The 144179-nt window shown below is 34.9% G+C and overlaps 8 protein-coding genes across 10 annotated transcripts; all 8 read left to right on the top strand.

Moving 5' to 3' along the window:
* Positions 1–7132: 7132 nt before the first annotated feature.
* Positions 7133–8856, top strand: LOC131077737 (nod factor hydrolase protein 1). Its single transcript, XM_058015287.2, has 2 exons — positions 7133–8423; positions 8510–8856. The coding sequence occupies exons 1-2, from the start codon at positions 7310–7312 to the stop codon at positions 8530–8532; spliced, it is 1137 nt and encodes a 378-aa protein (XP_057871270.2). The 5' UTR covers positions 7133–7309; the 3' UTR covers positions 8533–8856.
* Positions 8857–43775: 34919 nt separating this feature from the next.
* LOC131077745 (class V chitinase CHIT5b-like) lies at positions 43776–45194 on the top strand. The gene is made up of 2 exons (XM_059214079.1): positions 43776–44965; positions 45050–45194. Exons 1-2 carry the CDS (start codon positions 43849–43851, stop codon positions 45070–45072), a joined length of 1140 nt encoding a protein of 379 aa, XP_059070062.1. The 5' UTR covers positions 43776–43848; the 3' UTR covers positions 45073–45194.
* Positions 45195–48840: 3646 nt separating this feature from the next.
* On the top strand, positions 48841–50070 carry LOC131077744 (nod factor hydrolase protein 1-like). Its single transcript, XM_059214621.1, has 2 exons — positions 48841–49954; positions 50042–50070. The coding sequence occupies exons 1-2, from the start codon at positions 48841–48843 to the stop codon at positions 50068–50070; spliced, it is 1143 nt and encodes a 380-aa protein (XP_059070604.1).
* An 8867-nt stretch (positions 50071–58937) lies between these two features.
* On the top strand, positions 58938–139543 carry LOC131077735 (nod factor hydrolase protein 1). 2 transcript variants are annotated; one of them, XR_009113641.2, is made up of 3 exons: positions 58938–60156; positions 60246–60465; positions 139334–139543. XR_009113641.2 is itself a non-coding variant. In XM_058015285.2 (2 exons), exons 1-2 carry the CDS (start codon positions 59046–59048, stop codon positions 60266–60268), a joined length of 1134 nt encoding a protein of 377 aa, XP_057871268.2. In that variant the 5' UTR covers positions 58938–59045; the 3' UTR covers positions 60269–60632. The 2 variants fall into 2 exon arrangements, 1 of the variants encoding a protein (XP_057871268.2); XM_058015285.2 differs by lacking the exon at positions 139334–139543 and having other exon boundaries at positions 60246–60632.
* On the top strand, positions 78380–80134 carry LOC131077733 (nod factor hydrolase protein 1). The gene is made up of 2 exons (XM_058015282.2): positions 78380–79701; positions 79788–80134. Exons 1-2 carry the CDS (start codon positions 78588–78590, stop codon positions 79808–79810), a joined length of 1137 nt encoding a protein of 378 aa, XP_057871265.2. The 5' UTR covers positions 78380–78587; the 3' UTR covers positions 79811–80134.
* Positions 111197–112580, top strand: LOC131077736 (class V chitinase CHIT5b-like). Its single transcript, XM_058015286.2, has 2 exons — positions 111197–112343; positions 112428–112580. The coding sequence occupies exon 1, from the start codon at positions 111227–111229 to the stop codon at positions 112052–112054; it is 828 nt and encodes a 275-aa protein (XP_057871269.2). The 5' UTR covers positions 111197–111226; the 3' UTR covers positions 112055–112343; positions 112428–112580.
* LOC131077743 (nod factor hydrolase protein 1-like) lies at positions 116121–117872 on the top strand. Its single transcript, XM_058015294.1, has 3 exons — positions 116121–117234; positions 117319–117337; positions 117431–117872. Exons 1-3 carry the CDS (start codon positions 116121–116123, stop codon positions 117870–117872), a joined length of 1575 nt encoding a protein of 524 aa, XP_057871277.1.
* LOC131077734 (nod factor hydrolase protein 1) lies at positions 137737–139543 on the top strand. Of its 2 annotated transcripts, XM_058015284.2 has the most exons (3): positions 137737–137977; positions 138011–139025; positions 139114–139543. In XM_058015284.2, the coding sequence occupies exons 1-3, from the start codon at positions 137912–137914 to the stop codon at positions 139134–139136; spliced, it is 1104 nt and encodes a 367-aa protein (XP_057871267.1). In that variant the 5' UTR covers positions 137737–137911; the 3' UTR covers positions 139137–139543. The 2 variants fall into 2 exon arrangements, with proteins under 2 accessions (XP_057871267.1, XP_057871266.1); XM_058015283.2 differs by having other exon boundaries at positions 137739–139025.
* Positions 139544–144179: the final 4636 nt, after the last annotated feature.

Here is a 144179-nt window from a genome sequence, read left to right as displayed (position 1 = left end):
TTATAAGAGTGAATCACAACTCTAATCTAATTATAAATACTCCTAAATGACAATGAAATAATGCTAAATCAATCAAATATACAAATAAAATCTAATTAAACTCCCTCAACTGATGTAACAAGGCTTCCCTTGCTCTTCTCCAAATTGTGTATGTAGGCGGCTCTCAGGTGTTGCACTGGGATTTCCTGCATGAGATAGACAATTGTTTTGAAGATTATAATTCTGTGATTCTAGATTGAAATTGGGAAATAGGCCTTGCTTTTATAGATTTTCAAGTGAGATGGGGGGAGAAATTGAACTGAAGTGATGATTGATAGTTCAACTGATTTTGATTGATTAGTTAAGTGAGTTGATTGATCTGTTAACATGATAGATTGATTTGTTAACTCATTTGATTGATCAGTGGACTGAATAGATTAGGGAGATGACTGAATTGATTAGCCAGTTGACTAGATTGATTGAGGAGAAGACTGAATTGATTGAGGAGAAGATTGAATTGATTGATTAGTCATAAAAGGTGATTTGGAGTGAAAAGGGGAGATTGAAGAGTTAACTGAATTAACTGATTAGTTAACTGATTTGATGAATTAGTTATGATTTTCGACATGTGCTGCAGGAGATTGAATTCAAATTCATTGTCATTTTGATTTGAATTTGAATTTTGATTTTCGAATGCTGAAATGTACGTGAGATTTACTAAAATTCATTGAAATTCAGATTTGGGGAAATGTGAATTTGGGAGAAATGAAATTAGACAGAATTAGTTGAAATTCGAATTTAGGGATTTGGAGGAATGAATGAATGAATGAATTAATCTAACTGAAATTTTTTAATCATTAGAAATAGGATTAATTAAATAATAAAGATTATTTAATTAAGGGAATTGATCGTAACTAATTAAATAATTAATATTTGAGAAGGGGGTTAATGATGAATTAATTAATAGATATAAATTGAATAATTAATAAGATTGAAATTGACAATTAAATTAGTTTAGAAGAACAAATTAGCTTAATTAAATAATTAAAAAATTATTTAACTAATAAGATGATAAATTAGCAATTGATTAATGAGACATTTTGAGGTGTCTACAATTAGGATCCTCATTCCAATTTAATAAATAGTCATTTTCCTCTTGATCATCAAATTCTTTATGAAATAAACAACCACCTTGAACCTAGGAGTCTTTGTAGGACAAGTAGACATCTTGGTTGCTAACCTGCTAGACCTTTGCATTACCTTCTCTTTAAGAGGTTTTCTACAACAATCTTACAATCTATAGAACCAACAACGAGGACCTTATATATTTCTTGGTGTTAACAGGAAAGGACTTATATTTAATGTTTTTAATTTTTGTCTTGGACACCAACAATACTCGAGCTATCATCAATGGTTTAAGAGGATATATTTGAAAGAGAATCAATAACCAAAAACTAGGGAAACTAAGGGACATCATGATCAACCATAACTTTATTGGGCCAAAATTAACATTTAATATAAGGTCAACAATATCAATCACCACTTTACTAAGAACATCCTTAGGGTCAACATTACCGATTGCCACTTAAACCAATATATTATCAAATGTCAATTTATGTGGTAAGGAAGTGGAAAATCTTGACAAATTTTCCCTTGCCTGTAACAGGAAGGGGATCATGAACATCACTAGAGTTCCCATCTTTAGATTTTATTAGGATAGGGTATCATGTGGATTAGGCTTTAAAACGGGATGGATTATAAAGGTTTTTAAGGATACATAGCGAGGTGGAATTTTTAAATTTTAAAAATTATACCATAGTGTAGAGGCATCATAGCTAAGTTGTCCATTAAGAAATCCTTAATGATCTTCCTACTATCTTTTCTTGCTTAGTGATCTTCCTACTATTAATATTTAGCCCATTAGAAACTACGACAATATCCTCTAAAAGCTAACATCCCTATTGTAAATTTTATATCTCTCTAAGAAGAAACAAATTATTTTGAAAGAACAATGTCAAAACAATCTAGGGGCTCAAAATAATAATTAATGCTACCCTCCTTAAAGATGTGCCATAGTATAGAATGGAATTGCTTATCACCACAAAACACATGTTATTCTACTTATCATTTTATTAATTAATGTAAGTGAAACTTTAATTCATAAATTAATTTATGACATACCATGTAGTTAAACATCTATTTAAATTCTAATCAAACAAAAAGTTACCTTAGTAATTTATTTTCATGGTAAATAATTATAATTAAATAGTCATATACTACTTTTGAATAATTATATAAAAATAAATAAATAAAAGAATTTTATTTTGAGAAAGTAAATTCTAATAGGGTAATTTTTGAAATTATCTACACTAGTACGATTATCAAATTTGAAAGTTAAATTAAATTAGTTTTAAATTAGTAAAAAATATCATGTATAATATATAAATAATTAAATTGAAATATATAAATATTAAAGTAATATTAATTTGCAATAAATAAATAAATAACCTACAAATTTAGTCGTTAGAATATATTTTATCATGATTCAAGGTCATGGGTATGTGCACAAATATGTGAAAAAAAAATGCAAGCACATTATAATGTACTTGTAATGATTATAAAATGAGAAAAGCACGAGAAAGATCCTACAAGAAATCACTAAATATAGATCAATCACAAAATCTCCAATCATAAGAACAATGAAGGAAGCAAATCAAATTCAACAATAAATAACGAATTGAACATAACTCAATGCAAACCCAATGTTGAACTTGATGCAAGTGCCTCCATTGCTCTTCTCCTTCTTGTTACTTGTGTGGGATGACCCTTAGATTCGTAGAACAATACCTATAGTATGATAGGACAACAATTTAAAGATCGTGATTTTTGATAATTGAGAATGAGGTTTGACTGATAGATTTCAAAGATTCAAACTGACGATCAAGATTGAGAATTGAACATAAAGATCAATGGTGGAGGATTGTTGAGACAAGTTAGTTAAGAGATGATCACTCATGTAATTGGATTTGATTAGCAAGTTAACTCATTTGACTGACTTACTTAGTGGATAGATGAGTTAGTTAGAAAAAGTGATTTCAATAAAGGTGGATTGACTGACTAGTTAGAAAAAGTGATTGATGAGTGACTAGTGGAACTGACATGTGTTATAGGACATTGAATGAAATTATCATTTCATTTAATTTGGAGGGAATTTAATTTTCAAAATTAAAATTTGACATGTGAGAGAAATAAAATAAATTAAGCAATTTATTTCATGACAAGGACATAATTAGTTAATTAAATAGTTTGGAATAATTATTTAATTATGGGAAGATAATAGAAATTGATTTTACTAAACAATAAAGATTATTTAATTAAAGCATGTGTAAAAGGGATTAATTAAATAATAAAATTATTTAATTATGAAGTTGGAGGGAAATTTAAAATTTGAATTTGAAGTGGTTAAATTAGGAGAACAAAGTTAAATTAATTAATTAATTAAAATTATTTAATTAATAAGAATGAATAATTAGTAAAATTAGCATTTGTAGGCGTGGGACAATTTTAGGCATCTATATAGTACTTTTTCTATATGAGCATGTTATGGCAAACTCATATATTTTAGAAAGGCACCATATTGGCGAATCCGATTAGAAAGGCAAATTTTTATAGGGAAAGACTCTATTGGTCGAACAATTATGGCAAAGGATCATAGGCATTATTTAAGAGACTATTCATGCTAAATGTAAAATGTTTATTCCTTTGTAGATTGGTGAAGTTGAGATGATGTAGTGGTTGGGCCTTTGTGGAAATGATGAGCAACCTTCCTCTTCTAGGGGGTGTCATCACCCCCCAAGGAAAACTCAGAGAATGGGTAGGTGGACTTTTCCCCCAATTGGTGTCCTCAAATTAATATTGATGGTTCTTCAATGGGTAATCTAGGTCATGTGGGGATTGGAGGAGTTGGGAGAGATAGATTCAATGGTGTTGAGTTCTTCTTCTCCAGTTATAAAATCCATTAGATTAACAATCTAATGAAAGCCTTTGGTATCCTTATCGCTTTGGAAAAGGGATGTGGTCTTGGTTGGTTCAAGGTTGTTTGTGAGTTATATTCTCAAATTCTTATTAATATATTGAATAGATAAACTTTCAAAGGTGTGAATTGGTAGCTAGCCCCAATGGGGCAATAGATTCTTCATTTGAGTAGTTTTTTAGATTTTATTTACTTTCTTCGTGTATCCTGAGGGAGTGGAACAAGGTGGTTGATTGCCAAGCTAAGTGTGCTTTAGAGCATAAGGGAAATTAGTATGTGGAAGATTGGAACAAATATTTTAATTTTCTCCCAAAGTCTTTAGAAGTTGCATCTTAATAAAGAGCCTGGCTAATTAGTTGCTTTGTGTAGGTTGTGTGTGGGTTGGGCTCTCCTTATTACTAGAGATGGTTGGTTCTTAGTTCATTGAATTCTTTGGCTTCTTGGTGTTGATAGCTTTTGATCCATGTTTTCTATGTGAGTGTTGGTCCCTACAATGCACTCTTGGTTTTTTGTATGGACTTCTTTGCTGGATTCTTGATTATTAAATTATTTTTTTACAATTCATTAAAAAGCCATAAATATATATTTAATTTTATATAATATAACATTAATTAGATACCAATACATAAATTTATATATGATTAATTTCATATATTATAAATATTTTTATTATAAAATATTTACTATCATATTATAATTACAAGTTATTAAATATTGATTAAAACTTATATTAAGTATTTATTTAAATTATAAATTATTTATAATAATTTATTTTTCTTAAATGTAGTATCTACCAATGCTACTAACATATATATCTTTAATAAAAATATGAAGTACGTGGAGAGATATCATCATCGAGATATTATTTAATTAAGCACGAATAAAATAGTAAAAAAATTAAATAGACTTCTTGATAATGCTATCTCTTAATTATTTTATATATATTTATATTAAATATATAATTATTGAGTCATTCATCTTGAAAAGTAGCTCACTTCGTCTCATCCATGAAATACCTAATAGGTATCACTGAAATTTTAAAAAAGAAAAATATAATTATTGAGTCATTCATCTTGAAAAGCAGCTCACTTCGTCTCATCCATGAAATGCCTAATATGTATCACTAAAATTTTACAAAGGAACTTGAGTCTAATAACCATCTTCCTTTCCTTGACATTTTGATCATCATAAAATCTGATGGCTCTTTAGGTTGATGTGTGTACCACTGTACCGCAAAGCTACACACACTGACCTCTACCTCCATGCCTCTTCTCATCACAACCCTTGTCAAAAAGTGGGGGTCCTCAAAACCTTGTCAACTCGGGCCTATCATATCTGTGATGAGAAACCCACCTTTGTAAAATCTTTAGAATGAATGGGTACTCAAGTAAGCAAATCTCTAGGGCTTTCAGAAAGCCAGGTCTAGGTTCTTCTCCTACCCTAAACCCATGCCCTCTGACCCTTTGAGTGGATTCTTGCCCTATATCAAAGGCCTTTCCCATAAAATCAACAAGATCCTTATTAAGAAAGCTCTTCGTTGTGCTTTTAAGCCCCTTGCTACGTTAAGGAGTTATCTTCTCTCTTTCAAAGACCCCAAAGATATCCTCCTTTACTTGAGTGTCTATAAGATTGTTTGCTCTTGTGGTATGCCTTATATAGGTGAAACCGATCGCTCCTTGAACATTCGGATCAAAGAGCATTGTGCAGACATTAGACACGACCGAGTTTCCAAATTTGCGCTAGCTAAGCATTCCACTTTGTCCAAGCACCATATCTGTTTAGCAAGTGTTCAAATCTTATCCAAGGAAGAGGACTTTTTCAAGAGGAAACTTAAAAAAGCTATTGCCATTAGTAATCATCCCTCGAACCTTAACCGTGATGAAGGGTGGAGTCTTAGTCAAGCCTGGTAGCCTCTGTTATCCAACCTTAGACATTGCCATTCCCTTCTTGACCATCCTCCCTTGTGATTCTTGTGCTTGTCTACTTTCCTTTCCTTATTCTCTTTCCTCCCTCCTTCCTTTGTGGTTGTCCCCTCTTTTTCTAGGTTTGGTCAACCCATTTTGGTCCCCCCAGTTTTGTGTCTTGTTTCCTTGAGAGTGCCTTTCTATGTGTCCCCGATCTTCTCCCTTGGGGCTTCTTTGTTTGCTTTATAGTGTTTTAACTTTGTTGCTTTTTGGTTTTCTCTCATTTCCTTTTTTCATTTTATTTAATTTAGTTTGTTTCCTTTTTGGAAACTATTTTTTCATTTTTAGCCTTTATCTTCCCTTTTTATCAATTCATTTAGCGTCCTTGTATTTATTTATGTTCTTTGTTATTTGAATCTCTTTTTATTATGTTTACTCCTTTCTTCTTTTTGTTTGTTTGTTTTGTTCATCTCTCTATTTTTCCTCCGTTTCTTTTATTTGCTTTTTCTCTTTTTGTTTTTATTTATTATTTCTCTTTTGTCTTATTATATTATTTTATTATTTTATTTATTTCTTATTTCCATTTTTCTTCATTTACTTATGACCTCTTTTGTGCTTTTATCTTCTTATCATTTATTTGTTTTCATTTTAGACTAGTTTTTATTTCTTATTTTTCTCCTATGCCTTTTTCTTTTTGCATTCTTTTTGTATTGTCCCCCCTTCTTGGTCCATGTGCCACCTTCTCTCTCCCTCCGCTCTTTCTTTTTATTTGGGGTTCTAGTCCACAACTCTTCAATTTTTGAGTTCCTCAGCTCTCTTACATCCTGATGATGGATCATGAAATGTGATTCAAAACGTTGATGAAAAACTGTCCTACAATCTAATCCAGAAATCTTGCAACAAATCAATTATAGACTGTGGAAATCTGATATCATTAGAAGAAAAATAAAATTGAAAAATAAAACTATTTGAAAGCTTCACCGACCCAAACAATAAGAGGAACGTTTCAATACGCTGACCGTTTACTTTCAACTGATTGGAAGCTTCAAAAACGAGTATTTGGTAGGCAATTTAAAATCAGGTAAGAGCATCTGACTCACTCGTACAAGTCATGGTCAGACATGGAACGCACTATACTCGCGCATAGATATCATCTCTATGGCGGACCAAATCTTATCACGGATTTCCATTTTTATTGTGCAAGTGGAAGCGTGCAGACGGAGTTTCAGCAGACCAACCGCATTTCTGCAATGTTGTTGAGGGCGGCGCAGCGCGTAAAGACAACCCACCATTTCTGGGTTGACTTAGCACTTCGGAAGCAAAGTAAAATTATATAAGCCGTGCATATCTTATCGTAGCATTCATCCCCAGCAATTTGTTTTCCAACTCCATAATGAAGAACTCGCAATACATTATACGAATTGTATTTCTGTTAGTATGTTTACTCTTCTGTTCGGCAGAGGCAGCAGGTTGTGCTTCATCAAATGTTAAGGCTGCGTATTGGCCATCTTACACCGCCTCATTCATGCCGCCCGCCTCCATCAACTCAGCCGTCTACTCTCACATCTTCTACGCCTTTGCAACTATGAATGACCAAACATTCCAGGTTGAGGATCAGAAAATGATGGCCCAATTCACCGCAACAGTGCAGCGGAAAAACCCGTGCGTAAAGACTCTCATCTCCGTCGGAGGCGGGGGTTCCAACTCCACTGCCTTTGCTCTCATGGCAACCAATCCCATCCGCCGTGCAGTCTTCATAAAATCAGCCATCGCCCTCGCCAGACGCCACAACTTCCACGGCCTCGACCTCGATTGGGAATATCCCACCAACACTACGGAAATGGAGAATTTGGGCAAATTGTTCTCCGAGTGGAGACACGCCATAAATTTGGAGAGCAGATCGTCTGGTCGGCCTCCGCTTCTCCTGACCGCAGCCGTGTATTTTGCGCAGAGATTCTTCTTGTGGGGTGAGCTAAGAAGCTACCCGACGGCCTCCATTGCCAAAAACCTCGACTGGGTAAATGTGATGGCCTTTGATTATCACGGCTCATGGGACACTTCCGCGACCGGAGCACACGCGGCTCTTTATGATAGCAGCTCTAACGTTTCGACCAGCTATGGGATTTCAACTTGGGTCGACTCCGGATTGCCGCCGCGTAAAGTTGTGATGGGGATGCCGCTCTACGGGCGTTCGTGGGTGCTCAAGTCGCAAAACCAGACGGGCATAGGAGCTCCTGCAGTGGCGGCTGGTCCCAAGCAAAATCTCAGCGCCGAAACCGGTGTTATGTTCTTCTCAGAGGTACGAGACTTCATACGGGAGAAGCATGCGACCGAGGTGTACGATCCTGAAAGCGTCTCAGCTTACTGCTATGCGGGAGACTTATGGGTTGGTTATGATAACCAGGACTCCGTGGCTGCTAAGGTTAAGTTTGCTAAGCAAAAGGGGCTGTCGGGATACTTCTTCTGGGCTATTAGCCAGGATAGTAATTGGATGTTGTCCACCACAGGTTAGTTCGATCTTTCCCTTTGTTCTGTTTCCCTCTCAATGCGTTTATTATAACTTTTAGATACTGATGGATTTTGGTGGGTGCAGCGTCTCTGTCGTGGAACAAATGAGATCTTGATTTGCGAGCGGTGTGGGTGGGGACCGAAGAATGACAAACAAAGCGATCGTCATTCTGATTCATTTTATGTAATTTTCTTTGTTTACGAATAAAATGTTACAGAACATAAAAGCCTGATTTGTACCCATGAGATTGGGGTACAGTATTTCCTCGTTTTTTTCATTTGAAAAAATCCAAAGAATTCACCGCTTGTTAAGTCAGGGCTTTGGCTTTTCTCTTAGCTTCAAATGAGAAAACCAGCAACTAATTTCTTCCTTAATAAGGAAAGGAAAGCTAAATGTATGAATGGAAGAAATAAAGAAGATGACTTCGTATATTTTCTGGCTGGCAACTTGCTGCATTTTCAGTTCATTTTCCAGTTGTTTCTTTTAAAAAATGGAATAGGGAAGTACCGTTTTTAACCAGCACAGAGTTATATGTTCCGGTTCCCGTGGCTTTTGGGACCAGAAAGGAGTGCTATAAAATATCAAACTGTCCTTACGTACAAACTGACCATATCTATTTACTCCGTCCAATAAATATACGGTCCACCATGACAGACAGGCCCGATAGTTAAAGTAGTATATTTAACCGAACACGTTAACTGATCATGACCGCACTCCACCATTTCTCCCAAATATCACCAACAATGTGTTAATTAGTGTGAGAGTGAGTGGCTGAGCATGGTTAATAATTGTGATAGGGAGAGAGAGTCTCTCTCTTAATTTTGCATTTCTTGAAATCTTACATGGAAATTTCAAAAATTTCAAAAATTTCAAATCACTGTCAATTTTTTACAATAGTCTATTTGATAAGTCCCTTCTTTATAACTAAGGTTTCAGGCTACATGAGCATGCTTTTTGTCAAGGTGTCCAAAACAACCCAAAATAAAATGAGACCAATACTAGTGCAAAAGTGAGATTGACACTTGTGTGTTGATGTGGCATCACACGAGTCATTGTTTTTTAGTGCTTAGGAATACATTTCATTCAATTATGGGTTGTCATCATCACAATAACAATTTTAAAGTCACAACTATTGGTGCAATGTTGTAAAAAATATTAAGCATTAAATCAACAAGTATGGGCATTAAATCAACAAATGCTATCACAACCATTGGAATGTGATCAACTATTGGGTAATTTCCCTTAATATTTTGTTGATTTAATGTATAATAATTTTAATAATATAACATTAATAGTTGTGACTTTAAAGTTATTAATGTTTATTATTATTACGTCGAGAAGTGTTCCTATACAGCTGCAACACATCCGTGTAAACAAAAATGAAATGATTAGCATTCCTATAGTAAAAAAACTACTTGGCATTCATAGCATTCAAAGAGATTGAGGGTTGCACAACTATTACATTTTAATAGTTGTTGTCTCATGTCAGTGACCTAAAATATAATGACAAAAAGTGGAGTCACACGATTTCTTTAAAAGAACAGTGGATTTAAGCATTTCTCATTTGAATAGAACAATGGAGGAGATCAACACATTGGAGAAGAATTCTAACAACCCCTACAAAATACATAAAATAATGTTCACAAAAACTGCAAGGTTCACCAGACTTCTTCTTCATCTTTGAGAAAGACTCACAAGACTTAGAAGAATCAGTAGGTGGTGGAGTGGATTTGGACTTTTGGTCTGATTGCTGAGGGGGCTTGGAGGGACTCTCACTGCTCGAAGAAGAATGTGTCTTAGGCTTCAGCTTCTTCTTCTGTTTGCCCTTAGAGGGCTAAGCAACCAAGGCTTGGGAGGAGGAGCCTGAAAGCGAAAATCACCAAGTCAACAAAGCTTGCTCTCATGTCAACCACTCACAAAAGACCTCAAAAGAGGGAAAAGTCAAGGTTGTACCTAAAGCATCCATGGAGGCATAAAATGTAGAAGTGAAGACTAGAAAAGGTCCTTGAAGCTTAGCCAAGATAAAGTAGACACACTCTTTGTCGAATTTCTCCTTACCACAACCTTTCAACAAAGATTTGAGAGATTTGTTCACTTCTCTAAACATACCTCAATAGTGGGAAATGAATTAGGAAAGGCACCAATGTGGTCAACTCTATCTCTAGTTGCATTGCCTGCAACTCATTAGCTTTCCAAAAAAGGTCCTTGAACTTAGTCCACATGGCTCACGAAGTAGTGCACGACTCAAAGTGAAATAGGAAATTGTTAGAAACATGTATGGCAATCAATCCTATAGCCTCATCCATCTTGTTTCTGTGTTGAAATTCCTCAAACAAACGATCCAAGGTGGGTTGGGTCTCATCCAAAGTAGACCCAAAACCCCTGGACATAAGTAATTTAGTCATCTGATCCTTCTAGGTGTGATATTTATGGGATGTGAGATGAACAACAAATTCCACCATAGGGCTGAGGTGCGAAGAGGATCTAAAAATGATAAATTAACACCCCCACAACAAGAAAACACAAACTCTAGTGCAACTAGAAAAAAGATAAAGCCTTAAAACAAGAAATCACGTCTTCTAAAAATATTGAGAACCTGAGAAAAATCTAAAAAAGATACCTACAAATCTGAATAGATGACTATGAGAGATTTATGATGATGTATGAAATTCAAAAAACAAAGCTTGTTTGCCCAAGTTATGGCCCTAAAAGCACGAAAACAAGTATGAATTTGGAGGCCTGTAGCACACTTAGAGAAAAATCTAACAAAACTACCACCAACTTCAGATTGGCATCGAAATCAACTTTTTGATGATATATGGTTTGTCCGATTTTGACTTTGTATGCAAAAGTTATGTCCTAAAAATTACACCTATATCGATTAGGGTTTGAAAGGCAAAATTGGGTCAAAGTTTGACCAAATGATGATAGCAATGTTGACTAATCGAGTTGCTAATGTGGTGTTGTCCTGATGATGTGGTGTACCTTGCTAATGTGGCAGAATATTCCCATGGAGATGCTTTGGTCATAGAGAATATTCCATTTGTTTTTTAATTTAAAAAAAGTGCATGAAAAATAAATTTGGAATTATGTTCCTATGGAATATTCACACGCATGCACATGGAAGGCGACTATTGATGTCATGTTGTACCAACATTGACTGCACTTGGTCTGCACTTGATTAAAGACTGGTACACATGTACCAAAAGTCCCTTTTGATCTTTTTTTTTAAGTTTTCAAAAAACTATTTTATTAAAAAAACTCCTTTAGAAAAAAATACACCCCCTTTGTTAATTTAATGAAAAAAAATTAAAACAAGGTACAAATTGATTTTTTTAAACCTATGTAGAGATTTTTTGATGCAGTGCTAATATAGGCGATGATATGGTGGTACATTGTATGAGATTGTACATGCATAGAAAAACGTGTGTTTAAAAAAATCACCAAATTTTTTGTCGATCTTCTATTTTGATGAATTGATGGGCAATTTAAGATTCTTAGACCTCTTGAGCAGAATGGTGACCTCTGTTTTGCTCCAAATTGCCTATATTTTTTAGCTACCGCCATATTTTTCTTTGATTTTTGTGGCCTCAGCCAATTTGACCCAAAATTTCAACTTCTTGGATTTTGACAAAATGTCAGTTGATCTTTAGGGTTTTTCGACACTACAGATGTTATGACAATCTTCGTTTGACCCATGTGCACAAAAAATTACCCTAGGTTGGATCCCTCAAGCATGTGGATAAGAACTTGATAGATCTGAAGTTCTAATACTATGTTGAATTTTGAAACATAGGCACTTGCAAGTTTAAATGACAAACAAGAACACCTTTCACAAACGAGAGTTGCACAAATGAATGTTATAATACTCAAAAGCAAATAATACAGAATGAATTACAATTGTACAGTGAGGTGCTTATAAAGAAAGCACATAGCTTTAAATTTAGGAGAACTAAAGTGCAAGCATGAGGAGCTAAATAAAGCTCAACTCTAGCTAAACTAGATGCACAAAAGCTAAACTATGTGCACAACTAAAATAAGAACTCCTAAGTGAACTTAAGGCAAAAAAGCATAACTAGTTGTAAAGAAGTAAGTAATAGCTAAATATGATCTAATAACTTCAACCATTTCAATAGTCATAAAGTAGGTCTAATAAAGGGGTTTGACTTAGGAGAAAATGGGCCTTGTAATTCGACAATATCTACTAACCTAACAATGTTTAATAATTATCACAGAGCAAGAGAATTAATGAATTAAAAAGAAGAAGCATGAATTATTCCAAATGATATTTTCAATTACACTAATGGCCCTAAGATGCAAAATAGACCAACTAGAGAGCTGACTAATTATTCTAGTTTTGAATTCAAATATATATTTGTTATATTCTTTTTTAATCCCAACATTAATAAAAATATAGTGTGACAAGAAAATAATTCATTCACATTAATCTTAAAATTAAATAGCTTAATCATCTTCACATTTATTTTCCCAATATAACATTTGATTATTCTAGTTTACCTTACTATCTATTTATTAAATTAATTTATTAAATCTATATATACCTATGTGCTTACATTTACTTAATCATCCCATAAATTAAACTTTGAGAAATATATATTTTCTGTCAAATGTATAGTTTCTTTCATGTTATAGTTTCACCTACTGAACTCATGTATCTACAGTCATTTTCAGTTGTAGCTATTATACTTTTATTAACTATGATCATGTTTCTATTGTTGCGGTTTTATCTATCGATGTTTCTCCATAATATGTAAAATCATTTTCTCCCAATAAAAAAAAATATTTCCTTTAAATAAATATAAATGAAATGGGTTACAACTATTATATAAAGCTATCTTTCAAACATGAATTATGATGAAGGCTTTCCTTATGTGAACAATCCGACTAACTTTCCAAATCAACAACTTATCTTATCCTAGAAAGGTGCAAGAGGATGAAAGTGATCCGGATCATTGGTTTTTTCATTAATATTTTTCATAGAATAAGGGTATGTGCAGGATCATGGTGTGCCAAAACAGACCCTTAAGTGGCAATGAAATTTCAGAAAATCGGAGTTATGCAACTTGATATGAAAATTTGAATAAATTGTGAACATTATTTTTAAAATATGTAAGAAGAGAATCTATAGAAAATTAAATTTAGTTTCTAAGCTAATAGTTGTTTTTTGAAAAAAAAAATCCTATTTGATGAAAATTTCAAATTTCAATGCAGTGGTACTAAAATTTCAGGAAATGATAAGAAGTAGATGCATGTATGATCACCTTAATCACAATCAAATCATAATATTTTTTTATAATGTTTATAATATATGTATTAGACTCATGTTTGGATGTGACAAATATTTTTTTATAGAGTAAATAATTATTTATGAATTTTTTACTACAACTTTTCAGAAATTCAGAAACTCCTACGTCTGACCACCTTAACTTGGTCAAAACCTTATGAATTTTTTAAAATTTTTTTTTCCCTATAGTAGACGAAGCATAGGATGTGATGCATGTTTCAGATTCAAAAAATGTTAAACCGTTTGAAAGTTATGAGTGTTTTTCAATTAGTCTATCAATTAGGACTATTGTTAGAATTCAATTAGAAACTAAATAATAATTATTTATTAAAGTCGAAATAAGACAAACCTTATATTGTTGGAAAGCTAAGAACGTCCTTAAAAAACCCTTTTTGTTTTATCAATTTTGGCTACCAAAAAAGTTGTCAACCACCAATGTAAAGTCTGGAAAATCAAGGAATACTGAAAAACACGGTTTTTCAGTTGACTTTCCAGGCTTGTCACTTCCAAGAAAAATCCCAAAGCATTCCCGAGCCAAATTTTCAAATTTGAAATTTGTACAACAAAAATCGAATATCCGGTACAATCGGATATCCGGTACAATTGGATATTCGATTTTAATAAGTAAATTCACTAACTAAATTTGCACATAATTAATCACTAACTAAATTTGCACATAATTAATCTATTGTTTATTAATATATAATATTCTAATATATTAATTTATAAATAAATTAGTATATGATATTAGGGAGAGGGAGAGGAGAGAGAGAGAGAGAGAGAGAGAGAGAGAGAGAGAGAGAGAGAGAGAGAGAGAGAGAGAGAGAGAGAGAGAGAGAGAGAGAGAGAGAGAGAGAGAGAGAGAGAGAGAGAGAGAGAGAGAGAGAGAGAGAGAGAGGGATGGGGAGGGTGAAGGGAGAGAGATATGGTGAGAGGGAAGGGAGAGAGAGATAGAGATATTAGGGGAGAGGGAGACATATATTATGGGTCCTATGGTGTCCTAAGGGGTCATATTGTATCCTGCGACCCCTTAGGACACCTTATAACCCCTTAAGACACCAAATTATGTCGTTATGGATCATATTATATTCTAAGGGGTCATATTGTGTCACATATTACCCATTACGACACAATATGACCCTTTACGACTCTATACAGTGTTGTTATGGGTCATATGAACCCTTATGACACCATATGGTGTCGTTAGGGGTCATATGGTGTCCTAAGGGGTCATGGGACACCATATGACCCCTAAGGACAACATACGACCCCTTAGAGAACCATATTAGGTTGTTATGGATCCTATGGTGTCTTAAGAGGTCATATTGTGTCCTATGACCCTTAGGACACCATATGACCCCTTAAGACACCAAATTGTGTCGTTATGGGTCATATTGTGTCCTAAGGGATCATGGGACACCATATGACCCCTAAGGACAACATACGATCCCTTATGACACCATATTGGGTTGTTATGAGTCATATGGTGTTCTAAGGGGTCATATTGTGTCCTACGACCCCTTAGGACACCATATGACCCCTTAAGACACCGAATTGTGTCATTATGGGTTAGATTGTGTCTTAAGAGGTCATTGGACATCATATGACCCCCAAGGACAACATACGACCCCTTACGATACCATATTGGGTCGTTATGGGTCCTATGGTATCCTAAAGGGTCATATTGTGTCCTATGACCCTTTAGGACACCATATGACCCCTTAAGACACCAAATTATGTCATTATAGGTCATATTGTGTCCTAAGGGGTTATATTGTGTCCTCAGGGGTCATGGGACACCATATGACCCCTAAGGACAACATACAACCCCTTATGACACCATATTGGGTCGTTATGAGTCATATGGTGTCCATAGGGGTCATATTGTGTCCTACGACCCCTTAGGACACCATATGACCCCTTAAGATACCAAATTGTGTCATTATGGGTCATATTGTGTCCTAAGGGGTCATGCGACACCATATGACCCCTAAGGATAACATACGACCCCTTATGACACCATATTGGGTCATTATGAGTCATATGGTGTCCATAGGGGTCATATTGTGTCCTACGACCCCTTAGGACACCATATGACCCCTTAAGACACCAAATTGTGTTGTTATGGGTCATATTGTGTCCTAAGGGGTCATGGGACACTATATGACCCCTAAGGACAATATACGACCCCTTATGACACCATATTGGGTTGTTATGAGTCATATGGTGTCCTAAGGGGTCATATTGTGTCCTACGACCCCTTAGGACACCATATGACCCCTTATGACACCAAATTATGTCATTATGGGTCATATTGTGTCCTAAGGGGTCATGGAACACCATATGACCCCTAAGGACAACATATGACCCCTTACGACACCATATTGGGTCATTATGGGTCCTATGGTGTCCTAAGGGGTCATATTGTGCCCTACAAGCCCTTAGAACACCATATGACCCCTTAAGACACCCAATTCTATCATTATGCATCATATTATGTCCTAAGGGGTCATATTGTATCCTAAGGGGTCATATTGTGTCCTAAGAGATCATGGGAAACCATATGACCCCTGAGGAAAACATACGACCCCTTATGACACCATATTGGGTCATTATGACTCATATGGTGTCCACAGGGGTCATATTGTATCCTATGACCCTTTAGGACACCATAGGACCCCTAAGGACAACATACGACCCCTTATGATACCATATTGGGTCATTATGAGTCATATAGTGTCCATAGGGGTCATATTGTGTCCTACGACCCCTTAGGACACCATATGAACCCTTAAGGCACAATATTGGATTGTTATGGGTCCTATGGTATCCTAAGGGGTCATATTGTGTCCTATGACCCCTTAGGACACCATATGACCCCTTAAGACACCAAATTGTGTCGTTATGGGTCATTTGGTGTCCTAAGGGGTCATGGGACACCATATGACCCCTAAGGACAACATATGACCCCTTATGACATGATATTGGGTCGTTATGAGTCATATGGTGTCCATAGGGGTCCTACTGTGTCCTACGACCCCTTAGGACACCATATGACCCCTAAGACACTAAATTATGTTGTTATGGGTGATATGGTGTCCTAAGGGGTCATGGGACACCATATGAACCCTAAGGACAACATACGACCCCTTTTGCCACCATATTGGATCGTTATGAGTCATATGGTGTCCATAGGGGTCATATTGTGTCCTACGACCCCTTAAGACACCATATTGTGTTGTTATGGGTCCTATGGTGTCTTAAGGGGTCATATTGTGTCCTACGACCCCTTAGGACACCATATGACCTCTTAAGACACCAAATTGTGTTGTTATGGGTCATATGGTGTCCTAAGAGGTCATGGGGCACCATATGACCCCTAAGGACAACATACGACCCCTTATGACACCATATTGGATCGTTATGAGTCGTATGGTGTCCATAGGGGTCATATTATGTCCTATGACCCCTTGGGACACCATATGACCCCTTAAGACAACAAATAGTGTCGTTATCGGTCATATTATGTCCTAAGGGGTCATATTGTTAAAAAATACTAAGAGGGGGGGTGAATTAGTATACCCAAAAACTTTACCAAACACTTAAGAAAATTTACTGCAGATCGATATAGCCTTTTAAACAGTAAACTGGTTAATACACAAAAAAGACAAATAGCAAATAAAGCATTCACCCACAATAACACAATCACCATAACACAAGATATTTTGACATGGTAACCCAAATGGGAAAAACCAGAGTGAGTAAAACTCACAAGTCTACTATCTGCAGAATAGCAACCAGACCAGTTAAGGTCAGACTAGTTAAGGCCTTACAATGTTCTTCACTAGAATAGATCTTGTTAGGTCTCTGTTAGGAGATAAGTCCTGTTAAAGATTACCCTATTAAAGGATTTCAGATCCACAACTGTGAACCACCTTGTTAGAGAATTTTGAACAGGCTTAACTTAGCCTACCCGGTTAAGGGTTTTAGACTTGTTGAAGAGATTAGTAATCAACAAGTAAATGATCTAGAAAGTAGCACAAAATTCTTAGTTAGATCCTTGATAGCTCTCTGTTAATGCATTACAACATTACTTTAGTCTTCTATCCTTCACACGCTCAATCTCCATTGCAAGATACCTTCTTGCAAAAACCTAATCTTCTTACGCAACCCTTCTACACACACATAAAACCCTAGACATGATGTCCTCATATAGGAATCTGATTTCATGTCGGTCCAATGAGATTAGACTATAATTTCCTAAGTACAGTGCATCTAGACACAATTTGTAACATGACACCGAATCACCACGTCAATGTCGGTGGATGATAACTCATCACACTTTACAAGTTTTTCGGTTAACAAAACACAGTATACTGATTACCGGTTTACAAACAAAGACTGGTAAACTAGAACATAGTGTTTCAATCTTAAAAATATTGGCTGTCACTTGGGGTCCTCGTACTGCTTTGATCGGTAAGCTCCTTCTGTAAACACCGATAGTCTTCAACAAACAAAGACTATGCATACAATGACATACAATACCGGTTTGAACAATACATCACATAGTATCAGTTGATAATAACTCATATAACAAATAAGTGTGTGCCCATCAATGACAATCACAACTAAACATCGTCAAAATGCCAACAATCTCCCCCTTTGGCATTGATGGCAACACTTAGGAAAATTTGACATCTAAGTACTTGCAATACAAAAAAAATGATGCCATAATCAAATTACTCCCCCTAAGCATATACACTACTCCCTTTTCCAAAATTAAAAGCATGAACTACTTCCATACCACTCCCCATAAAATTTTCAATTCAATATCACTCCCCCTTTGCCAACAATGACAAAGTAATGCAAACATGCCAAAATCATATTGCATAACATGAAAACAGAGTATATGTTTATGACAATAATGAGTAAAACTTTTCAAAAACTAATTTAAAGTTCTTCAGAAATTCCTTCATGTCTGTAGACCACGTATCTAGGAGTGAGGCAACAATTTCACTTTGAGTCTTCATCTAGAATGCTAATTCATCCATGGCATCAATAGTGCTCAATTCCTGAGTGACAATGATGGCGTCCATGTTCATAAAGCACTTCTGAAGAATTTGCAACTTAGGTAACAAAAGCAAATGAAGTTTCTGCAGATCTTGAGACCGCTTGCAGATCTCTGAATCAATCCTGTCAATCTGTTGCCGGTGAGTTTGTACAGTTTGCCCATACACTGTGAAGGAATCAAATGACACTTTGAAGTTGTCTATATACTGCTTTAACTCCAATTGGAGTTGACCCTTCTTCTTTAGAGCATCATCACAGAATAGATCGGGCTGATAGATTTTGCTCAAAAGTTTTTGTCCTTCAACCATTGCCAGATTGATATCATCTCTCTGATGGATCAGGTTGGCTTTGTCTTCATTAAATTTCTTCACCAATGCATATTTTAGTGCCTTTGCATGCTTTTTCTCTACAGTAGCCTGGGCAACATCTTCCAATGATTGCACTTGATCACCCAAAACTATGCATAAAAGTTTCAACTGGGCCAATGAGGAGTCGGTACCAAAAAGATCAGTATTGGGGACTAAGGTTGAAAGAGTGTCAACAACAAGTTGATTAACATCTTTTTCTTTCTTCCTTCTTAGTTACTCCAATCTTTCTTGAGCAAGTTGAATACTTCTCAGGAGCTCATTTTCATCTACCAATTTGGTGAGACATGCAAGAGTTAATTCACTGTGACCGGTGGAATCAACCTGTGTGGCTTGAACTTGATCTCCAGTTGCCTTGGGAGTCTGTCCACCTTCCTTTTCTTTGATCTCCTCTTGTCTCTTCTTCTCCTTCTCTTCTTTCTCCTTAGCCTCCTTGTTGGCCTTCTCCTTTTCCTCTTTCTCCTTCTCCAGTTTCTCTTTTTCCGCTTTCTCTTTCTCCGCTTTCTCTTTCTCTGCTTTCTCTTTTTCCACTTTCTCTTTGTCCACTTTATCTTTTTCTGCTTTCTCCTTTTCCACTTTCTCTTTCTCCACTTTTTCTTTCTCCACTTTCTCCTTTTCAGCTATCTCCTTATCGACTTTCTCCTTATCTGCGTTCTCCTTCTCAGCTACCTCCGGTTTATTACCTTCAACATCTAATGCATCCACATCAATAGGGTCATTTTGCTCAACTATTCTTTCTCCCTTATCATTGAAGGTTTCATCCAGTTTGGATTTTGATAGGTCAAGATCTTGCTCAGCCTGTCTATTTGCTTCAGATACCTTTTGCATCTTGACAACTGCTTTAGCCTGTAGATGAGTGTCTTTTTCTACTTTAGAGATTTTACCTCCAAGTAACTGAAGTCTTCTCTTTCTCATGAAAAAGATGCCTTTGTACCGATCAAGAAGCTCAAATAATTCAGAATTGGAAGCATCTAGAAAATATTGAGCAAAATTTTGCTCCCTAATTGTTTTCTCCTTTTCAATGACAATGCGCCATTTATTATCCAAAGAATTATACAAAGAGTTAGAAATAATAGGTTTGTTATCAATCAGAGACTGATCATTATCACATAAATACTTGATAATTTCTTGCTCTACCTCTTTCTTTTCAATATCGCTCAGATCATCAAAACAATCTTTTAGATCATCAAGAATTTTCCTCCTAATATTTTTCATTATCATTTGATAATGTGTCATAGGCTTGTAAGAAACAACGTGTATATTTACTGGTGCAGAAGTTGCAGGTACATTACTGGTTGGCTTGGTCTTTTTACTCGATTGCCTCACCTTATTTATTTCATCTTTCGATTCAGTGTCTACTAAATCCTGTGCTTCGTTCTTGGTTTTCCTCTTCCTCTCAAATACCTTTGGTGGAATAGCCTCCGATTTCTTCTTGTCTAGTGACCTCTTGGTCACTTTTGGACTAGCAACAGATGTAATTGGTGCTGATGCCAATGGCACAACTTTCCTCTTCTTCTGCTTCAGTACTTTAGTAGGATTCACCCTCTCAGAGTAGGTACCGGTCCTCTTCTTCTTTGGATCAAGCAGTGAAGCAAGTAGGGTGGAGAAATACCTAGTGAGTATATCGTTCACCACTTCACAGCCCATAGGCTCAACTTCATCTTCTCTAGGGTCAACCGCTTCCATTATGCAATGATCCACGTTGATCGTGAAACAAATATCATCTTCATACTTCTTTACCAAGTCACCTGATATTCTTGTTCTCTGGTTCATCTTCAATCTAAACTCATCAAAATACTTGTTTAGAATCTCCGGATAAGTAGATCCTACTGCTTGCAGAATCTCCTTGATTTGTCTGGTAACTAGTAGGTCACTTGACCATTAAACATCACCAACTCTCAGAAAATACCCTTGAAAGTAGAAAAATGACCCGACAAGTAGTTGATCGAATTTAAACCTTAGTGTCTTGTCCTCTTTAATGGATTTCAAATTCTCCATGAGTTGTTTTTGCATGCAGGTACACAAGTTGTACTCTGCATCTTCCTTAATCATTCGATAAGTGACATTCACCGCAGCTGTAGGAATAGAGTTCATTTCGCTAACATAGAATACTCTATACCAGATCACCATGCATGCATACTTCACCAAGTCACCTCTTATGGTGTTGACAGTCATTGCCCTCTTATCGCTCATAGAACCGATGAGCTCTGTTACTTTGACTTTTGTGATCTTATGAAGAATGGAGACTTCTCCAATATTGCAGAAATCGGTCATGACATGGATTGCCTCTGGTATGATATCATGGGTTTGCTCAAGATACATCTTGTCACCATGAACCCTACTAAGAATAATTCTTATATGATCTTCTATGAATTCCTCGAGAAAATATACTGCATTGTGGAATTTCTTCTTCTCGATCATGCTGTATCCTGGTTTAATCTTGTTATCTTTTCCGCAGAACAAACTCAACTGAGAGTGAATCACTAGAGACCCTAGGTCTTCCAATTTGCAATCAATGTAACCAGAAACATCCCCTTCAACAATGACTCCGACGAGAATTTGAGATAGGGCATTGTATTTCACCTTCTTCCTAAGAGATTCAGATGACTCCTCAGGTGCGAAAGAACTAGAAGAGACTTTGGATGTAGAAGTCATGTCTAAATAATTTTGAATGATAAGAGTGATTCGACCAAAAATACTTTTTCACTCCGAACTAGGGTTCGGCGATGTCGAGCACAACACACTTCTCCAAGAGCTTGCTTTACCACTCTAACCTCCACTCTGGGTAACTTGAAATAACTACTGAATCTTGCACAAGATTTCTTTTTGGATTTCTTCGAATGCAAGATTAATTGCTTTTGTTGCTCTTCTCAAGTTAGAAAAATGCTTCTTCGAAAATAGGTAAGTAAAAAAGACTACAATAATCGCCTTTATACATGCTCCTACCTACCATAATAAATGCATCACGTTAGGGTACAAACCCTGATTTTACCTTTTACCACTTTATTTCTTCTATCGATCAATAGGTAACCAATACTCATAAAAGCACATTACCGATATACTCTGGGGGTTCAAAACATTGTTACCGATATGTTCCCCTTAAGATTTTTGAAGATCAATTTGCCGATTCAAGGGTCTCCACATTGGGTGCGAAAACTGGTACATCTTGTGGTTTCTCTTCAGATTTCTTTTTCCAAATTTTATCCATATCGACCTGAATGGTTTCAATATCGACCTTTCCTTTACCTTTTGGGTCGACCGGTTTGTCTTCTGATGGATTTTGTCTCAGTCTGCATGCTCTGGCAAGATGTCCCAGTTTGTTACAATGATAGCATACAATACCAAGTGCTCTTCATGGTTTGGTGTTCACCTTTCCATTCTTTCTCCTACATGTTGCAACAGTTTGACCACTACCACAACAAATCACATAGGTTGTTCTCCAACCGTTTGTCGCTCCATAACCATTTAACCTGTGGTCATAGGTTCTATACCAGTTTGGGTTCCAGTTCATAAGAGGTTCTTGGACAACTCCTTTTGATCTCGGTGCATAACCTCCAGAGTTGTTCATAACCGATCTGCGCTCAAAGGATCTATGCCCAAACTTGTTGCATGCATAACAATGAGCATTAAATCTACCAGTTCTAGCCTTATGGTCATACACATTGTTTTGCATGTAAGGGAAATTATTATAAGTCTCACTCCTACATACATTGGCAGTATGTCCTTCCTTATGATAGTTAAAGCATACAGGTTTTAACTTTGGCTTACTTTTTCTTTTGCTTTTTTTCTCAGGTACCGGTTGCTCTTTTGGTGCATCAATATTGGTTCCAGAGGATTCACCTTCCTCACACGTAGAGAAACCAAGTCCAGTGGTATCCTTTGATGGCTTCATCGATTCCAGCTTTTGGTCCAACTTTGCAACACTCCAGTTGAACTTTGCAAGTATCTCCTTCGTCTCAGCAAGTTCTTTGGAAAGAGATTCATTGGTCTTCATTAGGATTTCATTCCGAGAAATGGCTGCATTTAGTTCTGCTTGCATTTCTTCTTTCTCTTCCTTACCATCTTGCAGATAAGCGGCAATGGTACCAATTTCTTGTTTCAACTTAAATATCTCATGCTCCTTTTCCTTCATTAGATCCTCAGCTTTTCTTCATTTTCCCAGTTCCTTACTCATCCTAATGGCCAGTCCTTCCAGCTCCCTCCTCAGGTTAGTTTTGGACTCATTCAGTTTCTCCACTTCTTCGACTAGGACATCCATGTCTGCTTCATCACAAGAGTTGTTTTAAGTAATCTCTAGCATTTGTTCAACAAGTTCTCTTCTTTTGGATAAAGAGACTTAATACTTGACCTTAAGTTCATCATAGGCTTTCTCAGATTCAGCCAGATGGTGAGTGAGTTCCCTCATGCCGTATTCCCCCATATCTCCTTTCAAGTGGTTAGACTTAAAGAAAGGTTGGCTCTGATACCAATTGATGAATACTAAGAGGGGGGGGGGGTGAATTAGTATACCCAAAAACTTTACCAAACACTTAAGCAAATTTACTATAGACCAGTATAGCCTTTTAAACAGTAAATCAGTTAATACACAGAAAAGCCAAATAACAAATAAAGCATTCACCCAAAATAACACAATCACCATAACACAAGATATTTTGATGTGGAAATCCAAATGGGAAAAACCACGGCGAGTAAAACTCACAAGTCTACTATCCGTAGAATAGCAACCAAAATAGTTAAGGTTAGACCGGTTAAGGCCTTACAATGTTCTTCACCAGAATAGATCCTGTTAGGAATCCACTACATCTTTACAAGTGTTTTTTAGCTTTCCATTGCATCTTTATTTCTTTTTTGGCTTTTTCCTTTTCAGCCTACATCGGGCATTTATTGGTAATATGTCTAGCTTTTTTACAATGGAAACACACAAAAGGAACACTCTTATATTCGAGCTGTTGGATCCATTTCCCAAGCCTAGAGTTAATCTCGATAGAGAGAGGCATATCCGTTCCTTGTGAGAAACCCACACAGATACTTGCAAAGGCGAGTCTTCTTCTAGCTACAGTTGTTGGATCAATGGATAGGCGCTCACCAAAGGAGCTGGCCAAACCATTAAAGACATCAACCCAAAATTCCAGAAGAAGACTCGGGAGTCTTACCCAAATAGGGGCCTGAGCAAAGAAGGGAGCATTAAGATCCAACAATGGCGACCACTTCTGAAGCACCAAAGCAGCTTTCCCAATCACCCAAGGACCACCACAAAGAATCTTAGTCATATCTTCCTCACAAGAAAAGTTGAAGGAACGAGCCCCTTTTGACATAGCAGTAATTTCAAACTGTCCCTTAAGAACCCACTTTTTTCTAGCATACTCTCTAACAACATCAATATTAGGTCTAGAACCCAGGAATTTACTGACTAGAGTCAGGGCCATCAAAGCGATATTGTGATCAATCATAGGATCCATGACTTCTATTGCAAATCTCCCTTTCTCAGGGTAAGAAATATTATGTTCCCTAGGGAGAGAAGATTTCCCTCATGGTTTAACGCCAAACAAAGAGGACCAAGGGCGAGATGTGTCCACCCGATTGGGTCCTTGTCTTGAGATTTCTCCAGCATGTGTCATTCCCCCTCCACCCGGATCCAAGGGTTTGTCACCCCCTTGTGGGTCCCCGATGACTGGGTCCTTGCCATCCACCTGAGGATCTGCAGCCTCAGGAGCATCTCGTGATCCATCCTTACCGCTAGCGTCCTGGATTGTAGGGCCTGCACAGGGTTTCCCGCCAAGAACAAAATTCAAAATTCCTCTTTGCATGTTGTTCTAGAGATTTTCTAGTTTAGGATCTGTATGTGTACTTATTGTTAGCATAAGTGAATATGTTTTATTAGAAGTTTTTTTCCTATGTTAATTTGTTAAGATAATAATTTTTATTATTAAATAATTTTTTTTTAAAAGTTATAAAAAATGGTAGTATATTATAATTAATAATAATTAAATATGAAAATCATATACTATTATTTAAAAAAAAAAGGATAGTATATATTTTAATTATTAAAAAAATGATCCTCAAGATTAGTTTTTTAAGTCTTTTTTGTCATTGAAATTTAGCATAACACTTCATGTATATATTAAGTGTGGATTATCAATCATACAAGAGACTATAAATTCATGTTTCATGTAAATTATTGTCTGTCATTTTTTTTAAGCTTTACATGGCTTTTGTACTTCAATCAATACTTTATCTTCAATTGTTTCGTCTGTGTATCAAATGTTTTTAATTGATGTACAATGTCTACCATATCCATCAGTAAACATGCATATCTTATTTATGTTACAAATTGATTATTTAAGTTGTGATCCTATAAATGGTTAACATGCAAATTAAGGGGAAATGGACACTCTTGATTCTTACTCTGGATGTGTCAATCCATTGGATTCTTCAAAGATTATCTTTTAAACATTATAATAAAATGTTTAATAATTTTAAATATATATTTAAATATAATAGAATTATATAATATGTAAATTATTAATATTATTTACACTCTATCTAATATTATATAATATTTTATACATTATATATCAATATTATTTTATAGTTATACAAACAATATTTTATATTATCTAAATTTTATTTAATATTACATAATAAAAATAATTTTATTTAATAATATTTGATAATAAAAATAATATTTATTTTAGTTAATAATTTAATTTGTGAATAATCTATAGATATAATAGAACAAATAGATAAAATTAAATTTGATACAGTTGTTGGATAAAAAATCAAAGCTAATTTTAATTTATTTTAGAATGTAATTATCAACACATAAAAGTTATTAAGAGGGTATGAACCTTTGTTTGGGCCTTAAGACAACTCGACCTCGTAATGTATCACTATTCAAGAACATAGAATCAAAATAATATCTTTAGAGTCATAAGGTTGTATGTGAAACTAAAGAAAAACAAGTGCAAGTATATGGAACATATTGGTGAAGTGTAATTTAAGATTTACAAAGGTAAGAAACAAGTCTAAATGAGACATGTGAGAAAGAAGATAAAATAGATCAAATGTACAGCAAATTCAAACCAACAAATATTTATAACTTCATACATATTTAATAAAAAATGACGTCCTATGCAATTTCCAAGTACCTTCCTCCCTTCACACTCTTTCTTCTACAAAATCCAACTCACCAATTAGTATAATTATGGATGATATGTCAAATATTGTAATTGCAATTTTTTTAATGTTTTTATCCCTTATATGCCTTTTATCTTGACAAGTATAAGGGGGTAAGGGCACTAAAGCCTAGTGCATATGTCACCAAACAAACAAAATAAAGGTATACAGGTTGATTATAAATAATTCAATCATCTATCAAGACAAATACCATTGGTCCAAAGTTTTATCAATGTTATAGCGACAATACTAGGTGTCAACCTATGTTCTATCTCCATCTTCCATCTTCCACTCTCTGTATCTGCTTAAATATTTCTCTCTATCACTCTATCTCACCATCTATATATCTCTTTATCTTTCCCTCACTATCTCCCTATCATTGTCTATATTCATCTCTCCTTCTACCTCTCTCTATCTATTTTTATCCCTTTTCCTCTCTTCCCCTCTATCTCTAGACATGTATTCCTCTCCCTATCCATCCATCTCTCTCCCTCCCTCTCTCAATCTTCCCCTTCCTAGACATCTATATATATATATTGCTTTTCTTCTCTATCATTATCTCTCCATATTTTTTTCTTCCATCTCTTCTTGTATCTCTATCTCTATCTCTCCATATTTTTTTCTTCCATCTCTTCTTGTATCTCTATCTCATTTTATCTTTATTTCTCTCTACCTCTATATTCCTCCATCTCTCTATATGTCGCTTCTTCTCTATCTTTATCTTTTTATCATTCTGTCTCTTTCTTCTTATTACAAACCTGACATGAGATTGTTAATAAATGAAATGTTGTTTCACTCATTTAGATCCTTGTAAATAGATATATAATTAATTTAAAGCTATCAGTTCTCCTTGATCCACTTATTGAAAAAATAGACCATAAGAGCCTCTTCAACATACCCACAGTCAAATCCTCATCGAATTGTGGAATCTTTATTATTAAAAGGTTTCATTCTCCTTAAAACGAGGATACTTTAATATTATAGATACCACTTCAGATTTTTCTTTATAACTTTAGCGCCGTAGCGTTTATCACAATAAATTCATAAGTTTTGCGCTTGACGTTTTTCGCGAGAAAATTATAAGTTTTGCGCTTGACATTTGTTCGCTGTGGTTTATATTTTTGATGTCTCTTCCGCTTGTCACAATGTGCCGACACCTACTTCTCTCTCTGCTTCGCCTCTTTGTTTTTTCCTGATTTGAACCTAACTCTGAGTTTATAACCTGAATAATGCAACTTCGAATCTTGCTCCGCCCTCTACCACTGTTCGAATGTTACACGTAAAATAAAAAGAGATCTCAAAATCAGACCAATAATTTCTTGAAAAGATTTGAATAATAAAATAGAATTAAATAAAATTGAAACTCTTTCAGTTCTTCACGGGCACAAATAATATGGCGGCTGTTTACTTTCAAGTCATTGGAAGCTTCAGAAACGACTATCTCCATAGTAGGTAACAATTTTTTTATCTTGCTGTACCAGTCAATGTCAGACATAGATAGATAACGCACCATATCTTCTAGATATAACAAATAACGTGGACCAAATCAAATCATGTAATTCACTTTGTTATTGCATGCAGTGAGTTGTATTCGGTAGTCCAATCAAATCTGTGCAATTTTGTTGAGGGCGGCGCAGCACGATCCAACAGAGAATCCACAATTACTGGTTTGAATTCGAAGTTGGTAGCAAAGTAAATTATGGAAGCCGTGTATTTCTTATCGTAACATTCATCACCGGCAAATTTGTTTTCCAAGATCTCGCAATACATGTTTACTGTTGTGTTGGGCAGAGGCACAAGGAGATTGTGTTTCATCAAATGTATTAGCCTCATTCATGGTCTCTTTTGTGGAACAATTTGAGATCTTGATTTGCCATCGGTGGGTGGGGAGATGGTTATTTATCTTATGATTTTTCTACCATAATTGTATGTTTACAATATTTTTTATATTTAATTCTTCCTTTGTATATTTGTATTTCATTAATCAAGATGAGGACATTAATTAGCCCATCTTACACATTCAAGATCCTAATAACCTTGTTCTCAAGTTAATCATTTACACTCACTAATTTATATTTAAGGATATTTAAAACTAACCCAATTTTTAATATAACTAAATATTAATATCACACTAAAGTACAATCTATACATAACTTCAAATAAATTAAAGATAAAATATAAGAAAACTAAATAATATTGAATATTTATACCTAAATAATTTGGGAAACAAGTTAAATTTGAGGATCCAAGCCTCCACAATCAATTTCCTATAGTGAGTGACCTTTATCCTTTCCAAAAATGTGTGCCTCTAAAGGTTTAAACAAATCTATTATTAAAAAAAAAATACAAAATTGTAACCTACAATTTGTATGTTAATAGTAATGGAAATCCATTAGTCTACTTGCACAACATATCGTTTGATATTTTTAATTTCAAAACTCTTTCTCATGTATCCATGTTTCGATAGAATTTAACTATCAATCATTATGTTTGAGAATTCCAAAACCAATATATTTTTTTGTACATTCTAATTGCAGTATCTTCTCCATTGATGCTACGTAGTTTCCACACATCATTTTTTAGATCTCACATCTAAATATTGTCTTAGGGTTTTTACACTTCATCTAGATTTATCCAAAACCCTAATTAAGTTTCTAGCTAGTAAACACAAGGCCCTTTATGAAACAACAAGGGAGGCATGCTATTACCCAAGAGGTAAACTCTTGTGCAACATGGGTAAATGGTTAAGGGACAACCATCATGGCTAAGGGGTGTGGGTTTGTAAGAGGCATTAAATGCCTTTTGAAGACTTTGGAGGCTAACTTGTCCAAAGAGGAAAACCACTAGTGGTTAATGTAAGATCCTTACATGTTTGGAAGACTCAACAAGTTAACTTGTTGAAACAGATAAAGTCTTAAATGCATTTTGAAGATTCTCTTCCAAATTTGGAGAAGTGACTCCCCCAAATTTAGGGAAAGGACATGATTAGGAGATTATACATGATTAGGATGGGATTAGGAGGTTTCTAGAAGAAATTAGGATGCAAGTGGGAGATGTAGGATTTTGCAAGTGGGTGAGGGGAAATAGGTATTTTAGCAAATTAAAATGATTTAATTTAGCCAAAAGGGATGCAACTTGCATTTGTATGATTTTGCAAGTGGGGGAACTATTCTCAAATAAATAATGATTTATTTATTTGCAAAGGAGATTTTCAATTAAATGTGAATTTAATCAAAAGGGGAAAAAGGGATTTTAATCAAATAAATAAGATTTATTCAATCAAATGGCTAAGTGTACTTAATCAAACCTTAGGAAGGAGATTTAATCAAATCTTTAATTTGATTAAAAGGTAAATTAGAAGAATAGGAAAATTAATTAAATCTTAATTTAATTAATTGGAAGAATTAGGGATAATTAAATGAACAAAATTTACTTAATTCATTGTGCAACTTTTAGGTGTCTACAATAAAAATACAAGTTTTATGACCACTTGTCAAATCTAAAACTAGAATAAGTGATAGAATAAATGTCTAATTTGGTAGTGATATTGATATCAAATGAGGTTTTCCACTCTCCTCAACTTTGTTTATACTATACAATGATAATTGAAAGAAGTGGATACATAAAGTTAGTGTAATAAATTCATCTTACTAGATATCTAATAAAATTATTCTTATATGTAGATAGTCTCAACCTAATTACAAAATAAACTCATAGTTTGAGAGACAACTTGAGAGCTCTACATTTTTCTTGTCAGGAGGATATAAGAGAACACTATGAAAAATAAGGTCATAATCTATTCAGTATGGAGAAAAAAGAAACAAATTAAATTTCTTTTCAAAGACATGTCATTGGAAATAGTGGAAGAATTCAAGGACCCGGGGCTTGATTTTCTAGACAAGCTCAACTGGGAAACATGTAGAGAAGTAGGAATTCAAGGGGTGTGGCATTATATTCACCATAAAATATATGCAGGAATGAATAATTATGGGACTAGAAAACCAAGATAAATATATTTGGTTTCCTTATCACTCTAATGATCCTTTATAGGTGTGAAATTTAGGGTAATAACATGTTAGACAAAAAATAGAGAGAAGTGGAAAGAATTTAGAAATAGTTGATCATAATTAGCCTCAAAACTAAAATTTCAATTTCCTATGAGATTCTATTAGTTGAAACAAATACTTTCTCTTTAAAATAATTGACAATGGCTTGGTTTTTAAGGTATCTAAATAAGGATCAATATAGAGAACCACTGCTAGCTTAGCCTAGTTATTGAGAAAGAGTTCAACAAAAGAAATAACACATCTAGGAAACATAATGACAAGTTGATGAATTAATTTGTAAAGTGGAAAATTTGAGCTTTAGTGAATTCACCACGTGGAAGGGAGAAATCACTAAGTCAATTTTTTCTTGGAGGACTTTACATTCAAAAGAGGGAATGAATCCACTAGATCCAATCCTAAATGAGATAAGGACTGAATGCTAAGTAGATTGATTGTGTTTGGAATGTGTTAGACCCTCTATTGTAAGTTGAATAAGTAAGATGCTGAAATTAAAGACAAAATAAGCGAAAATAGTGAGCTACAGATTCAAGATTTCGTCATGCACCTAGATCTAAGAAGTATGAGATGATTCAGAGTTGCTCTGCAAAGTCTACCAAAAGTAGAAGAGATCATGTGTTTGGCCCAGGACGCCCACCCTCTTGGTCCTCCAAACTTTCTACACATCGAAAAGGATTTTTCTGTCTCTATAAATGAATCTCAATTCTAGAGGTACAATTGTGCACATGTTTCTTGCACATATAAAGAAAATGAAATGTGTTAGGAATAGGGGTTTGTCTAAGTCAAACCCTGGTTTGGAATTAACCTTGAATGAAATACTTCAAATGCTTGAAATAAATGATGGAAAGGTATACCTTCAGATTTGCAATAGATGATAATGATGCTTTGCTTCTTGAATGAATCACATATGTCACATAAAATGGAATGAACATGACAAAACCCTAACACACACACATGCTTGCAAATTAATGATGTAATGTTTCTCCAATGAATAGATGAAGAGTATGCAGCTTTGAAGAATGCTTGAATGCTTGATGTAGTCTCCTTGCCTTCTCCACCTTGTTATGTTCTTTCACCTTATGCATGTATATCCAAATGAGAGGGGGAAACCTCCTTATATACTTTCCTGTCGTCAATTGTATTAATTTTTTGACATAGGTCGACATGGGAAATTGTTTTCCTGCTCAAATTTGGGATAGGGCCTAGGGGCCAAAATAGGCCCCAATTAGGGAGGACTAGGGCGTGGAGCCCTGGTCCTACCCCAATTTGGGCCAGGAACAAGGGTGTATGCAAGGTGCAAAGTGGAAAAATGAAGCTTGGTAGCATGGGGAAGGCATAAATAGGTTTCGATCAAGCATGGGGATGAGACCGCTAAGGTGAGAGCCCCAAATGCGGTCAAAATTGCAAGGGGTGCAATTTTAGGATGCTACAAAATGATATATCACTTTTGAGTAATATCTTAATACTAACAAGGAAATAAAAATTATGTCAATTTTTTTTAGGATTATCACAAGGATGAAAAAATTAGTTGGAAGCAAGCTTACTATATTAAATAATTTAACTATACATGGGACCATGATGAACAAACTTACAAAAGAGAAAATATTGAGTGGAAAGAAAAAAAAATGATACTCTAGTTAAGGAATGAGGTCTATATCATCTTAAGCATTAAACTAATATATGGTTGATGCTTAAGGAGTGGGAATCGAGAACATGTCTATTTTGCAACAAGGGTGTGGTAGAGACAAAATTACACTGCAACATGGAGTTTTTGGTCTACAATGACATTGATACCAACTTTGAAGACATCACAAGAGTGGAAAATCTAAATAAATTATTTGAGGCAAGGTTGGAAAAAGTTTCAAACTTTTTGAGATCAATTGTAAAAGATATGACATTAAGTAGAGTTTACAAATGTATGGGTAGTCCCACAATATTGTGTCCTACTCCCAAGACATCCTATTTTTTCTTGAAATCACATGTTTTAAAAAGTATAATAATTTAAGCCTTGAGAGATTCCATTTAAATAATTTTAATTAAAGAGGGCTAGATCAAACACCCTTCAATAGAAATCCTCTAGTCTTAAATCATATCTAAAATGGAATCTCCTTTGCACCTATCCAATTGCTAACAAAATCCACTTATTCTTTAGGGGGATCAAATTAACATTTAGAAGTTATGTTTGCAGCCCTTATTATAAAATTTCCAAAAAATATAATTTTGAATATATTTGATTTGATTATTATTTTTTGTTTTTGTTTATTATGAATGTAGTTTTTTCTTCATTATGGATCTGGAGTAGTCTTTGTAAATCTAGAATACTTCCTCATAGCAAACTCAAGAGATGCCACCTACTTCTATCAAATCTAAAGCATCTAAGAAAAATTCATTAACTCCCCTTAGGAAGCTTATCTTGAGAGAGTCATCTGTTAACTAATTATTTTAGATTTCTATTTGGTAGAACAAAAACATCTCCACATAATCCTCTCAGGGTTCATCTTCCCTCTGGCTCATCCTAAGGATATCATCTTTTTTCATATCTCCCCATCTATAGTAGTCTTCGTATTTCTTGCGGAACATCTCCTTGATTGTAGCCCAATTACCTACTACATCTCTCCCTAATGAACCATCTTAAGGCAAAACCCTTAAAAATTGCAAGAAACAGTTTTAATCTATGGGCATTTGTAGTATAAGCATAGCCTTTGGAGATATTATTAAACTCAAAAATACATGTTTTTTTTGTCATGAGCCCATGAAAATTAGGAAGGGCTAAAGGTGATATGTAATTGAGTGTGCAATATTCCTATATTGTTTCATAATGAGAAAATGCAATGTAGCTATCTTGTTATCTTAGTTCTTACCCCTTGCATACCACATGGTAGATTAAGGTTTAGTGGATGATGAACAAATAAATAAAGAATTTAGATTGGGAAGTAGTTGATATTTGCAGAAAATGATAGGTATGGTGAATTTATACCACAATGGCTAGATTGATCTCTTTGTTCATATTTCTAGGAAGGAACCTTCCAAATTGATCCCTTCTCCTGTGCATGTAATAAATATAGTTGACTATATCACTTGTTTACAATGTTAGTGTAATAGTGTACATTTTAAATTACGGTTTCAACAAATAAAACCGCTAACTAACCATATTAACCATGCATTGAAAGAAGGGAGTAAATCCAATAGATCTAGTCATAATTTGATTAGAAAACAAGTTGAGAATACTTATTAGATTTACCAATTTTGTGGGGTGTGAGCCTCCTTCTTTCTTAGTTGAATTTGGAATGTAATTGTGTAATTAGAATAAAATGATAAATAAGTGAGGTAATTTGACAAAAGCAACAAATTTCTCACAGTGCCACCAACTGAGATCTAGGCAAAATAAGATGTTTAGAACATGTTCTCAGATGTTCAACTTGATTTTTCGGCACTAGGTAATCCTTAAACCTTGGCACCCTAAGGAGATCATTCATAAGTGAATGATGAGGATTTCCTAAACCTTCTGTACTAGCTTGTGAAGGAGGGTTTATAGGGGCTTTAAAATTCCTTGTTTATTTTGAGATTATATTATAACCACTCCTATAAGAACTTTTTAATTGTGAAGAAGGACCATTTTCATGAATATCTTTAAATTTTGTAATGTAATGACACGTGGATTGATCAAACGGATAATTAGATGAAGAAGGAATATCCTTTTTAGGTAATTTCTCCTTTCTATCATCATTATTCACATCCACTTTGATAGGTTGGGAAGGAAGGTCCTTATCATCTAAGGCTTCATCTTTGCTTAATTTTATATGAGGAGATAGGTCATGAATAAAATGCATAACATCATCTTCCCTACAAATTTTTTGATGACTAAGATAAGCTCTAGGAGAATAAGGAGGATCTAAAGGGATTTCAATAAACTAACATTTTGATCTTGCCCCCTTTGCACTATCTGAGTATGCCTATGTGAGGAGGATGGTGTTATGTTTCTCTTCAATGCTTGCTCTCCATTGGAGAGATCATTAATCTAGGAGTATTGACTCTTTCCTCATTCACATTAGATACCCTAGGAAAGGTACAAGTTTTAACGTTGTTAATGTCACCTCTAGGATTATCATTGTCTACAAAAGCCTTTATATGATCTACACATGTAATGCATGTTCTCAAAAATGTCATCATAAAACAACATAACATGGATAAAAGATTTGAGATATTTAATGCATGCTCTTAAAAAAGTCATCATAAAATAACATATAACATGGATAAAAGCTTTGAGATATGATTTGCAATTAGGAAATGCTTTTTAATCCCTAAAAATCCAATATGAAAGAGTACTATGAATGAAAAGAAGCAATGTATTTAAATGAAAGAAGCCATTATCCAACACATGATTGTGATAAATGTAACTGAAAAGCAATGTAATCATATGTGAAATAGCAAACAAATAAGATTTAGTCAATTCTATTAAGATTGCCTAAAATCATATTTAAAAATATAAAAAATTATGCAATCCACAAGCCAAAATTAGCAAAATAAATTAGACGTTTTATGAAATTAACCACTAAATTTTTTTTTTTTATGATCTTTGAGTGCAAAATTTATTTTTCAAATGGCTAAAAAATCATATCCGAGACCACAAAATAGAAAAAGGCATGCAAGGAGGTGAGTTCACCAAAATGTAATGGTGTAAATTTGGAATTAGGGTTTTAACAAATAAAACCACTAACTAACCAAATTAACACTACATTGAAAGAAGAGGATAAATCCAATAGATCTAACCACAACTTGATTAGAAAAGGGACTAAGAATACTGATTAGATTTACCAATTTTGTGGGGTGTGAGTCTCCTTCTTTCTTAGTTTAATTTGGAATGTCATTAAGAAATTAGGTTAAAATGACGGATAAGTGAGGTAATTTGACAAAAACAATAAGCTACAGATGTCCCACAAAGCCACCAACTGAGATTTGGGCAAAATAAGATTTTTAGAACATGATCTTAGAAGTTTAGCTTGATTTTTTAGGACCACATAGCACAAATTTGCCTTGGTCCTCCAAATTTTTTGTTGTTGAAAGCTAAACTTGTTCATCACTATTGACACTATCATATTTCCCAAGTACAACTTTTGCACCTATTCCTGCACATAGAAAGAAAGGGAAATATGTTGTGGATGGGGGTTTGCCTAAGTCAAATCTCAAATTTGAAATTAACCATGAATAAAATAATACAAATATCGAAATAAATATTAAGGAAATATATCTCAGATCTGTAATTGTTGTTATTGATGTATCACTGTTTGAATGTAATGGGGTGACAAACACATGGAGATGAAAAACCCTAATCACACACACATGCTTGGATGAAGATTGATGTAACTTTTCTCCACAATGCTTGAATGATGAATATGCAACCTTGAATCTCTAAAGATTATTGATGATGAATCCTTCACAGAGGCATGAATACTTTAGGTAGCTTACGGATCTCAAAATGAATTGATAGGATGTCTTTATATAGGGTTCCTTAGGTAAATTACTGATTAGGCCGACCTCTAATGGTCATGTGTAGCCCTAGGAATAAAATGCTATCGAGGAGATATAACACCTATCCCATTTTAAATTGGGGCCCATTTGAGAGAGACCAAGGCATTTTGGGGTGCCTTGGTCCAAACTAGGGCATCCCATGCCTTGGTCCTTCTACAAACAAGACCAAAATAAATAGCCAAGGTGGAGGATATTCCATGGTAGGACCCACCAAAGGGTTTTCATGACATCAAAGTTGGAGAATAGAGTCAAATCAGACCTAGAGAGGAGATGAGGATATGACATGCTAAAATGGGAGTATTAACAAGAGGTGTAAATTAGATCAGTTATAATTTATGATGCTATAATTAGTAAAATACAAATTGGTGTTTGATTAATTTCTAATGATCCTTAGAACTAAAAACAAAGATTTATATTCCCGGGAAGGCATAAAATACTACTAAATGACACATATAATCTCATATTTTTCCACCATCCTTGGCAATGGCACCAAAACTAATTTAGACCAACTGGGTCAACTTTGCAACTCATAGATGAAATCATCCTACATTGAGAAATATTTAATGGGTATAGAGTGCATTAATTTATTAATCCAAGTTCATATTTACTTGAGATGGGTATGCCCTGTACGTGCACTATTAGGTGTCTAAGTTGTTGGAATCTAGGAATCAATTAACTTGTAGCTTACCTAAAGGAAAATAAAGTTCAACTAAAATATAAATTACATTTATAGACAAGAGATTGATTATAGTAACAATTAACTAACGAAGAAAATAAAAGATAAATAAATATATATTACATTTGTTCCCATGCGATAATCTAACTTACTACTCTAATAATTAAGCATTATGAAACTATGAAACAAAATATCAAACCGAATCATAAAACATACTCATTAAACTAACTCTTAAAGTAAATTACAAAAATACTAGTTGACCTATAAAGCAACACTTTACCTCAACTGGGCCTTGATTTAGGTTGGTGCACTTGTAAACTAGTTGTAGAATGAAGTTGCTACAATCTAAAACTTCTCATATATTCATTTATTTGAATGAAATTGATTATCTACAAAAAATCATGTATTGTTGTAAACAAAAAGCTTGAACAAAAAGTTAACAACCTATGGTTTTTCTTCTACAATATATTTATAGACTAACTTAATCTGATTAGCTATTCCTAGGATGCCACTCATTCCTAGTATGTAGGAAGAGAGCTATTGAATCTAGGAAATCATAAAAGAATATATATGGTCCTCATGAAAAGATCCAACCAACCATAACACAAGACTTAAATATCCACAATGCAAATGCAATAAAAACTTAGTAACAATGGTTATAATGAAGGTATACCATGCACTAAAGAATTATGCTATAGATAGGAGTCTTCATGGTGTCATTTGAATAGAGAAATCGTCACTTGAACATACACTTTGCACTTTGTTTCCTATGGTTGTAGGAATTGTCCTTGTCCATGCAATCAAATGACTATAGGAGATCCATAAGGAGTTTCATCTATTTTTTCACAATGCCATATTAGTACACAGAAACACTCTTCATAATGTTAACCACACAATTCCAACACATTTTCACATATAACTATGCATATGTATATTATCTATCATTTATAAGTAAACACACTTCACTACATATAAAATAGTCTTATCAGTTGGAAAGTATCATGGATTTAGATTAAAAGTATATAGTAACTAGAGTATAAAAGCCTATTAGGCCAAATGAAAAAGTCACTAAAATGGAGTCATCATATCCTGATTTGAGGTATGGTTAACATGGATGAATTGTAATTTGTTGGTTCAAGAAGTATTCAAACTGGTATCAATAAGGAAACTACTCATATCCTTTGTTATCATTTGAATTTGATTCTTATGTTCATATAAATATTGGTGCACGTTTTAGTGATGGTTGATATGGTTCACCTTAGCATCTTCCTTCTTCTTCCATAGATGGCATGTTGGAGGATATGATGATTTTTTGGTTGATTGTGGTTATCATGGTTTCTTTTATAGGTATCTTGTTGAAGCATGAGAGTATAGTGACTATTCATATGGTGCATAATTAGCTAAGAAATATTTTTCCCTTGTTTTTGATTTCTATCGGTGTATTTAAAATGTCAAGTGGGAGATTGTTAGGATTAAGGTGGCATCTATCTTGTAATCCTATGACATTGTTCTAAAATCGTCAAAAAGTGTCGTAAGACGCTTAAGATATATTGAAAATAATATTTTATAATATTCATTCTCATTATTGTTTCTAATAAATTCACAAGGGGTGATGGGTACCATTGTCAGTAGTAAAGGTGGGTTGCGGATATTATTATTTAATATTGTTTTACCCACACGTGAATGCCAATAAAGGTATAATTAATGACATGTGTAGTGGACATATAAGTGATCCTTGGGCTTCTCCAAGTGGGTAGTTGGAAGAGGCAACAAGTGTCTCTTGGCATTTTGTCATTTATTATATTTAATGTAATGTTTATTTTCCATGTTTTGGCACCCAAGTTGGAGGGAAATTTTGGAGCCAAAATTAATGTCCTTTTGCATTTCATGGAGGCAATCCAAGCAGTGAGGATGTTTGTAATTAATATTCCTCTTTGAATGCCTTGTTTGGCATTTTAGAGATCTTGTTTGTCTATATAAACAACCTTGGATGTAAAAATTAAGGAGGAACAGTTCAATGTAAAGTTTCTCTCTAGGAATAAGGATGGGTGGAGGAATAAAGATGTTTTACATAGGTATGTAGGTGCTCCCATGTTGGAGGAAAAGAGGAGAATGGATGTGTGTGACATATTGTAATCTTGTTTCATTGATAATGCATACTTGGTCTGTCTTCTTGGTGGAGTTTTTTTCTTGCAAGAGTTTCTCTATGTAAATCATATGTTATATGATGCTCTTATGTTTCTAATTTGTGCCTCTTTTCTACTATCTTATTGTGATGGTATGATTTGTATTTTATTAAGATAAACGGGTTTTACAAGGACCTGAAACCCAAAGTTGGAGAGAGATACAAAAAATTAAACAGTCGCTAACCAGTCCAAAAACAACGACAAAATAGCTATGAAAACAAGGGCCACACCCACATAGCAAAAACACAAAAACCACTAATAAAAAAAACTAAAAACCACTAAACGAGAGATTGCATCAACTCCAAATTATTTTGGATCATACTCTTGTTGATTTCCTTGAGCTCTTCCATGATGAACCTGGATGTACTCTTCTCTTGTTTCTTACTCCTTGTCCTCATATAGGGGCCAGTAGTGACTTGTGATCCTATACCTTGCAAGTTTGGCTCCTGGATTTTCTTCTTTTGTTTGGTGTTCGAGGGTGGGATACTGGTGATGGGTGAGGCTCTTTGGTCTGCAATCATCACATTGACCTTTTTAAGACTCTCAACATTGCTATTCATGGCTTCCCTGCTAATATCAACCAGATTCCTCAGGTTACCCTCAATCTCTTCCAAGATTATTTCCAACTGACCAATCCTTGATTCATGATCCATTTTCATGATCTTAACATCTTCTGTAAGTTTATATGTCATTCATATAAGCTTGTCAATTTTTCTCGGCATGGGCGTCTTAGTAAAAGTGTCAGTGATGCCCTTAATTCCTTCCTTTAGAATGTTGATCTCCTTGCTAACCCAAAGAAAGCAATTTTCATGGCTTTTAATAGAATTTTTAAGGAGAATATCAAAATCAGAGTTTTTTTTAGTATCCCCATATTCCCCTTGTTCAACATTAATGGGGATGTCAAGATTTATTTCCTCCTCCTTTCCCTTGGCTTCCCCTATTTTTCCTAATTTAGACATTTTCGTATTTGGTGGTCCAGAACCCTGTAGATTGGGGTTGGGGATTTTATACTTACTGGTAGCCCATTTGGGGTGTTTGTTTCTTTTGCTGCTGTGAGTGTCAAGTGTAATATTTTGTGGGGGACCCTCCTCTTGAGAGGGATAGTAGTCTTGATCTTTCCACACATTGAGGTCCCGCCAGTCCATAGCCATACCAAAACCCTCTTCCTCCATCTTCATGTCAGACATAATTTGTACATCAGAGTTGGTCGAAGAAATGGGGGTTTTGACAATCAGGGAGGGTTTAACCCCATGATCTTTGGCATATTCAATAATGAGCATGATTAACCCCTCATGCAAGACAGGGTTGTCACTATTTTTGGCGTGATTCTCTAGGCTATGTTCAAGAGATGATAACAAGTAGAAAGACAAAGTAATTCATTTGTTATGCCTAAAATGATTCAATATCATAAAATGGTAAGAGAGGATATTGTCATATCAGCCGTCAAGTGTAATGTACCTCATAATCACTTCATCCACATCCACCCAAATTGATTGCAGGTCCTTCCTATTATAACCGTTGTCAACCATCTTTCACACCATGTCTCTCTCACTTTGTTTATCAAAGAAGACCGTGATAGCTTCTTTCACTGCGCTCCTCTCTCTATAAAACTTCTTGCCATCCATTTGCATGTTGATTATCTCCACAATGAAGGCTTCATCGATTATAAACTCTACTCCAAAAGCCGTGAGGATACCTTTCTTCCAACCATTCACAAAATCCTCTATCATTTTTGGGTCATTTCCATGAAGCCTCTTGAGATACAACACAAGGCCCCCATCAGTAATCTCCGTTCACAACTCCCTGTTCTTTTCCCATTTGTCATTGGAAGTAGGCTCCATTCAATTTTTATCACCTCCCATAAGTAGTCTACCTCTATAAAATTGGGTGTAAGTACCAAACCCAAACCAGGCGATGAAAAACTAGAGACAAAAGAAAGCTCTAGAAACCTTGGTTTTGAAATTTGATCCCACGGAAGATCATTACTCATTTGGCAATTTGTCATCATTATTGTGAATTGAATGGCCCATACAGTTGGCGTCCTTTCTTGTCATTTCACACAATTATATCGAGAAAATTTCCCTTCCTGTCTACCACTGTATGTCCACATAATCCACACTAATGTTCGCCAGGTGGTCCGCTGGCATGTTACCTTCCCGATAAACGTGGGAAAATTTGAATTCGTCCAATTTTGTAATCATGATTTGGTACTTATGAATTAAATGCTTGATAGTTTAGTTGGGCTTAGTATTTTTACTCACACATCTGATGATGTTTAGTGAATCGCTCTCAAGCCACACTTTTTTGAACCCTTCTCTGATAGCTATGTGTAACCCAATGTAAGCATCTTTTACCTATGATGGTATGATTTTTTTATTGTTGTTATAAGTTCACATTATAAGGCGGTTTAATCAAGAATGATATGCATATTAATTTTAGCATCATTAAGAAGAAGGATCTAAGAATGACAATTCCATAATTTAAGGCAGCTTGATTTTAGATTTGTATATAAGTTTTATATTTCCATTTTTTAATAGTCGAAGCGTTGAATATCATCCTTTGATTTATTATTTGGATAGAGATAGAATATCACAACTTCTTGCATTACAACCTATATATTTCACAACAATTAATCTTTGCTATCTTGTCTAATGTCCTTGTAGTCTTGTAGGTTGTTCTTTGCTTTATTTGCTCTGCTACTATTTTTTTTTGTGCTTCATGACTATTTTATTTATTTATTTGTTGTGGCTTCTTGGTTGAAACTCTTCATTTATGGGGGCTTGCTCTCTAAGCCTATTTATTATATATTTTAAGTGCCAAATTGTATGGGTTGGGGCCCTTCCCCACTTAACTTAATAAAAATAATTAATCCTTGAAATTACCAAACCTGTAATGATTAATCCTCTTTCTAAAAAATTCTTTGAGAGAAAAGTTGAACATAGAATTAACATTTAGGTTGAATATTAGGGAAATAGGCTAAGGGATAAGAACTTGCTTTGATCCATAAGAATCTACTAAATCGATGATTATATCACTAGATTAGATGCTTGATTGAAAATATATAGGACATCAAAAGTGAAGATGATTTTTTTTGCTTTGTGGACTTCAAAAAGGCTTTTTGATGTATGTTCCTTTATGAGAATATTCAAAATAAGATAGAGGAATTTGGAGTTCTAGATGAGTTTAGAGTGATAATCATAAGTTTTATGAATAAGACAAGGCTAAAACTAGAATAAGTGATAGAATGTTTGAGTGATTGGAAGTGATACTGGCATCACATAGGGCTACTCACTCTCCCCATATTTGTTTAGGTTATATATTTTTGAGTTAGAGGAGTGGATAAATAAATATAGTTGCAAGGAAATTCATCTGACTAGATATGTAATAAATTTACTCTTTTATGTAGATGATCTCATCCTAGTTCCAAAAAAAACCTCATAGTTTGAGATAGCATTTCAGGAATCTAAGAATTTTTTTTTTGGAAGGAGGCAAGCAAGCAATAGCAAAAGCAATGTCATGGTCTTTTAATTATAGAGAAAAAAAGATTAACTTATCTTTATTTTTAAAGGTAGCCCATTGGAAATAGTAGAAGAATACAAGAACCTCAAGTTTGACTTTTAGAAAGCTCAATTGGAAAACATGTGGAGAAAAAGAATTAAAGTGGGGTGAAAAGCACTATATTTACTACAAAATAGATGTAGAAATGCAGAATTATGGGATTGGAAAACTAAGAGAATCCTATTAAATTTTTTTATAACTCTAATTATTCTTTATCGATTTAAAATTTAGGGTACTAGCATGTTAGATAAAAAATAAAGGCAAGTGGAAAGAATTTAGAAATGTTTAATCATAAGTAACCTCAAAACTAAGACTCTAGCTACCTAAAGAAGGATTAAAATATGGAGAGTTGCTACTAGCCTAGGTTGGTTATTGAGGAATGACTTAGAGACAAAAGTAAGAATGTACTCAAATAAAAAATAATGAAAAGTGGAGAAATAAATGGGACATTAATTTATAGGAATTTCCAAATACTAATGAATAAACAAAATTATGTCAAAAAAATTAGGATTGTTATATGAACAAAGTAAATTAGTTGGAATAAAGTTTACCATATTAAATAATTTAAGTATAATTATAAATTAGATCATGATGAAAAAGCTTAAAGAGGAGGTACCATCGAGTGGAAAGCAAAAGGTTGATAGCTTAGTTAAGGAATAGCTTGTATCATCTTAGGTATGCAATTGATAGATGGTTTATCTGGTTAAGGAGTGGGAAATGGTGGAGAGGGAATTGCACTACATGATAGAGTGGTTGTCCTACATTGACAACCATATCAACTATGAAGACACCTTGAAGGTAGACAATCTAAATAATTTATTTTAAGGGGTAAAGTTTAACAAAATTTCAAACATTTTGATCAAGCTCGATTGTAAAAAATATGACATTAAGAAAAATTTACAAATCTTATAAAATTTTTGTGCCTTCTAACATGCTACAGTTTTGTTGCTGCTCTTGATCTTATATACTATTGTAATCTTATAGACATTATTAAGTAGTGAACTCTTTAGAACTGATGTGCATTATTTAATTATAGAAACCTATAGTTGGAAACGGTCGATCCCTAAATTCCATAGATGTATGTTGACAACAAACAAGATTGATGAAGGTATAAGGCAAAACGAACGGACAATTTCTTTATTATCATCTTGCATCACTATTATACGTTGATAGTCGTTGATCTTGAAAATGAGATCACTCCGTCCCATAAAAAATAGCACTGAAAATTTTAAAAAGAAAAAGAAAATTGAAAAATAATACAATTTCAAACGTTATAGATATAATCGCTAAGGCGGGCCAAATCTTATCACGGTTTTCAATTTTAATTGCGGAAATGGAAGCGTGCGGTATTCGGCAGACCAGCCGGATCTCTTCTCTTCAATGTTACCGAGGGAAAGAGAACCCAACATTACCGGGTTGATTTGGTACCAAAATATAAGCTCTACATATCTTATCGTAGCATTCATCCCCAGCAATTTGTTTTCCAACTCCACAATGAAGAACTTGCAATACATGATGCCACTTGTATTTCTGGCACTATGTTTACTCTTCTGTTCAGCAGAGGCACAAGGAGGTTGTGCTTCCTCAATTGTTCAGGCTGCGTATTGGCCGTCTTCCACCGCCTCATTCATGCCGCCCGCTTCCATCAACGCATCCCTCTACTCTCACATCTATTACGCCTTTGCAGAAATGAATGACCAAACATTCCAGCTGGAGGAGCAGATAATGATGGGTGAATTCACCACAACAGTGCAGCAGAAAAACCCGTGCGTAAAGACGCTCATCTCCATCGGAGGCGGGGGATCCAACTCCACTGCCTTTGCTCTCATGGCAACCAATCCCATCCGGCGTGTAGTCTTCATAAAATCAGCCATCGCTCTCGCCAGACGCCACGCCTTCTACGGCCTCGACCTCGATTGGGAGTTTCCCGGCAACTCTACGGAAATGGAGAATTTGGGTGAATTGTTCTCCGAGTGGAGACAGGCCATAGATTCAGAGAGCAGATCGTCGGGCCGCCCTCCGCTTCTCCTGAGCGCAGCAGTGTATTTTGCGCAGAGATTCTTCTTATGGGGCGAGCACAGAAGGTACCCATCGGCCTCCATTGCCGAAAACCTCGACTGGGTAAATGTGATGGCCTTTGATTATCACGGGTCAAGGGACACTTCTGCGACCGGAGCCCCCGCAGCGCTTTATGACCGTAGCTCTAACGTTTCGACCAGCTATGGGATTTCAACCTGGGTCGACTCCGGATTGCCGCCGCGTAAAGTTGTAATGGGGATGCCGCTTTACGGGCCTTCGTGGGTGCTCAAGTCGCTAAACCAGACGGGCATTGGAGCTCCTGCTGTGGCGGCTGGTCCCAAACAAAATCTCAGCGCCGAAAGCGGTGTTATGTTCTTCTCGGAGATCCGAGATTTGATACGGGTCAATAATGCGACCGAGGTGTTCGATACTGAAAGTGTCTCAGCTTACTGCTATGCGGGAGAGTTATGGGTGGGTTATGATAACCAGGACTCCGTGGCTGCCAAGGTTAAATTCGCTAAGCAAAAGGGCCTTTTGGGATACTTCTTCTGGGCTATTAGCCAGGATAGTAACTGGATGTTGTCTACCATAGGTTAGTCCTATCTTTCTGTTTGTTATTTTTTATTATTTTAATGCTTTTGTTATGATTATTACTGATGGGTTCTGGTTGGTGCAGCTTCTCAGTCGTGGAATAAATGAGATCTTGGTTGGCCTTCGATGTGGGTGGGGACAGAAGAATGACGGAAAAAGTGATGCTCCTCTCATTAATTCTATGTAATTTTCTTTGTTTACGAATAAAATGTTACAGAATTTAAAAGCAATTTGTTTTGTACCCATAAGATTGGGGCACAGTATCTCCTGGTTTTTTCATTTGAAAAATCCAAAGAATTCACCACTTGTTAAGTTAGAGCTTTTGCCATTCTCTTAAATTCAAATGAGAAAACCAGCAACTAATTTCTTCCTTAGTAAAGAAAACTAAAACTAAAATGACTTCGTACATTTTCTGGCTGGCAACTTGCTGCATTTTCTGTTGTTTCTTTTAAAAAATGTTTAAAATGGTAACCTGCACAAATTTATATGTTCCGGTTCTCCGTGGCTTTTGGGAGCAGAAAGGGGTGCTATAAAATATCAAACTGTTCCTACGTAAAAACTGACGATCTTTGTTTAGTCCGTCCGACAAATATACAGTCCAACATGACAGCGAGGACTGATAGTTAAAGCAGTATTATTACTTAACCTTCAAATGCCACGTCAACTGATCATGACCCCTTAGAAATATCACCAAATAATGTGTTAATTATTGATTAGGTTGATTGGTTGAGCATTTCTTAATAGTTGTGATAGCATTTATTGATTTAATATTTAATATTTTTATTTTGGAGTATGATCTTGGAGCCTTGTACTCAGCAAGACTTGATTTTTGGTGGGTTCATTTACAACCTTTCAACTTTACCAACGGAACAAGGGTTGTTGACAAATATCTAATATTTTTAATAATATAGTATTAATAATTATGGCTTTAAAATTGTTAATGTTGATCACGTGTATTCATAATTGAGTAAAATATATTTTCCAAATTTAAAAAATAAATAATGTAACGTCACATCAATATACAAGAAAACATGACACAATACACAATTATTAATCTAACTTTTTTAAGAGGTTTTTTGGACACCTCAACAAAAAAAACTATACCAATATAGCATCATATTTGATAATGTGATGCTAAAACCTTAGTTATAAACAAGAAGCTTGTCAAGTAAGTCATATTAAAAAAAATTAAGAGTGATTTGAAAACATCATCTAGGATTTTGAGTGGCACAAAATTAAACTACTTAATTATTATATCTTTCAATTTTCATTTTTTCAAACACAAATCTCTACATCAAGAAATGTATAGAAGATAAAATAAAGTGTCCAACAAAATAGATGTAGAAATGCAGAATCATGTATGATGTTCATTTTAATTAATTTATTTATATTTTTCTATATTTTATGATTCATATTTGTTAGAATTAAATCACATCTAATTAGGTGATGGCTATTTTGATAGCCAAAAGGTGGCTACACTACGTCTTTGTATTTATATCTATTATTATATATTAATTGATATTTTCAAAAATATAAATATAAGTATGCAAAATCAAAATAAATGAAGAATAAAAATTGATATTTAAAATTTGTTATTGTATTATCACTGCAAATATTTAATAAAGAATCGCATGTTTGTTACTTATTTAGACATCTATTTATTGAAACTGGGATGAAGATTTTTATTTAAATGAATGATTTGATTTAAATTTATAGGGTTTTGTGGAGACAAATGAATGACTAGGCTTTGATATTAGGTCTTGTTGTCCTATTAAAGATGGAGTGGATGGGGATATGTGATGATTGATATTAGTCATTTAGCTCATTTATTGATTTAATGGAATTATTTATTTATCTTGATCAAAGAGATAACTGATTTGATTTTGATTTATTAATTATTTTGTCCCTTTCAAAGGTTTGTTAACTATTATGATCAACAAGTTAACGGTTGATATTAGTCATTTAGCTCATTTATGGATTTAATAGAATTATTTACTTATCTAGATCAAAGAGATAATTGATTTGATTTTGATTTATTAATTATTTTTTCCCTTTCAAAGGTCTTTTAACTATTATGATCAACAAGTTAACTAATTTGATTGATCATGCTTTATTTTTATTGTGTGATTAGATTATTTGTGGCTAATATATTTAAATAATTTTTATTATTTTTAAGACATGTGGAAGAACATTTTATTAAAACTAATTGAGAAATAAAAAATTAAGGTCAATTTTATTTTGATAAAGTAGATTATTTAATGTAATATAAATTATTTTAATGAACGAATATATTAAGGTGTTGAGATGGAGGTGATGGTATGGAAATGGATGTTAGTAGGATTTTATTTTCTACAATTTAGCCCTCTTTAAAATGGTGTTGCACTTACAAGAGGCAATGTCATCTCAAGATCGCCCAATGACCACATAAAGGATGAGGCACAATCACTCTTAAGTGCATCTCAGATGGCATAAGGAATAGATCTTGTGTTCATCACATTCCTAAAAATTAATGTAACATGAAAACAAGACAAGAATTAGGTGACTTCTACAGTGCAACATTTGTCCTACAATACATAGAACTGACCACTAAGATTTCAGATTTTAATTTTAATTTTTTGTTGACTCACCTATTTCATTCTCTCCACAAGTTGACTTGTCACTTATTTTGTGCGATCTATTTTCATTTAAAAGTATTCAATGTGCATTCATTTCTAATCACACACATTAAAAGGAACATCATTCTAAGAATATTTTGATTTGGAACACTATAAGAAACCTAAGTTTTGCATCCACATTTGAAGATATTTGTATGATTAAAGAGTGTTGACTTCAACCATTTCAATAACCATAAAGTTGGTCTAATCAAAGGGGTTTGACTCAGGAGAAAATGAGTCTTGCACTCTAACAATCTCCTCTAAATTACCAATGCTTCATAGTCATCACAAAGTAAAGAAATTGAAGAATAAAAAAATAAAAGCATGGATTATTCCAAATGAAATCTGCAATTACATTTGTGACCCTAAACTGCAAAACAAACCAATTGTAAAATTAACAAAAAAATTCTAATTTTGAATTGATATATGATTTGTTATATTTTTTAATCTTAATATTTTTAAAAAATTTAATGTGACATGAACTTTATTCATTTATGTTAATCTTAGAATTAAAAATATTAATCCTCTTCACTTTTTTAATCTACCTAATTATTAAATTAATTTTATTTAATCTATATATGCTTGATTGCTTACATTTACACATAATCCTCCTAAAATAAGCTTTGGGAAATGTATATTTTCTTTCAACAAATAAAAATGAAATGGATTACGGATATTATAAATTGAGCTATCATTCAAACATTAGTGTTAAAAGGCTTAAAAGAGATTCAAATCCTCATCGAACTGTGGAATCTTTATTATTAAAACGTTTCACTCTCCTTAAAACGAGGATAGTTGAAAAATCATAGATGCCCCTTCAGATTTTTCTCTATAACTTTTGTGCTTGACGTTTTCCGCAATAAATTTATAACTTGTGCGCTCGAAATTTTTCGCAACAACTTCATAACTTTTGCGCTCGACGTTTTTCGCCCAGAGATGCCTCGTCCCCTTCTCTCTTCTCTCCGCGCTCCTCTTTGTTTTTTCCTGATTTGAACTTAATCATCTCAACTCTATGTTTTGACCATCTCATCTTCTTACCTTAGATGACTAGTCGGTATGGCAAACCTCTAAACTTAGGGAAGATTTAACCAGTCATGTTGCATCACTATCTACAGTTAAGTTTATGATTTGACTTGGAACTTGGTAGATTTAAGTTAATTATCTAAGCTCTACGTATATTATCATATCATTCATTCCCAGCAATTTGTTTTCCAACTCCATAATGAAGAACTCGCAATACATGATGCCAATTGTATTTCTGGCAGCATGTTTACTCTTCTGTTCAGCAGAGGTAGCAAGTTGTGCTTCATCAAATGTTAAGGCTGCGTATTGGCCGTCTTATACGGTCTCATTCATGCCTCCCGCCTCCATCAACACAGCTCTCTACTCTCACATCTTCTACGCCTTTGCAGATATGAATGACCAAACATTCCAGGTGGAGGAGCAGGAAACGATGGGCGAATTCACCACAACAGTGCAGCAGAAAAATCCAATCGTAAAAACGCTCATCTCCATCGGAGGCGGGGGATCCAACTCGACTGCCTTTGCTCTCATGGCAAGCAGTCAGATTCGGCGTGCAGTCTTTATAAAATCAGCCATCGCCCTAGCCAGACGCCACGCTTTCCACGGCATCGACCTCGATTGGGAGTTTCCCAGCAACACTAGGGAAATGGAGAATTTGGGCAAATTGTTCTCCGAGTGGAGGCACAGCATAAATTTGGAGAGCAGATCGTCGGGCAGGCCTCCTCTTCTCCTGACCGCAGCCGTGTATTTTGCGCAGATATTTTTCTTATGGGGTGAGCTCAGAAGCTACCCGGCGGCTTCCATTGCCAAAAACCTCGACTGGGTAAATGTGATGGCCTTTGATTATCACGGTTCAGGGGACACTTCAGCCACGGGAGCCCCCGCAGCGCTTTATGACCGCACCTCCAACGTTTCCACCAGCTATGGGATTTCATCTTGGGTGGACTCCGGACTACCACAGGAAAAAATTGTAATGGGGATGCCGCTTTACGGGAAATCGTGGGTGCTCAAGTCGCAAAACCAGACGGGCATAGGAGCTCCCGCTGTGGCGGCTGGTCCCAAGCAAAATCTCAGCGACGAAAGTGGTACTATGTTCTTCTCGGAGATCACAGACTTCATACGGGACAACCATGCGACCGAGGTGTTTGATATGGAAAGTGGCTCAGCTTACTGCTACGTCGGAGAGTTATGGGTGGGTTATGATAACCAGGACTCGGTTGCTGCCAAGGTTAGATTCGCTAAGCAAAAGAGCCTTTTGGGATACTTCTTCTGGGCCATTAGCCAAGACAGTAATTGGATATTGTCCACCACAGGTTTGTTCTATCTTTCACTTTGTTATTTTTCTTTCAATTCTTTTTATTATAAGTACTGTTACTCATGATGGATTTTGGTGAATGCAGCTTCTCAGTCGTGGGACAAGTATTCTTGATTCGCTATTGGTGTGGGTTGGGAGTCGGGACCAAAGAATGACGAACAAAGCGATGGGCTTTCGTTGTAATTTTCTTTGTTTAGAAATAAAATGTCACAGAATATAAAAGCTAAGTATGACGTCTAGTAACATGCTGAGTTTGCGTATTTTCTGGCAACTTGCTATTCTTTCAGTTTTTTGTTTTTGTTTTGAAGAACGGAATACCTACTGTTCTTAACCTGTGCTTAATAGTTTATGTTGCAATTGCCGTGGCTCTTTGGGTGTATAAAGGCCATTGTTTTATGAAGAATTCAGAACTTTGGCAGTTTCTATTGCAGAAAACTATTGCTCTTGAAATATTTTCGAAAGAATCAGAGTTTTATAGCACACCAAGGGATAAAAGTTCTGGCAAAGGTGGTTTTTTCCTTTTTTTTTTAACTATGAGTCCTGCATTCAATTGTTTATGCTAAGGGAAAAATTGGTTCCTTGTAAAAAATTTAATAACAAAGAAGGGCTTTGCTCTTATAAAGGATGTGTCGAAGTAGAGCAAAAGACCGAGCTTTAATTGCTTATAAACAATTTTTTCGTTACAATAAATTTGTAGTAAAAATTTATATAGTCATAATGAATTCGAAATTTATTAGATAAGAATGGATTCAAGAATAAGCTTTAATCACAAGATTAATAATGCTATTTTAAATTTGAGTTAGATCTTAAAATTGTTAAGACTCTGTGGGTTATGTTTGTATGGATTCTTAGGGGTGATCTAGTATCCCTTACCCTTTTTTGGCGATTAGTGTACTTTAATCTATAATTAATGGAAATGGCTACTATTCATCAAAAAAATCGTTAAATAATTATTTCCTAACAAGAGCAAATGAGATATAATCACCACCAAAAGATTAGGTTATTAAATTAAAATGGCACATATGAAATTAACTTAATACTTCTATGGGTATTTAGAAAGTCAAATAAACAACATAGTAAAAAACTTAATTTTTTCCATAACTATTCAAGTATATAAATTTTAGAGTTATAATAAAATCTATTAAAAAAAAGGGTCATTATCAATTTAGTAATCACCATGAGTTGATCCTTACTACTAAAATGGTTATTTGATAGTATACAATATATGTAAGTACAAGAAGATAGTATTCAATTTAAGTGAAATATATGTTCCAAAAAAAATTACATTTGTTTAATTTGTTTTTGTGTAAACCTACTTAGGTTTAAATATTTTCTATGTTTTTAATGAAATCTAATTTGAAGCATTCAATAAAAATATAGAAATAATTTCTCATTTATTGCTTAAAGAACTATTGCAAAGAATTACAAAAGTAAAACTAGCATCTGATAAGAGCAAATTGAATATTGTAAGCTTGAATAATTTAAAATTGGAATAGACTAGGGGATTTGGAGGAACACTTTTAGAATATATATAGGTCCCCAACATTGAAAAAAGGTAGTCATGTTGGTCAATAATGCAATGTTGGCTATATTTTATTATAATAATTGGTGTCTATGTATATTGGAGAGATTATACTATTCAAGAATACATCTAATCTATACCCCAACCCCGAATCTAATGATAAATCCCTCACAAGTGTTTCCAATGTCTAGGTATTCAATTTTGAAGTTATAGTGAAAGGTAACATGTGTTAAATACTATTTGGAAAATTATCTCAACTAGTTACCTAGGTAGTTTCTTTCAACCTCAACAAATCCTCAATAAAATTTTGAAATGTGTGATCCTCTAGTCAAGTGATGTAGAGTGGTGTTTGTATATTAGAATCATAAATAATAAAACCCCTAGAAGAAACCTATCTATTGTGGTGTGTGCAAGTGAAATGAATAGATTAGTGGGTAATGGGAAATACAGGATTGCTTTTGGGAAATAATGGGAAACTATTTTTTATATTTTTGGGAAAAGATGAATGTATAGGGAGATAAAAACTCTAGGAAGCCATAATAATAAATTAGGGATAGTGATGGATGTCCATACACCAAGGGAATCACAAAAATACACTAAGGAGATGAAGGACAATATAGTAGAGAACTTGGAGAGTGTGTAACAAGGATCTTTGATAAATTTATTTAATAATGTCTTCAAAAGCATGTAGCACTTTTGAAGATTATTATGAAAATCTATGATGATTGGATGTGTTGTTCCCTTGAAATTGACTTGGTATATAGATTTATTATATGCTAGGCTTTGGCGACCATTAAAAAATATATTAAGATGGTTCCAAGTTTAGTGTAGAAGCCTCATTTAAAAAATTATTTTTTAAAAAATTTACCTAGACACAGAGTCATTTGACTACAAGGGTGTCCAAGATACAAGTGTTTTGTTTAGATTTGGCTTGAAATTTTTGGGGGTGGATTTTAGTCATTAGAAAAATCTCAAACACAATTGTAAATCAGCCTCTTCTAAGGGAAATATTCAAAGAATGGAAATGAGTCTTAGAACATACCAAGGAAATGAACAATAAACTAAGTGAAAAAATATAATATAAATATTATAAAGTACGCAAAGTTTAACCATAGTTTTTTTCCCTCACTTTAGCAAGTTGTTGTAACTAAGTTAGAAAACACAATAAAGTACATAAGTTATAGAAGTGATTGAAACATATAAGGAGAGAATAGTGATAAAAAGGATTAAGAAGATATTATTCTCTCTCATATTATCTTCACTTTCTCCTTCATCATGACATATGTTTCATTCCTACAATACATCCATGACAAGAAACACAATTAATTTACTCATTTATAAAGAAAAATGCCACTAAATAAAATGGAACATGTTAAAAATAGTACAAGAGTCATGCTAAAATATAATCACACACATGCATGCATTTACTTTATTGAGTTATTAGTTTATGACAACGTACCAAACAACCATGAGATTTATGAAGAATCACATTTAATAAGAGCAAGACAAGGAAATGATGTTGATGATCCAAGAATAAAGCATAGAATGAAGGTACTATGACAAATATTTTTGGATGGAGAGAGAGAGAGAGAGAGAGAGAGAGAGAGAGAGAGAGAGAGAGAGAGAGAGAGAGAGAGAGAGAGAGAGAGAGAGAGAGAGAGAGAGAATATCATTTTCATTAAATAGTTTGGTTAGCCAAAAATATAAAATAAACAAAAAGGTGAGGTGGTTTTACTTTGGCTATATGAGGTTACCACTCAAAATATTCTAGGTTAAATCCTATAGTGTCCTAAATTGTATTTGTACTCACTTAGGCCTCACTTTGTCATTTCGTCCTCCAAGGTCTGACTGAAGCACTGATTCTGCTCACACCAACTACTAAACATAATTTTTAACTTTTTTCACTATCTCCCCTTGATCTTGAAACCCTAATTTCCAGGACCATGGCGCCAGTGTCCTGGTCCTTTAAAAAGGGTCCATTTTGGGGCTTCATAATGGTCATCTAATTTTGGCGGGGACCTAGATCTTGTGTCGGCTCATGTCTGAAATTCAATTTTATTTTAAACTAGAAAGAATAAAAGGAGGTCTACCCCTCTCGTTTTATACCTAATGAATTCAATATCTCAATTACACTAGATAGAAAATTTAAGTGAGGAAGCAATCGGTCTTATATCAAGCATTAGAGCATAAGTGAAGTCCAGATTCAAGCATTCAAGATGATATTCATGTTCTATATTTTATGAAGACAATCTTCATGAAACCCTAATTCCTGGGTGGAGATAAACAAAAATTCATTAAAGGCATATCATTAGTGTTTCATTCATTCTCAGCTTTTCCCTCAAAAGGAAATTTTTTTACTGCAATACTTCATTTACATTTTCAATTCAATTTCATGGTTAATTCCAAAACTGGGGTTTGACTTAAGGCAAAACCCTATTCCCAACAATTTTCCCCTTCTTTTGTGTGTGCAAGAAACAAGTATAGAGTTGTGTTCGAGAGGATCAACAAGATTTGCAGAGACAAACATATTTATCTTTCAACCATGATAAATTAGAAGGACCAAGCTGAATCAGAGAAACACGGTCCTGAAGAATCAAGTCAAACTTCTAGGAACATATCCAAATCATCTTATTCTGCTTAGATCCACATTGGTGTCTCTATATGACATCTTTAGCCCACTATTTCTATCAAATTACTTCAATAATTCACTATCTTGCCCTAATATCAACAAATTCAGATTCAATTCAATTTAAGGAGGAAAGAGCCCCATCAATGAGGCATGAAATCATATCAAAATCCAGGTCTATCAAGGCTATATCTATTATATTTTCTCCTTAATGTAATGGTTAATTAGGCTTGTTAGTGGTTTTATTATCTTAATTTAATCCTAACCCTAAATTTTACGAACCAACTCTGATACCATTTAACACAGTCAAGGCAAGGATATCTAATGAAGGGAAGCCCAACCTTGCAGCTTAACACATAAACCATACAAATCATACCGGTAACCGGTAACAAGGTTCCAGAAACAACAGGAAGAACAACCGGTAACAACACTTAACACATAACCGGTAAACAATGTGAATGAATCTTATTACAATCTGAAGAATGATACATGCCACATGTTGGATCGCAGTCCAGGATACAAACAATGCTTACAATGCAATTACAATATCCGCATATTGTCCACATATCAAATCGTCTTCCGGTAGCAATCTACCGGTTCTACCCTAACCCAGACCTCAGCCTTCCAGCCTCAGTCCTATCGGATCAGAATCTTGCCGGTTCTACATCTTTGCTCAATCTCAAAACTCTATCTTTAATATTATAACTTCTCCTTGTCTCCAAATGATTCAAAAGCTTCCATTTATACCATCTCCAAATAATTAAAACTCAATCAAGTCAGCCCAAAGACCAACCGGTGCATGAAACGTGCAACGGTAACATGTCGACTCAAATCACTAAGAACAATCTCCAAATCATAAAAGGATGCATGGACTTCTGGAATATCGGTCAAGACTCAAAGCAACACCTCTAATGATCTGCAAGTCACGGAGATCAACCGCAACCTGAAATCATCTTCGCTCAACATACAGCCAGGCTAACCGGTAAGAACACATCAACCGGGACAATACTAAAATCCACATCTCACCAGAAACAAAGCCAAATGCTATTAAAATCGAACATGATAAAGAACATGAACACAAGGGAATAAACCCAAAATCACAATGCTAAACACTCAAACATGAAGAAATGCCACACTCTCAAGCAATTCCATTGAAAACTGCCCAACTGGTAAGAACTAGACCGGTGCTCCTACACCGCCGGTCTAGTTCTTACTGGTTGGGCAGTTTTCAGTGGAAATGCTTGAGAGCGTGGAATTTCTTCATGTTATAGTGTTTAGAATTCTGATTTTGGGTTTATTCCCTTGTGTTCGTGATCTTTATCATGTTCTAGTTCCATATAATTTGGCTTTGTTTCCGGTGAGATGTGGATTCTAGTATTGTCTCGGTTGATGTGTTCTTACTAGTTAGTCTTGCAGAGTGTTGAACGAAGATGATTTTGGGTTGCAGTTGATTTTCGTGACTTGCGGATCATTGGAGATGTTTCTTTGGGCCTTGGCTGATATTCCCAAAGGTCTGCGCATCGCTTTATGATTTGGAGATTATTTTTAGTGATTTCAGCCAACATGTTACTGTTGCATGTTTCATGAACCGGTTGGTCTTTGGGTCGACTTGATTGACTTGTAATTATTTGCAGATAGTATAAATGTAAGCTTGTGAATTATTTCAAGACAAGAGAGAGAAGTTAGAAGATTGAAGACAGAGCTTTGAGATTGAACGAAGATGTAGAAGTGGCGAGATTATGATCCGATAGGACTGAGGTCGAAAGGTTGAGGTCCAGGTTAGGGTAGAACCGGTAGACTGTTACCGGAAGTCGATTTGATATGTGGATGATCTATGGATCTTGTAATTCCATTGTAAGCATTGTTTGTATCCTGGACTGCGATCCAGCATGTGGCATGTATCATTCTTTAGATTTTAATAAGATTCATTCACAGTGTTTACCGATTATGTGTTTTGTGTTGTTACTGGTTGTTCTTCCTGTTGTTTCTGGCACCTTTTTACTAGTTACCAGTATGCTTTGCATGGTTTATGTGTTAAGCTGCAAGGTTGGGTTGTCCTTCATTGGATCTCCCTGCCTTGACTATGCCACTTAGGTTCAACAATAGGGAAATTAAATCACTCCCCAATACATACCTCCTCTATTGTATTCTTTCTCTTGATCTTGCAATAGGGATCATTGACACATTGAGCAGTGGCTTACATAGGGTCGAAGTGTATATGTAAAGGGTTGGAGCTAGAATAATTGTTATAATTATAAATCATCTCATGTTTTGGGTCTAGGGGATTAGCAATTGGGATTTTAATTTTGATAACATTGGGAGAGGGTATGTATTTTGGGAAGGGATTCATAGTGGATAATTTAAGGCATGACTTAATCCTATTGGGATTTTCTTTCTCAATGATTTGTAATCGATGGGTTTATGTAGGGTAATTTTTGTTTTCTTTAATTTGAATTGTTGGTAAATAAGGATTTGATGAAGGGGCAGGTCAACTCTTCCAAGTATGACATCATAGAAAAAATATTCAAGAGATATGATGAGATAGAAAGGGAAGTTGATAAATCTTGTATGTCTTTAATGGGTAAGTAGAGGGAAGTTGTAAGAAAAATATAGTTGTAACATCCTTCAAGGGTGAAGTACTTTACCAGGAAATACATGCCTTCTCCTACAACTCTAGAAGATCCTTATAAAAGATAACTAGACTAGAATTACACAAGTTTCTCATTACCTTTGAGAAACACATATATCTTTTCTTTATTTTGGGTCTTACTATATTTGTGTATTTTCAATCCCTTCATGGATATTCTAATGGAAATAGTAATACCTTATTTATATACTCTTAAGTTGACTACTCACTATGACCATCATATGTTTCCATAACCTAGTGAATTCATTTAAAGAAACTCTAGATCATAATTGATACATTGAATGAAGAGATTATTTGCATAAGATGCTTCAAATTATAGTTATCTTCCTAACTTATTTGCAGGACAAAGGATCAATATGTATTTTTTCTCCTCCTATAGTGAATAACTTAGAAATGTTGTCCCTATGTTCTTGAATGTTGAAGAGGCTCGCTTACTATAGGATTTCTACTAGATTGGAACATAATAATTCTTTAGAAATGTGTTGGTGTGATAGAGGCTCATAGTGTTTATGTAGGAGTATAATGACTAATTCAATGAGAACATCAATCCATTGAGGAAGGACTATCCAAGTGTCTACTTATCATTATAATTTATCCAAGTCCCACTTCAATATTTTTCTTGTAAGGTCAATTGAGACCTTACTCAAATGATTTGTCATAGAAACAATGATTTTCATTTGTATCTTTAATGATATCATCATTTATATCTAGGGGAAGGGAATACATTTCCTTCCAACAACTTTGTATATTAATGCCAAGGATACAACACACATCAACAATGTCATTCCCTCTACAGGTATGAGAAAAAGTGACTTTCCTAAATAATTCTTGTTAGAATCTAATAGATAATGAACCCAAAACTATTATGTGAGAGAAATAAGCTAAATTTTTTACAAATACATAAGCAAATACATAGAATTTCTAAGAGATGCATATTTAAATACAATCAATGAATTATAGTTATTATAGAGCAATGAATTTGATGAATCAAAATGTAGAAGCATGTATTCTTCTAAATTAGATTTAAACCTACACAAATAGCCCTGATATGCAAAATAGACTCACAATAGAATTATTTATTTGTATTGATTTTGAAGCGAAATATAGACTTATTATATAATACTAAACGAAAATTTAATGTGACATAATACTAATACATCCAAATTAATCTTAAAACTAAATACTTTTAACCCCCTTCACATTTACTTTCCATTATGATTTGTTTTACTAGATAGTTTATACTTACATTTACTTAATCTACTCTAAGTCAAGCTTTGGAAAGTGTTTATTGTTTTACTAGATAATTTATACTTACATTTACTCAATCAATTCTAAGTCAAGCTTTGGAAAGTGTTTATTTCCTCTTACACAAATATTAATGAAATGAATTATGGACAATTTATAATAGAGAAATCATTCAAACATGTGTTTTAAAAGATATTCGAATCCACGCCGAATAGTGGAATCTTCATTATTAAAAAGTTTCATTCTCCTTAAAACGAGGATACTTGAAAAATTATAAATGCACTTTGGATTTTTCTTTGTAACTTTTGCACCGTAGCGTTTTCCCCAATAAATTTATATCTTTTTCGGCTTGACGTTTTTCCCCAATAGATTCCTCTTCTCCTCCTCACAGTGTGTTTGACAGCTATTTCTCTGCTCTCCCATGGCCGCTCCTCTTTGTTTTTTTCCTCATTTAATCTCCAATCATGTACTATATGATCGTTTTTACCACCTGGCTTTCTAACCTTAGATGCTTGGTTGGTATGGCAATCTCAGGGAAGATTTAACCATTGGACTTGATAGCGGCATCACTATCTACAGTATGTTTATGACCTGAATAATGTTACACGTAAAATCAAAGGGAATTTTAAATAAAATTGAAAAGAGAACAAGTATTTCAAACCTTCACGGGCACAAATAATATGTCGCCTCTTTACTTTCAACTCATTGGAAGCTTCAAAAACGAATATCCCCATGGTAAGTAACAAAAAAATCATCTTACTGTACCAGTCAAGGTCAGGCATATATAGATAACGCACCATATCTTCTAGATAGAACAAATTGCGTGGACCAAATCTTATCACGTATTTCAACTTTTTATTGTGTGCAGTGAGTTGTATTCGGTAGTCCAATCGAATCTATGTAATTTTGTTGAGGGCGGCGCAACGCGCTCCAACAGAGAATCCACCATTACTGATTTGACTTGGAACTTGGTAGTAAAGTAAATTATTTGTGCTCTATATATCTTCTCATACCCACTCATCCTCAGCAATTCGATTTCCAACTCCAGAATGGAGTACTCACAGTACATGCGAATTGTATTTTTGGCACTATGTTTATTCTACTGTTCAGCAGAGGCAGCAAGTTGTGCTTCATCAATTGTTAAGGCTGCGTATTGGCCGTCTTCCACCGCCTCATTCATGCCGCCCGCCTCCATCAACGCATCCCTCTACTCTCACATCCTTTACGCCTTTGCAGACATGAACGAACAGACATTCCAGGTGGAGGAGCAGGACCTGATGGGTGAATTCACCACAACAGTGCAACAGAAGAACCCATGCGTAAAGACGCTCATCTCCATCGGAGGCGGGGGATCCAACTCCACTGCCTTTGCTCTCATGGCAACCAATCCCATCCGGCGTGCAGTCTTCATAAAATCAGCAATCGCCCTCGCCAGACGCCACGCCTTTCACGGTCTCGATCTCGATTGGGAGTTTCCCAGCAACACTACGGAAATGGAGAATTTGGGCAAATTGTTCTCCGAGTGGAGACACGCCATAAATTTAGAGAGCAGATCGTCGGGCCGCCCTCCGCTTCTCCTGAGCGCAGCAGTGTATTATGCACACAGCTTTGTCGTATACGGCGAGCACAGAAGCTACCCATCGGCCTCCATTGCCGAAAACCTCGACTGGGTAAACGTGATGTGCTTCGACTATCACGGCTCATGGGACACTTCCGCTACAGGAGCCCACGCAGCGCTTTATGACAGCAGCTCCAACATTTCCACCAGTTATGGGATTTCATCTTGGGTCGAGTCCGGAATACCGCCGGAGAAAGTTGTAATGGGGATGCCGCTTTACGGGAAATCGTGGGTGCTCAATTCGCAAAACCAGACGGGCATAGGAGCTCCCGCTGTGGCGGCTGGTCCCAAGCAAAATCTCAGCGACGAAAGCGGTATTATGTTTTACTCGGAGATCACAGACTTCATACGGGACAATAATGCGACCGAGGTGTTCGATACTGAAAGTGTCTCAGCTTACTGCTATGCGGGAGAGTTATGGGTGGGTTACGATAACCAGGACTCGGTGGCTGCCAAGGTTAAATTCGCTAAGCAGAAGGGCCTTTTGGGATACTTTTTCTGGGCTATTAGTCAAGACAGTAACTGGATGTTGTCCACCACAGGTTTGTTCTATCTTTCTCTTTGTTCTTTTTCCCTCTGAATGCTTTTATTATAAGTATTAGATATTAATGATGGATTTTGGTGGGTGCAGCATCTCTGTCGTGGAACAATTGATCTTGGTTCGCCATCGGTTTGGGTGGGGACTAAGGAATGACGAACAAAGGAAGAATGGTCATTCATTGTATGTAATTTTCTTTGTTTATGAATAAGATGTTACAGAATATAAAAGCTAAATGCGACGGATTCAGTAACACGCCGAGTTTGCATATTTTATGGCAACTTCTTTCAGTGCCTACTGTTCTTAACCTGTAGTAATAGTTTTATGTTGTCTTTGGCAGCATAAAAGCCATTGTTTTATGAAGAATCCATAACTTTTGCAGTTTTTATTGCAGAAAAATATTGTTCTTGGAATATTTTCGAAAGAAAATAGAGTTTTAGCACTACAAGGGATAAAAGATCTTGCAAAAGAAATTTTTTATTCTTTTTGAAGTATGAGTCCTTCATTCAATTGTTTATACAGCCTTTTCTCTTATAAAGAATGTGTCATTGAAGTAATGACAAAAGCCCGAGATATAATTGCTGCTAAAAGTCTTCCTTACACCAAAAGTGTAGTCAAAATCTATAAAGCTGTGATGAACTAGAAATGGAATAGTGAAGCTCAAAAAGATTTTAAGGCGATAAAAATGGTTTATATTGTATGTATGCGAAAAAAGTCGTCGAATTTTTTTATTATTATTGAAAAGGTTTTTTTATAGTTTATCATGAAGTAATAATGTAATTTTTGGTTTAATTTGTGTATGTTTTTTATTTGATATTTCAGATTACATTACAATGAGTGATCTATCATGAACAATATGTTGATCATTAAACATGATTGAAACTGAAAAGCATACATAATTTAATCAAAAGATTGCATTACTTACCATAAATCGTAAGGAGTTTTAGTGTATAATGTTTATTAGGGGTGTATACTAGACCCCAATTAAGCATTTACAAGGCTACAACATAAGATATGTCTTATAAAGTAAATATGCCTACAATATATTATAAAAATATTAAATAAATGGATATATAAAAATAATTATCTTTTGTGTTAATTAAACACTTAATGAAAATATTTGATAACATCTCATAAATGTGTAACTAGCCTATTTTCTCTATATTTTAGGAAATTTCATTTACAACTTTGTGATTAAAGAAAAAAAATCAATATGTTGCATTGTAAGAATATGTGAAACTATCAAGAAACAGGGAAAGAGATTACTCCCCAAACTCTTAAGTCTATAATTATATGGATAAATATGTTTATTTTCTTAATATGATATTTTGTACTTTTTCTTATGATTTTTTTGTAGCCTAACTATGGCTTGTACAATATATTTTCATTTAATTTTTCTTTTGTACATTTATATTTCATTAATTAATCCATCTTATAAATTCAAGTTTCTAAGCCTTTCTCTCAAATTAATCATTTAAACTCACTAATTTAAATTTAAGAATCTTTAAAACTTAAACTAATTTTTTAATCCAGTTTATATTTATTTATTTAATTAATTTTTTTTTGCAAATTGCCATGGAGAATGGAATATAAGATAAAACCTTAGAAAAATAAAATGATAAAATTGAATGGTCATACCTAATTACTATAGCTTAGAAGTCAAATTTGAGAACTCAAACATCCACAACTAATTTCATATGATCATACCTAATTATTATAGCTTAGAAGTCAAATTTGAGAACTCAAACATTCACAGCTAATTTCATCTAGAAACTTCTATCCTTTACAAAAATATGTGCCTCTAGAGGTTCATACCAATCTATTATAAAAAATAGTGACATAAAATTGGGTTATAATGGTAATAAAAAATTTGAGGTTTCTTGATGAGATGCATTATAAAAAAGAATTAGATGACAACGATGTGTTCTAGTTCTATGGGCTAGGGGAAACCCTACGTGCAAAATCTTTGTGACTAAGCATTTTGTCTAGGTTGCGTGAGGGGTTACGGATGTACTTGGTGTTTGGGTGGATTTGGCTTGTGTTTGCAGCTATGTGGAGTGGGTGTGAAGTGTTTCCTACAAATTGGTGGTGGTGTTTTTACCTACTTCTTCTCCCTATTGGTTGTGTTGGGAGGTATTTTGTGGGTTTATTTTGTTGCATTTAGATCTTTGTTATTTTGTATTTAGGGTAGCTTGCAATCTAGGGTTTGGCATGGTTTGAATCCCATCTTTGGACTTGTGTTTTTTGACCTTTTGGTCTTTTATTGGGCATGGTGGAGAGAGGTGCTTCTCCAAATTTGTTGGTCTATGAAGTTATGGATATTGTAGACCAATCTTCTTATTGGCATACAAATGTTATGTAGCATCTAAGAAAAAATTCATTTGGTGATGGCTCTCCATCATTAAAGGGTTTACCTAGGATAAAAAAATTGAATGGTTGTTTAGAGAGATGTCAGGATCATCCTGTTCTAGTGATTTAGTTGGAGACAATCTCAAAGGATTTAACTTACTTGACCAATCATGCTCTTATTGTAAATTTATGGGACTTCGACTTTCAATGCCTGTTTTAGAATCTTGGGCCTGACAAGTCTATAACCTTGAAGGAGATATGGAGATTATGATGGCTACAAATAATTACTTTCTGGTTATTTTTTCTTGCATAATAAATAGAAATAAGGATTTTGAAGGTGGCCCTTCTTTCTATAATCAAGTTGGACTCTATGTTAAAACCTGGCATATGGGATTTAACTCTTTTGAGGAGCTACCCTTGAGATTCCATGTCTGGGTTCATCTTCCTAGACTTCCACATGAGTTTTGGAGGAGCAACATTCTTCACTCGATTGCACTCATGCTTGGTAAACTTGTTGGCTCTACTCGGTAAAATTAGGATAGGACGGTAATCTCTTATACCCCTATCTATGTTGAAATTGATTTAATTAACCCTTTGCCAGATTCTATGGAAATATGAATTGGGTCCTCTTCTTCGATTCAATAGCTTGATTACAAAATGATTTCCTTTTGATGTCAATTGGTCATAGCATGGGCATTTGCAAATAAAGTGTCCTCGAACTAATCTAGAAATTTATACAACTAATGCTCCTTCTAATTTTGTTCCTAAGATTGATAAGGGAAAGGCCCCTTTGTTTGAATGGGTTGCTGATAACAAGGGCTTTATTCTTGTCAAGCCTTGCAACAAGGGGAGAGAATTGAAGAGGACTCTAAAGGATATGAAAAATGATAGAATCTTTAATTAGTTTGATGCTTTAGATGACTTGGTTTAGAAAGAGGGGATTCCATTTGACTTGTCGTTTGGTGCTAAGGCCTTGGGAGTAGTCTTGTGGGAAGACAAAGGGATTGATGATCAAAACGTGGTTTTGTTGGGTCTACAAGATGGACAGATGGATACAAATCTACCCTCTCATATTCCAAATGTATCAAGACCAAATGGGATTATTATTATAAAGGATGTTAGTGTCTTGACTATCTCAGTCTCTCCTACAATAAAAGAGGTTTTGGATCATGGAAAAAATAGTGGAGCTTCTCACTCCTTGGGCCTAAAGAAAGAACCCCTTAAAAAGGGGCCTCGAGAGAAATATTTAAAGGTGAGGTAAAAGAAAAACTAGGAAAAGGTGAAGTTAATTGGTGAAACGTTGGCAGAATTTGGGTTAGTGAAGACCATTGACTCTCATTTCTCCCAATCTCATAAATGATTTTTATTTCATGGAATGTGAGGGGTATGAATATCATCTCTAGATAAAAGGCTATTATTTATTTGATTGACACTCATTCTCCTAATTTTCTTTCTATTCAAGAAACCAAATTGACTATGGATTGTTTGTTAAATAAAGTTCCTATAATCTGGTCTCATGGCTCTTGTCACTGGTGTGTCGAGGCATATGGTAGCTCTGGTGATGTCACTTGTTTTTGGGATCCCAAGAAGGTTGTTCCTCTGTGGTAGACATTGAGTCACTCTTCTATTTTTGTGGTTGCTTCTAGTTTGGATTCTGGTGAAACTTGTCTTTTCACTAATCTTTATAGTCCTATAGATCTCTTGGGAAAATCTCAACTTTGGTCTCACATTAAATTTATTTGATCTCTAATTCCCTTTCTTCCTTGAATTATGAGTGGTTATTTTAATGTTATCTATAGCTTGGAGGAAAAAAGAGGAGGATTAGTTGAACTTGATTTATCTAGTAGTCTTCTTAGGTATAATATAGATCTTTAAAATTTAATTGATGTGATGCCAAATAATGGTATCTTCACTTAGACCAACAAAAGATATGGTAAAGATGCTAATTCAAAGAGGCTCGACATATTTCTTGTCTTTTTCTATTGGATGGGGGATAGGAGGATTACTAGTTTGGATATCTTGGACTGGTGAGGTTCTAATCATTGGCCAAACAATCTCTTAGCTATTTCTTTTAGGGTCTCAAAAAACCCCTCTTTCAAATTTTAGCTTATGTGGTTACAAGGACTTAATGATTGATTAGTGGCATGAAGAGAAGCCTACTTATGGTAGGGATATGTATTCCTTTTATAGAGTTGCAATAGGTAAAGTACAAGCTCAAGAAGTGGAATAGAAAATTCTTTGGAAACCTTCAATTCAATAAATTATCGACTCAAGCTCATATGAATATTAAGTTGGGATCAAGGAATTACCTTGGATTTGAGTAGAGAAGAGATTGAAATTAGAAAGGAACTCGAGGAATGGGATCTTCATGAAGATATTTTTCGGAAGAAAAATTATCATATTGATTGGCCTCAAGAAGTGGATTGGAATACAACTTTTTGACAAAACTTTGTTAAATCTAGAAGAAATGTTAATCTTATCACTTCTCTTGTGTCCGCAGAAGGTATTCATCTATCCTCAATGACATAAATTTTTAAGGAGGTTTCTCAATATTTCTTTGATTTGTTTACTAAGGACTCTCGCCTATTAATGAAGTTGAATTCTCTATTTTGAACTACATTCCTTCTCTGGTTTCTAATGAGATGAATGGGGCTCTCATTCGTCTCATTTTTCTACAGGAATTAGAGGAGGTTATGTTTCATAAGAAAAAAGGAAAAGCTTGGACAAGTCCTGATTCCTTTCTTATTGAATTCTTTTAGGAGTTATATGAGGTTATTAAATTGGATCTTTTACAAGTGGTTTATGAGTCATATAAATAAGCAAATATTAAAAGCCATGAGTTATACTTTTCTAGTTCTTATCCCTAAAAAAGATGGTGTGAATTGTCTAGATCATTTTAGATCCATTTCTCTTTGCAATGTGGTTTATAAAATTATCACTAAATTGATTGTTGAAAGACTTGAATTCAAATTGTGTTAAAATATTTGATTTTTGATGAGCAAGTTAGATTTATTGTTGGTAGATTTATTATTGTTGGGATTGTGATTGCTATGGAGGTCATTCACTATATAGCGACCTCTAAGGAGAAGGCCATGTTCATCAAACTTGACATGGAAAAATATTATGATGGAGTCAAATGGACATTCTAATAAAAAGTTCTTCGAGCCTTTGGAATTGGGGGTGATTGGTTCATCAATTGTGTTACCTCTACCTCCTTTTTAATCCTTTTTTATTTTTCTGAGTTATTAAGTGCTTCTAGGGGCCTTCAACAAAGGGATCATATTTCTCCCTATCTATTTATTATAATGGTTGAAGGGTTGGGTAGATTTATTAAGTCTCAAATTAGACAAGACTTGATTCAGGGTTGGAGCTAGAGCAATATCTTACCCCTCATTCTCATGTACAGTTTATGGACAATACTACCTTGATGGGCATGGCAAAAAATGATGAAGCAATGAATTTGACAAGAAATTTGGATATTTACATGGTTTCCTTGGTCCAAAAAATCAATAAGGCCAAGTGTTAGACTATCTTCTTCTTTAATAGCCCTCGACTTATTAAGACTAGTATTACTCAAATAATTAGATTTAAAATAGGTTCTCTTCCTTTAGTTTATCTTGGAATTCCCATTGTTATGGGATATCAACATAGGAAGTTTTGGCAGGAGGTTATGGATAATTTTTACAAGAAGGTTAGCCATTGGACCTATAGATGGCTTTCATCCACTAGACTCTTCTAAAATCAATGGTGCAAGCTCTTCCTATTTACAAATTATTTGTGTATGTTGCCCCATAAAGTTTTGGTAAGGATTTTGATGCTCTTTCACACCAATTTCTATTACCTAGTAATTTTCTCTCATCAAAGTGGAGCCTAGTCAAGTGAGATTTAGTTTGTAGGCCAAAGCCAGAGGGCAGCTTTGGGCTTTGACTTGCTAACTTGATTAGTTAGGTTTTAGCAACCAAGTTATATTGGCGATGGTGTACTTGCCAAGATTAGGACTAGGCTATAAATCCTTTCTCATAAGTACCTCAGGAGAGTGATCAACTTTGATGTGCCTTGTTGCAGCCTTGCGAGTAAGGGATGTATACTTTGGGATACTTAAAATAGGGGTGAAGCTCATTAAGGATGGGCTTGTTTAGATTTGTAATGAGGGCTTAGAATCCCTTTTTTGGCATGATTCTTGGGATGGTTATCCCCCTAATATTTCTAAGTTTCCCCATCTTCAATCTCTTTGTAAAATTTTGAGTAATGTTGGTTGGAGTAAGCTAGAGGATTTTAAAACTAGATTATGAGACAAGTGGAGGTGACTTGTTGGAAGGATCCTTCGGAGTGGGTCAACTGATTGTGAGGTGGTAACATGGAGGATTTGTAAGAGCTTTATATAATCTTGGCTAGTAGACTAGATTTAGCTCCCTCAAGAGGGGATTCTCTGGCCTAGAACCCTAGTCCAAAGGGTAAATTTTCTATTGCCTCCGGTTATTTGGAGTTTGATAGATAGCTTTGTGGTAGGGTTGGTGTGACTTGGTGAAAGCAAGTGTGGCATAAATTTAATTGGCCAAAATTTTACTTTTTCCTTTAGTTAGTAGCCAAAAATAAGTGCCTCACCTATGATAATTTGTAAAGGAGATATTTTTCAGGGCCCATCTATATGTGTTCTTTATAATAATAGTGAAGAATATACTTCACATCTCTTCTTTCAATTTCCTTACTCTAAGGAGTTTTTTTCACCTTTGGTGGGAGGCATGGAATCATGCTTGTGTTCATGCTAATTCTTTAGTTTAGCTCTACAATATTTTGGGTAGACCTCTAGCTAAGACTTCTTTTCTTTAGGTTGTTTGGGTTATTGGCCCCACTTTGATCATTTGGAATCTTTGGTTAGAAAGGAATATAATGATATGTTAGGAATCAAAGATGGTGGGGGTTCCTTTGTGGTGAGACACCATCAACAAGATCCAAGAGACTATTTCCGCAAAATGTGACCTTTCTATGACTAAGGATCCTGATAATTTGGCAAAATTTGAATTTGTTTGATAGTGGGTTTGGCTTCTCCATAGGTAAAAGACCTCATCAGACCAAGAAGAAGATTCATCAGAAGGTTCGATAGCTTCCTCCTCCTAAGGGAGTTTTAAAGGTGAATATCGATGGTTCTTCTAGGGATAATTCTAGACATGTAAAAAATTGGTGGCATTGGTAGGGATAGCAATGGAGCTATGGTGTTCTTTTTCTCTATCTATAAAGAGAAACATTCTAATAATCTTATAGAGGCTCTAGCTATTCTTCATGTAGTTGAGAGAGGAATTTCCCTTGGTTGGAAGAATATTATTTGTTAATCGGATTTACAAATTATGGTGGATATGATGAATAAACAAAGGCTGGATGGTGTTGATTGGCAATTAGTCTAATTGGTGAAGTAGATTCTTAATTTGTGTTTCTCTTTGGAATACATTTATTTCTATCATATTCCTAAAGAATGGAACCAAGTGGTTGATTTCTTGGCTAAATGGGCTTTTGAGAACTTAGAGAGGTGGGATGTGGATGACTAGGGGCTCTTTTCCTTAGAGAAATTTGAGACTTTGGAAAAGTTAATCATGGATGATAGGAATATGTATTTGTGCTTTTGTGGGGTTCCTTTCAAATATTCTTATTGTTGTTTGTGGGTTGTATTTTGTTGGGATTTTGACCTTTTACTTTGTACTTCTTGCTTTGTGTTGATTCAATTTTTACCCCCTTTTCAAAAAAAAAAAAAAGTAATAAGTTTTTTACCTGTCTACTTGCACAACATATCCTTTGATATTTGTCATTTCAAAACTCTTTTTCATGCAATAATGTTTCAATAGATTTTAACTATTAACCATTACATTTGAGAAATATAAAACTAATCTATTTTCTTATAGATTTCAATATTATTATCTTTCCTATTGATGCTACATAGTTCCTAGTAAATATGTTAGTAAAACTAGCTAGGTGAGCTTACAACAACTTACCAATGTTATTTACCTTAGTTTTAATTTCACAACCTTTTAAATATTTTTTCCACTTGCATTGAATTTCTTAAACATTCCTTAGACATTATATTCTGAAGTAAAATGCTAACATCACTTGACATAATATTATACTTAAAGAACATCAAATACAAATTTTGTAAATACATTAGTGATAACTTTAAGAAATTCTTTTGAAAAAGATATGAAATTCTAACAAATCTTTTATTTATTATTTGAATACTATATTTTATTGAAAAAAAATTATATTACTAGAAATCTGTAGAAAATCTTAACGAATCTTGACAGAAAATATAAAAATGCATCAATTACCATGGTGAATCCCTCTTTTTTGTTTTAAATCATTTCCTATGAAAAGTTAAGTGCCTAAGGAAGGCAGTGATTGACCAGTTTTAAACTTTAAAGCATAGTGCTCATGTCTATAATTCTTAAATATTTTAAATTAAACATTGAATATTTTAATTTTTTTCACCATCGTTGATTTCAGTTATAATATAATGGTTTGGGTTCTACTTCAAGCCCTATGGATATTGGAGCTCAATGGGTACATTTTGGCCCACAAGTTGCTAGATTATAAATCTTCAATGATCTAAATACATTTTTGGACTTGATGGGCATTTGAGCTCCATGAATACATTTTAACCCATTATATACAACCTCAATGATTAGATTAAAAATAAAATCAATGGTGGTGATTGAAATTGGTGATATGACCCTAAAGTAACCAATAATTGTATAATATTATTGACAAATCAATTTCAATATGTACTATAACTTATCAAATTTAGGCGAATATGATCTAATTAGGTATAAAAAAAATGTAGTGTTCATTTTTAAGTTAAATTTTTTAATAAAATAAATATTCTCAAAAATTAAATAAGACTAAAATAAAATTTTGTAAGAATGTGGTCAGTTAGGTCATCTTACAACGTGTACTATTAGCCAAAATTTGAATCTCTAATCTTAATTAGTAATTAATTGATAAATATTTATCACTAAAAAATTATTGAAATACACAATCTAAAATCACTCAACCACAAGGTGTGATAATTGATTAATAATAGGTTAAATGATTGAATAAATGAATGAATAACCATAACCCATAATAAATGCTATCAACATAAATTCCTTGAAATTCACAATGACAAATGATAACAAATTATGCATTCGTAAAGAAGATGATAGAAGTACTTTGGCCATTTCATTGTGATCAAAGATCTTCAATTACATTAGAGATATCAAAAAGATGATAAAGATACTATTTGCACATGGGTTGAATCTTTGACCTTGTTATCATGTTAATGTGATTTAATCTTCTCATGATACTTCTTTTTAATATATTAAAAACTTCACAAACAAACTAAACAAACAAATAGTATGATATATATATAAACACTAACATATTACTTGTTGGCTTGATGATGATGTTTTGATGTAATAGGTTGATTGATGACTTGTTTTATGTTGTCATTGATGGCAACTATGTTTTGATAGTCATCTAAGTCTTTTAGGCCAACCGGTAAGACATAACCGGTAGAGGAGACAGTTTACTAGTGACCGACTGTTGGTATTTTGGTATGGTTTTGTCATTGATGTCAACACCTACTAAACACTTATCAACTCTGGCACTTTGGAGAATCAACAACATTCACCGGCAAGCAAGTGACTTATGCACAGTCACTGGTATCTAGTACATCGGTAGGAAATTTGATTGACCCCTCTCCTTTGCTTGGTGCTATTGTGGAAGAACTTAGTATTTCGGTCCCCTTCCTTCAGCCAAGTCTCTCTGGATTTTTGTTTCCAAAAAATCTCTTCGCAGGATAGTATCTTTCCATATTTCGAGAGAAGGGCCTTCTCCTTAAGGAAAAGATGCTCATCCATCCCTCTCTCTAGGACCTCAATATTAACCCTATTGAGATCATTCTCTATTGATGTTTTTTTGTCAAAGATGTTACCAAATTTGGTCCTATTCCACTCTAAGAGCTTCCTTTTTATAAGTTTTAGCTTACTTGCAACAATAAACATCTTCGAACCTGAGAAAGTGGAGCTACTCCACCATTTTTCAAGTAAGCTTAGAAAGTTATCATCTCTAAACCACATATTCTCAAATTTGAAGGGACATTTTTTTGGAGTATATTCTACTAATAAGTTTAATTGGAGTGGGAAATGGTCCAATCTTGATAAAGGAAGAGGCTCTGCCTTCAAGGAGTAATTTAGTTCTGAGAGCCCACCATAGATAAAGAGCCTATCAAGTTTCTTTGCTATATTACAAAAACCAGATCTTCTATTGTTCCAAGTGAAAGCATTCTCTGTCTTCTTGATTTCCAGTAGGGAATTCCTATTGATCCAGAGATTGAAGTCTATAGCTAAAGGAGGAAGCTTGCTTCTTCCTCCTCTTTTATCTGAGGCTTTAGTGATGGCATTGAAATCTCCCCCAATGATACTAAGGTCATTTGGGAAGCTTTTAAGAAATATCTCAATATCCTTCCATACTTTCACCTTTTCATTGTTTTGGATGGGGCCATAAACATTAATTAGTTTGAATCTGAGGTTATTTTTTTAGTTTACAACCTCTCCTCCTATCCAGTTCTGCTAGATCTCTAGTGATGTGAATGAAAGGGTTCTAGGATCCCAGATGATAGCTAAGCCCCCTAAAGCACCAAAGGCTAGGGAATGATTAAGTTGTCTAACCCCTAGTTTTTGCCCAAAGATAGATATCTCAGATGCATTCATTTTTGTTTCTTGAATTAATATTAAGTCAGGTTTAGAGTCAGAGATGCAACACTTTAAGATGCATTGTTTGTTAGGGGCATTCAATCCCCTAACATTCCATGTTATGATTTTCATGGCTCTGTGGGGAGGTACTTCCCCTCCCCTACATTAAAAAGAGTAGATATTTTGGATTGACCCCTAGCTTCTCCATCCTTCAGTCTCAATTCAGCTAAGGATCTCCTGCCCCTTCTTTTACTGAATTTAGCACAATCTGGAGAATCTTTGCTTTTGACAGAGCAGAGAATGCCCAAGGTGTTAGGATGCTGATTTTTCGCGTTCTCTGATGCTATGAAGAGTTCCTTTGTTTCTAAGTTAACTCTAGTAATATTTACTAGATTATTAACGAGGAGATCTCTTTGTCTTTCCAATTCTTTGTTATCACAAATTTCATCAATCAATTGATCCATGAGGTCGTTTACTACTTCTTCCCCTATGAAATTGGCGATGATATCAACTTCCTTGGCTACTTGGTTAGCCTCAGAAGCTATAGTTGTGTCAGGGTCAGCCTCTGGGGATGAAAGACTAGCGTTTTCCCCTAGAGGGGTTATCAGATTTGAAACTGGGGAGATTTGATGGGATTGCCGTGAAGTATTTTCTAAATCTTGGGGAGAGTTACCCTTATCTTTTGAAGGTGATAGGGTAGTAAGATCCTGCAGAGGGGAAGTTTTTAAGGAGTTCTCTTTGTCTTGTGGGGTAAGAGAGCCTAATGGTGACATAATTGTCATGCCGAATTGTTCAATCTGGGGGAGCCCCTCACAAATTTCCCCTTCTTCCAAATTACCAAACCCACTATAAGGGTCACCCACAGGAGGGACAAACGATGGAGGTGGTTGGGGCTGAGAACATGGGGACTTAATTAGGGATTTTTGATGACATAGAACCGGAGAAGGAAGATTAGTGCTGAAGTTATTAAAGCCTGTGATGGTGAAACCCCCTCCTTCAACAAATCTAATTGGAGCTATTCTTGATTTAGTGATTAGTTTAGGGAAAGCATTTTTTGAGGGGAACTTCCTTGGTCTATCCATTTCGAAAGGACCATTGTAGAAGGGTAATTCAAGATATAAACTCAGATTATTATACCTTAGTGTTACTGGTTCGATGGTTTTAATGTTTATATTCATGTTGACAATCAGAAGATTGTTAAAGAAGCTTAAAGCTGATTTTTTAACTTCTACAAATTTGCCTATTTTATTCCCTAAAATTCTTAAAAAGTCATTATTTCTTAATTCAATTGGGATTCTTTCGAGTGATATAGCTCTATTAACCATACATGAATTTAATTGTGAAGGATGAAAGAGGGTATGCCACTCCCAACAGTCAAACCCTAAGCCCATGAACTCAGATAAACCCCTATTTAGTACTGAATTTTTAAAATATTGATTACTGCATTCAATAGCTAAGAACTGATCAGGGAGGATGTCAATTGTTACCTGATTATTGAGAGAAGACGCCACCCAGTTGGCAATTTGTTCGGACGGAATCCCCCAACCTTTCCATCGTGCAAAAAACATTCTTTCTTGGCAATGCATTCGATACATATCCGTTGTTTGGGAGTCAATGTCAATGATTATCCCATTGGGGCTATCTTTGGAAGATTTGCCAGCAGACATTTTGGTGGCTGAAGTCGTGGGACTGTTTGTTCGGTTAGGTTTTACAGAACCTTCCTTCCACCCTGGGTTGGGATGTCGCTTAAAGCAATTTGAATGTCTTTCTGCCTTCTTGTTTCAGCGCCTTACCGACTGCCAGTTTCAATCCCTACCTTGGAGCGAAGGAAGGGAAGCCCTAGCCAAAACAACCAGTGGGTATTTTGTTTTAGCAAAGAAAGCTTCCTGCTTTTTGATCTGAGATTTTGCTCTACTCAATTTATTTGCCCTAGCATCATTAGCCAGAACTGCAAAATGGTTTCCATAGCCATGATAAACACTTCGCAGAGGAAAGGGCTGGTCGTAGAGAGAAGACTTGATTCTACCTTTCGTGGGCATAGTCATTTTCGCAAAGAGAGGATAACACCGTTAATGCTACCCTCCTTAAAGATGTGCCATAGTATAGAATGGAATTGCTTATCACCACAAAACACATGTTATTCTACTTATCATTTTATTAATTAATGTAAGTGAAACTTTAATTCATAAATTAATTTATGACATACCATATAGTTAAACATCTATTTAAATTCTAATCAAACAAAAAGTTACCTTAGTAATTTATTTTCATGGTAAATAATTATAATTAAATAGTCATATACTACTTTTGAATAATTATATAAAAATAAATAAATAAAAGAATTTTATTTTGAGAAAGTAAATTCTAAAAGGGTAATTTTTGAAATTATCTACACTAGTATGATTATCAAATTTGAAAGTTAAATTAAATTAGTTTTAAATTAGTAAAAAATATCATGTATAATATATAAATAATGAAATTGAAATATATAAATATTAAATTAATATTAATTTGCTATAAATAAATAAATAAATAACCTACAAATTTAGTCGTTAGAATATATTTTATCATGATTCAAGGTCATGGGTATGTGCACAAATATGTGAAAAAAAATGCAAGCACATTATAATGTACTTGTAACGATCATAAAATGAGAAAATCAAGAGAAAGATCCTACAAGAAATCACTAAATCTAGATCAATCACAAAATCTCCAATCGTAAGCACAATGAAGGAAGCAAATCAAATTCAACAATAAATAATGAATTGAACATAACTCAATGCAAACCCAATGTTGAACTTGATGCAAGTGCCTCCATTGCTCTTCTCCTTCTTGTTACTTGTGTGGGATGACCCTTATATTCGTAGCACAATACCTGTAGTATGATAGGACAACAATTTAAAGATCGTGATTTTTGATAATTGAGAATGAGGTTTGATTGATAGATTTCAAAGATTCAAACTGACGATCAAGATTGAGAATTGAATATAAAGATCAATGGCGGAGGATTGTTGAGACAAGTTAGTTAAGAGATGATCACTCATGCAATTGGATTTGATTAGCAAGTTAACTCATTTGACTGACTTACTTAGTGGATAGATGAGTTAGTTAGAAAAAGTGATTTCAATAAAGGTGGATTGACTGACTAGTTAGAAAAAGTGATTGACGAGTGACTAGTGGAACTGACATGTGTTATAGGACATTGAATGAAATTATCATTTCATTTAATTTGGAGAGAATTTGATTTTCAAAATTAAAATTTGACATGTGAGAGAAATAAAATAGAGTAAGCAATTTATTTCATGACGAGGACATAATTAGTTAATTAAATAGTTTGGAATAATTATTTAATTATGGAAGATAATAGAAATTGATTTTACTAAACAATAAAGATTATTTAATTAAAGCATGTGTAAAAGGGATTAATTAAATAATAAAATTATTTAATTATGAAGTTGGAGGGAAATTTAAAATTTGAATTTGAAGTGGTTAAATTAGGAGAACAAAGTTAAATTAATTAATTAATTAAATTTTTTTAATTAATAAGAAGGAATAATTAGTAAAATTAGCATTTGTAGGCGTGGGACAATTTTAGGCATCTATATAGTACTCATTCTATATGAGCATGTTATGACAAACTCATATATTTTAGAAAGGCACCATATTGGTGAATCTGATTAAAAAGGCAAATTTTTATAGGGAAATACAATATTGGTCCAACAATTATGGCAAAGGATCATAGGCATTATTTAAGAGACTATTCATGCTAAATGTAAAATGTTTATTCCTTCATAGATTGGTGAAGTTGAGATGATGTAGTGGCTGGGCATTTGTGGAAATGATGAGCAACCTTCCTCTTCTAGGGGGTGTCATCATCCCCCAAGGAAAACTCAGAGAATGGGTAGGTGGACTTTTCCCCCAATTGGTGTCCTCAAATTAATATTGATGGTTCTTCAATGGGTAATCTAGGTCATGTGGGGATTGGAGGAGTTGGGAGAGATAGATTCAATGGTGTTGAGTTCTTCTTCTCCAGTTATAAAATCCATCAGATTAACAATCTAATGAAAGCCTTTGGTATCCTTATCGCTTTGGAAAAGGGATGTGGTCTTGGTTGGCTCAAGGTTGTTTGTGAGTTATATTCTCAAATTCTTGTTAATATATTGCATAGATAAACTTTCAAAGGTGTGAATTGGTAGCTAGCTCCAATGGGGCAATAGATTCTTCATTTGAGTAGTTTTTTAGATTATATTTACTTTCTTCGTGTATCCTGAGGGAGTGGAACAAGGTTGTTGATTGCCAAACTAAGTGTGCTTTAGAGCACAAGGGAAATTAGTATGTGGAAGATTGGAACAAATACCTTTAATTTTCTCCCAAAGTCTTTAGAAGTTGCATCTTAATAATAAGCCTGGCTAATTAGTTGCTTTGTGTAGGTTGTGTGTGGGTTGGGCTCTCCTTATTACTAGAGATGGTTGGTTGTTAGTTCATTGAATTCTTTGGCTTCTTGGTGTCGATAGCTTTTGATCCATGTTTTCTATGTGAGTGTTGGTCCCTACAATGCACTCTTGGTTTTTTGTATGGACTTCTTTGCTGGATTCTTGATTATTAAGTTATTTTTTTACAATTCATTAAAAAGTCATAAATATATATTTAATTTTATATAATATAACATTAATTAGATACCAATACATAAATTTATATATGATTAATTTCATATATTATAAATATTTTTATTATAAAATGTTTACTATCATATTATAATTACAAGTTATTAAATATTGATTAAAATTTATATTAAGTATTTAAATAAATTATAAATTATTTATAATAATTTATTTTTCTTAAATGTAGTATCTACCAATGCTACTAACATATATATCTTTAATAAAATTATGAAGTACGTGGAGAGATATCATCATCGAGATATTATTCAATTAAGCACAAATAAAATAGTAAAAAAATTAAATAGACTTCTTGATAATGCTATCTCTTAATTATTTTATATATATTTATATTAAATATATAATTATTGAGTCATTCATCTTGAAAAGTAGCTCACTTCGTCTCATCCATGAAATACCTAATAGGTATCACTGAAATTTTAAAAAAGAAAAATATAATTATTGAGTCATTCATCTTGAAAAGCAGCTCACTTCGTCTCATCCATGAAATGCCTAATATGCATCACTAAAATTTTACAAAGGAACTTGAGTCTAACAACCATCTTCCTTTCCTTGACATTTTGATCATCATAAAATTTGATGGCTCTTTAGGTCGATGTGTGTACCACTGTACCACAAAGCTACACACACTGACCTCTACCTCCATGCCTCTTCTCATCACAACCCTTGTCAAAAAGTGGGGGTCCTCAAAACCTTGTCCACTCGAGCCTATTGTATCTGTGATGAGAAACCCACCTTTGTAAAATCTTTAGAATAAATGGGTACTCAAGTAAGCAAATCTCCAGGGCTTTTAGAAAGCCAGGTCTAGGTTCTTCTCCTACCCTAAACCCATGCCCTCTGACCCTTCGAGTGGATCCTTGCCCTATATCGAAGGCCTTTCCCATAAATCAACAAGATCCTTATTAAGAAAGCTCTTCATTGTGCTTTTAAGCCCCTTGCTATGTTAAGGAGTTATCTTCCCTCTTTCAAAGACCCCAAAGATATCCTCCTTGACTTGAGTGTCTATAAGATTGTTTGCTCTTGTGGTATGCCTTATATAGGTGAAACCGATCACTCCTTGAACATTCGGATCAAAGAGCATTGTGCAGACATTAGACACGACCGAGTTTCCAAATTTGCGCTAGCTGAGCATTCCACTTTGTCCAAGCACCATATCTGTTTAGCAAGTGTTCAAATCTTATCCAAGGAAGAGGACTTTTTCAAGAGGAAACTTAAAAAAGCTATTGCCATTAGTAATCATCCCTCGAACCTTAATCGTGATGAAGGGTTGAGTCTTAGTCAAGCCTGGTAGCCTCTGTTATCCAACCTTAGACATTGCCATTCCCTTCTTGACCATCCTCCCCTGTGATTCTTGTGCTTGTCTACTTTCCTTTCCTTATTCTCTTTCCTCCCTCCTTCCTTTGTGGTTGTCCCCTCTTTTTCTAGGTTTGGTCAACCCATTTTGGTCCCCCCAGTTTTGTGTCTTGTTTCCTTGAGAGTGCCTTTCTATGTGTCCCCGATCTTCTCCCTTGGGGCTTCTTTGTTTGCTTTGTAGTGTTTTAACTTTGTTGCTTTGTGGTTTTCTCTCATTTCCTTTTTTCATTTTATTTAATTTAGTTTGTTTCCTTTTTGGAAATTATTTTATCATTTTTAGCCTTTATCTTCCCTTTTTATCAATTCATTTAGTGTCCTTGTATTTATTTAAGTTCTTTGTTATTTGAATCTCTTTTTATTATGTTTACTCCTTTCTTCTTTTTGTTTGTTTGTTTTGTTCATCTCTCTATTTTTCCTCCGTTTCTTTTATTTGCTCTTTCTCTTTTTGTTTTTATTTATTATTTCTCTTTTGTCTTATTTTGTTATTTTATTATTTTATTATTTTATTTATTTCTTATTTCCATTTTCTTCATTTACTTTATGGCCTCTTTTGTGCTTTTATCTTCTTATCATTTATTTGTTTTCATTTTAGACTAGTTTTTATTTCTTATTTTTCTCCTATGCCTTTTTCTTTTTGCATTCTTTTTGTATTGTCCTCCCTTCTTGGTCCATGTGCCACCTTCTCTCTCCCTCTGCTCTTTCTTTTTATTTGGGGTTCTAGTCCACAACTTTTCAATTTTTGGGTTCCTCAGCTCTCTTACATCCTGATGATGGATCATGAAATGTGATTCAAAACGTTGATGAAAAACTATCCTACAATCTAATCCAGAAATCTTGCAACAAATCAATTATAGACTGTGGAAATCTGATATCATTGGAAGAAAAATAAAATTGAAAAATAAAACTAGGTATTTGAAAGCTTCACCGACCCAAACAATAAGAGGAACGTTTCAATACGCTGACCGTTTACTTTCAACTGATTGGAAGCTTCAAAAACGAGTATTTGGTAGGCAATTTAAAATCAGGTAAGAGCATCTGACTCACTCGTACAAGTCATGGTCAGACATGGAACGCACTATACTCGCGCATAGATATCATCTCTATGGCGGACCAAATCTTATCACGGATTTCCATTTTTATTGTGCAAGTGGAAGCGTGCAGACGGAGTTTCAGCAGACCAACCGCATTTCTGCAATGTTGTTGAGGGCGGCGCAGCGCGTAAAGACAACCCACCATTTCTGGGTTGACTTAGCACTTCGGAAGCAAAGTAAAATTATATAAGCCGTGCATATCTTATCGTAGCATTCATCACCAGCAATTTGTTTTCCAACTCCATAATGAAGAACTCGCAATACATTATGCGAATTGTATTTCTGTTAGTATGTTTACTCTTCTGTTCGGCAGAGGCAGCAGGTTGTGCTTCATCAAATGTTAAGGCTGCGTATTGGCCATCTTACACCGCCTCATTCATGCCGCCCGCCTCCATCAACTCAGCCGTCTACTCTCACATCTTCTACGCCTTTGCAACTATGAATGACCAAACATTCCAGGTTGAGGATCAGAACATGATGGCCCAATTCACCGCAACAGTGCAGCGGAAAAACCCGTGCGTAAAGACTCTCATCTCCATCGGAGGCGGGGGTTCCAACTCCACTGCCTTTGCTCTCATGGCAACCAATCCCATCCGCCGTGCAGTCTTCATAAAATCAGCCATCGCCCTCGCCAGACGCCACAACTTCCACGGCCTCGACCTCGATTGGGAATATCCCACCAACACTACGGAAATGGAGAATTTGGGCAAATTGTTCTCCGAGTGGAGACACGCCATAAATTTGGAGAGCAGATCGTCTGGTCGGCCTCCGCTTCTCCTGACCGCAGCCGTGTATTTTGCGCAGAGATTCTTCTTGTGGGGTGAGCTAAGAAGCTACGCGACGGCCTCCATTGCCAAAAACCTCGACTGGGTAAATGTGATGGCCTTTGATTATCACGGCTCATGGGACACTTCCGCGACCGGAGCACACGCGGCTCTTTATGACAGCAGCTCTAACGTTTCGACCAGCTATGGGATTTCAACTTGGGTCGACTCCGGATTGCCGCCGCGTAAAGTTGTGATGGGGATGCCGCTCTACGGGCGTTCGTGGGTGCTCAAGTCGCAAAACCAGACGGGCATAGGAGCTCCTGCTGTGGCGGCTGGTCCCAAGCAAAATCTCAGCGCCGAAACCGGTGTTATGTTCTTCTCGGAGGTACGCGACTTCATAATGGAGAAGCATGCGACCGAGGTGTACGATCCTGAAAGCGTCTCAGCTTACTGCTATGCGGGAGACTTATGGGTTGGTTATGATAACCAGGACTCCGTGGCTGCTAAGGTTAAGTTTGCTAAGCAAAAGGGGCTGTCGGGATACTTCTTCTGGGCTATTAGCCAGGATAGTAATTGGATGTTGTCCACCACAGGTTAGTTCGATCTTTCCCTTTGTTTTGTTTCCCTCTCAATGCTTTTATTATAACTTTTAGATACTGATGGATTCTGGTGGGTGCAGCGTCTCTGTCGTGGAACAAATGAGATCTTGATTTGCGAGCGGTGTGGGTGGGGACCGAAGAATGACAAACAAAGCGATGGTCATTCTGATTCATTTTATGTAATTTTCTTTGTTTACGAATAAAATGTTACAGAACATAAAAGCCTGATTTGTACCCATGAGATTGGGGTACAGTATTTCCTCGTTTTTTTCATTTGAAAAAATCCAAAGAATTCACCGCTTGTTAAGTCAGGGCTTTGGCTTTTCTCTTAGCTTCAAATGAGAAAACCAGCAACTAATTTCTTCCTTAATAAGGAAAGGAAAGCTAAATGTATGAATGAAAGAAATAAAGAAGATGACTTCGTATATTTTCTGGCTGGCAACTTGCTTCATTTTCAGTTCATTTTCCAGTTGTTTCTTTTAAAAAATGGAATAGGTAAGTACCGTTTTTAACCAGCACAGAGTTATATCTTCCGGTTCCCGTGGATTTTGGGACCAGAAAGGAGTGCTATAAAATATCAAACTGTCCTTACGTACAAACTGACCATATCTATTTACTCCGTCCAATAAATATACGGTCCACCATGACAGACAGGACCGATAGTTAAAGTAGTATATTTAACCGAACACGTTAACTGATCCCAAATATCACCAACAATGTGTTAATTAGTGTGAGAGTGAGTAGCTGAGCATGGTTAATAATTGTGATAGGGAGAGATAGAGTATCTTAATTTTGCATTTCTTGAAATCTTACATGGAAATTTCAAAAATTTCAAATCAATGTCAATTTTTTACAACAGTCTATTTGATAAGTCCCTTCCTTATAACTAAGGTTTCAGGCTACATGAGCATGCTTTTTGTCAAGTTGTCCAAAACAACTCAAAATAAAATGAGACCAATACTAGTGCAAAAGTGAGATTGACACTTGTGTGTTGATGTGGCATCACACGAGTCATTGTTTTTTAGTGCTTAGGAATACATTTCATTCAATTATGGGCATTAAATCAACAAATGCTATCACAACCATTGGAATGTGCTCAACTATTGGGTCATTTCCCTTAATATTTTGTTGATTTAATGTATAATAATTTTAATAATATAACATTAATAGTTGTGACTTTAAAGTTATTAATGTTTATTATTATTACGTCGAGAAGTGTTCCTATACAGTCGCAACACATCCGTGTAAACAAAAATGAAATGATTAGCGTTCTTATAGTAAAACAACTACTTGGCATTCATAGCATTCAAAGAGATTGAGGGTTGCACAACTATTACATTTTAATAGTTGTTGTCTCATGTCAGTGACCTAAAATGTAACGACAAAAAGTGGAGTCACACGATTTCTTTAAAATAATGGTGGATTTAAGCATTTCTCATTTGAATAGAACAATGGAGGAGATCAACACATTGGAGAAGAATTCTAACAACCCCTACAAAATATGTAAAATAGTGCTCACAAAAACTGCAAGGTTCACCAGACTTCTTCTTCATCTTTGAGGAAGACTCACTAGACTTAGAAGAATTAGCAGGTGGTGGAGTGGATTTGGACTTTTGGTTTGACTGCTGAGGGGGCTTGGAGGGACTCTCACTGCTCGAAGAGGAATGTGTCTTAGGCTTCAACTTCTTCTTCTGTTTGCCCTTAGAGGGCTAAGCAACCAAGGCTTGGGAGGAGGAGTCTGAAAGCGAAAATCACCAAGTCAACAAAGCTTGCTCTCATGTCAACCACTCACAAAAGACCTCAAAAGAGGGAAAAGTCAAGGTTGTACCCAAAGCATCCATGTAGGCATAAAATGTAGAAGTGAAGACTAGAAAAGGTCCTCGAAGCTTAGCCAAGATAAAGTAGACACACTCTTTGTCGAATTTATCCTTACTACAACCTTTCAACAAAGATTTGAGAGATTTGTTCACTTCTCTAGATATACCTCAATAGTGGGAAATGAATCAAGAAAGGCACCAATGTGGTCAACTCCATCTCTAGTTGCATTGCCTGCAACTCATTAGCTTTTCGAAAAAGGTCCTTGAACTTAGTCCACATGGCTCACGAAGTAGTGCATGACTCAAAGTGAAATAGGAGATTGTTAGAAACATGTATGACAATCAATCCTATAGCCTCATCCATCTTGTTTCTGTGTTGAAATTCCTCAAACAAACGATCCAAGGTGGGTTGGGTCTCATCCAAAGTATACCCAAAACCCCTGGACATAAGCAATTTAGTCATCTGATCCTTCTAGGTGTGATATTTATGGGATGTGAGATGAACAAAAAAGTCCACCATAGGGCTGAGGTGCGAAGAGGATCTAAAAAAGATAAATTGACACCCCCACAACAACAAAACACAAACTCTAGTGCAATTAGATTCAAGATAAAGCCTTAAAACAAGAAATCACATCATCTAAAAATATTGAGAACCTGAGAAAAATCTAAAAAAGATACCTGCAAATCTGAATAGATGACTATGAGAGATTTATGATGATGTATGAAATTCAAAAAATGAAGCTTGTTTGCCCAAGTTATGGCCCTAAAAGCATGAAAAACAAGTATGACTTTGGAGGCATGTAGCACACCTAGAGAAAAATCTAACAAAATTACCACCAACTTCAGATTGGCATCGAAATCAGCTTTTTGATGATATATGGTTTGTCCAATTTTGACTTTGTATGCAAAGGTTATGTCCTAAAAACTACACCTATATCGATTAGGGTTTGAAAGGCAAAATTGGGTCAAAGTTTGACCAAATGATGATAGCAATGCTAACTAATCGAGTTGCTAATGTGGTGTTGTCCTGATGATGTGGTGTACCTTGCTAATGTGGCAGAATATTCCCATGGAGATGCTTTGGTCATAGAGAATATTCTGTTTGTTTTTTAATTTAAAAAAAGTGCATGAAAAATAAATTTTGGAATTATGTTGCTATGGAATATTCACACGCATGCACATGGAAGGGGACTATTGATGTCATGTTGTACCAACATCGACTGTACTTGGTCTACACTTGATTAAAGACTGGTACACATGTACCAAAAGTCCTTTTAGATCTTTTTTTTAAAGTTTTCAAAAAACTATTTTATTAAAAAAACTCCTTTAGAAAAAAATACACCCCCTTTGTTAATTTAATGGAAAATAATTAAAACAAGGCACGAATTGAAATTTTTTGACCTATGCAGAGATTTTTTGATGCAGTGCTGATATAGGCGATGATATGGTGGTACAATGTATGAAATTGTACATGCATAGAAAAACGTGTGTTTAAAAAAATCACTAATTTTTTTGTCAATCTTCTATTTTGATGAATTGATGGGCAATTTTAAGTTTCTCAGACCTCTTGAGCACAATGGTGATCTCCGTTTTGCTCCAAATTGCCTAGATTTTTCAGCTATTGCCATATTTTTCCTTGATTTTCGTGGCCTCAACCAATTTGACCCAAAATTTCAACTTCTTGGATTTTGACAAAATGTCAATTGATCTTTAGGGTTTTTCGACACTACAGATGTTATGACAATCTTCGTTTGACCCCAATATGCACACAAAATTACCCTAGGTTGGATCCCTCAAGCATGTGGATAAGAACTTGATAGATCTGAAATTCTAATACTATGTTGAATTTTGCAACATATGCACTTGCAAGTTTAAACGACAAACAAGAACACCTTTCACAAATGAGAGTTGCACAAATTAATGTTATAATACTCAAAAGAAAATAATACAGAATGAATTACAATTGTACAATGAGGTGCTTATAAAGAAAGCACATAGCTTTAAATTTAGGAGAACTAAAGTGCTAGTATGAGGAGCTAAATAAAGCTCAACTCTAGCTAAACTAGATGCACAAAAGCTAAACTATGTGCACAACTAAAATAAGAACTCCTAAGTGAACTTAAGCAAAAAAACATAACTAGTTGTAAAGAAGTAAGTAATAGCTAAATATGCTCTAATAACTTCAACCATTTCAATAGCCATAAAGTAGGTCTAATAAATGAGTTTGACTTAGGAGAAAATGGGCCTTGTAATTCGACAATATCTACTAAACTAACAATGTTTAATAATTATCACAGAGCAAGAAAATTAATGAATTAAAAAGAAGAAGCATGAATTATTCCAAATGATATTTTCAATTACACTAATGACCCTAAGATGCAAAATAGACCAACTAGAGAGCTGACTAATTATTCTAGTTTTGAATTGAAATATATATTTGTCATATTCTTTTTTAATCCCAATATTAATAAAAATTTAGTGTGACAAGAAAATAATTCATTCATATTAATCTTAAAATTAAATAGCTTAATCACCTTCACATTTATTTTCCCAATATAACATTTGATTATTCTAATTTACCTTACTATCTATTTATTAAATTAATTTATTTAATCTATATATACCTATGTGCTTACATTTACTTAATCATCCTATAAATTAAACTTTGAGAAATATATATTTTCTGTCAAATGTATACTTTCTTTCATGTTATAGTTTCAGCTACTGAACTCATGTATCTACAATCATTTTCAGTTGTAGCTATTATACTTTTATTAACTATGACCATGTTTCTATTGTTGCAGTTTTATCTATCGATGTTTCTCCATAATATGTAAAATCATTTTTACTCCCAATTAAAAAAAATATCTCCTTTAAACAAATATAAATGAAATGGATTACAACTATTATAAATAAAGCTATCTTTCAAACATGAATTATGACGAAGGCTTTCCTTATGTGAACAATCCGACTAACTTTCCAAATCAACAACTCATCTTATCCTAGAAAGGTGCAAGACGATGAAAGTGATCCGGATCATTGTTTTTTTCATTAATATTTTTCATAGAATAAGGGTATGTGCAAGATCATGGTGTGCCAAAACAGGCCCTTAAGTGGCAATGAAATTTCAGAAAATCAGAGTTATGCAGCTTGACATGAAAATTTGAATAAGTTGTGAACATTATTTTTAAAATATGTAAGAAGAGAATCTATAGAAAATTGAATTTAGTTTCTAAGCTACTAGTTGTTTTTTGAAAAAAAAAATCCGATTTGATGAATATTTCAAATTTCAATGCAGTGGTACTAAAATTTCAGGAAAAGATAAGAAGTAGACGTATGTATGACCACCCTAATCATAATCAAATCATAATATTTTTTTTATAATATTTATATTATATGTATAAGACTCATGTCTGGATGTGAAACATATTTTTTTAATAATTTTTTATAGAGTAAATAATTATTTATGAATTTTTACTACAACTTTTTAGAAATTCAGAAACTCCTACGTCTGACCACCTTAACTTGGTCAAAACCTTATGAAATTTTTAAATTTTTTTTTTTTCCCTATAGTAGACAAAAAATAGGATGTAATGCATGTTTCAGATTCAAAAAATGTTAAACCGTTTGAAAGTTTTGAGTGTTTTTCAATTAGTCTATCAATCAAGACTATTGTCAGAATTCAATTAGAAAATAAATAATAATTATTTATTAAAGTCAAAATAAGACAAGCCTTATATTGTTGGAAAGCTAAGAACGTCCTTAAAAAACCCTTTTTGTTTTATCAATTTTGGCTAAAAAAAAAGTTGTCAGCCACCAGTGTAAAGTCTGGAAAATCAAGGAATACTAAAAACCACGTTTTTTCAGTTGACTTTCCAAGATTGTCACTTCCAAGCCAAATTTTCAAATTTGTACAACAAAAATCAAATATCCGATTTTAATAAGTTAATTCACTAACTAAATTTGCACATAATTAATCTATTGTTTATTAATATTTTAATATATTAATTTATAAATAAATTAGTATATGATATTAGAGAGAGAGAGAGAGAGAGAGAGAGAGAGAGAGAGAGAGAGAGAGAGAGAGAGATGGGGGGGAAGGGAGAGAGAAGGGGGGAAGGGAGAGAGATGTAAAGAGATTAGGGGGGGAGAGAGAGGGAAGGGAGAGAGAAGGGGGGAAGGGAGAGATATGTAAAGAGATTGGGGGGAGAGAGAGAGAGAGAGAGAGAGAGAGAGAGAGAGAGAGAGAGAGAGAGAGAGAGAGAGAGAGAGAGAGAGAGGGGGATTAGGGGAGAGAGACAAGGGGGATATAGAGAGATAGAGAGAGAGAGAGAGATAGAGAAATAGGGAGGGTGAAGGGAGAGAGAGATGAGGAGAGGGAAGGGAGAGAGAGATATAGATATTAGGAGAGAGGGAGAGAGATATTATGGGTCCTATGGTGTCCTAAGGGGTCATATTATGTCCGGCGACACCTTAGGACACCATATAACCCCTTAAGACACCAAATTGTGTCGTTATGGGTCTTATTGTATTTTAAGGGGCCATATTGTGTCACATATGACCCATTAGGACACAATATGACCCTTTATGACTCTATATGGTGTTGTTATGGGTCATATGACCCCTTATGACACCATATGGTGTCGTTAGGGGTCATAGGCTGTCTTAAGGGGTCATGGGACACTATATGACCCCTTAGAACACCATATTAGGTTGTTATGGGTCCTATGGTGTCCTAAGAGGTCATATTGTGTCCTACAACCCCTTAGGACACCATATGACCCCTTAAGACACCAAATTGTGTCATTATGGGTCATATTGTGTCCTAAGGGGTCATAGGACACCATATGACCCTTAAGGACAACATACGATCCCTTATGATACCATATTGGGTCGTTATGAGTCATATGGTGTCCTAAGGGGTCATATTGTGTCCTACGACCCCTTAGGACACCATATGACCCCTTAAGACACCAAATTGTGTCATTATGGGTCAGATTGTGTTCTAAGGGGTTATGGGACACCATATGACCCCTGAGGACAACATACAACCCCTTATGACACCATATTGGGTTGTTATGAGTCATATGGTGTCCATAGGGGTCCTATTGTGTCTTGCGACCCCTTAGGACACCATATGACCCCTAAGAAACTAAATTGTGTGGTTATGGGTGATATGGTGTCCTAAGGGGTCATGGAACACCATATGGACCCTACGGACAACATACGACCCCTTATGACACCATATTGGGTCGTTATGAGGCATATGGTGTCCATAGGGGTCATATTGTGTCCTACAACCCCTTAGGACATCATATGACCCCTTAAGACACCATATTATGTCGTTATGGGTCCTATGGTGTCCTAAGGTGTCATATTGTGTCCTACGACCCCTTAAGACCCAATATGACCTCTTAAGAGACCACATTATGTTGTTATGGGTCATATGGTGTCCTAAGGGGTCATGGGACACCATATGACCCCTAAGGACAACATACGACCCCTTATGACACCATATTGGATCGTTATGAGTCATATGGTTTCCATAGGGGTCATATTATGTCCTATGACCCCTTAGGACACCATATGACCCCTTAAGACACCAAATTGTGTCGTTATCGATCATATTATGTCCTAAGGGGTCATATTGTTGATGAATACTAAGAGGGGGGGGTGAATTAGTATACCCAAAAACTTTACCAAACACTTAAGCAAATTTACTGTAGACCGATATAGCCTTTTAAATAGTAAACCGGTTAATACACAAAAAAGACAATTAGCAAATAAAGCATTCACCCACAATAACACAATCACCATTAAACAAGATATGTTGATGTGGAAACCCAAATGGGAAAAACCACAGTGAGTAAAACTCACAAGTCTACTATCTGCAGAATAGCAACCAGACCAGTTAAGGTTAGACCGGTTAAGGCCTTACAATGTTCTTCACTAGAACAAATCCTGTTAGGTCTCTATTAGGAGATAAGTCCCGTTAAAGAATACCCTATTAAAGGATTTCAGAACCACAACTGTGAACCACCTTGTTAGAGAATTTTGAACAGGCTTAACTAAGCCTATCCGGTTAAGGGTTTCAAACTTGTCGAAGAGATTAGTAATCAACAAGTAAGTGATCTAGATAGTAGCACAAAATGCTTAGTTAGATCCTTGATAGCTCTCTATTAATGCATTGTAGCATTACTTCAGTCTTCTGTCCTTCCCATGTTCAATCTCCGTCGCAAGATACCTTCTTGCAAAAACCTAATCTTCTTATGCAACCCTTCTACACACACATAAAAACCTAGACATGATGTCCTCATATAGGAATTTGATTTCATGTCGATCCAATGAGATTAGACTACAATTTCCTAGGTACAGTGCATCTAGACACAATTTGTAACACGACACCGAATCACCGCATTGGTGTCGGTGGATGATAACTCATCACACTTTACAAGTTTGTCGGTTAACAAAACACAGTATACCGATTATCGGTTTACAAACAAAGATTGATAAACTGGAACATAGTGTTTCAATCTTAAAAATATTGGCTGCTGATTAGGGTCCTCATACCGCTTGAAGTCCTCGTACCACTTTGATCGGTAATCTCCTTCTGCAAACACCGATAGTCTTTAACAAACAAAGACTACACATACAATGAAATACAATACTGGTTTGAACAATACATCACATAGTATCGGTTTTTAATAACTCATATAACAAATAAGTGTGTGTCCATCAATGACAATCACAACTAAACATCACCAAAATGCCAACAATCTCCCCCTTTGGCATTGGTGGCAACACTTAGGAAAATTTGACATCTAAGTGCTTACAAAACAAAAAAATGATGCCATAATCAAATTACTCCCCCTAAGCATATACACTACTCCCTTTTCCAAAATTAAAAGCATGAACTACTTCCATACCACTCCCCATAAAATTTGCAATTCAATATCACTCCCCCTTTGCCAACAATGACAAAGTAATACAAACATGCCAAAATCATATTGCATAACATCAAAACAGAGTATATGTTTATGACAATAATGAGTAAAACTTTTCAAAAATGAATTTAAAGTTCTTCAGAAATTCCTTCATGTCTATAGACCACATATCTAGGAGTGAGGCAACAATTTCACTCTGAGTCTTCATCTGGAATGCTAATTCCTCCATGGAATCAATAGTGCTCAATTCCTGAGTGACAATGTTGGCGTCCATGTTCAGAAAGCACTTCTAAAGAACCTGCAACTTAGGTAACAAAAGCAACTAAAGTTTTTGCAGATCTTGAGACCGCTTGCAAATCTCTTAATCAATCCTGTCAATCTGTTGCCGATGAGTTTGTACAGTCTTCCCATACACTGTGAAGGAATCATATGACACTTTGAAGTTGTCTATATACTGCTTTAACTCTGATTGGAGTTGATCCTTCTTCTTCTTTAGAGCATCATCACAAAATAGATCGGGCTGACAGATTTTGCTCAAAAGTTTTTGTCCTTTAGCCATTGCCAGATTGATATCATCTCTCTGATGGATCGGCTTGGCTCTATCTTCATTAAATTGCTTCACCAATGCAACTTTTAGTGCCTTTGCATGCTTTTTCTCTGCAGTAGCTTGGGAAACATCTTCCAATGATTGCACTTGATCACCCACTACTGTGCATAGAAGTTTCAACTGGGCCAATGAGGAGTCGATACTAGAAAGATCAGTATCGGGGACTAAGGTTGAAAGAGTGTCAACAACAAGTTGAATAACATCTTTTTCTTTCTTCCTTCTTAGTTACTCCAATCTTTCTTGAGCAAGTTGAATCCTTCTCAGGAGCTCATTTTCATCTACCAATTTGGTGAGACAGGCAAGAGTCAATTCATTGTGACCGGTGGAATCAACCTGTGTGGCTTGAACTTGATCTCCGGTTGCCTTAGGAGGACCTGTCCACCTTCCTTTTCTTTGATCTCCTCTTGCCTCTTCTTCTCCTTCTCTTCTTGCTCCTTAGCCTCCTTGTTGGCCTTCTCTTTTTCCTCTTTCTCCTTCTCCAGTTTCTCTTTTTCAACTTTCTCTTTCTCTGCTTTCTCTTTCTCCGCTTTCTCTTTCTTCGCTTTCTCATTTTTAGCTGTCTCCTTATCGACTTTCTCCTTATCTGCTTTCTCCTTCTCAGCTACCTCCAGTTTAGTACCTTAAGCATCTAATGCATCCACATCAATAGGGTCATTTTGCTCAGCTATTCTTTCTCCCTTATCATTGAAGGTTTCATCCGGTTTGGATTTTGATAGGTCAAGATCTTGCTCAGCCTATCTTTTTGCTTCGGATAGCTTCTGCATCTTGACAACTACTTTAGCCTGCAGATGAGTGTCTTTTTCTACTTGAGAGATTTTACCTCCAAGTAACTGAAGTCTTCTCTTTCATAAAAAAGATGCCTTTGTACCGATCAAGAAGCCCAAATAATTCAGAATTGGAAGCACCTGGAAAATATTGAGCAAAAGTTTGCTCCCTAATTGTTTGCTCCTTTTCAATGACAATGCACTATTTATTATCCAAAGAATTATACAAAGAATTAGAAATAATAGGTTTGATATCAATAGGAGACCGATCATTATCACATAAATACTTAATAAGTTCTTTCTCTACCTCCTGCTTTTCAGTATCGCTAAGATCATCAAAGTAATCTTTCAGATCATCAAGAATTTTCCTCCTAATATTTTTCATAATCCTTTGATAATGTGTCATAGGCTTGTAAGAAGCAACGTGCATATTTACTGGTGCAGAAGTTGTAGGTACATTACCGGTTGGCTTGGTCTTTTTACTTGATTGCCTCACCTTCTTTATTTCATCTTCCGATTCAGTGTCTACTGAATCATGTGCTTCGTTCTTGGTTTTCCTCTTCCTCTCAAATACCTTTGGCGGAATAGCCTCTAGTTTCTTCTTGGCCGGTGACCTCTTGGTCACTTTTGGATTAGTAATAGATGTAACTGGTGCCAATGCCGATGGCATAACTTTCCTCTTCTTCTGCTTTGGTACTTTAGCAGGATTAACCCTCTCAGAGTAGGTACCGGTCCTCTTCTTCTTTGGATCAAGCAGTGAAGCAAGTAGGGTGGAGGCATACCTAGTGAGTATATCATTCACCACTTCATAGCCCATAGGATCAACTTCATCTTATCTAGGCTCAACCTCTTCCATTATGAAATGATCCACGTTGATCGTGAAATAGATATCATCTTCATACTTCTTTACCAGGTCACCTGATATTCTTGTTCTCTGGTTCATCTTCAACCTGAACTCATCAAAATACTTGTTTAGAATCTCCGGATAAGTAGATCCTACTACTTGCAGACTCTCCTTGATTTGTCTGGTAACCGGTAGGTCCCTTGACCATTGAACATCACCAACTCCCAGAAAATACCCTTGAAAGTAGAAAAACAACCCGACAAGTAGTTGATCAAATTTAAACCTTAGTGTCTTGTCCTCTTTAATGGATTTCAAATTCTCCACGAGTTGTTTTTGCATGTAGGTACACAAGTTGTACTCTGCATCTTCCTTAATCATTCGATAAGCGGCATTCACCACAACTGTAGGAACAAAGTTCATTCTTCTAGCATAGAATACTCTATACCCAATCACCATGCACGCATACTTCACCAAGTCATCTCTTATGGTGTTGATAGTCATTGCCCTCTTGTCGCTCATAGAACCGGTGAGCTCTGTCACGTTGGCTTTTGTGATCTTACGAAGAACATGGACTTCTCCAATATTGCAGAAACTGGTCACGACATGGATTGCCTTCGGTGTGATATCATGGGTTCGCTCAAGATACATCTTGTCACCATGAACCCTACTAAGAATAATTATTATATGATCTTCTATGAATTCCTTGAGAAAATATATTGCATTGTGGAATTTCTTCTTCTTGATCACGTTGTATTTTGGTTTAATCTTTTTATCTTTTCTGCAGAACAAACTCAATTGGGAGTGAATCACTAGAGACCCTAGGTCTTCCAGTTTGCAATCAATGTAACCAAAAGCATCTCCTTCGACAATGACTCTGACGGGAATTTGAGATAGGGCATTGTATTTCACCTTCTTCCTAAGAGATTCAGATGATTCCTCAGGTGCGAAAGAACTAGAAGAGACTTTGGATGTAGAAGCCATGTCTAAATAATTTTGAATGATAAGAGTGTTTCGATGAAAAATACCTTTTCACTTTGAACTAGGGTTCGCCGATGTCGAGCACAACACACTTATCCAAGAGCTTGCTTTACCACTCTGACCTCCACTCTGGGTAACTTGAAATAACTACTGAATCTTGCACAAGATTTCTTTGAATGCAAGATTAATCGCTTTTGTTGCTCTCCTCAAGGTAGAAAAATGCTTCTTCGAAAATAGGTAAGTAAAAATGACTACAAGAATCACCTTTATACATGCTCCTACCTACCATAATAAATGCATCACCGTTAGGGTACAACCCTGATTTTACCTTTTACCACTTTATTTCTTCTGTTGGTGGATAGGTAACCAATACCGATAAAAGAACTTTACTGATATACTCTGGGGGTTCAAAACATTGTTACCGATATGTTCCCCTTAAGATTTTCGAAGCTCAATTTGTCAATTCAGGGGTCTCCAAATTGGGTGCGGAAACTAGTACATCTTGTGGCTTCTCTTCAGATTTCTTTTTCCAAATTTTATCCATATTGACCTGAACGGTTTCAACATCGACCTTTTCTTTACCTTCTGGGGCGACCGATTTGTCTTTCGATGGATTCTATCTCAGTTTGCATGCTCTGGCAAGATGTCCTGATTTGTTACAATGATAGCATACCATACCAGGTGCTCTCCATGGTCTGGTGTTCATCTTTCCATTCTTTCTCCTACATGTTGCAGCAGTGTGATCGCTACCACGACAGATCACATAGGTTGCTCTCCAACCGTTTGTCACTCCATAACCATTTGACCTGTGGTCATTGGTTTTATACCGGTTTGGGTTCCAGTTCATAAGAGGTTCTTGGACAACTCCTTTTGATCTCGGTGCATAACCTCTAGAGTTGTTCATAACCGATCCGCACTCAAAGGATCTATGCCCAAACTTGTTGCATGCATAACAATGACCATTAAATCTACCAGTTCTAGCCTTATGGTCATACACATTGTTTTGCATGTAAGGGAAATTATTATAAGTCTCTCTCCTACTTACATTGGCAGTATGTCCTTCCTTATGACTGTTAAAGTGTACAGGTTTGAACTTTGACTTACTTTTTCTTTTGTTGTTGTTCTCAGGTACCGGTTGCTCTTTTGGTGCATGAATCTTGGTTCCGGAGGATTCACCTTCCTCACACGCAGAGAAACCAAGTCCAGTGGTATCCTTTGATGGCTTCATTGATTCCAGCTTTTGGTCCAACTTTGTAGCACTTCGGTTGAACTTTGCAAGTATCTCCTTTGTCTTAGCAAGTTCTTTGGAAAGAGCTTCATTGGTCTTCATTAGGATTTCATTCCGAGAAATGGCTGCATTCAGTTCTGCTTGCATTTCTTATTTATCTTCCTTACCCTCTTGTAGATAAGCAGCAATGGTACCAATTTCTTGTTTCAACTTAAAGATCTCGTGCTCCTTGTCCTTCACTAGATCCTTAACTTTTATTTGATTTTCCAGTTCCTGACTCATCCTAATGGCCAGTCCTTCCAGCTCCCTCCTCAGGTTAGTTTTGGACCCTTTCTCCACTTCTTCGACTAGGGAATCCATGTCTGCTTCATCAAAAGAGTTGTTTTCAGTAATCTCCAACATTTGCTTAGCAAGTTCTCTTCTTTTGGCTAAAGAGGCTTTATACTTGACCTTAAGTTCATCATAGGCTTTCTCAGATTCAGCCAGATAGTGAGTGAGTTCCCTCATGTTGTATTCCCCCATATCTCCTTTCAAGTGGTTAGAATTAAAGAAAGGTTGGATCTGATACCAATTGATGAATACTAAGAGGGGGGGTGAATTAGTATACTCAAAAACTTTACCAAACACTTAAGAAAATTTACTACAGACCGATATAGCCTTTTAAATAGTAAACCGATTAATACACAGAAAAGACAAATAAAAAATAAAGCATTCACCCACAATAACACAATCACCATAACACAAGATATTTTGATGTGGAAACCCAAATGGGAAAAACCACGGTGAGTAAAAATCACAAGTCTACTATCTGCAGAATAGCAACCAGACCAGTTAAGGTCAGACCGGTTAAGGAGACACCCATGCAGATTCTTGCAAAGGTGAGTCTTCTTCTAGCTATAGTTGTTGGATCAATGGATAGGAGTTCACCAAAGGAGCTGGCCAGACCATTAAAGACATCTTCAACCTAAAATTCCAGGGGAAGAATCAGGAGTCTTACCCAAACAGGGGCCAGAGCAAAGAAGGGAGCATTAAGATCCAACAATGGCGACCACTTCTGAAGCGCCAAAGCAGTCTTCCCAAACACCCAAGGACCACCACAAAGAATCTTAGTCATATTTTCCTCACAAGAAAAGTTGAGGGAAAGAGCCCCTTTTGACATAGCAACAATTTCAAACTGTCCCTTAAGAACCCACTTTTTTCTAGCATTCTCTCCAACAACATCAATATTAGGTCTAGAACCCAGAAATTTACCGACTAGAGTCAGGGTTATCAAAGCGATATTGTGATCAATCACAGGATCCATGACTTCTATTACAAATCTCCCTTTCTCAGGGTAAGAAATATTATGTTCTTCAGGGAGAGAAGATTTCCCTCATGGTTTAACGCCAAACAAAAAGGACCAGGGGCGAGACGTGTCCACCAGATTGGGTCCCTGTCTTGAGATTTCTCCAGCATGTGTCGTTCCCCCTCCACCCAAATCCAAGGGTTTGTCACCCCCTTGTGGGTCCCCGATGACTGGGTCCTTGCCATCCGCATGAGGATCTGCAACCTCAGGAGCATCTCATGATCCATCCTTATCGCTAGCGTCCTGGATTGTAGGGCATGCACAGGGTTTCCCGCCAAGAACAAAATTCAAAATTCCTCTTCGCATGTTGTTCTAGAGATTTTCCAATTTAGGATCTGTATGTGTACTTATTGTTACCATAAGTGAATATGTTTTATTAGAAGTTTTTTCCCTATGTTAATTGGTTAAGATAATAATTTTTATTATTAAATATTTTTTATTTAATAATAATTAATAATAATTAAATATGAAAATCATATACTATTATTTAAAAAAATAAAGGATAGTATATATTTTAATTATTAAAAAAATGATCCTCAAGATTAGTTTTTTAAGTCTTTTTTGTCATTGAAATTTAGCATGACACTTCATGTATATATTAAGTGTGGATTGTCAATCATACAAGAGACTATTAATTCATGTTTCATGTAAATTATTGTCTGTCATTTTTTTTAAGCTTTACATGGCTTTTGTACTTCAATCAATACTTTATCTTCAATTGTTTCATCTGTGTATCAAATATTTTTAATTGATGTACAATGTCTACCATATCCATCAGTAAACATGCATAAAATATTTATGTCACAGATTGATTATTTAAGTTGTGATCCTATAAATGGTTAACATGCAAATTAAGGGGAAATGGACACTCTTGATTTCTTACTCTGGATGTGTCAATCCATTGGATTCTTCCAAGATTATCTTTTAAACATTATAATAAAATGTTTAATAATTTTAAATATATATTTAAATATAATAGAATTATATAATATGTAAATTATTAATATTATTTACATTCTATCTAATATTATATAATATTTTATACATTATATATCAATATTATTTTATAGTTATACAAACAATATTTTATATTATCTAAATTTTATTTAATATTACATAATAAAAATAATTTTATTTAATAATATTTGATAATAAAAATAATATTTATTTTAGTTAATAATTTAATTTGTGAATAATCTATAGATATAATAGAACAACTAGATTAAATTAAATTTGATACAGTTGTTGGATAAAAAATCAAAGCTAATTTTAATTCATTTTAGAATGTAATTATCAACACATAAAAGTTATTAAGAAGGTATGAACCTTTGTTTGGGCCTTAAGACAACTTGACCTCATAATGTATCACTATTCAAGAACATAGAATCAAAATAATATCTTTAGAGTCATAAGGTTGTATGTGAAACTAAAGAAAAACAAGTGCAAGTATATGGAACATATTGGTGAAGTGTAATTTAAGATTTACGAAGGTAAGAAACAAGTCTAAATGAGACATGTGAGAAAGAAGATAAAATAGATCAATTGTACAACAAATTCAAACCAACAAATATTTATAACTTCATACATATTTAATAAAAAATGACGTCCTATGCAATTTCCAAGTACCTTCCTCCCTTCACACTCTCTTCTACAAAATCCAACTCACCAATTAGTATAATTATGGATGACATGTCAAATATTGTAATTGCAATTTTTTTAATGTTTTTATTCCTTATATGCCTTTTATCTTGACAAGTATAAGGGGGTAAGGGTACTAAAGCCTAGCGCATATGTCACCAAACAAACAAAATGAAGGTATACAGGCTGATTATAAATAATTCAATCTTCTATCAAGACAAATACCATTGGTCCAAAGTTTTATCAATGTTATAGCGACAATATAGGTGTCAACCTATGTCAACATTGTTGTTGACGTATCATTTATGAACTAGTCCACATATCTCCACATGGATATATATATACTCTCTTTCCCTTTCTCTTCTCATATCTCTCTCTCTTTTATCCACTTTTGATATATCTCTATGTATCCCCCTCTCTCTCCCCTTATTTTCCTCTTCCTCTCTCCATTACAATCTCTACTCTTTTTTTGTTTCTATCTATCTCCATCTTCCGTCTTCCACTCTCTGTATCTCCTTAAATATTTCTCTCTATCACTCTATCTCACCATCTATATATCTCTTTATCTTTCCCTCACTATCTCCCTATCATTGTCTATATTTATCTCTCCTTCTACCTCTCTCTATCTATTTTTATCCCTTTTCCTCTCTTCCCCTCTATCTCTAGACATGTATTCCTCTCCCTATCCATCCATCTCTCTCCCTCCCTCTCTCAATCTTCCCCTTCCTAGACATCTATATATATATTGCTTTTCTTCTCTATCATTATCTCTCCATATTTTTTTCTTCCATCTCTTCTTGTATCTCTATCTCTATCTCTCCATATTTTTTTCTTCCATCTCTTCTTGTATCTCTATCTCATTTTATCTTTATTTCTCTCTACCTCTATATTCCTCCATCTCTCTATATGTCGCTTCTTCTCTATCTTTATCTTTTTATCATTCTGTCTCTTTCTTCTTATTACAAACCTGACATGAGATTGTTAATAAATGAAATGTTGTTTCACTCATTTAGATCCTTGTAAATAGATATATAATTTTATTTAAAGCTATCAGTTCTCCTTTGATCCACTTATTGGAAAAATAGACCATAAGAGCCTCTTCAACATATCCACAGTCAAATCCTCATCGAATTGTGGAATCTTTATTATTAAAAGGTTTCATTCTCCTTAAAACGAGGATACTTTAATATTATAGATACCACTTCAGATTTTTCTTTATAACTTTAGCGCCGTAGCGTTTATCACAATAAATTTATAAGTTTTGCGCTTGACAATGTGCCGACACCTATTTCTCTCTCTGCTTCGCCTCTTTGTTTTTCCCTGATTTGAACCTAACTCTGAGTTTATAACCTGAATAATGCAACTTCGAATCTTTGCTCCGCCCTCTACCACTGTTCGAATGTTACACGTAAAATAAAAAGAGATCTCAAAATCAGACCAATAATTTCTTGAAAAGATTTGAATAATAAAATAGAATTAAATAAAATTGAAACTCTTTCAGTTCTTCACGGGCACAAATAATATGGCGGCTGTTTACTTTCAAGTCATTGGAAGCTTCAGAAACGACTATCTCCATAGTAGGTAACAATTTTTTTATCTTGCTGTACCAGTCAATGTCAGACATAGATAGATAACGCACCATATCTTCTAGATATAACAAATAACGTGGACCAAATCAAATCATGTAATTCACTTTGTTATTGCATGCAGTGAGTTGTATTCGGTAGTCCAATCAAATCTGTGCAATTTTGTTGAGGGCGGCGCAGCACGATCCAACAGAGAATCCATAATTACTGGTTTGAATTCGAAGTTGGTAGCAAAGTAAATTATGGAAGCCGTGTATTTCTTATCGTAACATTCATCACCGGCAAATTTGTTTTCCAAGATCTCGCAATACATGTTTACTGTTGTGTTGGGCAGAGGCACAAGGAGATTGTGTTTCATCAAATGTATTAGCCTCATTCATGGTCTCTCTTGTGGAACAATTTGAGATCTTGATTTGCCATCGGTGGGTGGGGAGATGGTTATTTATCTTATGATTTTTCTACCATAATTGTATGTTTACAATATTTTTTATATTTAATTCTTCCTTTGTATATTTGTATTTCATTAATCAAGATGAGGACATTAATTAGCCCATCTTACACATTCAAGATCCTAATAACCTTGTTCTCAAGTTAATCATTTACACTCACTAATTTATATTTAAGGATATTTAAAACTAACCCAATTTTTAATATAACTAAATATTAATATCACACTAAAGTACAATCTATACATAACTTCAAATAAATTAAAGATAAAATATAAGAAAACTAAATAATATTGAATATTTATACCTAAATAATTTGGGAAACAAGTTAAATTTGAGGATCCAAGCCTCCACAATCAATTTCCTATAGTGAGTGACCTTTATCCTTTCCAAAAATGTGTGCCTCTAAAGGTTTAAACAAATCTATTATTAAAAAAAAAATACAAAATTGTAACCTACAATTTGTATGTTAATAGTAATGGAAATCCATTAGTCTACTTGCACAACATATCGTTTGATATTTTTAATTTCAAAACTCTTTCTCATGTATCCATGTTTCGATAGAATTTAACTATCAATCATTATGTTTGAGAATTCCAAAACCAATATATTTTTTTGTACATTCTAATTGCAGTATCTTCTCCATTGATGCTACGTAGTTTCCACACATCATTTTTTAGATCTCACATCTAAATATTGTCTTAGGGTTTTTACACTTCATCTAGATTTATCCAAAACCCTAATTAAGTTTCTAGCTAGTAAACACAAGGCCCTTTATGAAACAACAAGGGAGGCATGCTATTACCCAAGAGGTAAACTCTTGTGCAACATGGGTAAATGGTTAAGGGACAACCATCATGGCTAAGGGGTGTGGGTTTGTAAGAGGCATTAAATGCCTTTTGAAGACTTTGGAGGCTAACTTGTCCAAAGAGGAAAACCACTAGTGGTTTATGTAAGATCCTTACATGTTTGGAAGACTCAACAAGTTAACTTGTTGAAACAGATAAAGTCTTAAATGCATTTTGAAGATTCTCTTCCAAATTTGAAGAAGTGACTCCCCCAAATTTAGGGAAAGGACATGATTAGGAGATTATACATGATTAGGATGGGAGTAGGAGGTTTCTAGAAGAAATTAGGATGCAAGTGGGAGATGTAGGATTTTGCAAGTGGGTGAGGGGAAATAGGTATTTTAGCAAATTAAAATGATTTAATTTAGCCAAAAGGGATGCAACTTGCATTTGTATGATTTTGCAAGTGGGGGAACTATTCTCAAATAAATAATGATTTATTTATTTGCAAAGGAGATTTTCAATTAAATGTGAATTTAATCAAAAGGGGAAAAAGGGATTTTAATCAAATAAATAAGATTTATTCAATCAAATGGCTAAGTGTACTTAATCAAACCTTAGGAAGGAGATTTAATCAAATCTTTAATTTGATTAAAAGGTAAATTAGAAGAATAGGAAAATTAATTAAATCTTAATTTAATTAATTGGAAGAATTAGGGATAATTAAATGAACAAAATTCACTTAATTCATTGTGCAACTTTTAGGTGTCTACAATAAAAATACAAGTTTTATGACCACTTGTCAAATCTAAAACTAGAATAAGTGATAGAATAAATGTCTAATTTGGTAGTGATATTGATATCAAATGAGGTTTTCCACTCTCCTCAACTTTGTTTATACTATACAATGATAATTGAAAGAAGTGGATACATAAAGTTAGTGTAATAAATTCATCTTACTAGATATCTAATAAAATTATTCTTATATGTAGATAGTCTCAACCTAATTACAAAATAAACTCATAGTTTGAGAGACAACTTGAGAGCTCTACATTTTTCTTGTCAGGAGGATATAAGAGAACACTATGAAAAATAAGGTCATAATCTATTCAGTATGGAGAACAAAGAAAAAAATTAAATTTCTTTTCAAAGACATGTCATTGGAAATAGTGGAAGAATTCAAGGACTCGGGGCTTGATTTTCTAGACAAGCTCAACTGGGAAACATGTAGAGAAGTAGGAATTCAAGGGGCGTGGCATTATATTCACCATAAAATATATGCAGGAATGAATAATTATGGGACTAGAAAACCAAGATAAATATATTTGGTTTCCTTATCACTCTAATGATCCTTTATAGGTGTGAAATTTAGGGTAATAACATGTTAGACAAAAAATAGAGAGAAGTGGAAAGAATTTAGAAATAGTTGATCATAATTAGCCTCAAAACTAAAATTTCAATTTCCTATGAGATTCTATTAGTTGAAACAAATACTTTCTCTTTAAAATAATTGCCAATGGCTTGGTTTTTAAGGTATCTAAATAAGGATCAATATAGAGAACCACTGCTAGCTTAGCCTAGTTATTGAGAAAGAGTTCAACAAAAGAAATAATACATCTAGGAAACATAATGACAAGTTGATGAATTAATTTGTAAAGTGGAAAATTTGAGCTTTAGTGAATTCACCACATGGAAGGGAGAAATCACTAAGTCAATTTTTTCTTGGAGGACTTTACATTCAAAAGAGGGAATGAATCCACTAGATCCAATCCTAAATGAGATAAGGACTGAATGCTAAGTAGATTGATTGTGTTTGGAATTTTTTTGACCCTCTATTGTAAGTTGAATAAGTAAGATGCTGAAATTAAAGACAAAATAAGCGAAAATAGTGAGCTACAGATTCAAGATTTCGTCATGCACCTAGATCTAAGAAGTATGAGATGTTATCTTAGTTCTTACCCCTTGCATACCACATGGTAGATTAAAAGGTTTAGTGGATGATGAACAAATAAATAAAGAATTTAGATTGGGAAGTAGTTGATATTTGCAGAAAATGATAGGTATGGTGAATTTATACCACAATGGCTAGATTGATCTCTTTGTTCATATTTCTAGGAAGGAACCTTCCAAATTGATCCCTTCTCCTGTGCATGTAATAAATATAGTTGACTATATCACTTGTTTACAATGTTAGTGTAATAGTGTACATTTTAAATTACGGTTTCAACAAATAAAACCGCTAACTAACCATATTAACCATGCATTGAAAGAAGGGAGTAAATCCAATAGATCTAGTCATAATTTGATTAGAAAACAAGTTGAGAATACTTATTAGATTTACCAATTTTGTGGGGTGTGAGCCTCCTTCTTTCTTAGTTGAATTTGGAATGTAATTGTGTAATTAGAATAAAATAATAAATAAGTGAGGTAATTTGACAAAAGCAACAAATTTCTCACAGTGCCACCAACTGAGATCTAGGCAAAATAAGATGTTTAGAACATGTTCTCAGATGTTCAACTTGATTTTTCGGCACTAGGTAATCCTTGAACCTTGGCACCCTAAGGAGATCATTCATAAGTGAATGATGAGGATTTCCTAAACCTTCTGTACTAGCTTGTGAAGGAGGGTTTATAGGGGCTTTAAAATTCCTTGTTTATTTTGAGATTATATTATAACCACTCCTATAAGAACTTTTTAATTGTGAAGAAGGACCATTTTCATGAATATCTTTAAATTTTGTAATGTAATGACACGTGGATTGATCAAATGGATAATTAGATGAAGAAGGAATATCCTTTTTAGGTAATTTCTCCTTTCTATCATCATTATTCACATCCACTTTGATAGGTTGGGAAGGAAGGTCCTTATCATCTAAGGCTTCATCTTTGCTTAATTTTATATGAGGAGATAGGTCATGAATAAAATGCATAACATCATCTTCCCTACAAATTTTTTGATGACTAAGATAAGCTCTAGGAGAATAAGGAGGATCTAAAGGGATTTCAATAAACTAACATTTTGATCTTGCCCCCTTTGCACTATCTGAGTATGCCTATGTGAGGAGGATGGTGTTATGTTTCTCTTCAATGCTTGCTCTCCATTGGAGAGATCATTAATCTAGGAGTATTGACTCTTTCCTCATTCACATTAGATACCCTAGGAAAGGTACAAGTTTTAACGTTGTTAATGTCACCTCTAGGATTATCATTGTCTACAAAAGCCTTTATATGATCTACACATGTAATGCATGTTCTCAAAAATGTCATCATAAAACAACATAACATGGATAAAAGATTTGAGATATTTAATGCATGCTCTTAAAAAAGTCATCATAAAATAACATATAACATGGATAAAAGCTTTGAGATATGATTTGCAATTAGGAAATGCTTTTTAATCCCTAAAAATCCAATATGAAAGAGTACTATGAATGAAAAGAAGCAATGTATTTAAATGAAAGAAGCCATTATCCAACACATGATTGTGATAAATGTAACTGAAAAGCAATGTAATCATATGTGAAATAGCAAACAAATAAGATTTAGTCAATTCTATTAAGATTGCCTAAAATCATATTTAAAAATATAAAAAATTATGCAATCCACAAGCCAAAATTAGCAAAATAAATTAGATGTTTTATGAAATTAACCACTAAATTTATGTTTTTATGATCTCTGAGTGCAAAGTTTATTTTTCAAATGGCTAAAAAATCATATCCGAGACCACAAAATAGAAAAAGGCATGCAAGGAGGTGAGTTCACCAAAATGTAATGGTGTAAATTTGGAATTAGGGTTTTAACAAATAAAACCATTAACTAACCAAATTAACACTACATTGAAAGAAGAGGATAAATCCAATAGATCTAACCACAACTTGATTAGAAAAGGGACTAAGAATACTGATTAGATTTACCAATTTTGTGGGGTGTGAGTCTCCTTTCTTAGTTTAATTTGGAATGTCATTAAGAAATTAGGTTAAAATGATGGATAAGTGAGGTAATTTGACAAAAACAATAAGCTACAGATGTCCCACAAAGCCACCAACTAAGATTTGGGCAAAATAAGATTTTTAGAACATGATCTTAGAAGTTTAGCTTGATTTTTTAGGACCACATAGCACAAATTTGCCTTGGTCCTCCAAATTTTTTGTTGTTGAAAGCTAAACTTGTTCATCACTATTGACACTATCATATTTCCCAAGTACAACTTTTGCACCTATTCCTGCACATAGAAAGAAAGGGAAATATGTTGTGGATGGGGGTTTTCCTAAGTCAAATCTCAAATTTGAAATTAACCATGAATAAAATAATACAAATATCGAAATAAATATTAAGGAAATATATCTCAGATCTGTAATTGTTGTTATTGATGTATCACTGTTTGAATGTAATGGGGTGACAAACACATGGAGATGAAAAACCCTAATCACACACACATGCTTGGATGAAGATTGATGTAACTTTTCTCCACAATGCTTGAATGATGAATATGCAACCTTGAATCTCTAAAGATTATTGATGATGAATCCTTCACAGAGGCATGAATACTTTAGGTAGCTTACGGATCTCAAAATTGATAGGATGTCTTTATATAGGGTTCCTTAGGTAAATTACCGATTAGGCCGACCTCTAATGGTCATGTGTAGCCCTAGGAATAAAATGCTATCGAGGAGATATAACACCTATCCCATTTTAAATTGGGACCCATTTGAGAGAGACCAAGGCATTTTGGGGTGCCTTGGTCCAAACTAGGGCATCCCATGCCTTGGTCCTTCTACAAACAAGACCAAAATAAATATCCAGGGTGGAGGATATTCCATGGTAGGACCCACCAAAGGGTGTTCATGACATCAAAGTTGGAGAATAGAGTCAAATCAGACCTAGAGAGGAGATGAGGATATGACATGCTAAAATGGGAGTATTAACATGAGGTGTAAATTAGATCAGTTATAATTTATGATGCTATAATTAGTAAAATACAAATTGGTGTTTGATTAATTTCTAATGATCCTTAGAACTAAAAACAAAGATTTATATTCCCGAGAAGGCATAAAATACTACTAAATGACACATATAATCTCATATTTTTCCACCATCCTTGGCAATGGCACCAAAACTAATTTAGACCAACTGGGTCAACTTTGCAACTCATAGATGAAATCATCCTACATTGAGAAATATTTAATGGGTATAGAGTGCATTAATTTATTAATCCAAGTTCATATTTACTTGAGATGGGTATGCCCTGTACGTGCACTATTAGGTGTCTAAGTTGTTGGCTAGGAATCAATTAACTTGTAGCTTACCTAAAGGAAAATAAAGTTCAACTAAAATATAAATTACATTTATAGACAAGAGATTGATTATAGTAACAATTAACTAACGAAGAAAATAAAAGATAAATAAATATATATTACATTTGTTCCCATGCGATAATCTAACTTACTACTCTAATAATTAAGCATTATGAAACTATGAAACAAAATATCAAACCGAATCATAAAACATACTCATTAAACTAACTCTTAAAGTAAATTACAAAAATACTAGTTGACCTATAAAGCGACACTTTACCTCAACTGGGCCTTGATTTAGGTTGGTGCACTTGTAAACTAGTTGTAGAATGAAGTTGCTACAATCTAAAACTTCTCATATATTCATTTATTTGAATGAAATTGATTATCTACAAAAAATCATGTATTGTTGTAAACAAAAAGCTTGAACAAAAAGTTAACAACCTATGGTTTTTCTTCTACAATATATTTATAGACTAACTTAATCTGATTAGCTATTCCTAGGATGCCACTCATTCCTAGTATGTAGGAAGAGAGCTATTGAATCTAGGAAATCATAAAAGAATATATATGGTCCTCATGAAAAGATCCAACCAACCATAACACAAGACTTAAATATCCACAATGCAAATGCAATAAAAACTTAGTAACAATGGTTATAATGAAGGTATACCATGCACTAAAGAATTATGCTATAGATAGGAGTCTTCATGGTGTCATTTGAATAGAGAAATCGTCACTTGAACATACACTTTGCACTTTGTTTCCTATGGTTGTAGGAATTGTCCTTGTCCATGCAATCAAATGACTATAGGAGATCCATAAGGAGTTTCATCTATTTTTTCACAATGCCATATTAGTACACAGAAACACTCTTCATAATGTTAACCACACAATTCCAACACATTTTCACATATAACTATGCATATGTATATTATCTATCATTTATAAGTAAACACACTTCACTACATATAAAATAGTCTTATCAGTTGGAAAGTATCATGGATTTAGATTAAAAGTATATAGTAACTAGAGTATAAAAGCCTATTAGGCCAAATGAAAAAGTCACTAAAATGGAGTCATCATATCCTGATTTGAGGTATGGTTAACATGGATGAATTGTAATTTGTTGGTTCAAGAAGTATTCAAACTGGTATCAATAAGGAAACTACTCATATCCTTTGTTATCATTTGAATTTGATTCTTATGTTCATATAAATATTGGTGCACGTTTTAGTGATGGTTGATATGGTTCACCTTAGCATCTTCCTTCTTCTTCCATAGATGGCATGTTGGAGGATATGATGATTTTTTGGTTGATTGTGGTTATCATGGTTTCTTTTATAGGTATCTTGTTGAAGCATGAGAGTATAGTGACTATTCATATGGTGCATAATTAGCTAAGAAATATTTTTCCCTTGTTTTTGATTTCTATCGGTGTATTTAAAATGTCAAGTGGGAGATTGTTAGGATTAAGGTGGCATCTATCTTGTAAATCCTATGACATTGTTCTAAAATCGTCAAAAAGTGTCGTAAGACGCTTAAGATATATTGAAAATAATATTTTATAATATTCATTCTCATTATTGTTTCTAATAAATTCACAAGGGGTGATGGGTACCATTGTCAGTAGTAAAGGTGGGTTGCGGATATTATTATTTAATATTGTTTTACCCACACGTGAATGCCAATAAAGGTATAATTAATGACATGTGTAGTGGACACATAAGTGATCCTTGGGCTTCTCCAAGTGGGTAGTTGGAAGAGGCAACAAGTGTCTCTTGGCATTTTGTCATTTATTATATTTAATGTAATGTTTATTTTCCATGTTTTGGCACCCAAGTTGGAGGGAAATTTTGGAGCCAAAATTAATGTCCTTTTGCATTTCATGGAGGCAATCCAAGCAGTGAGGATGTTTGTAATTAATATTCCTCTTTGGATGCCTTGTTTGGCATTTTAGAGATCTTGTTTGTCTATATAAACAACCTTGGATGTAAAAATTAAGGAGGAACAGTTCAATGTAAAGTTTCTCTCTAGGAATAAGGATGGGTGGAGGAATAAAGATGTTTTACATAGGTATGTAGGTGCTCCCATGTTGGAGGAAAAGAGGAGAATGGATGTGTGTGACATATTGTAATCTTGTTTCATTGATAATGCATACTTGGTCTGTCTTCTTGGTGGAGTTTTTTTCTTGCAAGAGTTTCTCTATGTAAATCATATGTTATATGATGCTCTTATGTTTCTAATTTGTGCCTCTTTTCTACTATCTTATTGTGATGGTATGATTTGTATTTTATTAAGATAAACGGGTTTTACAAGGACCTGAAACCCAAAGTTGGAGAGAGATACAAAAAATTAAACAGTCGCTAACCAGTCCAAAAACAACGACAAAATAGCTATGAAAACAAGGGCCACACCCACATAGCAAAAACACAAAAACCACTAATAAAAAAAACTAAAAACCACTAAACGAGAGATTGCATCAACTCCAAATTAGTTTGGATCATACTCTTGTTGATTTCCTTGAGCTCTTCCATGATGAACCTGGATGTACTCTTCTCTTGTTTCTTACTCCTTGTCCTCATATAGGGGCCAGTAGTGACTTGTGATCCTATACCTTGCAAGTTTGGCTCCTGGATTTTCTTCTTTTGTTTGGTGTCCGAGGGTGGGATACTGGTGATGGGTGAGGCTCTTTGGTCTGCAATCATCACATTGACCTTTTTAAGACTCTCAACATTGCTATTCATGGCTTCCCTGCTAATATCAACCAGATTCCTCAGGTTACCCTCAATCTCTTCCAAGATTATTTCCAACTGACCAATCCTTGATTCATGATCCATTTTCATGATCTTAACATCTTCTGTAAGTTTATATGTCATTCATATAAGCTTGTCAATTTTTCTCGGCATGGGCGTCTTAGTAAAAGTGTCAGTGATGCCCTTAATTCCTTCCTTTAGAATGTTGATCTCCTTGCTAACCCAAAGAAAGCAATTTTCATGGCTTTTAATAGAATTTTTAAGGAGAATATCAAAATCAGAGTTTTTTTTAGTATCCCCATATTCCCCTTTTTCAACATTAATGGGGATGTCAAGATTTATTTCCTCCTCCTTTCCCTTGGCTTCCCCTATTTTTCCTAATTTAGACTTTTTCGTATTTGGTGGTCCAGAACCCTGTAGATTGGGGTTGGGGATTTTATACTTACTGGAAGCCCATTTGGGGTGTTTGTTTCTTTTGCTGCTGTGAGTGTCAAGTGTAATATTTTGTGGGGGACCCTCCTCTTGAGAGGGATAGTAGTCTAGATCTTTCCACACATTGAGGTCCCGCCAGTCCATAGCCATACCAAACCCCTCTTCCTCCATCTTCATGTCAGACATAATTTGTACATCAGAGTTGGTCGAAGAAATGGGGGTTTTGACAATCAGGGAGGGTTTAACCCCATGATCTTTGGCATATTCAATAATGAGCATGATTAACCCCTCATGCAAGACAGGGTTGTCACTATTTTTGGCGTGATTCTCTAGGCTATGTTCAAGAGATGATAACAAGTAGAAAGACAAAGTAATTCATTTGTTATGCCTAAAATGATTCAATATCATAAAATGGTAAGAGAGGATATTGTCATATCGACCATCAAGTGTAATGTACCTCATAATCACTTCATCCACATCCACCCAAATTGATTGCAGGTCCTTCCTATTATAACCGTTGTCAACCATCTTTCACACCATGTCTCTCTCACTTTGTTTATCAAAGAAGACCGCGATAGCTTCTTTCACTGCGCTCCTCTCTCTATAAAACTTCTTGCCATCCATTTGCATGTTGATTATCTCCACAATGAAGGCTTCATCGATTATAAACTCTACTCCAAAAGCCGTGAGGATACCTTTCTTCCAACCATTCACAAAATCCTCTATCATTTTTGGGTCATTTCCATGAAGCCTCTTGAGATACGACACAAGGCCCCCATCAGTAATCTCCGTTCACAACTCCCTGTTCTTTTCCCATTTGTCATTGGAAGTAGGCTCCATTCAATTTTTATCACCTCCCATAAGTAGTCTACCTCTATAAAATTGGGTGTAAGTACCAAACCCGAACCAGGCGATGAAAAACTAGAGACAAAAGAAAGCTCTAGAAACCTTGGTTTTGAAATTTGATCCCACGGAAGATCATTACTCATTTGGCAATTTGTCATCATTATTGTGAATTGAATGGCCCATACAGTTGGCGTCCTTTCTTGTCAGTTCACACAATTATATTGAGAAAATTTCCCTTCCTGTCTACCACTGTATGTCCACATAATCCACACTAATGTTCGCCAGGTGGTCCGCTGGCATGTTACCTTCCCGATAAACGTGGGAAATTTTGAATTCGTCCAATTTTGTAATCATGATGTGGTACTTATGAATTAAATGCTTGATAGTTTAGTTGGGCTTAGTATTTTTACTCACACATCTGATGATGTTTAGTGAATCGCTCTCAAGCCACACTTTTTTGAACCCTTCTCTGATAGCTATGTGTAACCCAATGTAAGCATCTTTTACCTATGATGGTATGATTTTTTTATTGTTGTTATAAGTTCACATTATAAGGTGGTTTAATCAAGAATGATATGCATATTAATTTTAGCATCATTAAGAAGAAGGATCTAAGAATGACAATTCCATAATTTAAGGCAGCTTGATTTTAGATTTGTATATAAGTTTTATATTTCCATTTTTTAATAGTCGAAGCCTTGAATATCATCCTTTGATTTATTATTTGGATAGAGATAGAATATCACAACTTCTTGCATTACAACCTATACATTTCACAACAATTAATCTTTGCTATCTTGTCTAATGTCCTTGTAGTCTTGTAGGTTGTTCTTTGCTTTATTTGCTCTGCTACTATTTTTTTTCGTGCTTCATGACTATTTTATTTATTTATTTGTTGTGGCTTCTTGGTTGAAACCCTTCATTTATGGGGGCTTGCTCTCTAAGCCTATTTATTATATATTTTAAGTGCCAAATTGTATGGGTTGGGGCCCTTCCCCACTTAACTTAATAAAAATAATTAATCCTTGAAATTACCAAACCTGTTATGATTAATCCTCTTTCTAAAAAATTCTTTGAGAGAAAAGTTGAACATAGAATTAACATTTAGGTTGAATATTAGGGAAATAGGCTAAGGGATAAGAACTTGCTTTGATCCATAAGAATCTACTAAATCGATGATTATATCACTAGATTAGATTCTTGATTGAAAATAGATAGGACATCAAAAGTGAAGATGATTTTTTTTGCTTTGTGGACTTCAAAAAGGCTTTTTGATGTATGTTCCTTTATGAGAATATTCAAAATAAGATAGAGGAATTTGGAGTTCTAGATGAGTTTAGAGTGATAATCATAAGTTTTATGAATAAGACAAGGCTAAAACTAGAATAAGTGAGAGAATGTTTGAGTGATTGGAAGTGATACTGGCATCACATAGGGCTACTCACTCTCCCCATATTTGTTTAGGTTATATATTTTTGAGTTAGAGGAGTGGATAAATAAATATAGTTGCAAGGAAATTCATCTGACTGGATATGTAATAAATTTACTCTTTTATGTAGATGATCTCATCCTAGTTCCAAAAAAAACCTCATAGTTTGAGATAGCATTTCAGGAATCTAAGAATTATTTTTTTGGAAGGAGGCAAGCAAGCAATAGCAAAAGCAATGTCATGGTCTTTTAATTATAGAGAAAAAAAAGAATAACTTATCTTTATTTTTAAAGGTAGCCCATTGGAAATAGTAGAAGAATACAAGAACCTCAAGTTTGACTTTTAGAAAGCTCAATTGGAAAACATGTGGAGAAAAAGAATTAAAGTGGGGTGAAAAGCACTATATTTACTACAAAATAGATGTAGAAATGCAGAATTATGGGATTGGAAAACTAAGAGAATCCTATTAAATTTTTTTATAACTCTAATTATTCTTTATCGATTTAAAATTTAGGGTACTAGCATGTTAGATAAAAAATAAAGGCAAGTGGAAAGAATTTAGAAATGTTTAATCATAAGTAACCTCAAAACTAAGACTCTAGCTACCTAAAGAAGGATTAAAATATGGAGAGTTGCTACTAGCCTAGGTTGGTTATTGAGGAATGACTTAGAGACAAAAGTAAGAATGTACTCGAATAAAAAATAATGAAAAGTGGAGAAATAAATGGGACATTAATTTATAGGAATTTCCAAATACTAATGAATAAACAAAATTATGTCAAAAAAATTAGGATTGTTATATGAACAAAGTAAATTAGTTGGAATAAAGTTTACCATATTAAATAATTTAAGTATAATTATAAATTAGATCATGATGAAAAAGCTTAAAGAGGAGGTACCATCGAGTGGAAAGCAAAAGGTTGATAGCTTAGTTAAGGAATAGCTTGTATCATCTTAGGTATGCAATTGATAGATGGTTTATCTGGTTAAGGAGTGGGAAATGGTGGAGAGGGAATTGCACTACATGATAGAGTGGTTGTCCTACATTGACAACCATATCAACTATGAAGACACCTTGAAGGTAGACAATCTAAATAATTTATTTTAAGGGGTAAAGTTTAACAAAATTTCAAACATTTTGATCAAGCTCGATTGTAAAAAATATGACATTAAGAAAAATTTACAAATCTTATAAAGTTTTTGTGCCCTTCTAACATGCTACAGTTTTGTTGCTGCTCTTGATCTTATATACTATTGTAATCTTATAGACATTATTAAGTAGTGAATTCTTTAGAACTGATGTGCATTATTTAATTATAGAAACCTATAGTTGGAAACGGTCGATCCCTAAATTCCATAGATATATTTTGACAACAAACAAGATTGATGAAGGTATAAGGCAAAACGAACGGACAATTTCTTTATTATCATCTTGCATCACTATTATACGTTGATAGTCGTTGATCTTGAAAATGAGATCACTCCGTCCCATAAAAATAGCACTGAAAATTTTAAAAAGAAAAATAAAATTGAAAAATAATACAATTTCAAACGTTATAGATATAATCGCTAAGGCGGGCCAAATCTTATCACGGTTTTCAATTTTAATTGCGGAAATGGAAGCGTGCGGTATTCGGCAGACCAACCGGATCTCTTCTCTTCAATGTTACCGAGGGAAAGAGAACCCAACATTACCGGGTTGATTTGGTACCAAAATATAAGCTCTACATATCTTATCGTAGCATTCATCCCCAGCAATTTGTTTTCCAACTCCACAATGAAGAACTTGCAATACGTGATGCCACTTGTATTTCTGGCACTATGTTTACTCTTCTGTTCAGCAGAGGCACAAGGAGGTTGTGCTTCCTCAATTGTTCAGGCTGCGTATTGGCCGTCTTCCACCGCCTCATTCATGCCGCCCGCTTCCATCAACGCATCCCTCTACTCTCACATCTATTACGCCTTTGCAGAAATGAATGACCAAACATTCCAGCTGGAGGAGCAGCTAATGATGGGTGAATTCACCACAACAGTGCAGCAGAAAAACCCGTGCGTAAATACGCTCATCTCCATCGGAGGCGGGGGATCCAACTCCACTGCCTTTGCTCTCATGGCAACCAATCCCATCCGGCGTGTAGTCTTCATAAAATCAGCCATCGCTCTCGCCAGACGCCACGCCTTCTACGGCCTCGACCTCGATTGGGAGTTTCCCGGCAACTCTACGGAAATGGAGAATTTGGGTGAATCGTTCTCCGAGTGGAGACAGGCCATAGATTCAGAGAGCAGATCGTCGGGCCGCCCTCCGCTTCTCCTGAGCGCAGCAGTGTATTTTGCGCAGAGATTCTTCTTATGGGGCGAGCACAGAAGGTACCCATCGGCCTCCATTGCCGAAAACCTCGACTGGGTAAATGTGATGGCCTTTGATTATCACGGGTCAAGGGACACTTCTGCGACCGGAGCCCCCGCAGCGCTTTATGACCGTAGCTCTAACGTTTCGACCAGCTATGGGATTTCAATCTGGGTCGACTCCGGATTGCCGCCGCGTAAAGTTGTAATGGGGATGCCGCTTTACGGGCGTTCGTGGGTGCTCAAGTCGCTAAACTAGACGGGCATTGGAGCTCCTGCTGTGGCGGCTGGTCCCAAACAAAATCTCAGCGCCGAAAGCGGTGTTATGTTCTTCTCGGAGATCCGAGATTTGATATGGGTCAATAATGCGACCGAGGTGTTCGATACTGAAAGTGTCTCAGCTTACTGCTATGCGGGAGAGTTATGGGTGGGTTATGATAACCAGGACTCCGTGGCTGCCAAGGTTAAATTCGCTAAGCAAAAGGGCCTTTTGGGATACTTCTTCTGGGCTATTAGCCAGGATAGTAACTGGATGTTGTCTACCATAGGTTAGTCCTATCTTTCTGTTTGTTATTTTTTATTATTTTAATGCTTTTGTTATGATTATTACTGATGGGTTCTGGTTGGTGCAGCTTCTCAGTCGTGGAATAAATGAGATCTTGGTTGGCCTTCGATGTGGGTGGGGACAGAAGAATGACGGAAAAAGTGATGCTCCTCTCATTAATTCTATGTAATTTTCTTTGTTTACGAATAAAATGTTACAGAATTTAAAAGCAATTTGTTTTGTACCCATAAGATTGGGGCACAGTATCTCCTGGTTTTTTCATTTGAAAAATCCAAAGAATTCACCACTTGTTAAGCTAGAGCTTTTGCCATTCTCTTAAATTCAAATGAGAAAAGCAGCAACTAATTTCTTCCTTAGTAAAGAAAACTAAAAGTAAAATGACTTCGTACATTTTCTGGCTGGCAACTTGCTGCATTTTCTGTTGTTTCTTTTAAAAAATGTTTAAATTGGTAACCTGCACAAAGTTATATGTTCCGGTTCTCCGTGGCTTTTGGGAGCAGAAAGGGGTGCTATAAAATATCAAACTGTTCCTACGTAAAAACTGACGATCTTTGTTTAGTCCGTCCGACATGACAGCGAGGACTGATAGTTAAAGCAGTATTATTACTTAACCTTCAAATGCCACGTCAACTGATCATGACCCCTTAGAAATATCACCAAATAATGTGTTAATTATTGTTTAGGTGGATTGGTTGAGCATTTCTTAATAGTTGTGATAGCATTTATTGATTTAATATTTAATATTTTTATTTTGGAGTATGATCTTGGAGCCTTGTACTCAGCAAGACTTGATCTTTGGTGGGTTCATTTACAACCTTTCAACTTCACCAATGGAACAAGGGTTGTTGACAAATATCTAATATTTTTAATAATATAGTATTAATAATTATGGCTTTAAAATTGTTAATGTTGATCACGTGTATTCATAATTGAGCAAAATATATTTTCCAAATTTAAAAAATAAATAATGTAACGTCACATCAATATACAAGAAAACATGACACAATACACAATTATTAATCTAACTTTTTTAAGAGGTTTTTTGGACACCTCAACAAAAAAAAACTATACCAATATAGCATCATATTTGATAATGTGATGCTAAAACCTTAGTTATAAACAAGAAGCTTGTCAAGTAAGTCATATTAAAAAAAATTAAGAGTGATTTGAAAACATCATCTAGGATTTTGAGTGGCACAAAATTAAACTACTTAATTATTATATCTTTCAATTTTCATTTTTTCAAACACAAATCTCTACATCAAGAAATGTATAGAAGATAAAATAAAGTGTCCAACAAAATAGATGTAGAAATGCAGAATCATGTATGATGTTCATTTTAATTAATTTATTTATATTTTTCTATATTTTATGATTCATATTTGTTAGAATTAAATCACATCTAATTAGGTGATGGCTATTTTGATAGCCAAAAGGTGGTTATACTACGTCTTTGTATTTATATCTATTATTATATATTAATTGATATTTTCAAAAATATAAATATAAGTATGCAAAATCAAAATAAATGAAGAATAAAAATTGATATTTAAAATTTGTTATTGTATTATCACTGCAAATATTTAATAAAGAATCGCATGTTTGTTACTTATTTAGACATCTATTTATTGAAACTGGGATGAAGATTTTTATTTAAATGAATGATTTGATTTAAATTTATAGGGTTTTGTGGAGACAAATGAATGACTAGGCTTTGATATTAGGTCTTGTTGTCCTATTAAAGATGGAGTGGATGGGGATATGTGATGATTCATATTAGTCATTTAGCTCATTTATTTATTTAATGGAATTATTTATTTATCTTGATCAAAGAGATAACTGATTTGATTTTGATTTATTAATTATTTTGTCCCTTTCAAAGGTTTGTTAACTATTATGATCAACAAGTTAACGGTTGATATTAGTCATTTAGCTCATTTATGGATTTAATAGAATTATTTACTTATCTAGATCAAAGAGATAATTGATTTGATTTTGATTTATTAATTATTTTTTCCCTTTCAAAGGTCTTTTAACTATTATGATCAACAAGTTAACTAATTTGATTGATCATGCTTTATTTTTATTGTGTGATTAGATTATTTGTGGCTAATATATTTAAATAATTTTTATTATTTTTAAGACACGTGGAAGAACATTTTATTAAAACTAATTGAGAAATAAAAAATTAAGGTCAATTTTATTTTGATAAAGTAGATTATTTAATGTAATATAAATTATTTTAATGAACGAATATATTAATGTGTTGAGATGGAGGTGATGGTATGGAAATGGATGTTAGTAGGATTTTATTTTCTACAATTTAGCCCTCTTTAAAATGGTGTTGCACTTACAAGAGGCAATGTCATCTCAAGATCGCCCAATGACCACATAAAGGATGAGGCACAATCACTCTTAAGTGCATCTTAGATGGCATGAGGAATAGATCTTGTGTTCATCACATTCCTAAAAATTAATGTAACATGAAAACAAGACAAGAATTAGGTGACTTCTATAGTGCAACATTTGTCCTACAATACATAGAACTGACCACTAAGATTTCAGATTTTAATTTTAATTTTTTGTTGACTCACCTATTTCATTCTCTCCACAAGTTGACTTGTCACTTATTTTGTGGGATCTATTTTCATTTAAAAGTATTCAATGTGCATTCATTTCTAATCATACACATTAAAAGGAACATCATTCTAAGAATATTTTGATTTGGAACACTATAAGAAACCTAAGTTTTGCATCCACATTTGAAGATATTTGTATGATTAAAGAGTGTTGACTTCAACCATTTCAATAACCATAAAGTTGGTCTAATCAAAGGGGTTTGACTTAGGAGAAAATGAGTCTTGCACTCTAACAATCTCCTCTAAATTACCAATGCTTAATAGTCATCACAAAGTAAAGAAATTGAAGAATAAAAAAATAGAAGCATGGATTATTCCAAATGAAATCTGCAATTACATTTGTGACCCTAAACTGCAAAACAAACCAATTGTAAAATTAACAAAAAAATTCTAATTTTGAATTGATATATGATTTGTTATATTTTTTAATCTTAATATTTTTAAAAAATTTAATGTGACATGAAACTTATTCATTTATGTTAATCTTAGAATTAAAAATATTAATCCTCTTCACTTTTTTAATCTACCTAATTATTAAATTAATTTTATTTAATCTATATATGCTTGATTGCTTACATTTACACATAATCCTCCTAAAATAAGCTTTGGGAAATGTATATTTTCTTTCAACAAATAAAAATGAAATGGATTACGGATATTATAAATTGAGCTACCATTCAAACATTAGTGTTAAAAGGCTCAAAAGAGATTCAAATCCTCATCGAACTGTGGAATCTTTATTATGAAAACGTTTCACTCTCCTTAAAACGAGGATAGTTGAAAAATCATAGATGCCCCTTCAGATTTTTCTCTATTTAACGTTTTTCGCCCAGAGATGCCTCCTCCCCTTCTCTCTTCTCTCCGCGCTCCTCTTTGTTTTTTCCTGATTTGAACTTAATCATCTCAACTCTATGTTTTAACCATCTCATCTTCTTACCTTAGATGACTAGTCGGTATGGCAAACCTCTAAACTTAGGGAAAATTTAACCAGTCATGTTGCATCACTATCTACAGTTAAGTTTATGATTTGACTTGGAACTTGGTATATTTAAGTTAATTATCTAAGCTCTACGTATATTATCATATCATTCATTCCCAGCAATTTGTTTTCCAACTCCATAATGAAGAACTCGCAATACATGATGCCAATTGTATTTCTGGCAGCATGTTTACTCTTCTGTTCAGCAGAGGCAGCAAGTTGTGCTTCATCAAATGTTAAGGCTGCGTATTGGCCGTCTTATACGGTCTCATTCATGCCTCCCGCCTCCATCAACACAGCTCTCTACTCTCACATCTTCTACGCCTTTGCAGGTATGAATGACCAAACATTCCAGGTGGAGGAGCAGGAAACGATGGGCGAATTCACCACAACAGTGCAGCAGAAAAATCCAAGCGTAAAAACGCTCATCTCCATCGGAGGCGGAGGATCCAACTCGACTGCCTTTGCTCTCATGGCAAGCAATCCGATTCGGCGTGCAGTCTTCATAAAATCAGCCATCGCCCTAGCCAGATGCCACGCTTTCCACGGCATCGACCTCGATTGGGAGTTTCCCAGCAACACTAGGGAAATGGAGAATTTAGGCAAATTGTTTTCCGAGTGGAGGCACAGCATAAATTTGGAGAGCAGATCGTCGGGCAGGCCTCCTCTTCTCCTGACCGCAGCCGTGTATTTTGCGCAGATATTTTTCTTATGGGGTGAGCTCAGAAGCTACCCGGCGGCTTCCATTGCCAAAAACCTCGACTGGGTAAATGTGATGGCCTTTGATTATCACGGTTCAGGGGACACTTCAGCCACGGGAGCCCCCGCAGCGCTTTATGATCGCACCTCCAACGTTTCCACCAGCTATGGGATTTCATCTTGGGTGGACTCCGGACTGCCACAGGAAAAAATTGTAATGGGGATGCCGCTTTACGGGAAATCTTGGGTCCTCAAGTCGCAAAACCAGACGGGCATAGGAGCTCCCGCTGTGGCGGCTGGTCCCAAGCAAAATCTCAGCGACGAAAGTGGTACTATGTTCTTCTCGGAGATCACAGACTTCATACGGGACAACCATGCAACCGAGGTGTTTGATATGGAAAGTGGCTCAGCTTACTGCTACATTGGGGAGTTATGGGTGGGTTATGATAACCAGGACTCGGTTGCTGCCAAGGTTAGATTCGCTAAGCAAAAGGGCCTTTTGGGATACTTCTTCTGGGCCATTAGCCAAGACAGTAACTGGATATTGTCCACCACAGGTTTGTTCTATCTTTCACTTTGTTATTTTTCTTTCAATTCTTTTTATTATAACTGTTACTCATGATGGATTTTGGTGAATGCAGCTTCTCAGTCGTGGGACAAGTATTCTTGATTCGCTATTGGTGTGGGTTGGGAGTCGGGACCAAAGAATGACGAACAAAGCGATGGGCTTTCGTTGTAATTTTCTTTGTTTAGAAATAAAATGTCAGAGAATATAAAAGCTAAGTATGACGTCTGCGTATTTTCTGGCAACTTGCTATTCTTTCAGTTTTTTGTTTTTGTTTTGAAGAACGGAATACCTACTGTTCTTAACCTGTGCTTAATAGTTTATGTTGCAATTGCCATGGCTCTTTGGGTGCATAAAGGCCATTGTTTTATGAAGAATTCAGAACTTTGGCAGTTTCTATTGCAGAAAACTATTGCTCTTGAAATATTTAAGAAAGAATCAGAGTTTTATAGCACACCAAGGGATAAAAGTTCTGGCAAAGGTGGTTTTTTTCTTTTTTTTAAACTACGAGTCCTTCATTCAATTGTTTATGCTAAGGGAAAAATTGGTTCTTGTAAAAAATTTAATAACAAAGAAGGGCTTTGCTCTTATAAAGGATGTGTCGAAGTAGAGCAAAATATCGAGCTTTAATTGCTTATAAACAATTTTTTTGTTACAATAAATTTGTAGTGAAAATTTATATAGTCATAATGAATTCGAAATTTATTAGATAAAAATGGATTCAAGAATAAGCTTTAATCACAAGATTAATAATGCTATTTTAAATTTGAGCTAGATCTTAAATTGTTAAGACTTTCAGGGTTTGTTTGTATGGATTCTTAGGGGTGATCTAGTATCCCTTACCCTTTTTTGGTGAATAATGTACTTTAATCTATAATTAATGGAAATGGCTACTATTCATCAAAAAAATCGTTAAATAATTATTTCCTAACAAGAGCAAATGAGATATAATCACCACCAAAAAATTAGGCTATTAAATTAAAATGACACATATGAAATTAATTTAATACTTCTATGGGTATTCAGAAAGTCAAATAAATAGCATAGTAAAAAACTTAATTTTTCCCATAACTATTCAATTATATAAATTTTAGAGTTATAATAAAATCTATTAAATAAAGGCTCATTATCAATTTAGTAATCACCATGAGTTAATCCTTACTACTAAAATGGTTATTTGATAGTATACAATATATGTAAGTACAAGAAGATAGTATTCAATTTAAGTGAAATATAGGTTCCAAAAAAAATTACATTTGTTTAATTTGTTTTTGTGTAAACCTACTTAGGTTTAAATATTTTCTATATTTTTTAATGAAATCTAATTTGAAGCAATCGATAAAAATATACAAATAATTTCTCATTTATTGCTTAAAGAACTATTGTAAAGAATTACAAAAGGAAAACTAGCATTTGATAAGAGGAAATTGAATATTGTAAGCTTGAATAATTTAAAATTAGAATAGACTAGTGGATTTGGAGGAACACTTTTAGAATATATACATAGGTCCCCAACATTGAAAAAAGATAGTCATGAAGGTCCTCAACATTGAAAAAAGGTAGTCATGTTGGTCAATAATGGAATGTTGGTTATATTTTTTAATAACCATTGGTGTCTATGTATATTGGAGAGATTATACTATTCAAGAATACATCTCATCTATACCCTAACCCCAAATCTAATGATAAATCCCTCACAAGTGTTCCCAATGTCTAGGTATTCAATTTTGAAGTTATAGTGAAAGGTAACATGTGTTAAATACTATTTGAAAAATTATCTCAACTAGTTACCTAGGTAGTTTCTTTCAACCTCAACAAATCCTCAATAAAATTTTGAAATGTGTGATCCTCTAGTCAAGTGATGTAGAGTGGTGTTTGTATATTAGAATCATAAAGAATAAAACCCCTAGAAGAAACCTATCTATTGTGGTGTGTGCAAGTGAAATGAATAGATTAGTGGGTAATGGGAACTACAAGATTGCTTTTAAGAAATAATGGGAAACTATTTTTTATATTTTTGGGAAAAGGATGAATGTATAGGGAGATAAAAACTCTAGGAAGCCATAATAATAAATTAGGGATAGTGATGGATGTCCATACACCAAGGGAATCACAACAATACACTAAGGATATGAAGGACAATACAGTAGAGAACTTGGAGAGTATGTAACAAGGATATTTGATAAATTTCTTTAAAGATGTCTTCAAAAGCGTGTAGCACTTGTGAAGTTTATTATGAAAATCTATGATGATTGAATGTGTTGTTCCCTTGGAATTGGCTTGGTATGTAGCTTTATTATACGCCAGGTTTTGGCGACCATTTAATAATATATTAAGATGGTTCCAAGTTTAGTGTAGAAGCCTCATTTAAAAAATTAAATTTCTAAAATTTACCTAGACACAGAGTCATTTGACTACAAGGGTGTCCAAGATACAAGCATTTTGTTTAGATTTGGCTTGAAATTTTTGGGGTTGGATTTTAGTCATTAGAAAAATCTCAAACACAATTGTAAATCAACCTCTTCTAAGGGAAATATTCAACGAATGGAAATGAGTCTTAGAACACACCAAGGAAATGAACAATAAGCTAAGTGAAAAAATATAATATAAATATTATAAAGTACGCAAAGTTTAACCATAGTTTTTTTCCCTCACTTTAGCAAGTTGTTGTAACTAAGTTAGAAAACACAATAAAGTACATAAGTTATAGAAGTGATTGAAACATATAAGGAGAGAATAGTGATAAAAAGGACTAAAGAAGATATTATTCTCTCTCATATTATCTTCACTTTCTCCTTCATCATGACATATGTTCCATTCCTATAATACATCCATGACAAGAAACACAATTAATTTACTCATTTATAAAGAAACATGCCACTAAATAAAATGGAACATGTTAAAAATAATACAAGAGTCATGCTAAAATATAATCATACACATGCCTGCATTTACTTTATTAATTTATTATTTTATGACAACGTACCAAACAACCATGAGATTTATGAAGAATCACATTTAATAAGAGCAAGACAAGGAAAGGATGTTGATGATCCAAGAATAAAGCATGGAATGAAGGTACTATGACAAATATTTTTGGAGGGACAGAGAGAGAGAATATCATTTTCGTTAAATAGATTGGTTAACCAAAAATATAAAAATAAATAAAAAGGTGAGGTGGTTTCACTTTGGCTATATGAGGTTACCACTCAAAATATTCTAGGTTAAATCCTATAGTGTCCTAAATTGTACTCGCCTACAATTTTGTCCTCACTTTGTCGTTTCGTCCTCCGAGGTCTGACTGAAGCACTGATTGTGCTTACACAAACTACCAAACATAATTTTTCACTTTCTACACTATCTCCCCTTGATCCTAAAACCCTAATTTCCAAGACCATGGTGCCAGTGTCCTGGTCCTTTCAAAAAGGGCCCATTTTGGGGCCTCATAATGGTCATCTAATTTGGGCAGGGACCTAGATCCTGTGTCGGCTCATGTTAGAAATTCAATTTGCTTTTCAACTAGAAAGTATAAAAGGAGGTCTGCCCCTCTCATTTTAAACCTAATGAATTCAATATCTCAATTACACTCTAGAAAATTCAAGTGAGGAAGCAATTAGTCTTATATCAAGCATTGAAGCATTAGTGAAGTCAAGATTCAAGCATTCGAGATGATAAATTCATGTTTTATGTTTTATGAAGACAATCTTCATGAAACCCTAATTCCTTGGTGGAGACAAACAAAACTTCATTAAAGGCCTATCATTAGTGTTTCATTCATTCTCATCTTTTCCCTCAAAAGGAAATTATTTAACTGCAGTACTTCATTTATATTTTCAATTCAATTTCATGGTTAATTCAAAAACTGGGGTTTGACCTAAGGCAAAACCCTATTCCCAACAATTTCCCCCTTCTTTTTGTGTGCAGGAAACAGGTATAGAGTTGTGTTCGATAGGATCAACAAGATTCATAGAGACAAACAAGTTTATCTTTCAACCATGATAAATTCAAAGGAACAGGCCGAATCGGAGCAACACGGTCCTGAAGAATCAAGTCAAACTTCTAGGAACATATCCAAATCATCTTATTCTGCTTAGATCCACATTGGTGTCTCTGTATGACATCTGTAGCTCACTATTTCTATCAAATTGCTTCAATAATTCACTATCTTTCCCTAATCTTCAACAAATTCAAATTCAATTGAATTTAAGGAGGAAAGAGCCCCATCAATGAGGCATGGAATCATATCAAAATCTAGGTCTATGAAGGGTAGATCTATCAGATTTTTCTCCTTAATGTAATGGTTAATTAGGCTTGTTAGTGGATTTATTATCTTAATTTAATCCTAACCCTAAATTTTCTCACCATTATAAATCCAAAACATGGTATTTAGGGTTTTTTTCATGTAACAAATTAGATTAAATACTAAGTACTTTATCTTTATTGAAAGCAAATCACATCCCAATGACTTAGAAAATGATTACCACAAGGCTCCGAATGTTAGATCTTCTGATAGATGTATATTATCTAGGGTTTAGGATTAAACTTCTATATAGACCACTATATTCTTCAATATACATAGACTTGTGCTACTTTTACAAGCTTGCTCATTTTATTCAACAGGGGGAGAATACTAGCCAAAGTTAAGAGTGTCTATGCATCACTTAACCTATGTAAATGCTCAAAAGCTTTGTCTATAATTGAGCCTTGTTGTTTGTACAATGGTCCAATCAGGGATTTATATTATGAGAAAAATCTTTCTTCTAGTCCGCGCAAGGAGATCCAACTGGTATCATCATCCTTAAAAATCTTGTTTCTCTTGGTTATTCCCTTAGCAAATTTTTTATATTCTGGAAACCGTTTGGGACTTTGGCAAAAGAATGAGTAGAGCTTGCAAACTAGGTTTTTAACTTTAGCTACTGAATCAAAATTGCTCACAATTTTAAATGCTAAATTCAATTTGTGGGTCATGTAGTGAATCCCAATCATGTATGGTAAAATAGTAGATTTTATCTTTGCACAAAGATCATTCCTATGACCTTGAAACACTACAGCTCCATCAAATTCTACACCCACCAACTTTTTAGCAATTCATAGGGCATCCATACCACCAATTTCATTTAAAGATTTCTTAACTACTTCAAATATATTTTGTATTGTGGAATTCTCCTTTATTTTAACAACATGGAGTAAATGAGGCTGGCAGACATGTTTCCATACAACATACACATGCATACTTATCCAAGAAGTATTATCTACCACTATAACTTCATCTAAAGATAATTCAATTGTAGATGTCTAATGTTAATTAAATTAATAGTTAATTAATTTGAGCCTTTCCACATAACTAATTAATTTAATTGTGTTGATCTCCTTCCTCTTAGGATTAATTAAAACAAATTTAATTAATCTTTTCACTATATTTATAATTAGTTTATCAATAAATTAATTATTTCCCCATTCTTCTAAAGTCTCCCCAATCATTATTTCTTCTAAACCTCTATTAGTTAATTAGCCAAGCTAACCATGCGATTCCTACAATCTCAACCCTTCCTTCCAAATCAATATTGGCCCTTTATTTTGGCCTCCTCCAATCTATAAATTAGATTCTCCTCCCTTCGCAATTCTTTCATAATTTGAGTAATCTTATGGTGCTAGTTTGAGCCTTGAAATCATCCATTGCATCCTTACCATGCCCAATTCATGCCGCATATAAGCCAAGTTCATCCATCACAATCATCTTCATAGCTAATCCTGATCTTGTTGTGTAGTGGAGAGCAGTCCACGATTCATCACTAAAAGGAGAAAATCAAATCAAGTGGAGGCAGGGTGCATCTTCCACTTCACCATGCTCAACGAGAGGAACAAGAGGAGAAGTTAAGGTATAATGGTTTTTGTGTGATGAAAAATGTGAGATAATATGAATGATTGAAAACCTAAATTAAACAATCCAAGCTGACACTGAATTAATTCAAAGGCCTCAAGATTGAGAACATTGTTAGAAAAGGAAATTGGAAACATCAAATAACTGTAACTAGGAAAATGGGAAAACACATCAAAGCCTAGAGTTATGCAACCATAAAACACAACAAGCTATGAAATTGATCCTAATTCAATCAATAGAGCTATGAAGACTAGATAATCAAACCAAATGCAAACCATTGCAAACACATATATCTCCTCCATAATTCTCCATTGGCTTTCTTTCTCCTTCAAATGGAACTTGTGTGGCCTTTTGGTTTTTTCTTTTTCTTTTTGGATCATAGCTTTCTTTGTTTTGACATGTCGATTAGATTGGACATGTTGATCCCTGAATACATGTGGATTGTTGGACTTATGAATTTTATGCTTGGCTTCCAAATTGCTTGGAGGGAGAAAGGAACGCATGGATGGATAGGAATGATATGGAGGTCTTTTGGATGGATGGAAGGTGCTCGAAGATGTGTGCCTTTGCTAACCCTGCATAGAGGATGAAGGGATATAAGAACCTAAGATGGATGGAAGGGATGAAGGGGAAGGCATATGTTTGGATTTAGGTTTAGGTATACCAATGGCTTGAGAGTGAGTTGTGTAGCCATGACCATTAATATTTGCTTTGGGATGATGATGTGAGTCCATTATGAGGTGGATGCGATATGAGATCATGAAGAGGATCAGATTGGACCAAAGTGGAGAAACCCATTGTGCATGTAGGTTTTTCATGAACATCTTGTGCAAACATGTTAGAATCATTAGGGGGATCAGGATCATGAGGGGGATTAGGATCAATGACAGGCTCTTCATGAAGTGGAATGGGAGAAATGATAGGTTCTTCTCGGGAGATGAAATATTGTGGAGGATACAAAGGGATGATAGGGTCTTGTGGTGGACATGAATTTGAAAGGATATTTTGATCTTGACAAGGAAGAAGATCACTAGGTTCCTCTTTAAAGGTGTTCGGCTCTTGATTTTCAATGGGATTATTAGAAAGGACAAAGGGGGTATCTTGAACTCGCTCAAGAGGTGGAGTGTCAAGATGACTTTGGATAGGATGGACATGGATATTAAGATCATTATGAGTGTCTAGGAAGACAAGATTTGGGTCAACAATTGGATAGAATGACAAAGTTTCCGGATCTTGATCTTGATTTGTTTTAGGAGTCATTTCTTCATGCTTTGAATCATCATCTTGACACGGGGTTAGACTTTGAACATGTGTGGGGGATTCTAGCAAGGAATCAATGCTTTAAAATGAGAGAGATGGACTTTGAATTGGATCTTCTAGAATAGATAGTGGCAATGAAGCACAAGGTGGCATTGTGTCTAGTATTTCTAAAGCATGCCAGGGACTTACATCATGAATTAGGTTAGCTTGGCAATCAAATATGGACATCCCTTGGGAAATTTTATCTTTAGGTATATCATTTGATGGGGATGATATGGAAGGTTCTTGTGAAGCTTCAAAAGGTGTAGGTATAGATGTCACTATCGAGAGTCAATTTGATTATGGGGGGATGAACCTTTGCTAGACATAGCTGCACAATTTTGATCTTCCTCAGAAGAATCGTTTAGAATTATCTCTAAGAAACGTCTAAAAGAACTAGATCTTTCTTTGGAGATGCATTTGAATCCTTGTGAGGTTTTGACATGGTTGTGTTTGGATCTTAAACTTGTTTGGAAAGAATTTGGTCTTGGTTTGATGTCATGTTTTGATTTTGAGTTGGTTTTTGGTTGAATTGCTCTAGCATGTATAAATTTGGTTTGCAACTTTTGTTTTTGAATTTTTGGTTGTAGTTGTTGACATTGATATGTTGATTGAATTTGTTGTTGATATTCCACAGTTGGTTGAACCACTTGTTGACGTTGTGTGTTTGGTTGGACATGTTTTTGAAATTGCACCATTGGATATGTTGGTTATGTATGCTGAACCATTGATTGTGTTGGTTGAACATTTTGTTACAATTGCAAAATTGGTTGCGTTGGTTGTAAATGTTGGGTATGTTGAGCCATTGGTTGTGTATGTTGGATCATTGGATTTTGTTGAATGATTGGTTGTTGTTGGATGATTGGTTGTTGATGGACAATTGGTTGTTGATTCAAGATTTGATTGAATGGATTTTGATCAAATGAAGTGCGATTTGGGACTTGGTTAAAATTTGTGCTTGTTGTTTGAAAGTGTTTCATCATCTCTATTTTGGAAATGAGAGCTAGTATGTTTGATCATTCGATGAGAGATTTTACATTGATCAATTGCCTCAACATTTGGGTTTGGACCTTGAAATTTTCAAAATGTTTTCGATATTTGGGATCTAATCTTTTCACTATTTATCGCTCTTTGTTGTACGATCTCTCTTTCTCGAGATAGTTTTTCCTATAGTTTTCGTATTTTGATGCTTGTTTCATCATAACATGTTTGATTGAAGTTTTGAGACATGTAGAAATTGGATTGACATGATTGATTGTTCAATTGTGATGACATGGCTTCATAAGGGACTTGGGACCTCATTTGAACAAACATGTCACTATGCAATTTTTTGGGGATTTTTGAAATTTTGAATGATAATGATATGCAACTAATGGAATGAAAAATGCAACTAAGTGCAACCTAGATGATTGACAATGCAACTTATGTTTTTGGCCTTTTGAATTTTTGGAATGACAAGGGTATGCGACTAAATGCAACCTAGATGATTGACAATGCAACTTATATTTTTGGTCTTTTGGATTTTTAGAATGACAATGATATGCAACTAACTACAACCTTAGCGGATGATAATGAAACCTATGTTTTTATTGTTTTTCAAGATTTGGACAAAATTTTATGAAATACAAGCCTACAGATGCAACCTTGGGAAATTAAAATGAAGCCAAGACCTTAGAAGGACAAGAGGACAATGGACCACATGATGATAGGACAAAATGACAATGTTGCACCTATACGCTTGGATACTAAGCTAGGTTTGACAAAATGATGTTGACAAGAAGACAAATTTTGGACAAGGTCAATACTCCCTAACTACAACTTAGGGTTTAATCTAGAGATTTGAAATCTTTGAAGCTTGACAAAACCTATTTTTGAGACTATTATGTAAAAGGACAACGATTATGACAATGACCTATGATACGATATGAATATGACTTCAAGATGTGATATGATCTAGAGATATGAAATGATCTAAAGATATGAACTGACTCAAGGCTATTATGCAATGATATGAGCTAATGCTATGATACGAGCTTAAGGTATGAATGAAAATGTTGACCAAACTTGGAATATGATATGAGCTAAATGGTGTGATATGAATGCAAATGTATGACAATGTTAACCTAAGACAAGAGGTTTGGACTATGCAATGATATAACCTAATGCAAGAAAGGTATATGCAAGGCAATAATATGACCTAAGTGAAAACCTAGCTTTGGTATGACAATACAATGAGGACTTAGGGAAAATGATTTTTAAACGTAAGTGCAAAATGAGGATACTTAATGAACGACAATATCTATGGGTCCCTAGACCTAAGGTTGGACTATGCAAAGGCTAACCCTAAGTGACATAAATGTTGAAATAAGGATACTAATGTTTTGACAAGCCATGTTCAATTGTTGGATGAATACTTGGACAAAATGTGAACTCTTTGTTTGAACTTTGAAAAACCAAGGTTATTTATGACCACTTGTGAGAATTGTTTTTGCTTCACCTTTTAACAAGCATGAATGACAAAATGTTTGTTGGACCTTGACACAAAACAATCATGCACCTTCAACAATGAATCCTAAGGCTGGAAAGGACAATAGATGTTGGATCTCACTTGGGTTTCCCCAACTACGCTTTCTCAAAGAGGATACTTAGATTCTTGACCCCACTAGCTCCCTCCATGACACTCACTTCTCCGGGGTAGCCAAGCATCGGTCTCCATGAGAACTCCCCATGGCGAACTTTGTATCTCTACTAAGAACCATAAGGACGTGAGACGTCATCAAAAGTCCAACCTCTTGTACCAACAACTAGAAGGTTTTTGGATTCTAAAATAAAAAGTTTTTAGTCAAGGCATCCATTTGGGTGGCCATACATGCAGCGTTTCACTCTGTTAAGGAGGCCTCGTAGCCTGTACACAGGTTATGCTCTACAAATTTTCACATGCCACATGGACACTAAGGGAGACTTACATCGATATGACACATCGACACCTGTCACTTGCAACTTTCATCACAAACATATTTATTTATAGTGGTTCGGAAGAGCTTGGTCTTAGCCCATTACCACTTGGGTTGTTCCCTCTCACCAATGCCTATGTGAAGTGCCAGGAAAATTGGGAGGCATGCCCTCTAAAGGTAAAAGCACACAATCAAAATAAAAGAAGACATAACAAACATTGATTATTTAACCTTTAGAAAATGAAATGTTCTCTACACTAAGGCAAACAGTCTTGCTTCAAAATTTGCATGATATGAGTTCATTGATCCATTTGCATCCTAATTAAGACTAGATGAGGTTAATTCCATCTTAATTTGAAAAGGATTTGATCAATTTAAACCATAATTAAATGCAATTTGTTGTTCATTTTAAACCCTTTACATGCATGAAATGTGAAATTTGTTGTTGTTCTTTGATCCAAATCCTAATTAAGATTATGTGAGAATTGTAGGATTCATGAAAAACTCCTAATTAGGCTATATGTGAGGAATTGTTTTTCATTCAAACCTCCTAATTAGGCTATGTGAAAAATTATTGTTCATTAAAACCTCCTAATTAGGCTATGCGATTTTTTTTTCATTTCATGTTAAGAAATCCTGCATGACTCATTGTTTAGACTCCATAAAACCCACATGCAATAATAGATCCTCACATAAAACCTGCATGCAACAACAAATTAGTTAAAAAAACCTGCATCCAGCAATACATTAGTTTAATAAAAATCTACATGCAATAACATATTAGCACCAAAAACCTTCATCCAAGAACAAATTAGCTCAAAAAACCTGCACGCAACAACAAATTAGTTCATAAAACCTGCATGTGATTGCATATTAGCACCAAAAACCTGCATGCAAGAATAAATCCACACATAAAACCTACATGCAACAACATATTAGTACCTAAAACCTGCATGCAAGCATATATCCACACATAAAACCTGCATGCAACAATAAATTAGTTCAAAAAACCTGCATGCAACAACAAATTAGTTCAAAAAACCTGCATGCAACAACAAATCGGTTCAAAAAAACTTGCATCCAATAACATATTAGCACCAAAAACCTGCATGCAAGAACAAATTAGTTCAAAAACCTTGCATTCAATAATAAATTAGTTCATAAAACCTACATGCAACAACATATTAGCACCAAAAACCTGCATGCAAGAACAAATCCACACATAAAACCTACATGCAACAACATATTAGTACCTAAAAACCCGCATGCAAGCATAGATCCACACATAAAACCTGCATGCAAACATAGGACTCACAAAATTGTCAGATTTACATGTTCACGTCGGGTTCACCAAGAAATGTAACTAGGAAAATAGGAAAACACATCAAAGCCTAGAGTTATGCAACCACAAAACACAACAAGCTATGAAATTGATCCTAATTCAATCAATAGAGCTATGAAGACAAGATTTCAAAACAAAAACGCAAACCACATGTAGAAATCTCCTACCTTGGCCTCCATTGTTATTCTTTCTCCTCCTGATTATGCGGGTGTCACCTACATATGCAAAATATTAGCAAGCAAGATGATTGCAAGTGATGGATTCTAGAGCGATGGCATGAGGGTACTCAAAGTGTGGTTTCCAAAATCAATGATGAGAGAGACTAATTTATAGACAAATTGATGAAAGGATGAAATTAGCATGAAAGAGGATGAGAAAAGCAATTTCATTCAAAATTGGCACAATGATTCGAAAAGGGAAGGGTTATGACACCTTCTATGTCATAACTATGATGAATTTCCCATGTAAGGTGTGAGGACAAGTTGCTATGTCAATACTTATGATGAATGAGAGAATCATGCTTCCATCTTATGACAAAGGAAGCACAAAAATAGGGGAAACTAGAGAGGGACAATTAGGTGGAAATTAGATTTGAAACTAATTAGGAAATAGGTGGAAAAGAGAAAGTAGTGAATTAGGAAATTAAGAAATTAGGTGACATTAATTAATAAATTCTCTTTATTAATTAATTCACAAAGGGGACATAATTAGCTAATTAAATGAAATATTTAATTATTTTTGATAAAGATAAACGGGTTTTACAAGGACCCGAAACCTAAAGTTTTATAACAATTGGCCAACAACCAAACCAACAAGAAACAACAACAAAATAGGGGAGCAACCCCGAGTAGAAACAAAAAGAAAGGAAACGCAGACAAATAAGTCAAAGCAAAAGAAAAAGCTCTCAGTTAAGAGAGAGTGCCAGATCCTTGTTTTTTTGGATGAAAAACCTGTTGATTTCCTCTAGCTCATCCATGATGAATCTGGAGGTACCCTTGTTGCTACTTTTGCTCCTAGTTCTGGAACTAGGTACAGTGGTTTTGCTATCTCCAATAGCCATATCATCTCCTCCAAGATCTTTCACCGGTTCACTATGATAGGATCTATAATCAACAACCATGACAATAATCTTTTCAAGCCCCTCAATGTTGTTGTTCATGGCTTCTTTACTAATGTCGACTAGGTTCTTGAGATTTTTCTTAATCTCAGCCATGGATTGCTCCACCTTATCAATCCTTTACTCATGATTGCATTTCATCACCTTAACATTCTGGGAGAGTTTTTGTGTCATAATCATAAGTTTCTCTGGTTTGATGGGCTCAGGGAAAGCAGTAAAAATATCAATTATTTCTTTAACCCCCATTTTGAGGGTGTCAATTTCACACTCGACCCACTTCGAACAGCTCTCCTAGCTTTTGGTAGCTTCCATGACCAGATTCATCAGACTACTAGCCTTCTGATTTCCACAAATGTCTTCATTGGCTATGGTCCCCTGTTTTTCTTTCTGGACATTGATAGGGATGTCCAGTTTAATCCCTTGGTCCGTAATCTTCGAGCTGTGATCCTTAGCTGCCAGCTTTTTCTTTTTGGTGAGGGGCTCGGCCTTGGAGATCTATTTGTTGTTGGTTTTGTATTTTCTAGCCACCCATCTAGGGGGATTCTTACTGTCGAACATCCCAAGAGTGGCCATCATCTCCCCTTCATCCGCTGGTTCATATTCAGGGTCATCAACATGAACCCCACTTTCTTCTAGGTCCATTTCTGAGTCTGAGACATCTTGGACATCCGTCTGCAGGCCAATCTTAGCAAGAGGGGGCACAATTTCAAGGGAAATATTTAATTGTTACAAGAGAGACCTAAGATAAATAAATAAATTTATTTAACCTAGAGAGAAAAGTTAATAAAATTAAATGATTAAATCATAAAACCCTAGATGAAAAAATTAGAAATAAAAGGATATCAATTAGGTCATGACAAGGCTAAAGCAATTGATATAGGGTCGATCATGATTAAATGATGAAGACTTGATGATTGATAAAGAGTCGATATTGATGACAAAAGACCAATGACAAACTAGTCACAAAGTGATAAGGGATCGACAATTGACAATTTACAAGGGATCCAAAAGGATGATAATTGATCATAGATGATTGAAAATGATAAAGATCGACAAAAAAACCCTAATTAGACATCAATTAGGATTGGCAATGTCCCATTCACATGATAAGATGATTACAACCAAAAATGATCCATGGAATAGACCTGCCACTCTCCTAAGGAGGGTGACATAGTTCCTTGCATCCATTTGCAAATAAGCTAGATGTGAATAAACTTGATTTTCTCTAGTGAATTAGGTTTCTTATATTTATCGAGCAAATGCTCATTCATATGGGCCATTGGATTCTTCTCAGCTACGTAGTATTGATCCCCATAACAGTCACTACTACATACTAGTCATGTTGTTGAATATGGAAGATTGCTTCTATGGAATAGGGAGAAATATATAGGATGCTCTTCCCTAATGGACCATAAATTCTTCACTCATCTAAGTTGTAGTTTGTAGCACAACCCATGACCAAGTTTGGAGATTGTAAACAGATAGGAAATCTAGCTGCTTACACCAGCCCAAAAAGCAAATATGTAGCCCATGGGATCCTCTTATCTTGTTTTGACATTCTATTGAAGGAGTCTTGCAAGTTTGCATGTCCCAAATCAATGTTTGTAATGTCTTTGTCTACCGAGTGCAACTTAGTCAGAGGAAGGTAGCCATTAAACTTGCAAGACTCCTTCACTCATATATAGGATGCTCTTCCCTAATGGACCATAAATTCTTCACTCATCTAAGTTGTAGTTTGTAGCACAACCCATGACCAAGTTTGGAGATTGTAAACAGATAGGAAATCTAGCTGCTGACACCAGCCCAAAAAGCAAATATGTAGCCCATGGGATCCTCTTATCTTGTTTTGACATTCTATTGAAGGAGTCTTGCAAGTTTGCATGTCCCAAATCAATTTTTGTAATGTCTTTGTCTACCGAGTGCAACTTAGTTAGAGGAAGGTAGCCATTAAACTTGTACTTCATCGGGACAACCTTTTGTTGAGCCATTACTAGTTCTACATAATGTTGTTATATGGAGCCTAGTCAAACTAAGAGGTTAATTTTTTCCCCACTTCTGTCAGCGTAGTTTTCTCCCAAATGATTTAACGGGGATTTGGGGGTAGTGCCCCCAAAGGCGAGGTCAAGGGGCAGTGCCCCACTAGCCCAAACGACTTTTATTATTTTATAAAGGCATCGAGTGTTATTTTTCTATTGGCTGACATATTGTAACCCTAATTTTGTAACCAACATAAGTCTTGATAAAACGGCTAAGGGTTATGATTTTTGTAGATAATTTTGTAGAATTTTGCAATAGTATTGAGTTGCAAGGGATTGTTGGTTGTAATCGGTTCAATTTACTATATAATAATATTGGACTCTCTGTTTGATGGATGTAACCTGATTTTGGGTGAACCATGTTAAAATTGTCTCCTCTCTATTATTATTATATGTTTTTTATTCCTATGTTTAATCTTTATTTGCATATAATTGATATTTTCTACATGCAATTCCTAACACATAAAACAAGTCAAATCAGTAATTTTCTACCATGTGAAAAAAAACTATACTAAGGTTGGTTAAACACCTTATTGAAAGTAAAATATTAAAACAAAGAAATAAAAGCATGAATGCCAACAAAGCCTTGAAATATAACATCTAATTACTCATTTGCATACCCTTGTTAACAAATTAACCCTTTTGATTGCAATGGTTAGGGGTGTTTACATCCTTGATTCCCATCTTATAGAATATAGTAAAACCTTTGAGAGTCAAGGATGTAAACATCCTCAATCCCACTTTGCATTGATCTTTAGGTTGTTGAGGGTTGTGGATGTGAACATCCTCGATCCCCACTTTGCAGTATGGAATTGGTATGTTTGGGGGCTAGAGATGTGAACATCCTTGATACTCACTTTTGCACAAGATCAATCTCTTGGTGGTTGGGTATGTAAAAATCATTGATCCCCGCTTGAAAGGTCATTGTGAATGTCAAGGGTCAAGGGTATCCTTATCCCCAACCTGGTTTCAGGTATTGGGGATGAGGTATCCCTAATCCCTGTAAGGATTTCCTTCATTTCCTTTTGGGTTTTGTAGGTTGGGGGTCAAGGAAATGAACATCCCTAATCCCTACTTACGTCATTTTCTTTGCTCAAATCCCTTAGCTACTTAGAAACATGATCATCTCAATTTGTTTCAAATCCAACACTGATTGGTATATGTGGTTTTAAGGCACAAAATAGGAGTAGAAACCCTACTTATTAGAAGCAAAAACATTCAAAATTAAAAGCAACATCCAAATTAAACCAATAACACACATTCCCATGACTCATGGAATGATGGAGCTAATCCCATGAGCTACTCACTAACACAACAAAAGACATAAAGGATGTGAAAGCCTACGTGACAAACACTAACACAAGATACAAAATAAATAAATAAATAGAAAAAAAAACCCTACCTCAGAAAGGACCACACACCCACCACTCAGCTTTGAGAAATAGCCTAAGGAACCCAATTAAACCCGCGCACACCAAATAGGAGGAAATCACTTTATAGGAAACAAAAAACTCAGAAGGCAAAGTGATAAAATAAAGATCAAACTGAGTATATATAGGCCTAAAATACACATTAAATGTGATCACATAGTAGGTGAGGTTACGCCCTTTTGAGGGCTAGCTTTAAGGAATAACAAGATTGTTTAGGAAATGAACACTTACATCCTTGATCCCCACCTTAGAGGTAGAGACGAAGACAAGACTGGGGGTCTAGGTTTAGGGATCCCCAACTCCAAAAAAAGGGATCTTTGAACCCTGATCCCTGCAAGCCCAAAAGGGCGAAAAGGAGAAAGGAAAACAAAGAAATAAAAAAGGAGGAGAAAAGGGAAAATAAAAAAGGGGAAAATAAAAGAAGATGGGAAATGAATGAAAAAGGGCGTGAGTTGTGGAGGCACAAAAAGAACCTTTCGAAGTTGTTGGCAAAAAATATTAAATATGAATGACTGATCCAAAAAATTGAAGGTGAATTAAACTGCATAGGGCCCAAAATATGTAGAAAATCAGACAAATTGGCCAAATTAGCGATGTCTCTAGATTCACCATTTTTGAAGTCCCCAATTCGATATATTTGCCAATTGGGAAAAGCTTGCCATTAAAAAATCGATTGTTTGGGTGAGATTGATGTCTCACTAGTTGAGTTGGAGCTTAAATCATGGTTGGAGATTTTGAGACTTAGGTTGATGCTTGCATTTGAGTTTAAGATTGGATGTAGGTTGGTGCCTACATTTGACATTGAGAGTAGATGTAGGTTGGTGGTTGCATTTGTGTTTAAGAGTGGATGTAGGATGGTGCCTACAAATGCAATTGAGATTAGTGCCTACTTCATATTGTAATTGACATATATTTTGTGAGGCTGGATTTGGAGAATAGATCCAAGCAACTATTTCTCATCATGGTTTTTCTCTTCTAGGGTTTCCACATATTTTTGGTGTTCAATTGTGTGTATGTGTGTTTATACTCTTCTTGTGAATTATTGTTATAATTATAATGTAAGATCAACTAATTTTTTAAATTGAAGTTATGTTTTGATAATGTACTGATTCACCTCCCCCCACTTAGTATATTTGTGTGTTCCAACAAAAGGAATATCGCTACAATAACCACCAACAAAATTATAACACAAAGAAAACAAACAGAATTGACTAGAGGACATAATTTCTAAGCCTTTGATTGCATATCTTTTTCTCCTCTAAGAAGCCTAGTTGTTCCTCCATGAGCTCATTTGCCACTTTGATTACATCTTTTTCATTTTAATTAGCTTTGGAGTAGGTTCTTTTGCTTGGACCCTCACCACCCATGACCTTTTCTCCTAAGTATACTATCACTTGACATGGTAATGTTGGTCGCAATTTTTTTGATGATGGTCCTATTGAATTGTACAACACTATTTAGGGATGATAAATTTGATTCCTCTTGATTCTTCTCTAATTTCTCTATTCTCTTTTTAAGGTACATGTGATGTTTTCTAGCATGATTCTAGAATTTTAACATCTTTGTATTCCTTTTATTTAATAATTTGATGTTAATGCCAACATTAGGTTCCTATCCTTCAACCTATTTGTGAAGGGAGAATATTGTTTCCTTTAATATTTAAAATATTTGTTTATACTCGTTCTCTTAATTTTATTTAATAGATTTCAAATTTGTTCTTTGGGCTCAATATTTTGGCCTATGTACCTTCAAAATTGATCCATTTATTATTGTTCTTTCTTTCCTAGTTTGTATTGTCCTACTTAGCTTCTTCCATCACCATATTCTTAGGTTCAACAATAGGGAAATTAAATCACTCCCCAATAAATACCTCCTCTATTGTAGTCTTTCTCTTGTTCTTGCAATAGGGATCATTGACACATTGAGTGGTGGCTTACATAGGGTTGGAGTGTATATGTAAAGGGTTGGAGCTAGAATAATTGTTATAATTGTAAATCATCTCAGGTTTTGTGTCTAGGGGATTAGCAATTGGGATTTTAATTTTGATAACCTTGGGAGAGGGTATGTATTTTGGGAAGGGATTCATAGTGGATAAGTTAAGGGATGACTTAATCCTATTGGGATTTTCTTTCTCAATGATTTGTAATCGATGGGTTTAGGTAGGGTAATTTTTGTTTTCTTAAATTTGAATAGTTGGTAAATAAGGATTTGATGAAGGGGTAGGTCAACTCTTCCAAGTATGACATCATGCAAAAAATATTCAAGAGATATGATAAGATAGAAAGGGAAGTTGATAAATCTTGTACATCTTTAATGGGTAAGTAGAGGGAAGTTGTAACATCCTTCAAGGGGAAGCACTTTACCAGGAAATACATGCCTTTTCCTACAACTCTAGAAGATCCTGACAAAAGATAGCTAGACTAGAATTTCACAAGTTTCTCATTACCTTTGAGAAACATATATATCTTTTCTTTATTTTGGGTCTTACTATATTTGTGTATTCGCAATCCCTTCATAGATATTCTAATGGAAATAGTAATACCTTATTTATATACTCTTAAGTTGACTCCTCACTATGACCATCATATGTTTCCATAACCTAGTGAATTCATTTAAAGCAACTCTAGATCATAATTGATACATTGAATGAAGGGATTATTTGCATAAGATGCTTCAAATTATAGTTATCTTCTTAACTTATTTGTAGGACAAATGATCAATATGGATTTTTTCTCCTCCTATAGTGAATAACTTAGAAATGTTGTCCCTATGTTCTTGAATGTTGAAGAGGCTTGCTTACTATAAGATTTCTACTAGATTGGAACATAATAATTCTTTAGAAATGTGTTGGTGTGATAGAGGCTCATAGTGTTTATAAAGGAGTATAATGACTAATTCAATGAGAACATCAATCCATGGAGGAAGGACTATCCAAGTGTCTACTTATCATTATAATTTATCCAAGTACCACTTGAATATTTTTCTTGTAAGATCAATTGAGACCTTACTCAAATAATTTGTCATAGAAACAATGGTTTTCATTTGTATCTTTAATGATATCATCATTTATAGCTAGGGGAAGGGAATAAATTTCCTTCCAACAACTTTCTATATCAATGCCAAGGACACAACACACATCAACAATGCCATTCCCTCTATAGGTATGAGAAAAAGTGACTTTCCTAATAATTTTTGTTAGAATCTAATAGATAATGAACCCAAAAATATTATGTGAGAGATATAAGCTATAAAAATTACAAATACATAAGCAAATACATAGAATTTCTAAGAGATGCATATTTAAATACAATCAATGAATTATAGTTATTATAGAGCAATGAATTTGATGAATCAAAATGTAGAAGCATGTATTCTTCTAAATTAGATTTAAACCTACACAAATAGCCTTGATTTCCAAAATAGACTCACACTAGAAATGTTTATTTGTATTGATTTTGAATCTAAATATAGACTTATTATATTCTTTCTAGTCCCAAAATAAACGGAAATTTAATGTGACATAAAACTATCTTAAAACTAAATACTTTTAACCCCCTTCACATTTACTTTCCATTCTGATTTGTTTTACTAGATTTACTTAACCAACTCAAGTCAAGCTTTGGAAAGTGTTTATTTCCTCTTACACAAATATTAATGAAATGAATTATGGACAATTTATAATAGAGAAATGGACAATTTATAATAGAGAAATCATTCAAACATGTGTTTTAAAAGATATTCGAATCTACGCCGAATAGTGGAATCTTCATTATTAAAAAGTTTCATTCTCCTTAAAACGAGGATACTTGAAAAATCATAAATGCACTTTGGATTTTTCTTTGTAACTTTTGCGCCGTAGCGTTTTCCACAATAAATTTATAGCTTTTTCGGCTTGACGTTTTTCCCCAATAGATTCCTCTTCTCCTCCTCACAATGTGTTTGACAGCCATTTCTCTGGTCTCCCGTGGCCGCTCCTCTTTGTTTTTTTCCTCATTTAATCTCCAAGCATGTATTATATGATCGCTTTCACCACCTGCTTTTCTAACCTTAGATGGTTGGTCAGTATGGCAAACCCAGGGAAGATTTAACCATTGGACTTGATAGCGGCATCACTATCTACAGTATGTTTATGACCTGAATAATACAGGTTCGAATCTTGCCCCCACCTGCAGCACTGTTCGAATGTTACACGTAAAAAAAGAGAAAACAAGTATTTCAAACCTTCACGGGCACAAATAATATGTCGCCTGTTTACTTTCAACTCATTAGAAGCTTGAAAACCGAATATCCCCATGTTAGGTAACAAAAAAATCATCTTACTGTACCAGTCAACGTCAGGCATAGATAGATAACGCACCATATCTTCTAGATAGAACAAATTGCGTGGACCAATTCTTATCACTTATTTCAACTTTTTATTGTGTGCAGTGAGTTGTATTCGGTAGTCCAATCGAATCTATGTAATTTTGTTGAGGGCGGCGCAGCGCGCTCCAACAGAGAATCCACCATTACTGATATTTGACTTGGAACTTGGTAGTAAAGTAAATTATTTGTGCTCTATATATCTTCTCATACCACTCATCCTCAGCAATTCGATTTCCAACTCCAGAATGAAGAACTCACAGTACATGCGAATTGTATTTTTGGCACTATGTTTATTCTACTGTTCAGCAGAGGCAGCAAGTTGTGGCGCTTCATCAAATGTTAAGGCTGCGTATTGGCCGTCTTACACGGTCTCATTCATGCCGCCCGCCTCCATCAACGCAGCGCTCTACTCTCACATCCTTTACGCCTTTGCAGACATGAACGAACAGACATTCCAGGTGGAGGAGCAGGACCTGATGGGTGAATTCACCACAACAGTGCAACAGAAGAACCCATGCGTAAAGACGCTCATCTCCATCGGAGGCGGGGGATCCAACTCCACTGCCTTTGCTCTCATGGCAACCAATCCCATCCGGCGTGCAGTCTTCATAAAATCAGCCATCGCCCTCGCCAGACGCCACGCCTTTCACGGTCTCGACCTCGATTGGGAGTTTCCCAGCAACACTACGGAAATGGAGAATTTGGGCAAATTGTTCTCCGAGTGGAGACACGCCATAAATTTAGAGAGCAGATCGTCGGGCCGCCCTCCGCTTCTCCTGAGCGCAGCAGTGTATTATGCGCACAGCTTTGTCGTATACGGCGAGCACAGAAGCTACCCGTCGGCCTCCATTGCCCAAAACCTCGACTGGGTAAACGTGATGTGCTTCGACTATCACGGCTCATGGGACACTTCCGCCACGGGAGCCCACGCAGCGCTGTATGACAGCAGCTCCAACATTTCCACCAGTTATGGGATTTCATCTTGGGTCGAGTCCGGAATACCGCCCGAGAAAGTTGTAATGGGGATGCCGCTTTACGGGAAATCGTGGGTGCTCAAGTCGCAAAACCAGACGGGCATAGGAGCTCCCGCTGTAGCGGCTGGTCCCAAGCAAAATCTCAGCGACGAAAGCGGTATTATGTTTTACTCGGAGATCACAGACTTCATACGGGACACCCATGCGACCGAGGTGTTCGATACGGAAAGTGTCTCAACTTACTGCTACGTTGGAGAGTTATGGGTGGGTTATGATAACCAGGACTCCGTGGCTGCCAAGGTTAAATTCGCTAAGCAGAAGGGCCTTTTGGGATACTTTTTCTGGGCCATTAGCCAAGACAGTAACTGGATGTTGTCCACCACAGGTTTGTTCTATCTTTCTCTTTGTTCTTTTCCCTCTGAATGCTTTTATTATAAGTCTTAGATATTAATGATGGATTTTGGTGGGTGCAGCGTCTCTGTCGTGGAACAATTGATCTTGGTTCGCCATGATGTGGGTGGGGACTAAGGAATGACGAACAAAGGAGGAATGGTTATTCATTGTATATAATTTTCTTTGATTATGAATAAGATGTTACAGAATATAAAAGTTAAATGTGACGGATTCAGTAACACGCCGAGTTTGCATATTTTATGGCAACTTCTTTCAGTGCCTACTGTTCTTAACCTGTAGTTAATAGTTTTATGTTGCGATTGGAGTAGTTCTTTGGGAGCATAAAAGCCATTGTTTTATGAAGAATCCAGAACTTTTGCAGTTTTTATTGCAGAAAAATAATGTTCTTGGAATATTTTCGAAAGAAAATAGAGTTTTAGCACTACAAGGGATAAAAGATCTTGCAAAGGAATTTTTTTATTCTTTTTGAAGTATGAGTCCTTCACTCAATGGTTATAAAGCCTTTTCTCTTATAAAGAATGTGTCGTTGAACTAATGACAAAAGCCCAAGATATAATTTCTGCTAAAAGTCTTCCTTACACCAAAATTGTAGTCAAAATCTATAATGCTGTGATGAACTAGAAATGGAATAGTGAAGCTCAAAAAGATTTTAAGGCGAAAAAATGGTTTATATTGTATGAATGAAAAAAAAAAGAAGAAAGAGGTAGAATTTTTTTTTATTATTATTATTGAAAAGGGGTTTTTTATAGTTTATGAAGTAATAATGTAATCTTTTGGTTTAATTTGTGTATGTTTTTTATCTGATATTTCAGATTACATTACAATGAGTGATCTGTCATGAACAATATGTTGATCATTAAATATGATTGAAACTGAAAAATATACATAATAAATCAAAAGATTACGTTACTTATCTTATCTTTTTAAAAATGAATTAAGAATACATGCCCTATAAATTGTAAGAGGAGTTTGTTAATAATGTTTATTAGGGGTGTATACTAGACCTCAATTAAGCATTTATAAGGCTACAACATAAGATATGTCTTATAAAGTAAATATGCCTACAATATATAATAAAAATATTTAATTAATAGATATATAAAAAGAATTATCTTTTGTGTTAATTAAACACTTAATGAAAATATTTGAGAACATCTCATAAATGTGTAACTAGCCTATTTTCAAGTTCTAAGCCTTTCTCTCAAATTAATCATTTAAACTCACTAATTTAAATGTAAGAATCTTTTAAAAAAATAAACCAATTTTTTAATCCAACCTATATTTATTTATTTAATTAATTTTCAGACAAATTACTATCTAAGGGTAGCACCCTTTGTATTAAAACCATAAAAAGATACATGAAATCAGCAACAAAGAGAGGAGAGCAAAATCATAATGACCTCTATGACCTCCTAAGCCCTCTCCAACTATGAATCTGGGATCAACTTTCCATTTACAGACATCATATATTCAAAAGTTTCCAAATTGTTCCTAGCCAGATAATCCCTTAGGACCAAGATAATTATCTCATTTATCTTGTAAGCATCGAGGCAATAAGCCCTTTGAATGAGTTAGATCTGAGTTTCTTCAAAGCTTTGATGGTAGATTCTCTCAGGTGTGGAGCTACCATACGATGCACTACCCTTTATGTTGCCTCGTGGTCACCAGTGGTGCGAACAACATTATACACAAAATGCTCCAAAAGGGCAGCGTTGTGTGTGTGGTCTCCATTCATCAATCGGTCCCCGATGACCTTCTGCATCACCTCCTCTTTGTTGAGAAAAATGTGTCTCAACCTTGTAGTCTTTTTCTGGAAAATTCTAGAATTTGTTTGAGGTAGTATTCCACATGTTTATGCATTGAAAATGGTTAGTGAGTTGTTAAAACTGAGTCTTGTCCATAGTAGAATATAGGTGGGCCATTTTTAGAGCCTTAATGACTCATTTTGTGACTTTTAAGAGGGTCTAAGCTAGGGGATTAAATTATGGACGGGATTACTATTTTAACCTGGTTGTTTTTCCATTTTGGAAATGTAAATGTCAAAAATGGGCACCATGTGGCATGGTGGTTAAGCCTATGGTTTTGTAAAACCACAAGTGGTTTCCAGGTTGTAAAATCACTATAAAAGGAGGGCTTGGGGAGGAGTTTGATAATTGAGTTTTTTGCAAGACTGGATGCTAGAAAGAGTCTCTTTGAGTTCGAGTTGTGGTGATGCGCTCCTGTAAGGACTTGCATTGCAAGTGTATTGTAATCAGCTTGATTTGATAATACATTGTGTGAGTTTTGGAGGGTGGGGTTTTTCTCCCAGAAGGGTTTCCCCACGGTAATCACTGTGTTATGTGTTCATTGCTATTTTGTTTATGCTTTATTGTGCATTTCTTGATATCTTAGTAATATTTAAGTTGAAAGTTGCATAATCGTCCTCTCAAGATTAGCGTAGGAAGCGTTTCTGCACACCTTTGCTTCCTTACAAGTGGTATCAGAGCTTGGCCAGTTTTGGTTCTATTTGTTGGGTACAAGGTTTTTTGAGCTAATCAAGGTTTGAGTGGGAGCTTGTGCAGAGTTTTTCATTTCTGTATTGCAGGATTGTAAAGATGGCAAGTATTTCAGGGAGGATTGATGTAGAGAAGTTTTCTGGCACAAACTTTGAGATGTGGAAGTTGAAGATGGAAGATCTGTTGATTGATTGAGATCTATGGGATGCGATTGATGAGAATAAGCATAGGCCCGTAGATCCGACTTTAGCCACACAATATGATGTGACTGATAGAAAAGCTAAAGGTCTCATCAGATTGTGTCTTACAGACTCTATTCTGATAAATGTCCATGAAGAATCTACTGCAAAGAAGCTTTGGAAGAAGCTAAGTGAGATCTACCAAGCGAAATCACTTGTGAACAAGATCTTCTTAAGGAAGAAATTGTATTCTTTGAGAATGGAAGAAGGTGGACGAGTTTCTGAGCATTTGGAAAGCTTTCATATGTTGGTAACTCAGTTGACCTCTATTGGGGTGCCAATGGATGAAAAAGAAAGATTCCAAATCTTGCTATGTTCGTTGCCAGACTCATGGGACAGCCTTGTGATGGCCATAGGGAGCACTGCAGTCGTCTTGAAGATGGAGGATGTTATTGGTTCTCTACTTTCTGAGGAGATGAGAAGGAAGGTTTCTCTGAATGCCAAAGAGGCTCTGAGTGTTCGAGGAAGACCAAAAGAAAGAGGCAAGAACGAAAAGCAGAATGGCCGTTCTAAGTCCAAGAATAAGGGGAGATCAAAATCTCTTGGTAAGTCCAAGGTAATTTGCTAGAATTTTGGAAAGCTCGGACATTTCCGAAAGGACTATAAAGAAGAAAAGAAGAAAAAGAAGAAGAAGCAAGATTCTGATTCTGAGTCTGAGAAGGAAGATGGAGATGTTTTCATCGCAGCCTTGGCCACTCGTGCAGGTGACAATGCATGGTTAATAGACTCAGGTGCATCTTTCCATATGACTCCTAATAGAAACTGGTTTAGTAAGTATGAAAATTTTGATAGTGGTAAGGTGTATTTGGGTGATAACTCAGTACTTGATATTGTTGGTCGTGGAAGTATTCGTGTGAAATTTTCTGATGGTAGAATTAGAAGATTTGATGGTGTCTTGCATATCTTGGGACTAGCAAGGAATTTGTTATCTGTTAGCAAGCTAATAGATGCAGGTGTGCATGTATAGTTTTTTGAAGCAAGTGTGAAAATGGTAAGAGGTGCTATGGTGATAGCAAGAGGAAGCAAATTGGGTACACTATACTAGCTTGATGCATGCACAGTTGAGTGCAATAGTACTTCTCATAAGATTGTGAAAAAGACTACTCAGTTGGAAAAGGAGAGGGTTTCTCTTTCAACAGATGGTCGTGGTTTTTGGGTACCCAAGGGTGCTCTGTCTACCGAATCAAAGTTGCCTGTAGAGAAGACCATGTTATGGCACTAGAGACTTGGCCACATAGGTGAGAAGGGTCTATGAACCTTGAAAAATAAGAACCTTGTTGATGGGTTGAATGATTGCAATCTTGAATTTGATTTTTGTGAGCATTGTATCTATGGTAAACAAAACCGCATTCAGTTTTACTCGAGTTCTCATAAGTCTTCATGTATTTTGGATCTAATCCATTCGGATGTATTTGGTCCAGTTGATGTTCCTTCTATTGGTAGGTCAGTTTATTATGTTTCTTTCATTGATGATTTCAGTAGAAGAACATGGGTTTATTTTCTTAGGAGTAAAACTAAAGTTTTCAGTTGTTTCAAAGAATTTAAAGCAATGGTTGAGTTGCAGACTGGAAAGAAAATAAAATGTTTGAGAACTGATAATGGTGGTGAATTTTGCTCCAATGATTTTGACACATTTTGTAAAGATTGTGGTATTAAAAGAGAGAAGACAACTCCGTATTCTCCACAATAGAATGGAGTTGCAGAAAGAATGAATAGGACCTTGATGGAGAAGGCTAGGAGTATGCTGAGTGGAGCTGGACTAGAACAAAAGTTCTGGGCTGAAGCTATAGCCACTACCTTCTACCTGATAAACAGGTCTCCTACATCAGCTCTTGTTGATAAGACACCAATGGAAGAGTGGTCGGGCCACAAGCCTTCACTTAGACATCTGAGAGTGTTCGGTTGCGAAGCATATGCTCATGTGCCAAAGGAGAAGCAGACAAAATTGGACAACAAAGTTGTTAAATGTATTTTCATCGGATACAGTTATGGTGTAAAAGGATACAAGCTTTGGAATCCTGTTGAACAAAAGGTATTTTATTCAAGAAGTGTTATTTTTAGAGAAACTAAGCCTTCTTCTGTTACAGTGTAGCCAAAACAAACAGAACAAAAGAAAGATGTGATTCAATTACTTGCTACACCAAAGAAAGTTGAATCAAGGCCCTTATAAAGACAAGAAGTCGAGGAGAGCTCTATGAGTTCTAAATCATCAGAGGAAGAAGAGGTACCTGAAGCTGAACCAGAAGCTGAACTTGAACCAGATCTTGCTCGAAGGTCTACTAGACAAAGGAAACCACCCGAAAGGTATGGGTATTCTCCTGATGATTGGAGATGCATATTTGCATTGAATGCTAACATTGATGAATTGAGATCTGTAGAAGAGGCTCTTGG

This window comes from Cryptomeria japonica, chromosome 11 (assembly GCF_030272615.1).
Source record: "Cryptomeria japonica chromosome 11, Sugi_1.0, whole genome shotgun sequence".
NCBI classification, from domain to species: domain Eukaryota; kingdom Viridiplantae; phylum Streptophyta; class Pinopsida; order Cupressales; family Cupressaceae; genus Cryptomeria; species Cryptomeria japonica.
Note: the sequence above shows the minus strand (reverse complement) of the source record. Positions and strands in the feature narration are given on the sequence as shown.

Coding starts and splice junctions, on each gene's coding strand:
- LOC131077737 (XM_058015287.2), top strand. CDS start 7,310: ATGAAGAACTCGCAATACATTATACGAATTGTATTTCTGTTAGTATGT. Junction 8,424..8,509: donor TTGGATGTTGTCCACCACAG/GTTAGTTCGATC, acceptor TGGTGGGTGCAG/CGTCTCTGTCGTGGAACAAA.
- LOC131077745 (XM_059214079.1), top strand. CDS start 43,849: ATGAAGAACTTGCAATACATGATGCCACTTGTATTTCTGGCACTATGT. Junction 44,966..45,049: donor CTGGATGTTGTCTACCATAG/GTTAGTCCTATC, acceptor TGGTTGGTGCAG/CTTCTCAGTCGTGGAATAAA.
- LOC131077744 (XM_059214621.1), top strand. CDS start 48,841: ATGAAGAACTCGCAATACATGATGCCAATTGTATTTCTGGCAGCATGT. Junction 49,955..50,041: donor TTGGATATTGTCCACCACAG/GTTTGTTCTATC, acceptor TGGTGAATGCAG/CTTCTCAGTCGTGGGACAAG.
- LOC131077735 (XM_058015285.2), top strand. CDS start 59,046: ATGGAGTACTCACAGTACATGCGAATTGTATTTTTGGCACTATGTTTA. Junction 60,157..60,245: donor CTGGATGTTGTCCACCACAG/GTTTGTTCTATC, acceptor TGGTGGGTGCAG/CATCTCTGTCGTGGAACAAT.
- LOC131077733 (XM_058015282.2), top strand. CDS start 78,588: ATGAAGAACTCGCAATACATTATGCGAATTGTATTTCTGTTAGTATGT. Junction 79,702..79,787: donor TTGGATGTTGTCCACCACAG/GTTAGTTCGATC, acceptor TGGTGGGTGCAG/CGTCTCTGTCGTGGAACAAA.
- LOC131077736 (XM_058015286.2), top strand. CDS start 111,227: ATGAAGAACTTGCAATACGTGATGCCACTTGTATTTCTGGCACTATGT.
- LOC131077743 (XM_058015294.1), top strand. CDS start 116,121: ATGAAGAACTCGCAATACATGATGCCAATTGTATTTCTGGCAGCATGT.
- LOC131077734 (XM_058015283.2), top strand. CDS start 137,912: ATGAAGAACTCACAGTACATGCGAATTGTATTTTTGGCACTATGTTTA. Junction 139,026..139,113: donor CTGGATGTTGTCCACCACAG/GTTTGTTCTATC, acceptor TGGTGGGTGCAG/CGTCTCTGTCGTGGAACAAT.